The sequence below is a fragment of the Balearica regulorum genome, chromosome 1, assembly GCF_011004875.1.
Source record: "Balearica regulorum gibbericeps isolate bBalReg1 chromosome 1, bBalReg1.pri, whole genome shotgun sequence".
NCBI lineage: Eukaryota > Metazoa > Chordata > Aves > Gruiformes > Gruidae > Balearica > Balearica regulorum.
In genome coordinates this window covers 69599186-69741987 of record NC_046184.1, presented here as the reverse complement: position 1 = coordinate 69741987, position 142802 = coordinate 69599186, and the positions used below count along the sequence as shown (strand labels likewise).

The 142802-nt window shown below is 44.2% G+C and overlaps 5 protein-coding genes, 1 long non-coding RNA gene and 1 pseudogene across 14 annotated transcripts; 4 read left to right on the top strand and 3 right to left on the bottom strand.

Moving 5' to 3' along the window:
- Positions 1 to 7169: 7169 nt before the first annotated feature.
- LOC142602399 (uncharacterized) lies at positions 7170 to 26500 on the bottom strand. 3 transcript variants are annotated; one of them, XR_012836200.1, is made up of 4 exons: positions 22795 to 26500; positions 22192 to 22423; positions 20926 to 22121; positions 7170 to 7893 (listed from the first exon to the last, which is right to left on the bottom strand). It is a non-coding gene; the product is annotated as an uncharacterized LOC142602399 (long non-coding RNA). The 3 variants fall into 3 exon arrangements; XR_012836201.1 differs by lacking the exon at positions 22795 to 26500 and having other exon boundaries at positions 20926 to 21786; positions 21928 to 22121; positions 22192 to 22448; XR_012836199.1 differs by lacking the exon at positions 22795 to 26500 and having other exon boundaries at positions 22192 to 22448.
- Positions 26501 to 49252: 22752 nt separating this feature from the next.
- Positions 49253 to 86094, bottom strand: BPGM (bisphosphoglycerate mutase). 7 transcript variants are annotated; one of them, XM_075757521.1, is made up of 5 exons: positions 65043 to 65223; positions 64575 to 64956; positions 63390 to 63481; positions 61384 to 62039; positions 49253 to 52420 (listed from the first exon to the last, which is right to left on the bottom strand). In XM_075757521.1, exons 4-5 carry the CDS (start codon positions 61982 to 61984, stop codon positions 52242 to 52244), a joined length of 780 nt encoding a protein of 259 aa, XP_075613636.1. In that variant the 5' UTR covers positions 61985 to 62039; positions 63390 to 63481; positions 64575 to 64956; positions 65043 to 65223; the 3' UTR covers positions 49253 to 52241. The 7 variants fall into 7 exon arrangements, with proteins under 7 accessions (XP_075613636.1, XP_075613655.1, XP_075613649.1 ...); XM_075757540.1 differs by lacking the exons at positions 64575 to 64956; positions 65043 to 65223 and adding an exon at positions 86072 to 86094; XM_075757534.1 differs by lacking the exon at positions 64575 to 64956.
- On the top strand, positions 75499 to 82696 carry LOC104634679 (aldo-keto reductase family 1 member B1-like; annotated as a pseudogene).
- Positions 86095 to 86195: 101 nt separating the features above from the next.
- LOC104632186 (aldo-keto reductase family 1 member B1) lies at positions 86196 to 94127 on the top strand. Its single transcript, XM_075757501.1, has 10 exons — positions 86196 to 86351; positions 86864 to 87031; positions 88262 to 88378; positions 89651 to 89728; positions 90369 to 90491; positions 90990 to 91090; positions 91249 to 91330; positions 91840 to 91923; positions 92684 to 92766; positions 93490 to 94127. Exons 1-10 carry the CDS (start codon positions 86286 to 86288, stop codon positions 93530 to 93532), a joined length of 945 nt encoding a protein of 314 aa, XP_075613616.1. The 5' UTR covers positions 86196 to 86285; the 3' UTR covers positions 93533 to 94127.
- A 5108-nt stretch (positions 94128 to 99235) lies between these two features.
- On the top strand, positions 99236 to 107346 carry LOC104636029 (aldo-keto reductase family 1 member B1-like). The gene is made up of 10 exons (XM_075757493.1): positions 99236 to 99316; positions 100661 to 100828; positions 101869 to 101985; positions 103294 to 103371; positions 103946 to 104068; positions 105236 to 105342; positions 105469 to 105550; positions 106066 to 106149; positions 106900 to 106982; positions 107282 to 107346. The coding sequence occupies exons 1-10, from the start codon at positions 99251 to 99253 to the stop codon at positions 107322 to 107324; spliced, it is 951 nt and encodes a 316-aa protein (XP_075613608.1). The 5' UTR covers positions 99236 to 99250; the 3' UTR covers positions 107325 to 107346.
- A 6609-nt stretch (positions 107347 to 113955) lies between these two features.
- LOC104640134 (aldo-keto reductase family 1 member B1) lies at positions 113956 to 124364 on the top strand. The gene is made up of 10 exons (XM_075757485.1): positions 113956 to 114235; positions 115043 to 115210; positions 115735 to 115851; positions 117163 to 117240; positions 117628 to 117750; positions 121152 to 121258; positions 121385 to 121466; positions 122026 to 122109; positions 122906 to 122988; positions 123739 to 124364. The coding sequence occupies exons 1-10, from the start codon at positions 114170 to 114172 to the stop codon at positions 123779 to 123781; spliced, it is 951 nt and encodes a 316-aa protein (XP_075613600.1). The 5' UTR covers positions 113956 to 114169; the 3' UTR covers positions 123782 to 124364.
- Positions 124365 to 130345: 5981 nt separating this feature from the next.
- On the bottom strand, positions 130346 to 140555 carry LOC104640135 (aldo-keto reductase family 1 member B1). The gene is made up of 10 exons (XM_075757271.1): positions 138564 to 140555; positions 137590 to 138031; positions 137009 to 137285; positions 136234 to 136343; positions 135479 to 135610; positions 134634 to 134740; positions 133756 to 133837; positions 133207 to 133290; positions 132680 to 132762; positions 130346 to 131861 (listed from the first exon to the last, which is right to left on the bottom strand). Exons 5-10 carry the CDS (start codon positions 135596 to 135598, stop codon positions 131822 to 131824), a joined length of 516 nt encoding a protein of 171 aa, XP_075613386.1. The 5' UTR covers positions 135599 to 135610; positions 136234 to 136343; positions 137009 to 137285; positions 137590 to 138031; positions 138564 to 140555; the 3' UTR covers positions 130346 to 131821.
- Between the last annotated feature and the right edge of the window lie 2247 nt (positions 140556 to 142802).

The following is a 142802-nucleotide window of genomic DNA, read 5'->3' as shown; positions in this document are numbered from 1 at the left end:
GTCTAAACAGATACCAATACTCACAGCTTTAGCAGGCAACTCCAAAAAATACCCATATACATAGAGCAGAGTTCAGCTGTGCTCTTCTAAGCAAATTACTTTCATTATCCAGTCACCATCACTTCTGTTCAGAGCTCGATGTCCAACAGAAAACACCAACCTCCACAGGCTGAACCAACCCTACAACACACATAACTGATGGCCATTTGGATGGCGAACGTACTACTGAAGTACAGTATTTCACAAATACATGCCAATTTTAAATATCTCTACACTTGATTACAGGCCAGCAGCAAACTTACAACAAGACAAAATCCACAAAATAGATCTATTAATCTCTTCATAACCAAATGGTAACTCCTAGTGCTAAGGCAGAGCATGTTCAAACAAGGTGGCAGAGAAAGATGGAAAGGCTTAGCATGAAAAAGGGATCAAACTTGGGTAGCAACAGCTTTGAACAAAGTTTATTGAAATATAAAAACAGATTTTTAAACATAAAACATTAAATAAAGTGTTTAAAAATAAACATTTAATAAATGTGACCATTTTCTCTATAATATACTTGCTTGGACTAAAAGTGGCAGATGCTGGAGACTAGAAATTCCAGCAGAGCTCTGCTCGCTCTAAAATGTACAAAGTTGCTATAAAGTGATAATGGCTTACAGTTCTCAAGCTAAAATGAAATGAAGATCAAATGCAGAGTTAATTCTATATAATTATGTTAAAATCAGTAATACAGGGAGTTGTCCAGACTGGCTACTTTATGTATTGCTTCTCAAAAAGGAGTTTGAATTACTTTTTGTAACAACTAATGGAAAAATACTAGTAATTGTAAATCTGGAAGCAAACTATCTGAAATGGCAGGAATTTTTATTCAAAGGCAATAGATGGAGAAACAAAAAAAAAAATCAAGTGGTCACACATAGGCTAATTTCCAGATGACTTTGGGCGATATCAACACTGCCTGCTGGGACAGAAAAAAAAAAGACACATATGGTGGATTCTATTTAGGGATCATAAAGAGTAATTTTAAGAAAAGAAATCCCACAGAACCTTTACTGCTACAGATCCACAAAAAATAATCGTGTAACATTTGGTTTCAGATTAAATTTGTTCGGCATATAAGCTTAGTAGATAATTTTATTTTTACAGTTAGAGCCACTGGTAAAAAAATTGCCATTTAAGAGTTTGAAGTGTTTTCACAGAGGTACTCCTCAAAGCGGAACCACTGCCTCAGCAGGCAGCGCAGCACAGGCAAGGTCCTTGAGAGGAACCTGAACGTCCCTCTGTGCAAAGGGCAAACAGCTTCAAAGAGAAGACTAGAAGGAGGAAACAAGTTATCACATGGAACAATTGGTCCCTTACCCGATTCAGTGGCAATTCTGCTGTACGATGTCGTAAGAATTACACAGATTATCACAGAGAATTAGAGTATGATCACAAATGCTTTCAGAAGATCTCCCCCAAGACTGACTCAATCCTTTCCACAGGGTGCCACCTTTCTATGGCTCCTCACCTTGTGTGCTAACTTGCACACATGCAAAGCCCGTGTAACACTCTACCAAACCACAACCGTTAACTCTGGTACTTACCCTTGCACTCAACAAGGCACTTGGTAACATTAATTCAGATACCTACATTCTTGTCCAGACTACTGCGAGCAGTTTTCTGCCTTCCAATCCTCCAACAAAAATCCAAGCACCTGAATGTGGGGAAAACACATATATAGAAATACTGGGCAGAAGCTGTTTCCATCATTTTGGGGTGAAGGTATCTGTTGGGCCATGCCTCAGTCTGGGTATTTAGGCATGAAAGTAGCATGAGGTAATCCCTGTACTAAGTGGTTTAATTGGGGGGTTTAAAAAAGCCTTTCTTTCTGATTAAAGTCAGAAGTGTGAGATACTGGACTGATGTTAAAACATGCAGTGATATAAACCATACATGGTGTCCCTCTGATTTATATAAATATGTTTCATTCATGCATCTTTCCTAACCTTCGTTATGCACATACTTGTCACTGAGGATCTCAAACTGCACAGAGCAAATGGTCCTACTGGGCAGACATTTTAAAAAATTAAAATAAAATTTTTCAAGCAAGTCTTACAGTTTGTTGCCATATGCCTATGACTGGGAGAAGACATTGATTTTGGAGTTTACCAGCCCCTGTATAAATGAGAAATAAATGGCAATTTTGGCATTCCATATACTAATTAACAACTTAAAGGATTATTTATTTTTTTGCTTTTGGCTAGTTGCCATGCATTCCTTAATTAAGAGATGCCAGGCCCAAGCCATTCCTTCCATGTAAGGGGACTGGGAGAATGCTGTTCCTAGGATCTGTTTTCCCTTAAAATGAGTCAGCTGTGCAGGAGTGATATTTTTTACACACAGTTTACTCCAAGTCCACAAGGTTGATAGATTGCCTACGTAGTCAGATGAGAGCCCAAGCATGGAAGGCAGCATTGGCAGAAGGTACAACACAAGTGTGTTGCCCTCTGCCAACACACATTGGGAAATAGTAGCATGGCACAGATAATTGCATTGTAGATTTAGATAAGCAAGAATTATTGGGGGAAATTGAGGAACAGTCTCACCCCTCAGCAGGAAGGTGACAAAGCTCACTCACCTGAAGCAGGCCAGGACCTAGGTAATTAATCCTAATGATCCATCAGGAACACAATCAAGCTCCTGGAGAGCCCCAGCAGAGAACTACTGAAAAACCCGTGCTGTCTTTATCCCTAACTTGTAGAGACTACCCTAAACCCCACACCCATCCAGACCTATGATTTTAACACAAAGCTTTCCTCTTAAAATAATGTTGTCAAAATGGCACCCTAGGAAGCTCCTGCTCATAGATTTCCAAATCACCTGCAGGCTGTTTGCACTAGGAAGGAGGCAACATACACAACAGCAATTGCTAGGGCTGCAAACCCAGCTCATGAGCCAATGGTCAAATCAAGGTCCCTTCATCTCAGGCATCTTCATGGATTCTGTGAGACAGGTAGCCACTTCAGCCTCAGTGACTTCCATGGAGCCTGCAGTGGTAGCCATATAGAAATCATCAACTCCATCACCATTAATGAGTTTTATCTGGGCATCAAGAGAGCCCTCTAATGGAAGTAGAATATAATTTTCTAGACATATACATTGTTCCCTTGCTAAATCCAAACTAAATCTGTTTAACAGAACACCCTTGTTCACGATGAGTGATAAGTTATTTAGCCAGATTTTTCTTTCAGCTTGTTGAGGGACAAGGGGAATGCCCCACCACTACACCCAGCTTTCAAGAATAACATGCAAACAGCATTTCTTTAACACATTTTCATTTAAATTTAGCACACGCACTGAGTAAAAGATGCTGCTAATGGTGATACTGCCAAAGGCCCTCATCCAGCATATATTGAAGCCAAAAGAACGACTCCCACAGCACATAGCAGATTCTGAATAAAGGCCATCATGGCTGGACACGGGTGATACATCCTTTCTGTCTTTACTTGTTGAAATATAGGAGCTTGGAGAAGGTTGCACAGCCCATATAATTTTTTTTGCACTTCCAAAACAGAACAGCTTAGTAACTGCTTTGCAAACACATGAAAAGAAATGTGGCCAAAGACATTGGTACTGCGTATGTTTTCTAAGTTATAAATAGAGCACGCTGTACATGCTTTCATTGCTTAGGACAACATCCTCCAAGGAAAGGCAGACTGACTGAAGAGGCCCCTTTTAAAGTACTCATTAGCAAAGGGGTTTTTTATGTCCAAAGGGTTCAGGAAACCCAAGTTTTGGAAGTTTATCACTATTGAAGTAGAACAAGTTCTTCCAAGTTTTGCTTCACAGTAGATTTCCCCAAAATTCTTGCCAGATGCAACTGGGATTTGTTTGTGCCCAGTGCAGCTAGTAACACATTTGTTCTCACTGATATCATGGAAAGGCAAAGGAGAAATTAAAACATAGTAAAGTCACACTGGCACCGTACTTCAAGTAGAGACGACAGTATTTTGGTAGCTGAAAAAATAGTTACTGTTGACATATACTTTAAAATCATTGCAAATGAAAGGACTACAAGAGATTTACATTTTAGGAAAACAAGCTATTGATTATAAGCTAACCATTGATTACATTTAGCTTGAAGTAGCTTCCTTGTTAGGATATTTCAGCAAAGACAACTGTTATAACTGACACTTGTTTCTGAAGTTCAGAGGTACTGTAGTTGTGTACATAACTAATTTATCAGTAACAATTATTTTTACTTAGTACATACTATAGCAATGGTTTAACTCAGTGTTATCACAAGCTATTGAGTGTAGACAATCCCACTGACTACCCTGCCTTTAAGGTGTTATAACAGCATTTGCTGCACAGCACACTTCATCTCTTGCTCAAAAACATACTTCACTAGCAACATACCAAATTTGTGCCCTGAATGTTCCTCTTACTACTCTGCATTCAGGAAAGAGCATGACCAACATAACTTTAATACATCAGAATTGCCCACAATTACTGAGAATTTGAAATACGAATGTATTTTCTTTCATTTAGCAATAACTGCCCAAGAGAAGTCACTAAACTATTCTCAAAGTTATGCAAACCAATCTCCAGTTTTCAAAGAAGAGACAAGTAGTCTCCATATCCACAATTGGAGCTATGAAGAAGGGAAGAACCTAGTGAACTACAGGGGTTTTTTTTCAGTGCAAGCAGTGGTTTACATTTGGAATGAGTCATCTTGCTGGAATGCAAAGTTGTTAGGTCAGCTCCATATTGTGGCATAATCATGGTGAAATAGAATCACTTACATTAAGAAGGCAATTGAGAAAACTGCTTTGCAAAACCATCAAAAACCAGTAAAGTCAACTACATGGTTCAGAAAGTGCATAAACAGAGCTGAATTTGCATATTTCACAATTTTCAAGTTTCCTGTCTTTTGAAGGTTTGATTATATATCAAATGTAACAGCAACTTCCCCAATGAATTTGTTGCAAGTGTTTATTTGCATTATCTTAAATATGTAGTAGCTGGGTTTGCGTTTACTTTGTAATTTTTCTAAAAAAAGCACATAGAATGGGGAGCAAAAAAGTTAAACGCTCCAGGCTTGACAAGAGGGCTACTCTTTACTGCAGAGAGTCACAGGGTCAACCTCTGTCTGGGACAAGAGAAGCTTCAGCCATCCCAAACATTCACATACCCTTGAAAGCGTAGTATCCTCTATTCCTGAAGGCAACAGCAATAAACAAGGAGCTGCATCCAAGGGCAGGAAAGGAGGATTGACTTACAGCAGCCACTGCTTAGTCCTAAGTAGTTATTCCACAACTGTCAGCTACAATTTTGTCTTGATACATCTGATGCTGTCCAGTCAGAGATGTTAGCAGACTTCACATGCCACTAGCCAAATCCATAATGACAACTTATACACTCCAATGGAAACAAAGCAAGTCATCACAGAAGCAAGAGCACTACTGAAGGCCAGCTGCTTATGGATTATAGTCCACATCCTTAAACTTCACTTCCCAGCACCACCAAAATATCTGCAGCTTCTTCAGCCCCATTTCCATAACATCAGCCCTTGCTTCTTATTTCACTTGTAAATTCACTTCCCCTTGGCTGGGGAACAAACATCTCTGCACCTTCACCTCCCAATGCGGTCCCCAGCCAACACCAGCCAGCCAAGAGACAGCATCCAATGGAGTAACATGGGCTGAGGGACCACCTCAGTCCTAGGCTGACCAGACAGCTGGTGGGCAAACCAAACAAATACACATTGAGTTCATGCTGCATCTGTAGCCTTCATTTGTCTTGTATACAGATGCTGGGGGGGGGGGCGGGGGGGTGGGGGGTGTTGTTTCACTTCCTTTTTTTAAAACAAGGAATATTGAACATGCCATCTTTGGCTAGCTTCAATCAAATTTAACCAACAGACTTGCAGGAAGGCAGAGAGGGGAAGAGAGGGACTGCTATCAGTTGGCCATCCTCTTCAGTGCATTAGAAAGTAAAAAAATCATACCTTCTCCAAAAAGAAAGCTTACACACCAACTTTGGATCTTCTAGAGACTCAAACTCCTACCACAAAATTAACACTCAGATCTGCTAATCCTAGTGAGTTGGGGTTTTTTTACCCTAATCGCCTTTCAGCAGCCAGTAACTTTGGGGAGGGCCCTGGGGCTGAGGTAGCATGGAAAGGGGGGGTGGCCCCCACAACCCCACTGGGTAGCCCCCAGCTCTGCAGTCCTGGTCCACCCCTCCAATATACCACAAAGGTCCGAGTTTCCTAACCGAGTTAGCAGCCCAGTCCTGGAAATACAGTGACTGAGGCAACCATGGGTAGCAAACACGAATTGAGAAAAGATGCAACAGCAGCTCAGGGACTGCTGGTGCATGGAGGCAGCACAGGGCTTTGGTTTCACAGCTCACTCACACCTGGCTGCAGTTCACACTGCATCCTAATTCAGCAGAAGGCCCTTGATAGATACAAAATAAAAAGTGAACATGTGGATTGTAAAATCGTATGACTAGGGGCAGATAGTTCAAGGATGTGAGTGAACTTTTAGGTCCAGCTCCATCCATGCAAGATGGTTCCCTCCACCTTCACTAATACTACTTCCTAGCCCACTGCTATTTAAAAGATCCAAATTATTGAAGGACAGCCGTTTCCACTGTTTACACTAACCTGGCTCACTGGACTGAAACGGGTCACGTGTGCATCCTAGTCAACAGGTATAGAGGTGGTGATCTCCACCCAACTATCACCACTAGTTCTAGAAAATGCCTGTGTCCCAGGTTTCAGCACTGTTTGGCAGCGTTTCTACACAATAGCCCAAACATTTGGTTAGCCCCAAGTTGTTTTTTTTTTAACTCCTAGACTTTCAAACTAGGTCACAACTTACAATATGGTCATTCATTATTTAAAACAGATTATTCCCTCTGCTACCTAAGGATTTAAAGCCAGCTCATACAGATTATGTCTTCCTCCAGGCAATATGAACATTCTTCTTACCTGAAGGATGTAATAAGAAAGAACAATCTTTTGTAATTATTACATATGCCTAGTTTTAAGATTAAAAGTTCTTATTCCCTGTCCACATGGACACCATGTGTGTAAGGAAATGCTTTAATTAAATTCATTGAACTACAATGTGAGCCATAATTTAAGTAATAGAAAAATGAGGTATTGAATTTCCAAGGATATTTTGTAATTGGAATGAGAGCAGCTGCCAAAAGACGAAAAAGCTTGAGGGCAAACAGTCTATGGGTTTGGGCAACAGCAGGTAAGCAGAACACTGGATCTGAGATTGATTACATGGGTTTGTCTAGCTTGAAAAGAGAGAGAGACTGAAGAATTAACCAAGTATGCTGCAATAAAACACACGTGTAAAAAAATGCCAGACTGAACACACTTTATTGATAAACTGAAAAGAGCAGAGTCCTTTCCTGTGAGCACACATTCTCCTGTGGTTGGAGCAGAAGAAAGAGAAACACTGTTTTGCAAGTGTGGTTTCACAGAATTTAGAATTGGTTCAGGTAAAATTCTTTATGGTCTGATTAGATCTTGCTTAATTTTAGCTAGTTCTTGGGAGAAGATCCAGTTACATCCGTGTGTGCTTGGAGTCATGCTATAAAATGCAAGCAGTTAGGGAAGCCTTCACCAAGTTCTATAGTACTTCCACAACTGATTGGAAAACATTCCCAGTGTAAATGAGCCTTGGAAGTCAAGATTCCCACAATTTGCTCCTGCCATTGAAAACATCTTACTACATGATCTGGGCAAGCATCCTGGCCATCTGAGGCTGCTAGGTTCTCACTTTCAGTGAAATCAGCATCTCCTGTCCTCACAGGATACCAAGCGATGAGGAAATGTCAATGCTTTCAGATATCATGGGACAGGGCAGTAAAAGTGGAAAACTGAGGAGAGCAGAAAGGAATATGGCATAAAGACTGCTAGGACCAAGCACCAGGGAAACATTCACCAGACCATCAGATATAGACTATAATAAACAGAGAAACTGAGTATTCTTTATTGTCCAAAACCACAGCTTAAAATTAATACAATATTGTGCAGAGGTATCAGACCTAACCCTATCTCCCAGTTATGCAGTAACCACTGCTTACTCAGTAAGAACATAAATGTACATATGAAATAAAAGAAACTGAATGAAATTCTCAAACCCAACTCCCACAGGCTACCCTAACACTAACTATATATATTTAACAGATCCATTGTTCTAGCTTAAGTCAGAAGGCCTAATAACATTTTTTCAAGTTTTCCAACAATTGGCAATATTTTGAGAGCACCTGGAGACAAAAGCTCATGTGAGAATTACAGGCTTCCTTGGAAAATATTGCCTTACTATTGCAGAGGGAAAAATTAAAACATAACCTACACATAGCCCTAAATTTTCACAAGCAAACAGAAAAAAATGGATAACTCAGTCTCATTAGCTTAAGCCAAGTACAGAATTTGGGAGGAGCCTGACTCATGTTACTGGAATGTTCAATGTTGTCAATATTGGATAAACTCACTGTCACACCTACCCTTTTTACATTTCAGTCTGGACAGTAGAACTGAGTTCAGACCTAGGTTTGGATTTTTGAACCCAGAAATCCAGCAATGATCAAATTTAATCAGGTCTACCATGCAGTTATAAACCATCTTCAGTGAACAATGAAATCTCCTTCACAGGTAAGCCATCTACTAAAAATCAGCTATAGATAGTATAAGAGATCCAATTGTTTTCACTTAAAATTAAACGTGATTTTTTCAAGCCCAAAGAGTTGCCAAAATAAACCATAATGCCCATAATTACATCATAATACAAAAGGCAACCTAAGTATCCCTTTCCTGAGGTAATGATGTCATCTAATCAATTTAATTTCACATTATTAGTTGTGCAGCAATAGGAGAGGCAGGGTGTTAGGGCATTAAGTGTTACGTGTCCTTACACAGCTTTGAAAATTCAGCCCTGGATCAGATCTCTGAAGACCTCCCTCAGAACTAAGGGTAGCTGAGAATCACATTAAGGCACATATTTCTTATCTAGGCACACAGATCTGTAAACCCTCTTTTTAAACAAATGGATTTCTTGTGAAACATATTTCAGACCTCGTCCCTCTTGTTTTCCAGTAAGACACAGTGAGCTGCAGCTGCTGCCAGACCTCTGTTTATGCAAATGGGAAGCAATTCCATTTCCCATTTAGCCAATGCCACAAAAGTGACCCTCAATTAGCTTCAGGTTCTTTTCCAGAGGGTTTACTAGGGGGTCACAAGAGCAGTAAAGCCACAGCAGAAGTGTAAGGACAGCTCGGTTCTTGAACCTGTAACTTCACATGAACTAGCTCAGCCTTCCTACATTGCCCTTTTCAGAAAGGTCTAAGCAAGGGAACAAGATAAAACTTGCATTGACTGCACAGCCAGGGTGACTTGCACAACTCCTCTGCAATAGTCCACATCTCTAATGAGTCCAGGACCAGTGACACAAAAGACAGTAGGGCGCACCTGGAGAGTAACACTCCAGGTATTATGAATACTTTGTACCATCTTCAGATCCGTCTGCCTTTTGGTGCAGGCAATGTGTTTGCTCCTTAAGAGCACCTTTCTTTGCTGCAGTCCCACATCCAATATTTTTTCAGGCACTTAAAACTATTCCTCTCACTGAACTCTTAAAGGGCTGGTTAAAGCCCTTCCAACACAAGTCTCCTTGAAAGGATTCAAGAACTTAAACCAAACGTTTCCTTTTTTCCATCTAACATCCTTGCAAACATACCAAGATTCATGATCATTTCTACAAGTTAGCTGCCTCATCTCTAGCAATCAATCTTCCTTCCACCATTCCAGTCTGGAAACCCTTTCTAATCCTAGAACAGTCTCATCACTGGACTCTATTTTTTCCCATTAATAACAATTAACATGTTGCAATAAAAACAGCCTACAGCTCTGCAGTATGTGTGCATCCCTGGGAGCAGCATTAAGCTGTATGGAGCTGTCAGAAGAAAGGTGATAGCAGCCATGGAACAGTAGAAGCTGCTGGTAAGAGAAAAAGCAAGTAAAACTCCTCTTTAGTCAGTGCATCTGTCTTAAGAGACTGATCAAAGGCAGAAAGGAGATGGCCAGGTCTCAAAAGCCTGGTTTGTCTGTAAATAAATCCAAAGGTAGAATTGCTTTGACCAAAAAACAATCTACAGTCCTGCCTGCAGCTGCTATACTGGATCCAGATCCTAGAACATATCTCCTTTGACAGCTGAGCAGCAGGCAAGCATCAGCTCCCAGTTTGGCACATCCAGCACATTTCAAAGATATACCTCCTTCTCTGGTACTTCCTCTAGGACTTTGTGGTCACCCCTGCCAAGACACACATCAACACTTAAGGAGACCTGACCATGTGCAAGGTTAAGTGAGCCTTGCTGACTCTGCATATCCCAAGTACCGTTTACCTCTTCAAGGATCATTCAACATAGCACAGACTTTGCAAGGATACTTCTTATTGACAGTGTTTTGAAGCTCATTTTGCCGCTATTTCAAAATATTGTTTATAGAGGCAATTAAAGCGCCAGGTGTGATTTTTTTTTTCCAACTCTGTAGACATTTAGTCAGATAAACTCCTCAAAATTGCAGTATTCACTCAGCAAGCAAAGGCTCAGACATCAAGAATTCTAGACAGAGCATCTGACAAACACCAGCAGACCCAGGCAACATGAAACACCTACTAGTATCTTTGGTAGCCAACAATTTACTCAGTTCATCATTCACTGGTGCAAATATCCAGCAATTTCTGTCGAACCTTCTTCTCCACTGGACCTCCAAGTGAGGTGGCTGACACTAACCAGTGAACATCCACAATCCAGAGCCATTCGCAGCCTCTGGCAGAAGCATTGCTTGCTCTGGTCTTGTACATCCACCACTAAACCCACATTGCTTTCAGCATTACTGATTCTGACCAGATCTCTCGGCTCCATCACTCTCCTTGATCAAGTCTTGGTCTTTTGCAGCCAGTCACCCCACAGACAAAGCACCTCCAAACACAAAGGTATCCCCATGTCTCTTCCTGCCACAGTGAACCACATTTTAGCAAACTCTTCAGTACCAAAAGAGACCACAAATATTCAAGGCCCTTGAACAGACTCTGCTTCCCCAGGAAGACAAAGTTCTTTGTCTGGGCTATCTTTATGTTCCACTCCAGGCTTTATTAGCAGTTCAGCAGGAACATCATACCACTTTTAGCAGGAATGTCATCTCCACTCTACTCAACTGAGTTTCTCTTGCTTTGTGAAAATGTCTTCTGGGCAGACATTGGGGAATTACTCCTGACCATAGGGCAGCCTTCTTCATGAGAAGTCCTGACACTGTTGGGCATGTGCTTAGCATCAAATCTTCAAAGGCTACCTCATGCCTGGAAAGCCCAGCCCCCCAGCACGCGCACACATAACATCACACACATGCAGAGGGTTCACCACCTCAAGGATGGGGGCAGAAGACAGTACAGGCATATTCACACCCCATGCCCATTGTGATAACTTTGCCCATGTTAACGTCTCTCAAATTGAATTTCTTCACTTTTCATCCTGCGTTGAGCCAAGGCAGGCCTTCCTTTTCCTTTTCTTTCTCTCACTGGTCCCTTGACTGGCTTCTTCACTCTCTCTCTTTCTCTAGATTTAATAACTCTGTATTAGCCCAGACTCAGTAAGGTCACACCCCTTACTCCCCTAAATCTAGAAAGAAAAACTTCTATGAAATTCATAGGAATTCACCCCAACCCTTTTCTCACTAAAAGCATGGATGCCCTTTCATCATAGCCACCTGTGGAAACAGTCAGCCTGACTTCTGCCCATCCATTACTCCTTTCATCCCTTCCCTGCAGGGAAATTTACATTTCACAAATAACCAATTTTAAATCAATTTGAAAGAATTGCTCAAAAGCTATTAAATTCTTTCAGGTTTTGGGAATAGAAAAAGAAATGAAAAATCCTAAGGATGCAAATGGGGACCCATACTGAGAGCAAGGCTACAGCTTTAATTCACAGGTTATCTGTGCTGTTTGACCTTTCAGGTAGCTGAGCAGCACACCTGCAACTTGAAGCCAGCCATATTACATTATTTTCTCTCACTCAGCCAGTAACTGGGGGATGTACAAAGACAGCTGTGCAGATATTCTGTGCGGGAGAAGGAAATGGGAAATACCTGCAAAACACCATAATCATAAAACCATAGGGGAGGAAAAAAAAATAAAATCAGGCTTTACTAATTCTATCATTACCAGATTAATTTCAAGTTCATATTTTTAACTTTGTTAGTAGCCACACATTCTCATCTTACCTTAGCAAAGCACAGAGGAGCCAAACCAAGCACTTTAGCACAAAATTTCCCAAGCGCAGACAAGTCAGGAGTCAAGGGCAACGCAGCAGAAGCAGCACGTAGGTCAGGTAGTCCCACACAGGGTGCTGGTAACAGGATCCATCAACAGCTCCAGCCACAGCAAGCAGCAAACCAAGTCCAGAGCCCACACTGGGAACCCCCTGAGGAGCAGCAGGTAGCAAAGACAAAGGACTGGAAACACAAGACAAGGCACACCACAGGGCCCCATCCAGGACAGAGCTACCAACAGCGCAGGTCTGATGTCCGCTCAGGAGACAGAGCCAAATACAAGCCTGGAGACCAACACTCCTAAAACTTGGCCTAGGGAAGGATTGATGGTCTGGATCTGAGCTTAAATGGGGCTCCTGGGCCCATGGGTGTGGATGGAGGCCTCAGGTGAAGCTGGTCAGGCACATTACAGCCTGTTAGTGCCCTCAGGACCCTAACAATGAGCACATGTTATGACCTTTTCTGGGACTTTATCAGTGTAAGTAACATGGGGAAAAAAAGGTGAGCTTTCAATACCATGTCATTCAGTTAGAGGCAAATTCACTCATTCTAAACGTAGAAGGTATAGCTTTAGGATTTTCACTTTAAAGAAGAAAGAGATGCTTGTCTCTACATTTTAGCCATATTATTCCTTCTCAGAGCCTCACAATTAATATGGGATATCATGCTTTTATGGTACAGATGCACACGTTCATTGTCAAAGCAAGCACATCAGAATATTTCCTAAACACTGACAATTAAGTCATACACAAATCCTATCACAGCCAGTTTCTATAGTAAGCCATCAAGGATTTCAAAGTGAGATCACAAAGACAGTCAGGCCATTTGGTGCAAATTCTGGAGGAAGGCTTTAACGCGGATCATCCCTAAACTGAGCCCATCCTGTCTTGTATATTCACACTACCTCCACAGGACTGGATTCTGGATTTCATGAATGGTCAGAAAGGATCAGAAGGATCCCCCTTCTCTTAGGGGAAGGATGCTGCTAAGAAACTGCTGTGGTCAGTGAAAGCCTTCCAAAATTACTCAGACCCACTAAGGTGATCCCCTACCTCCAAAGCGCCCAGCTCTGCACCTGAGGATCAGACTCCTATCTGTGATTTCACCCCTGAAGTCACCCAGACATACATGGAAGCTGACAGGTAACACATCACACTGCTGCTGTCACCATGAACCAGGTCTCTTTTTGCGTAGCCAAATGAGCATGTGGAGAAAGAGCAGATGACTAGGGCATGGCAGCCATGCTTGCAAGAAAAGGGACATTGTTCCTCTTGGAAGTTATTTCTAACAGCTGTTGTCTTTAAATCTACATGTCCCATCGCCAACAGCATCTACCCTCACATCGTGCAAGTGGCTGTAGTTTTGCATTTTGGACTACCAGTACTGTGAGATGCCCGATAACCATGGCTGTCGCATTGCTAGTGGCAGCAGGCTCTCCCTGACAGAGAGCAGACTTTCGCTTTGCATCTTTCTGAAGCTACCCCTGCACTTAGGAATGACACAGTAGGTGAGCACAGCCCGTTGCAACACACGTTCTGGGGAATAGCTCTGCCATTTGCACCAAACCCAAACTACAGCATCCATCTGATGTCTGAAGAGAGCTCATGGGAGCCACTGCGGGAGCTCATGGGAGCTCACGGGAGCTCACGGAAGCTACTGCGGGGCCGGGAGGGGGGGTGACTTCTCCGTCCACACACCCCACTAGAGCAGTGAAACGCCGGTTCCCAAGGGGAGGCAGTACTTGGACAGTTAGTGCTGACTTTTCAGCTGAGAACAGCACCATGCCTCTCCTCTCCTCCATACTGGGTAGAAAGTTGGGTTTGGCAGCCAGTCCTGTCTTAGTGCCTTCTGCAAACACACACAGATGCAATAACGCATCCACTCACACGCACAGAGGGAAAATATGGAGTTGTTTTCATTAGTAACAGGGAATCTCTATGAGAGAAAGATGGTGCCAATTAGAGAGATTTGTCACTGTCTTTTCAGACGGAGCCTAGGACGGGGAATGCCACAGAAATGGGACAACACAGCGAGGGGCTGGGCTGTGAGTACCTAAGACAGAGAGAGTCATTACAGAGCCAACGGACATAGGAAATGAAAGATTTCCCAACGAAATCATAGGGATTTTGCATTTTAACTGAGTTCTCGGGCTTCAGTTTTAATTGTGCTTTTACTTGGTGCAAAGCAGTTTTAAAAATCAGCTTAGAGGGAGAAAATGAAGAGGAGAAGTTATATGAGGCTTGGGACATTTAGAGCTAAAATGCTGACTGTTGTCTTGGGCAGTTCACAAATAGTACTTACGCAAGCTGGGAACTGCTTCACCACTGCCAGTACTCCTTTAACTCCTGACCTTTTCCTGGACGTCAGATGGGAATGATTTTTAGTCTATCCGGTCTGGACTGAATTTGATCCCAAGCACCAGGGCAAGGAAAGAAAAAAGTTTATTCTTTAAAAGCTTTACATACTGGATGCTTAAAATTTAACGCTCGCCCCTTAGAGCTATATTCCTAGCTCAGAGCTGGTAAGAAGCAACATGTTTTTTGCTTTAATCCTTTCCAAAGACACATTCCATAAATCGTTAGCATCCTTGCCAACCACTCAGTCTCTTAGTGAGCCCACATACCAGCTTTAAAGTAAGCTCTTCTAAAACCAATGCAACAGTCCTGTGGGTTAAGTTTATATTATTTCCAGATTTGTATAGCTGCAGGCTCCTTTTTAAAGTTGCAAACGATAAGTCATCTCTTTGTTGCCAGTGCTTTTCTTTTTTTTAAAAAAAAAAACTTTGTTTAAACATTGTTCACTGATGCACTTAGTGAAAAACAGACTGTACTAGCTATAACATAGCTGTATATGTTGTAGCATCGGGAATAGAATATGTATTTTGCAGCAGGAGGGTTGAAGAATCCCTGCTTGGACAATTCAGTCTATTAATAACTCCAGTATAGATACCAGTGCTTAAAAACAAATTAAAGCAACAAAAGCAACATATTGCCCTGACACAGCACCTTTCATCTCAAAAGATACCAGTTGAATACTCTCAACAGCATAACCACAAGCTGTCCAAAGAAACTACCCAAAAAAAAATACAAGGGCATCAGGGACTTCCATATAGTCTCATGCCAGCTACTCACAGGGAAAAAACCAAGCATAATACAGTCACTCCTCCTTCTGGCACACTGGGGTTGGGTAAAGTCCTTTTTGCTCACTGATGGCTTCATCTCTCCCTGCCCTGACCTGCACAGAAGGCAGGGAAACAGGCACCAAATGCTTTCAGAACATTGGAGTCCTTGCATTTTCTCTATTTTCTGAGAGACTGTAGAAATTTCTTGTAAAAAATAACACCACCCCAAAATTACATTGTAGAAACATAAATGTGTGGAATGCTCCTCTTTTCACCTTTTACTCCCTTGCCTAGTTTTGTCTTCCACTGTACTTACTCTCCATCAGACCTGCCACAGCTCAGCAAAATTCAAGCTGGAGTTGAGAAAGCATTTGCTTCTCCCCACAAGAGGAGTTAATTTTCTCCTCCATCTTCCCCTGGTTTGAAAACCGGGCACTTTCTCTAGCTTCTCTCAGGAGTTTGGTACCAGAAGCAGAAACAAAGAGGAGAGAATGCAGAAAACTCCGGGGAGCGATGCTACCTTGTATCTTCAGACCTTATTCCATGGGGCCTCTTCCACTCTTGCTTGCTCTCGCAGCTCACACCAGAGCTGCTTCTTGGTGGTTGGTGGGAGCTCTCAGTTTACGTAAAGCAGAATCTACTTGTACACTCTCAACTGCCTATATATGTGTAAAGCCGTGCAGTGGTGCCCAGCAAAGAGACTGAATTTGTTATTAAATGATACCTCCTGCAAACTCATCAGCCTCCAGCTTAACCTTGATAACAACAGGGAATCGGTACCGGAATCTCCAGTCAGGACTGGATTGAGGCTAGCCGGCTTTTTGTCAGTATACTGCATTTATCAGTATACTGTGCTTGACCTTTTTTATGGATCAGCTGGGAAACAAAGCTCCCATGCCTGCCTGTGAACTCACACTCTGGTTCTGCAAACATTTATATAAACAACTTAATCCCACATACTTGACTGGTCTCCTAATTGAATATTTGCAAGACTTTGACCTTAGCGTAAACTGACTTCACAGGAGACCAGGCAGCAATTTCCATGCATTAAAAGACAAGACTGGCATTAAAATACAAAAAACCCATTCTCTCCATGTCGAAATTCACCCTGATTTTACCTTTTGTCCCTCAAAACAGTGAACAAGAGAAGTAAAGTCAGGACGCATAATCAGAGGGAGACATGAAAGCAGAGTTGACTAACAAGCATGTCCAGTTCCCCTTCGCTCGCTCTATTGTACTGTCATGGTCAGCCTCATTGCTTGAGGGCCACAAAAAAATCAGATACGGTACATCTGTTTCTAAAATTTAGATCTCTAACCGAGAAAAGTCAGAAGGTTGCTTTCAAAGTCTTATTCGGCTGCTTACGCTCTTCAGCAGAAAGCAGAAAGTAGGGCTTCCATGCACAATTAATGCGATTATTTATTGACCTTGGGCATACAGAGGAGCTACTTAAGAAAACTACATGAGCATATCATAAAGGTACCATGCTGCCTGGCGGGCTGTGCTACAGCATGAAGTTGCATAATTATTTTGCAGGTAAAAGTGAGTGAGGAAGCCTGCAAGACTAAGCTTCCTCCTGCCAGTGCCTCAAGCCAAGGGCTGGAATGCTTTTGGGATAAGCCTTGAGCTGGAACGAAGCTATTCCCCTCTCATTTCCCTTAAATGGTGTGTCTGACTCACTGTATTTGGGGGACATGCCTTGGTTACTCACCGACTGTTTATCTAAATTCTAATCATGTGACTAAAATAACTGGTTTATAATCCCCAGATCGCAAGGACCCAGATCCTGGTATCTCTCACAGTGATTTAAATCCTGAGAGCAGGCCTACTTACACGAGCATTTACTGACCGCGCCGCAGAGGCAGCTCTTGCAGCGAGCCACAGAGCAGAGCCCAGCCGCCCTTCGCCTCGTCCAGCCCAACCGCTCAGCTTGGGATGGCGTCACGTTTCCAAAGGGACCTTGTGGGTCACCGAGGGAGCGAAAGGATGGTCCTGTGGCTAATCTGTTTAAGCAAAACAGGCTCAGACCCTTGTTGAGCCATAACTTAAGACTGGAGGATGGTGCAGAAAATTTCACTCGGGCTTTCTCTCCGCTCCAGTTCTCTAACTGAACAGAGCTAGAGATAAGAGATAGAGATAAGTTGTGGGGTTTTTTTCCCTTCTCCTGCCTTTGTAGGCTGTGGTTTCCCCCATTTAACACCAGTTTCTCAGCATGGTGTATAGCACTGCTGGGTTGGCCTTTCAGACAGAGTTTTTGCTGCAAGTACGATCCAAGTGATATTGTTCAAGACCTTCATCTGCTTTTATAAAGTATATAAAATAAATCTGGGGGGGAGGAATAGCCAAATCGGTTCAGGACTGGGCCTGATATTTTTTGCCTCGAGTTCTGCTGGCAACAGTGAGTAAATTCAGTGCCAGTCATCTTCTCCTGACACTACAGACGGAGAGGAAGCCTTCCTAGCTGCAGGGATCCTGACTTGCCATCCTGTCGTTCAGCCACCGAGAAGGTGGATGTTGGGGCAGAAGGTCGGGAAAGGGAGTGTTCCCTGGACTGCAGCCTCAGCTGGACGCACAGCACTGCTCTCTGTAATGGCAGGGGCCAAGAGGATCTGTGAGTCCACATGCTGGGAGTGAAAGGACACTAATTTGTTGACAGTTAACAAAGCCGATATCTGAGGGATGTGTCATAACATTCCAAGGAGCAAAACTACAATAACGGAATGTGTTTTCAGTTTAGATAGTGTCTTTTTGGCTAATAGATGCAGAGAAAAACAAAGGATGAGTCTTTATGAGAGAGGGGGAGGCAAAACTCACTACTTTGAACCCTGCAGATGGCCTTTAGAGAAGGGGCAGGTGGTGGGACTCACCAGTACTCACTAGTAGTTAAATCACAGCTATCCATGCACGTGGAGAAAAGATAAACACTCATAACTAAACTCAACCAAGTCCCATTGCTGGCACAAACTCTCAGCGACATCCATGGGGTTTGGATTAGGCCCCTAATGAGCTGCCTTTATCCCTTCAACTCTGCAGTTGCCGGAGGTGCCAAAAGTGGATTGGGGAATATAAAACAAGAGAGAAATTCCCACAGCAGCACTGAGGTCTTTAGCTGGTACTCGTAGAGAGAGTGTTTCTTTGCCAACTCCATAAAGCAAGATTGCTACAGGGGGACTCGTGATTGTTTGCTTTATCCATCCCACACCACGTCAGACTATGCACTGGGTCCTCCTTACTTGTATGTCAGCTTCTCCCTAGCAACATGACCTAAAATAAGACTGCCAAGGCTATTAAGCATCTTAAAGTGACAGAAGACAATGTGAACACCCGTTATGCTCTCTGTTCAGCTGGATTTCTTAAATATCTTCTAGATGGTGGGCTTGGCTTACTTAAGGACAGAAGAACAAAAAGCCATGTCTTTGTTCAAGTATTGTTCTTCCCTCTGAGCACAATGGGTTGTGTTTTTCATCCCTACAGTGCAACAGGTTTTTGACACAATGGATGGAAATACTAAGTCACAGCTCTAAAATGGCAACACATCGCACTCTGGGGACTAGCATTTGCTTTTGAACTTGAGCAGTATAGACATTAAAAAGATTCATATCTCTTGACTTTGTCATGTACATGCGAAATAAGTGTGCATCCTGCCCTGCAAGATCTCATTAGGAAACACATCTGACATTCTTACGAAGGACAATGTTTGCTCAATTTTCATTTAGTGTGCATGGCAGGATAAGCAAGCTCTGGATCACCTTTCACCTATGTACAAAGCTGCAGCTGAATGGCAAAACCCTGTAGTGTTTGTTGAGCATCATCCAGTATTACCTGTGGTGACGCAAGATCTTGGATTCTGGCTCCATCAGCTGGAACCCCAAGCACTGTGCATGATGCAGGAACAGTCTTGCCGCAAAGTACTAGCACAATTCAGGCCTGTCAGCATCAAGGAGGTCAGACACCAGCATGCAGAACCAGCCTGTTCACACACAGCAAGCCAAATGCATCCATGCTGGGATCCTCCTGAATGTGCAGCAGCCACTTTTCAAACCAATCATAGGTGCACAAATTGATCTGGTAATATACAGCAGCCAGATGTCTAGAACTGACTAGGTCACTAAATTGCCAAGAAAAACAATAAGCTACTTCCAGAAAGTAACTGGGTTGGCAAGTCTACAACCTGCAGCAAAAGGAGTCGGAATTCAACTCATCTTTTTAATATAACTGCTGATGACCATCATCTCGTGGCCATGGAGGCTGAATGAAATTGCTCATCATTGTTTTAATTATGTAGCTACAGTATACACACTACAAAGTTTCTAATAGCAGAAGTTGCTGTCACAGAGAAGCGCAGGGCAGTAGGCATTTGTGAAAGTGCGGTCTCACATAGCTATCCAAGACCACTTTAAGAAAGCAGGGAGAAATTCAGGCTGCGTACCATTGAGGCTACTGACTTGAAGTAACCAGTTACCACCCTGCCAACTGTAGTTAAAAAACAAATGCACACCAAAAAAAAAAGGAACCCCCATAACATTCATCCGAGGATGCATTACACCAGGGCTGGCAAATTTACAAACTGCGATTCATCATACTATAAGCAGAAAAATTGAGTCATTGTGGGAGAAAACATGAAGCCTCGTGGACCAGTTTCCCTATTTAAAGGCCCCTTTCAATCAACCAAACTTTTGTACAGCAGCTGTGGTGTTCAGGAGGATGGTGTTATCTCTAAGGCATCCTGGTGCCCTCACCTGGTACAGAGCCCTCTCTGGGGCATTCGTTCAGCCAACTGATATGGGCAGCCTGCTGCTAATGCCGTCTAATTTCTCTGGAATTAGGCTGCCAGCAGATAAAGGCAGTGCACGAGGACCTGCACTGCTGTGTGAGTACTCAGTGGGTGGTTCTCCCCCCACTAAAACTCCCCTTACCTGGAACATCATTTCCTGATGAGGAAACAGTTACACAGCTCACCATCCGTGACTGCACACAACCCCAAACGTTCCTCTTCCACCAAAGCCACAGTTACAGCAGCAAACCGGACCACATTCACACACCCCCACTACGCCTGTTGTGTGTGGCAAGGCCAGTGCCACGCAGCCCACGCACACCAGTGAATTTTACACACAAGCTCACTCGTAGTCGGCTTTCTATTTTGAGCTGAACAAAACAGTTCAAACAACATTAATCTCTTGGGGCAAAGCACACATCAAGGTTTAAAAGAAAAAGCATTTTGAAGCAGTCCAAGCACATAAAAAAATGCACTCCATTGTACAGTGTTGGCCCATCTCTGCAACCCGGGAAGGACTGACACCACCCACAGAGCCTGGACTAGCTTCTTCTCCTCAGGGCTTGGTTTATCTTCCAAGCACAAAACTGTTTTCCTGACCAAAACAGAAAACAGAAACCTTTTTTGTGCTGCTTCTCCCTTTCCTTACTTCGCTGCTTAACACTCTTACCCCACAAAACCCACCTTCTTACTGAGGCTCTCTCAGCCCTTTCTAGGAAACATCTGCAGCACCTCAGCTGGATTTGATGATGGAGCAGAGTTGGCAGCATCTTGGACCTCTAAGGGACGTATCATCAGTTATACTTCTCTTTTTGGAAGATCGCCCACCCTGCAGTGGATTCAGCAAGGGAACAGAAAGGGCTGAAACACCCCATTTCCACCCAGATCATTAGGTACTGACACTCGCACAGATCTTCTGCTGGGGCAGATGCTGTGCAGCCCTCAGGGCAGCTATGGTTGTACCCAAGCCTGTCTTCATGAGGACATGGACTGTGTTACTGGTCGCAAGGGGCCCTCAGCCTCTCATCTTTGCCAGCCAGTGCCTGGCAACACACAAGATTTTGATGAGATGTTTCAGGCAGCACTCTACCATGTGCTCTGGGTGCAGAGGGGTTCTTGCTCCTGTTGTAGGTTTCTGCTACCACTTTGTCCCCATGGCTGTATTTCATCCACATCCTGTGTGTACTCTGCCCTCCACCCTGTGGAAAGTTTAAAAGGAGGAAAATTCGGATATTTTCATCACCCTACCTCCCTTCTTTTTCCCCTCAAATACCTGGTCTTTGAATCCAGTCCTTCCTCCAGTGTCTGGGCTCTTGTCCGCTCTTCACTTATGTTTGCTTGATGCTCCCATAAACTGGACATTTGTCTCCTCTTTGAGTCTTTGAGTGCCTCTGGACTGCAGTCAACATAGTCACCATTGCTTGCTTAGGCTCAAGTTCACTGCACCATTGGCCACTCCTCAGCTGTGGCACCCTCAGCCTCGGGCAGTCTGTCTTGTCACCAGAGTTATTCAAGGTCCACCTGGTGCTGTGTGCTGCCGGGAAACTATAATTAGTTTAAACCAAGCACTGCAGCAGCTCAGGATTAGCAGGGATAGTTTAAATATTTGACTGCAGTAAAAGTTATTTCCACTCTGATCTGGGAACTGTCTCCATTTGTGGCACTCCACATCAGATGGTGTATTACCTGCTTCCTCAGGATGCCTCTTGTCCAAAGGGACAGATGTTTTGATAAATGATCCTCACATAAAGTAAGCATGAGAGTAGCCACCCTCTTCCCTGAATACATTTGGCCCTACTGAGTTTTTCTGGGCAAGGAACAAGCCATGATAAGGAAGAGTATCATGGTTGAAGAGGGAAGCAGTGAGCAGTGCTCCTTGTCTATGAGGAAAGAACAAGATGTGAAAAAAGAAAACAGGCAGAGGCTGAGCCAAACAAACCCTTTAGATACCTATTTGCTTCTGCAAATGCTCCTTCCTTCCTTTCTGTTCTCATCTGCTGCCTCAGTTTCCCCTCTCCATGCCCGGGATCCAGGCACCCACCGGTGCTCCTCACCGCACGCAGGCTGCTGATGTCTCCCAGAGCTCACCTGAGGCCCATTTTTCCATTCAGCCACATATTAAAGCAGTGTTGGCTGGCTCTGGACACTCCCAGACACTCCCCTCTGTCTCACCCGCTTCTTTCTTACAGAGAAAACCATTAAACTTTTTTTTTTTTTATTTTATTTATTTATTTTGTCCCCAAATCTGGCTTGAGAAATGGCTGATGAATGACTTTAACATTGCAAACAATGAGTTTTGGACTCAAAAGAGAGATCAAGCAAGGAGCTTGATGGTAAATCAAGCAAGGACCTGGATGGTAAATCATTGGGAAGGTTATTGATGATGACAGACAGATGGTTAGAGAGAAAGACTAATATCAAAGTTACCTCCAGCATCTTGGCCCTGCTGACCCATGAAGCAGCATTTTATGCGACCGTCAGCTCCATCGAGCAGAGGATCAGACATGCTCACCCTGTGAATAAAATACTTTGGAAAACAGCTGTAATACTCACTGTCCTTTGATCTTTCTACTGCCTCCCAATATGCTTATTGCTACTTTACATTAATCCCATGATGACTTCTCAGGGAAGGGGGAGACCGTTGTCCTATGGCCAACATGTTTACAGACACCCTGAATATTTCTGGTTATTAAACACCCTCTAGCACATTTGTTTTCTGAGAGGGAGTCCTGGGTGTCCCTGTAAATTATGGCCGAGGTAACCATATTTCTGCCTGCGTAAGAATTTCCATTGTCATCCAGTAGGAAAAATGCCTCTTCACTTCCCCTCCGCAGGCCTGCAGAGAAGTGCAGCTGGCACTGTGAAGTGGCACCCTGCCTCCTGCCCGAGAGGTAAGGGAATGATCCCTATATATGGTCTGAAAAGTGAGTTGGGAACTTGCGTGAGGTAAGCGCATGGTTCTACTCTGGCACACGTTGTTATTATTACATGGATGAAGCTTCTGTAGCCAGTAGCAAGGAAAAGAAAAAGAAAAAAAATATCAGAAAGATTTCCCGTAAAAAGTTCAGTAAAAATGTTGTCAGATTTTCCAATCTTTCAGAAATATTTGAAATATTTGAACCCTCCCTCAAATTATGCACTAGAGAAGAAAACAGTAAAAAAAGACAAGGATTTGGATCAATTTGGGTCTGTAACAGGACACAGAATTTTTATAAGCCTTTTTTCATCACACTATTTTTTTTAAACCTCCCCCTTTCATCACTCCCCTCAAAGACGTGGAGACCCCACACTTTACAGATGTCCCCTTTTTAATTGACTTTGCTTCTTTGGTGCTCTGGGCAGAGACAAATGTAGACGCAGTGCTGATTTGGATTTTAGGGTAATACCTCCATTTTGCATGGATTAATCAGCTGATTTGAGGGTGTGGCACATCCAATAATCTGCAAGGCTCGGGTTATTTGCAAGGCAAAGGCCACAGGACAGGACAATCTGGCCAGAGCCAAACGGCGCTGTCATCAGTGCAGAGATTCTTATGGGTTTCCACGATGCAGAAAGGAGGAGGCGATATGAGATGACAGAATATTAAAGCAAAAGGAAGAAGTGAAGATCCTCCCCAAGCACGCTCTCACTGTTCCTTTATAAATAAACAAACATGTTAATAAAGGAAGAGAAAAAATTCAAAATGCACTTTGCAACCAACTGAAGAAAGCCCTAGAAAGGGACAGGGTCAATGGAAGATGAGGCATGCAAGAATCATGATAGAAAGAGAAGTGCTGGAAGGGAAAAAAAGCAGTAAAACATAAGATGGCAGGAAGAAGCAGAAATTCAGTCAAGATTAGACAACATTTTTATTACACTTGGCATTAATAACACAAGTCCTCTAACTAAGATGTAGAAGGAACATCTATAATACTCCATTGTATATTAATTTAACATCAAGGGGAAAAGTAACACTCTGGGAACACAATGCCCCTTGCTGCCAGCTGCCTGCTGTGCCAGCGTGGCTGCTAGCCCTCCTCACCCTGCTCCTGGCCAAGCCGCTTTCAGGAGAGGCTCAGTGAGGCCTGGGGACTGGAACTTGCTCGCCATGAGGCCTTTGAGAGGGGAGAAGCCAAGTCCTTCCCTGGGGACAAGCCCCTGCTGAGGGCAGGGGGACACCCTCTCTCCAGTGATGGGATGGAGGCAACATCCCGTCAGCACAGCGCGGTATCCAGCAGTGCACTGCGGGCACATCACGCATTCACACGTTCGGTGCTTTCGTTGTTTCACACGTGTGCATGATGCATGCATGCACGCAGGGGAAGGACTGCAAATGGCAAAGCAGAGAGCAGTGGTGGGCCATCAGCATCCATCTCGTACCAGGTGGCACCCATTTTCAGTCTGCACTCGGCGATACGGTTGAGATGATCACCCAGTCAGCAACCTGTGACTCCTCGCACCCAGAGACACACTCCTTCGCTATAATCCCCGAGACTGCCGGAGACAGTCTGCAGTGACTCAGAAATGGGGTTTGTGTAGATAGCACTTGGGGTGTAAAGATTTCTAGTTTTACAGGCTAAATCATTACCTTGGCATTTCCCGCACCAGAAGTGCAGGCCTCTGCTGCTTGAGCTAGCAGAGCAGAGCAGAGAAAGAGGAGAGGTGGTGGTGCCACCAAATGTGGGAGAAAGTAAGGGAGGGCAGGGTGAGGAGGATGCAGCCTTTGGGGAGGACACAGCAGTGACCTCCCCCAGGTTCTGTGTTGGCCGTGAAGCTGCCTCCCATGCACTCCCAGCTGCAAACAGCCCGAGACAGCTGTGCCTGCCTAGTGAGGGGCTCCTCAGCTTTGCTAGCCACGCGGTAGCCACCCACCAAGCTCAGGCCTCTGTCCCATGCTGTGCCCATGTCACCCAAGGCTTGTCAGAGCTACAGTCAGACCTCCTTTTTGGCATAGAGTCTCACTGGCAAACTGAAGAACCTCTCCTTCCTAAGCATATAGATTTTCCCTTCATGTTTCCAGCTTCCCAAGAAGATGCAAAGCATGAGATTTCAAAGTCATCACATTTCCGTGCACAGAGTATCAGCCCAGAACTTTGCCCATCTTGGGTGTTTTCGAGGGAAACCCACATCTGAACAAAGCAGCAGCAATCAGTACTGCTGCACTTCCACTTGGTAAAACAGATTTCTTGCAGAAGGATCCTTCGGTGCAGGACATAGTAAAAAAAAGGAGGATTTGCTTTTAGTGTTTCACTTCCAAGGGAAAGCTTTGACCACGTGGCGTTTCAGGACTCAGTAGGCAAAATCTGGACCACAGCTAACCAGGTAAATGATGAGTGATTGGTATTCTCTCCCCTCTCTCTTCCTCTCTCTTCCCCAGCTGAGGAATATATTATGTCGGATCCTGCACAGTGGTTGAGCAGAGGTTTGGCAAAGACAGGGCCGAGTACATAACAGAGACTTTCAAGTGGTTGTGCTGATGCAGTAATTTCATAGTTTGCTCAATTCCAGACTTCAACCTCAGTGCCAAGAATCAATGCCATATAAAAATGAAAAGTCTAAAACAATTTTAAAATACACAAAGAGAGAGAAATGCAATACAAAATACAGCTAAAAATAAAAGAGCGAAAGTAAGCAAGTAAGGAATGCTCAAAATGGGCATAGCAGTTTCCTCTGGATCAAAATTAAGACTTAGTTACCACCCAGTCCAGTGAACCTGGAGTGGATCTGGAAGACATTAAAGATTTGGAATAAAAAAATACAGAGTTGAAAAATTATATTTAAGTTTGGTTACTAATTAAAATAAACTGCAAAAATAACAGCAATGGGTTGCCAATACTACTTGTATTTTTATACTGCTTCCAAATACCCTGGGCAGATTCGCACCGTTTAGTCCTTTGAAAGAGCAGAACATTTGAATAAAAATGCATAATCAAGTTTAAGACTTTAGAAATAGTGCACAGGAATAAAACCGTCCACTGTGTGTTCTCAAGCTTAAAAACCAAGTACCAACTGTATTAGCTCTTGATGTTTTAAATTATCATCATGGTACTAACTTGATTTTGGGGAGCAGCAGGAGTGGAGCTGCTCCAGAAGTGAGGACGAGCCGGGATCCAGGAGCAGCCCCAACACAGGCTGTGCCCTCACCAGCGGGTACGGTCCCAGGGGGCTGACCACAACGGGCAGGTCTGGGGGCTGCTGACCAGGTCCATTGACAGCCCCAGGCAGGGCGAGAGGTCAACCGAATGTGGGTCCATGCAGGGAATCTCGTCAGGAGCAGGAGGAAAGGGGCCAGACACAAGGCTAGAGATGAGGCCACCTGCAACACCGGGCCAAGCTCCAGCCAGGAAATGGGGCAGAGGCAGGGCTGCAGACCTGCACGCCTGCGGCACGGCTCAGGCTCAGACTAGACCTGGTGCCCAGGCTGGATCCAAAATGGAGCCCCTGCACCCACAAGCAAAGGGTGCAAGGTAGGGGTCTCAGGTGCCAATTCATATTCCACCTTCATTTAATGCATCTTTTGGCTGCTAAGTGTATTGAACTCCATAAAGTGCCTTTGAACCTGTACGGAAATGTCTTTAGATTTATTTTTTTTTTCCTAAAATGGATGTCAAGGATACTAAAAAAGAAAATCAAAGTACTTGGGTTTTTTTCTTTTTTTTTTTTTTAAAAGCACTATCTGAACTAAAATGAGTCCTGCCAACAACCAATTTGCTGTAGACACCTTACTTGCCATATGTACAGGTTATCAGTGTTTATGTGTGGTTTGTCACCTCTGGGCACTGGATTAAGGTTATCACTCTGCTGTACTGTGTACCACTGGCTTATGGTGTGATAAAATCATTGATCACCAGACCAATCTGGTATCTGTAATCAGCAGTGGCGGGTGGCACACAGAGCAGAGCCACAGCAGTGGTATCATCTCTGTACTTGGAGAGCCATCTGTCAGAAGCTATTAATAATTACACTTTTTACCTCTTTCTCGTTGGAGACCCAGTATGTGGGGGGAGACACCTTCCTTCACCTGCCCCTTCTTCTCCAGCTCTTGAGAATGGTGAATATCCTTGGGATGTTCAGACCAGCATATTTCTATTGCTAGGTCTCCTGAATGTGGTTCAGGTCTTGTTTAGAGTTAAACAACTATTTAAGAATACCACCCAGAGATCAATGCTTGCAACAGGCACCGCAGCTACTCAAACCCCTGCAACAGGCACTGTGGCTACTCAAATTCCAGTGAGAAGCACTGCAGCTACTCCAACCACTGCGACATACACTGTGACTACTCAAACCCCAGCGATAAGCACTGCAGCTGAACCAGAGAACCAACCTACATCAGTATCAGTTGTCCCTATACACTAGAAAAAATGGACACAAAAGTCAACTTGCTTAGTAAAGGATGACGATGAACCACGACCATCACAAGAACAGAAGGAAAAGACAGAACCAGAGATAACCAACCGATCCCTGTCCCCAAGTGAGCTGCGAGACACGTGCAAAGATTTCAGCCACCAGCCAGGGGAGCAATTTGTCACCTGGCTGCTCCGATGCTGGGATAACGGGGCCAGTAGCTTGGAATTAGAGGGTAGGGAAGCCAAGCAGCTAGGATCCCTGTCTAGGGAAGGATACATTGACAAAGTGAATGGAAAAGGGACCCAAGCCCTCAGCCTCTGGACGTGACTTCTGTCAGGCATGAGGGAAAGGTATCCCTTCAGTGAAGATGTTGTATGTCATCCAGGGAAGTAGACCACCATGGAGAGAGATATCCAGTACCTGCGGGAATTAGCCACGCGGGAGATGGTTTATTATGACCCAGACAATGCGCGGTTGTCCCACAGATCCTGATGAAGTCCAGTGTACTCGACCCATGTGGCAGAGGTTTGTACAGATTGCACCATCATCATAACACCACCTCACTGGCAGTAACGGACTGCAAAGGTGAAGAGGCACCAACAGTGGATGAAGTGGCTCTGGCAGTATGAAGAAAATCTTCCTCCCTATAGGCCTGTGTCTCAGCCGTGGAAAGACTGTCTGAAAAATCTGAAAACCTGTTTGAAAAACTGTCCAGAGAGGTCCGGCAACTCAAAGAGGATATGTCCAATTCCCCACTTGTGGGGACCAGTCTCTTTTGCCTTTGACAAATTACTTGCTATCTTGTACATTAGCCATCCCAAACGTCTGTTCAGTAGCTGCCACCCCACTGTAACGTCTTGCTTGCTTCTCCACAGGAACTCTGTAAATTTACTATCCTTTTCTTGTAATCCATCTTTCTTGTTACTTCTGTCAAGGAACCACTTGAGTTACTTTATTTCACCCATATTTTCCCAGGCACAGCTAAAAGCCTTTGGTTGTGTTCACGACAGGAAATGCCTGGTTATCTGTTAGGTAAACTGATGAATTAAATACCAAAATCTTCCAGGACAGTTTTCAGTCCTTTAAAAGCAGTTCTCAGCTGAGTCCTGTCTTCCCATTTCCTTAATACAATCAGAGCAGCTTTGACCTTTGTCTGAACCCCATGGCAATGATTAAAGACCCCACCAAGGGCAGCAGCGGTCACAAATGGCACAGATCTTCACAGGGTTCCCACCAACTCCTATACTTCAGCAGAAGGCTCTGGCAGTCAGACATTTTGAAGGCTTCTCCTTGCTGTTTTTCACCAAAGTGTATCCATTCCTCTTCCATGGGATCAAAAAATCAGCAGTCAGTCACTTTTTGTTTTACACTGACTGTCTTTTGCCCTCTGAATGCATTTAGCATTGCTCACAGGAGAAATAATACTTGATTGTCAGATTTCTACAATTTTTAATTAAGCCAAAAATTGTCCCCATCTGTATTCCTTCCCTCTGCCTTTCTGTATTGATTCCTTAGCTCAGGAAGGCAGATTCTGAGTAGATTTTCTAATTTTTTTACCTCAGGCAGATTTCTGACTTTTGTTATCTTTTTACCTGCAAATGCTATTCTGCTCACTAGGTCAGATGTGCAAATCTGAAGTTTTTGATGACAGCATTAAAGACGGCACGGTTCGTGACAGTCCATGGGTAAGAATGTGGAAACCCCTGAATCAGGCTCATATAACCCAGGGACATGTAGGATGAGAACACGGTATTTTCACTGTGAGCTGTGAAGGTTATGCAAGGCCACCAAAGCCCAGAAGTGAAAAAGCTATGATCCTTAGAAATAATAAGTAATGATCTCCTTTACCTCCACTGTGATGTCCACAGGGACTGTATCACTCACTAATGAACTAAGCGAGCTCATAGAGCAGTGAAGCGATCTAATCCCTAGTAATGATAAAAATAACTATTTTAAATGGAAGAAGCCAAGAAGCACTGACAGTCTAAAGCTGCATGGTAAAACAAACCAACTGCCTGACCTGAAATTTGGCTAAGACAGGACTCCGGGACAAAAACTGCAGCAAATGTCACCTGGACATTACTCAGCATTTGCTGTCAAGATCTTGGCTTTTTATCTCTCCAGAAAAGCAGGATTTTAGCACCCAGTTACAATTGATCGTGGCAGACATGATAGACACACAGCACAATGTACTGGACCGATACATTTCCTTCAGTGCGGTCCTGAGAGTCCTTCAGGCCAACCGTGAACCATAAGGCTGTGAGACTTACACCAGGCAGGGTCCCAGTGCCACCTTGTGTGCTGGGGAAGGGGGAAGGTATATACGGGAATAGACTTCCTTTACCTTCCAATCCTCGCACCCCAGAATTTATAAAAATAAAATCTTATTCTTCAAGAAAACATAAAACTGGTACTGTGCAAAAGAATTCTACCAAGGATATTTAATAGCACAGAGCGCTGTAGAGAGGGCACAACTGGATCAGGCCCCCTGTAGATGGCTAGGTGAGTTGCTCACTGTTACTCTGGTAGTTAATGCCTGACCAATACACAAGGCAGCCAAGACCATGCAAAAGCATTGAGATGGTCTCTATAAGTCCTGTAGAATCTTGGCTTTAACAGGCACAAAATCATATTGGCATCTTTTTGTGGGGTTTTTTGGTGGGGGATGAGAACCTTCCTTCTTACATCTGTTTTCAAAATAAAAAACTGTTTTCACTTAAAAGCAGAAAATCCTGTTAACCATGGAAGCCCTGTGTCTTCGGCTTGTATGTTTTCAGAATATATATATATAAAAAAATATATGGTGTATATGTATCTATTACATGAGCCTAACCAAACTCCGAAGTAATAACAGGAGTTTTCAAATAAAATTAGGAAACTTCTACCCAAAGAAAATGGCACTTACTGTGCAGTCAAGTGTCCCTGCTACTACCATGCTACATAGCCATCACATCTGGTTGAAATATGCACATCAGGTTGTCACCACTCCATAAACCACATGCATGCTCAGACAGAGCAACAGGGTCTAAGTCGTGCTGCTTCCAGCCTGGTCATGCATGGCCAGGGGGCTCGGGCAAGAGGTGGTGGAGGATGAGCCTGGCAGCAGTTTTGGGTACCCTGCCAGCAGGGTCACCTCACTGGCCACGGCCACCAGCCACAGCCAGGATGACGGGGACAGAGAGGGAAGGCTGCAATGCCTGGTAAGACTGTGAGGCACAAGCCAGGCTGCAGAGAAAGCAGCAAGGTGAGGATGGTGCCCGGTGCAGGTCAGGCTGTGGGGTGCACCAAGGGGGCCTGCCGGACCCATGGGTCTCACCCACAGCCAGTGGGAAAGAGCGGTTTTCTTCCATGACTATCAAATGGGACCCCAGAAACAAACTCTCAGAAAAAATGCCATGGTCACTGTTTTTCCCCCTGCTTTCTGCTTTCCACTCACAGTTTTAATGAATGTCTCTTGGAAAAAGAAAGGAAAAAAGAAAAGGGGGAATATGGCATGAGATGTGTCTGGCAAGGGTTAGGCAAGATGGTCTTGGGAGCAGAAAGACAAGGCAGGAGAGGAGAAGGAAGGGGCAAATCCTGACCTCTCTGAGGGCAGCAGGTACCAGAGAGGGAGCTGAGCATCTCTGCTGGCACACCCTGTCTCTGCTCTTCTCGTCTCTCCTCTCATCAGTGCCCAGTAGGACGCGGCCCCTCACATCGGCCTCAGAGACGGCTTTTTTGCATTAAAGATCTGTGAGCTGGTGCCCTTGTGTTCCTTCTTTTCTATGAGAAGAATGCGTTTTGGCTGCTGAACAAGAACAGTAAAGATGGGTTGTAACAGATACAGTTCAAGTACTTAAACCGACTTTTGCTCATTTTATCTGTGTCCCCCCCCCCCCCCATTTGATTCACATAACAAGTAAATCCACACACTGAATATAAACATAAATAGATTTTCATGGGAAAGTTCATTATAAAAACCCTCAAGTCTTTTAAAAAGAATTTAAAAGACATATCAATGAGCAGCTGTAAAATAAAATCACTGTCATTCTCACTCTTCCAACAAAATCAAACCTAGAATCTTCCTGGGTAATTCCTATCTTTGCATAGGTCAAATTCATAAATTATGTTACTTTTCCCCAGGCCCTCTCCACAGCCAAAACTAAGCCAGGATGAGCAATAAATTTACTCAGTAGATGGAGCAAGAGTATCTAGATAGTAGAAGGTGTGCCAAAGTACTACGATGCAAGTCTCAGAACTGGGACGGCGTGACTTTATTTGCAAGCCTCAGAAAGCCGCGGGCAGAGTTCTTGTTTTTTAGGCTTATTCCAGCAAGGTTAGTGTCACGCTTAGGTAGCTGAACAATACTCAAAAAATCAGGGGGAATTCCCTGGGTAATACTGATATGGTGAAGCTCATCAGACTGAGAGGGGCTCCTGCCACCCATTTCTTAGCTCCCACTCTCAAGAATGCTCTTTTACAAATCACGCTCCTACTGGCTTTGTTTCCTGAGGAACAGTAATTTTCAGTGATGAAAGCACTTTTCTTCAGAGCAGCCCCACTGTGCAGGGCTTTCTCCCTTTAAATTATTAGTGGTACAGGGACATCTCACTTACTGCAACCCCATGGCAGAGAGCTGCCTTGGCTTTTGGCTCAAAGGCATGAAAAGCACCTCTGTGTAGCCATTGCTGGTTCTTCCTTGCAGGAATAAATGCCTTTTTCAGTCATTAATAAAAGTCCTCCTGGATATTACCAGCACAGAGCATCTAGCATGGAGTAACATCAGTTCAGAGAGAGCTAAGTAAGAAAGCTGGATGACTGCAGTGTCTCTTGGGACAGGAGCTACTGATGCTGGAGTGAAACTTTTTGCAGGTTGTCTGGCAACTGCAGGTCAGTGTAGGCAGTTAAGGCACCTCTGGGGCTTATTCCTATTTTCCCACAGCATTAGATCTATGGTAAAGTGTTGTGGTTTAACCCCAACCGGCAACCAAATCTACACAGCCACTCACCGCCTCCCCCACAGCAAGAAAGCATGTGGATTGAGGTGAAGACAGGTTAATAATTGAAATAAAATAAAATAATAATTACAAATTGTAACAAAAAGGAAAATAATAAAAAAAAACAGAGAGAAATAAACCCCAAGACAAGTGATGCAAATTAGAAGAGTTGCTCACCACCAACCGACCAACGTGCAGCCAGCCTCCAAGTAGTGCCCCCCCCCCCCCCCAACCTACCCCCTAGCTTTATTGCTGAGCATGACATCATATAGTATGGAATATCCCTTTGGTCAGTTGAGGTCAGCTGTCCCGGCTGTGTCCCCTCCCAGCTCCTCGATCACCCCCAGCCTGCTCACTGGCGGGGCGGCTTGGGGAGCAGAAAAGGCCTTGGCTCTGTGTAAGCACTGCTCAGCAGTAACTAAAACATCCCCGTGTTATCAACACTGTTTCCAGTACAAATCCAAAACACAGCCCCTGTGAAGAAAATTCGCTCTATCCCAGCCAAAACCAGCACATTTTCCACTCCTTATTCCATACCATTTTCCTCATGCTCAAGTCCCACACTATCCAGCACATCCTCATTAGCCACCACGCCCCTTCCAATCTTTTGATACAATACACAGATATCATTCCCTTAGTCTATGGAGCACCCCCCTAAGATGTCCATAAAATGTCCACAAAAGGTCCATTGAGTTCATTTAGCCCATGACTTTGGGCTCCATCTGTTATGGTGGTCACTCAGGACAGGAGAGGTGGTGTGTTGGGTGGAGTTACCGGGCACCAAAACCAGCTCAGGTCGGGTCACTGCTGCACTTGCCCTGCTTCTTGTAAGGTTTGTCCTCCATTGGTTCTGGTGGTTCCTGCTACAGTAATTCTGATAACACGCAACTCCAATCACAGGTTACTACAATTTAAAGGCATATCCATTACATTCCCCATCTCTGGTCCTGTGGACTCGGGCCTTAAGTCTTAACACGGCAACAAATTCCTGCTCTTGCCTCTAGCTTGGCTAGCAGTGAGAGGTTCCTGCTATACATATATTATATATGGCAGTCACAGCAGTGGTGATATACAGCACCATGTAATACTGCCATCATACAACTCAAATCATGGATTATTTTCACTCAAGATTAAATCACTTTGAGGCACACATTGGACTTCCTCATCCTTCTGCATCACAATGCTCCCAGCCCCTCCACTTTAGGGCAAACTGCATCCTCTCCTCCTTCTTCCTGAGACTTCACAGTGGCAAAAATAGTTTATTCTGAAATGGAGATTCAGCAAGCCCTTTGTGATTTGCCTTCTGACACTCCATTTTGAGGAAAACTTCTGGTGAGGAAAATATCATTCTGCAGGGCTGAGGTTTAACAAAAGTATTAACAAGTGAAAATAGGATCTAGAAAAGTCTAATGAATTTTTTTAAATGTTGGGCAACTTTAATTATTGGCCCTGTTGTCAACTTCTGCTGCCTGTGTCTGCCACCCAAAAAAAAAAAAAAAAGGTCAGGACAAATAGTAATCAAATCTACTAGCACAGAAAGCTATAAATGCCTACAGAGATTGTCTCATCTTAAAAATAAATCATGAACTGAGGATCCTTTCTGCCCAGTATTTGACAGCCCAGAATTAGAGTGAGTCTTTGGTGAAAGGAGAAGTCATTTTCCTTCCCAACCATACCCATGCGTAGAAGCAGCAACATATTCCACCCTGTAACCCAGTGCCATCCTGAACTTTCAGCTGTCTTTTGGGAGCTTGCAATTTTATACGGAGATGCGCAGTTTCTCAACATGGAAAGTGGTTGACATGAGAACAATGATGTGGCGAGATGACGTACACGCTGTACTTCTGAGAAAGGAAAAGACCACTCACTGCAAACATTCTTTGTGGGATTAAACTCTTCCTATAACACATTTATCTGCCTTGCAGAGAGCTTTAGCAGAGTGACTTTCCCCCAGGAATGCTGTCTTGCAACAGGAACCTTCCTCTTTGCCACCTTCCTCTGAGAGTATGACGTATTTAACAAAATTCCTTGACAAATAATATTGTGTCTTGGGAAGGCTAAATTATGACAATTAAGAGGCAGAGTGAGATGCAAACAAAGATGTAGAAATGTTCAAAAAATTCCGAGTATTTTTGGAGGAGATTACAAAAGCTTTTTTTCTCCCCTCCTTTTCCCCTCAGAAAATGTTTTCCTTTTGGACAAAGAAGCCTGGACTTAAAATTGAGTTTTATCCTGTTTTCTTAAAACCATTTTCTATTAAAAAAGAATCTTTAAGCCCACTTCCCAAAATCATTTCCAGTTTCTATAAACAAAATATTTGTACCCCAAAGCTGTGGTTTCTCCTTTCCTTTTTTTTTGTTTTTATCCATGAAAAAACACTTTTGCCTTCTGAAATGCTCTTAAGGGGAAAAAAACTTAACCAACTCTTCACAATAGTAGCACATGCTGGGTTTTTTGAAAGACGCTTGCTCCTGCCTGCTTTTTATAGAGCTCAGCAGGGCTAGGCTTGTTGCAGGGTTAGATGGGAGACTTCCAAGTCACACAGGAGATGGCAGGAGGATTGCTCTTTTTGCAGCAGCAGGCAGCTTGCAGACCTCAAACCGCTTTATGATTTCTTTTATCGCAATAAGTATCTGTACACACAATGAGATGAGGTTTGCAACTCATGTTTGCTTGGATTCTCGCTGGCAAACTTTATACTGCCTTTAGGGTCATACATGGGGAAGAGCTACATGTATTCTGTATCTTAGGATCTTTGAGGAAAGGCTTTTTATCTCCATCTACTAATTTTTTGCTTTGTTTTATGTGGAAAACAGGAGTGTCAGTCATGCACCATGCCTGTGTCTCTGATACATTTTGAGCCCCCTTAAGTTCCTGCAAGGGTGGAGGATTCACAAATTGGGCCTAATTACCTGTGATCTTAATCTCTAACTTTGAATGAAGCAGCCCCCAAGCCCCGCATAAATACTCCATGGGAGGAGAACGGAAAAGAGACCAACTCAAGAGAGAAATTCTTACAACGTATTTAGAAAGCAGAGAAAATCATAGCAAATCTTAGCAAAAGATGTCAAGCAAGCAAGATTTGATTGACTCCCTGTAGAACTGTCTGGCTTCCGTTCTGCTGCTCAAAGAAGTGTTTGTGTTATTTAGCTCACTCCTCCGGGCCAGGAGGTACTTACAGAATAACTTGCTCAATTGCTTTTTATTTGTATTTATCTGGCTATTATAAACTACTAGAAATAAATGCTCCCACCTTGCTGCAGGCACTCTTCAGCTTGTTCCCATGTACATGCGGGAACCCACCACTCCTGGAACATCCCACCCCCTTTGAGCGCACAGCAACAGCTTCGTAATCAGCAGCGGCAAAAAATGAGTGCAAGACTTTGTAAGGGTCTTCTCATTCCCTCTGTGTTGGAGAAACAAACGGGACTCACAGCTTGCTTGGAAGACCAATAAAACAGTTGTTTGAGCTCAAGGGCAAAGCAAGCAAGTGCTAATACTCAAGGGGCTTCTGTTCCTCAGAACAGCAGAGCTCCGGCTCCGCTCCCTGCTTCTCTGCCCCAAAAGTGATGGGATAATGCTCACAGAGGGGAAGCAACTGGTATTACTGCTACGCTTAGCATGGTAGAGCCCTTTAGAAACCCTGCATTGCCAAACTGGAAGTTTCTTATATATAAAATGAAAAAAACCTGTATGCTGTTACATATATGCATATATAGAGAGAGAATTATCTGTTACCTCTTTTGACATTTTTCATGCTTGGTCTTAGCCTAGAGGGGGAAAAAAAAAGAATCCTTTGAGTTTTAAGAAATCAAATTCATCTCTGGTTGTTGGGGTAGGGAGACAAAGTATTAGAAAGCTTTGTGTTGTTTTTTAAAAACAGTTAAGTCTTTTTCACTTAAAAGAACATCAAGCCTCAATATGCAAACACATCAAAACAGATAATTTTAATGGAGTAACAATAGTGTATTCAGGATGTATGATTTTTCCATTACGATTACTGTTATACTGTCATATATAAGACTGTATATTTATATATATGTGTGCACTCACATACTATAAGACTAGAATTTCCATTTCAAAAAAATTCTAGCAGTGAATGTCTGGAAATATTAATCTGAGAAGAAAGCCTAATAGACCGCAAGCTTGCAATTGTATTATTTGTTCTCGAGGGCTTACAAATAGAGCTAAGAATAAATACTGTTCTCTTTCCATCGTATTCTTAGGTCACTGGATGTCCCATTTAGTGGTGCAGTGCATGTGGCAGCATTGCCATACAGGTTTTGTGAACTCAAAAGATCCAGGGTATTAGTGACCCAATGCTGTAGACTTACCTCCAACTTGTAGGTAGTTACTCGTAAAGTCATGTCACGGATTGACACAGGGCAGTTTGTGAATGCCTGTTCATTAATGTCAAGTAAGTAACCACCAGCTCCCAAAACCAAAATCACTGAAGAGATGGTTGAGACATTGCTGTCAGGAAGCCTGGAGCTTTCATCACTTGAAATGTCTCTTACCTGTACATACACACCAAATACAAACAGCTGCTGACAGGCTCAGCAGCCTAAAGGAAGCTGTTCTAAAAGGATCAATGGGATCAGGATTAAGCCTTTAATTATCAGGTGCATCCAATTATACTGACTGCAAAGTAATGACTGGATGCTGACGTTAATACTGTAGAAGATGTTTTACAGTTACAATTACATCAATGAAAACCTGAAAACACTAATTTCCTGAGACAGTTTTATTTACTTCAAGTGGTTTGGACTTGAGAAACATAACTGAAAAAGCATAACAAGCACATATTTCTTGGTGGTTTGCCTAGATTTGTTATGCAGCTGAAATCTAGACACTGGTCAAATGATTCTTTATGGGTCTTGGTCAAAGGTCTTTCCTTTTTATTTTAATTTCCTGTTACATTTCTATTTAGAATTTGAAATTGTCTGTCCTGAGAATTTCCCTTGTGGTTGCTCCACTTTAATCGGAGAAATTCATGTGGGCATTTTCTGGAAGCTAAGTATGCAGGTCTGAACTTTTTCTCAAGCGTTCAGATTGCAGCTTTCAACACCAGAATTCTGTAAAATACTTAACACTCCGATAATGACAGAAAAGAGCCCAGGTCCCTCCGCCTTGACCCGTCTCCCCAGCAGGACCTGCTGGAGACTCCTGTAAAGCATTTGACTTTCTAAGAAAGAATGTGGATCTGTTTCTCTCCTGAGTCACGCTGTATTTACTCTAATGTAATTCTTCTGACTTGTGCAATCACAGCCCAAAACCAGGAGTATCATCATGTCCCCAAGACATCTTTTGACACTGTAGGTTTGCCTGTGCTGCAGCTGAGGAGCCAGCACAGAATGGCAGACTGCAAATATCCCCTCAGGGTGTTTTTGGGCACCGTATGAACCTGTGAGGCGTGCTAGAAGTCAGCCTCATGGCCCTGGATGGGGTGGAAGAGAAGCTGTAGTTGTACATGAGACCAAATTTGCTAGGTCATCATCTTTATGGACAGCAGAATTCAGCTTTGTGGCAGAGGACAAAATAGAACATAAGCATACCCATTCATGGGTTGTGTTTGCATGGCTATTGGTCATGTTATGCGTATCACCTATCAAAATTAACTTTGCAACTAAGAAAACAGGTCTACTCAGGCAGTGATGCCTCTGTGCAGATACAGGCTTCTGTAAAACACATACACAGCAGAGCTCCCCGAGTCACAGGAGAGAAGCAAATAGTGGGAAGCCACCATTAATCTCGCGTAAATGAAACGTCTAAAATGTCTGATGACTCACATCCTAAAAAGGCCTGTTACTCTCTCTTGTCAATAAAAGGAGCCAAGGGAGAGCCTTGCTCAAGTGGGGATATTTATACTGTAGACATGTGCAAGGAGGTGAGGTAACGCCTGTCCCATCAGTCCCCCTTGGTAACGAAAAGAGCGTCATCAGGAACAGGTCCTGAAGTGCTGCTTCACAACCGGCAGGAACTCTTCCTCCAGATCTAACTTTGTATCATGGTTGTTTAAATCTAACTTGAAAAAGTCCCTGGCCATTTGCAACAGCATTACAATGACTTGTGAGAATGATCTTCGGGCCTGTTGCAGAGCTGGAAGTGGTCAGACTGGCCTATTGCAGGCTGGTTTTGGACATTCGTTTACTTGTATGAACGAACGCTTGAAGAGATACTGGCCAGCACCTACAGCATGATTCTACCAATGCAACGTAAATTGCCACCAAAGACTTCTCAGCTTTACTCACTCTACAATTTTTACATTGTATTTTTACATAAATGCTTATAACAGTTCTTGTAGTAAGAACAAGAGGGGGCACAAATACAGTAAATATACATGGATTTCTTCATTGTGGCTCCTGGTTTCTCTGACTCCTAGGGCCAGTTTGTGTTGCCCCCTGCAAATCCTGCATCAGAAGTAGTGCTCTTGGAAAGGATCACTGCCCACAGATTATAACTACTGCAAACAAACAGTGCTCCATGCCAGGGTGCTGCAAGAAACAGGAGGGGTCTGTCCACAGGGATCTCCGCTACCAGAACTGGGGCCCACGCTACTGCAACAGGGAGACTGTGATTTTGGCAGCAGAGGTGGGAAACGCGGCCGTGGGCTCTCTCCACTCTCCTGTCCTGCTCAGTACACCACAAAGCTGTTTCTTGCGCTATCCAGTCATTTACAGGGGGCCATACAAAACCCTTTTTTGCTCACTCTGAGTAGCAGTGTGTCTGCAGACTGGGCAGCTGTTGACATCATCACGGGGTGGTACATGCTCTCACAGAGCAAGCAAAGGCTATGGTGGCAACTGAGGTGCCGGGGCCACACGCACATGGGTGAAGGGACAGGGAATTCCATTTTAAAAACAAATTAATCCTTTAAGCACACGCAAAACCAAAATGCACAAAACTGTTGTAAAGAGAAGGTGGAGTAGAAATCTCAAGCTTTCTCAGAAACCTCATTTTATTACTCAAACTCCATTAGGTGAACGACCAGGCTAGAATTTAGGATTATTCATGCTTTGCAATGTCTAGCCCTCTTCCTGTCTGTCCATCAGGGCTATTGTCTTTAAGGACCCTCCCAGGAATCTAGAAAGAAACATGCTGACAAGACATGAAGGTTGCATTTCAAAGCCTGCTGCTTTATTTCTGCACCCGGGGGAAAAAGAATCTGTGGAGAGCCTGGTCCTCCCTCTCTGCAGTCAGAGGAGCTTCCACCATTTACTGCAAGCAAAACAAGGATCAGGATCCCAAGTTATAACACCAAGGTGAACACAGCAAAAGGTGAATGCAAAGAGCTAGATCCACTGTTGCGTTTTCAATCAGGAGTTCTGCTGTCATCAGTGAACACATCAAACACATGAGGGCTAAGCACTTGTTTAGCAACTAGACCTGCATGACAGAGGCACTTCCTCACCTCATCCTTCCCCCCCGCGCTGTCTCAAAGAACTGGACGAGATCACGTATTCACGCTCCCTGCATCCAGTTACACAACTCTTCAAGTGACCTGTTTTTTTCAGAAATGCTGAGTTCAGTGGAAAGCATTGCGTGTAATGCTTAAAAATAGGGACATTGGAGGCAAACCTGTAAGTGCCTTTTGAACCAAGACCAAACAACCAGGCTTTGTGAAACCTTATTCTCATCTCCATGAATACCAAATGCAAAGCTACATAAAACTGGAAAATAGTTTGCAGTGTTTTGACAGCCCTTAGCTTATCCTTTTGGGATTACAGGCATATCTAATATAGCACCACTAATATTTCTGTAATCGATTTTTCCCTTTGTTAACTCAACCAATTCTTCTTCATTCCTGGCACACTAGCCTTGGACCCTGAAGGAATTAACATCAAGTGGTGTCTGTAAGTAAGCATGACACTTTTTTAGGGACATCATTAACAAAAGACCTGATCCATGAGGTGATGAACAACCACAAATCTCACCAGTGGTGGTGGAGGCACAAACCAAAGTCTTTGGCAAGCCATAGCAGTAAAAAATCGTTTGTCACATAGCACTGCTGAGCCCACGCACAACAGAAACACACGGCAACAGCCCATCAGGTCATAGCACCTCCCTACCACATCCAATTGGTCCCACCATGCAAGTAGTTCCACTGTCAGCTGTGAAAAACTGCTGGGCATGAGCCGCTGCTTGTGGGAGAGAGAGTTTCACTGGAGTAACAGAAAAAACAAAACAAGCAGAGAAAAATTAAGAGGAAAATGGTCACAATGTTTCTCATGTGGGTGGCTTTTTCCAGTTAAAATATAAAAATCCTCATTTTCCCCTGTGCATCACAGGAATGCAGACAGGACTGTAAAATATAAAATGTGATCCAGCTGGAAATCCATACCTCAGCACAGCATTTCTCGGGCTTTTTTTTTTTTTGATACATCTCCCTCTCTGACCTATTCCACCCTCCACCTTGTCTCCTCCTATCTAAGCATCTCTTATAAGCAGCTCTGAAACTAGTGGGACACACCATTGAGGAAGCTGTCATAAGGGTATGCTGCACGGATATGCTGCATCAGGGGATAGGGCAGAACCACAAATCTGCCAAGGTGTGAGAAACACAGTAGCCCAAGGGATCACCAAGACCAGGTGGCAACTCTCCTCCTCAAACTAAAAGGACCACATGAGTGTTGAGCCAACTGGCATTCCTTTCTTCATTGCGTAAGACAACAGCTTTTTATGGAAACGGTTTGGGCGCTTGCTGGTGTTTGGTTTTTTTCATTTATGTCCTGTTCTGAACAAAGATGTCAGTATTTCAGGTGGATTCTGACCAAATCTGATTAATGCTTTCCAAGCTGAGACATCAGCACCAAAATCCAAGTTCCTCTGGAGTCTGAGTTCTAAGGTGGCAGAAGTAAAGGGTGGCAAAGCTAAATAAGGAACTACAGGAAGATAGGAGATAAAGTACTTTGAGGGTATATCCTCATCTAGAAAACCCCAACAACCTCACTCTATTGCCGATTTATTGAATATGACAAATGGCACACATTATCAAGCACAAAGTGGTGATAATTACCTTTTGCTACTATTCTAACAAGCAAAATGGTCTACTTAAACTTGGGATGAAGCTTACATAGTAATTTCCACTGCTACCCAGTTTGCCCTCCTGCAGATTTGCACCACAGGGAGAACTTGCATGTTGTAGGCCTAATCCTGTCACATACAATTTCAGATTAGAATTAGTCAATAGCAGATTAGCCATAACAGAAGGCACTGAGTATACAAATAAAATGGATCTACAGTATAATTTGTTGGGGTTTCTTTTTGTTTTAAGTCTGAGGCATAAGACATTATCATTTCAAAGCAGCTTGATGTGTCTATTAAAATAATCAGTGGTACTTTCTGGAATATTTGTTAAAACCAGGTTGGAATCTGGGCTTGGATCTTGAGCAGTGGATATTGTTTACCTGGACTTCAGCAAAGCACACAACACTGTTTCCACAGCCTTCTCTTGGGCAACCTGGCAAGATACAGATTAAATAGGTGGTCTGCGAGATGGGTAGGACATTGGCTCACAGGCCAAACTCAGAGGGTCAATGGTTTTTACTCAGACTGGCAGCCTGTCACAAGTAGGGTCCCCCAGGGATCAATACTGGGCCCCACAGTGTTCACTATCTTCATAAATGATCTGGATGATGCAACTGAAAGCACCCTCACCGAGTTTGCTGATGCCACCAAACAGGGTGGTGAGGTGGACACATCAGAAGGGAGAGTCATCTTACAGAGAGACCTGGACAGGCTGGAAGAGTGGGCTAGCAAGAACTGTATGAAGTTTAACAAAGACAAGTGCAAAGTCCTGCACCTGGGACAACATAACCAAAGAACCCAGTACAAGCTAGGATCTGTGTGGCTGGGGAGCAGCCTTGTCGAAATGGACCTGGACATCCTGGTGGACAAGCTGAACATGAATCAGTAGCACGCTGCTGCAGCAACAAAGGCAAATTGGTTCCTGGGCTGCATCCACAGGGGCACTTCTAGCAGATAGAGATGTGATCACCACACTACTCGGCACTTGTCAGGCCTCATCTGGAATGCTGTGTCCATCTGGTCCTCACAATTCAAGATGTGGACAGACTGGAGAGGGCCCAAAGGCAGGCCACGAAGTTGATCAAAGGGCTGGGAAACCTGCCCTATGAGAAAAGACTGAAGGAGGTGGGTCTTTTCTCCACAAAAGGTTGGACCAGATGATCTTTTGAGGTCCCTTCCAACCTGGGCTGTTCTACAATTTTATATTATGGCTCTTGAAGTCAAATTGAATTATCTGTATTTCTGAAGACAATTAAGTATTAAGCTTAGCTGAACAAATTTTATTTTTCTGTTAAATTGGAATTGGGAAGAGAGAAAATAACAACTGCGTTTCTTACTGCCCTGTGTACAAGAAATGAAAGTCATGTCCATGCAAGTTCAAGTGGCACTAAATTAAAAACTTGGACACACAGAAAAGTCTTAAACATTGTTATAGTTATATTTGTTAATAATTTATTAAAATATTGATATTGAAGGTCATACGTTTTGTTTTCAGAAAGAACTGTATTTACATTTTCCCCAGAGTGATATGGAGCTAATTATTTTCTTTATCCACCACCGATACTTATTTTTTCATGACCATCTTTAGCAGTAGCCCGACACGAAGACAGTACAAAGACGGTACACAGCTAGGGGAATCAGCCCTAGTATGTATTTGCAATACAACCACCACTGCTTAGTACACTGTCTGCTCAAGTAAGACTGCTGACTCAGCACAACTGCAAGGCAGTTTGCAGAAGTGGGAAGGAATCGCTGAGATTTCTTCCACATCAACAATAACCACTGCAAGTGCGTTGCCAGGAGAACTGAAAGCCAAAAGGGCAGCAACAATACTCCTCCCATCAGGGAGAACCCTGTTCATATTGGCAGTTCAAGCATATGCCTAAAGCCCTCTGTATTATACTAAACGTTGATTTTACCAACACCTTTGTGAACTGTTGTAAAGAGAGATGCTGGCAGGCCGATCTATTCAGTTATGGAAGTGACAGGAGACTTCTGCCCCAAACTGTTAGGTTCTCAGGTTTTTTTGGGGGTTTTTTTGTTGGTTTGATTATTTTTTTTTTAATCTTAACACTGACATTACTAAGCACTTGTAGGTAAGTGCACAAAGATTTTCAAAAGGAGCTTCACTCACATTTAGGTACTGAAGAGCCACACTATTGAAGCAAACCCTGTTCTGGAACTTTCACATCCTATTGAACAAGTCCTCTTACCATATATTGGAGCATCTCAGCTCCTAGTGAAAGTGGCACAGCCATATGAGGCCACAAAGTTTCGAGGTCCACATTCCACCGATGAGAAAAATAAGTGACCTGCCTGTATGAGGTGCCTATGGCAGAACTGAATCCATAACTCCTAACTTTGAACGAAGTACCAAAACCTCTAGCCTATCCTCCTAAAGAATACTAATTTGCTTACAGAATTTAATTAACTTGTTACACGTAGAGCCAAAGGTTACTAAGTTCCTAATTAAAGAAAAAAAACAAAGGCAAAATTCCTGTGCTGCAGAAAAATTGATAAATCACATTCTAGTTAATTCCCTGAGGGAAGCCTCAAAATTATTTTTCAATAGCCTTAACAAATCAAACCCTCACAATCATATATTCTGATACTTTTGAGAAGGTAAAAAGGATGTTTGGTGTACCTAAAATTTCGGTTCTAAGATCTATTAAATAGAAACTCTGCCCAACTTCAAATGAAAAAAATGTACTTTTCTTCAGCTAAAAGTACAAGCTTCACCACCAAAACACATTAGCATTTTGTAGGCAAATTCCAAATGAGCAAAATAAACCAAGCTTATAGATCAGAAGCGCTAATCTGACTTTCTATTTTATGTACTGCACTTTAGAATAGGGAATTCAGACTTTATATACTAACATGAAACCTACTTAACACTGCGACATGAACAAGGACATTCAGAGCATAGAACCGGTGATAGAAAAGTTACAACTTTTTAGAAAATAAAAATAAAAACCAATTTATCCATTTATATATGCATAAAAATAACCATCCATATTTGTAATCATTATTTGCATATGTCTCTGACTGCATCTGATATTGCCAACGTATGTTACTTAACATTAAAATGTAGTTCACCTACTATATAAACCAAAACATGACAGGAATCAGATCAAGCCCAGTCTGGCATCAGGAGAAATAAATTATGAAATGTAGCAGGGACTCTCAGAAAGAAATAAAGTTTACCTATAAATAATAGAAGGCATGCAGTTTTAAAATGAAGGGGAACATTTGACCTAATATTACTAATAATCACTGTATAGGTACCTCAATTATTCCCAATACTGAGATGTGGTGATGAAATAGTAGTTCTCAGATCTTCTCAGAAATCTCTTATCAGCAACCTGTGTGAAGGATTTACGGCTTCATGGAAGGTATTCCTAGCTGCTGGCTGCAGAAATCAATTGAGCCAACCACATGGAAGAGAAAGCACAGAACATAGGATTTCCAGGACTGAAAAAAAGTTCTTTTCAGTAGGTCTCCTAAGGCTTTAATCTAGGAAAAATGAGATCTGTGAAAGTTTATTCTTTGCTATTGCATGACAAAAATTGAGTATCAGTTCCCACAGTATTTCATAAAATTGAAATTTGTGTGTGCGCATGTACCTAAAAAAATATTCCTTTATAGGCATGTGTTGAAGAATTCATCAAGTGCAAAAACAAAACTCATGAGTTTTGTATCACTAACAAGCATTTTTCACACTAATGTGTTAGGGAAGGCAGCAATATTGAGGCTTGCAGTACAAGACTGAGAATTTACTTTGCTGAGGTCTTTTTCTATCAGCTACACTACAGACTCACTCTACTTGGGTAAGTCACAGCAGTCAACGTTTTTCAAGCAACATGTAAGGGGGATCTAGACTGCCTACCCCAAGCTTGATTTGAAAGCAAGTAAAATGAGTATAAATTTCCACAGCTTCTGACAGGAGAGGGAGAAAAATACACATTCCTTTTGTCACCAGAATTTGGGAATAAAAGAAAACTCCTTTACACCAATTTAGCATTAAGAAGCAGGCATTTTCTTTATTGCAGCACTGGGTGTCAGAATAGTTCCTCAAATCAGGCACACCTAACACTGGTTCTCTTGTCATATTTATACACGAATGTTAAACATTACAAAGTGGTACACTCCCCGTTCCAATAATTGGTTCCTATTTCTTTGCCCAGCATGCAAACTAGAACGCATGCTCAGTTCCTTTCTCCACCTCTATCTTTTGAGTAGGTGGTATAATTTGGGTAGGGGGCTTATAGGTTGGTGGTCATGGGGACCCTGGCCCAAATTACCTTTCCCCTAGTTTCTCAGTACTTCAGTGTTGTTAATTGTTTGCTATATGCCTTAGGAAGACAGGGATGCTCCTGGAGGCAATTAGTGTCCTCCCTTTCTGAAAAGTACGTACATAAGGACCTTGAAGTGTCTCATAGCTCCTCCTTTTTATCATGATGTGTAGCAGATGCTTATTCTAAGAATCATTAGCCTTCTACCAAAAGTAATAATGAACAGTTTCTTAACACATATAAGTAGGCCTTCATTACAGGCCTATCTTTTTTGCTACGCTTTGGAAAAGTTAGTACAAGAGTATCTGAAATCAGATTCCTGAAACCCAAAAGAACCCTCTTTTTTTTTTCATTTATTTGGCATCTGTTCATTGCTGAGCTTTCTGATGCAACACTGACTTCCCCCTGACCTTTCCTGACATGCAGAGTTATTAATGTGCTATCACTGACCAGGTCTGTGGGCTTTTGGGGGCTTTTTTTGCAGACTAACTATCTATCTGCAAATAACCAATCTTGCTCCGATTGAATTTATCTAGTCTAGTGAAACTGCTGATGCAAGACAAAAATAGGACCAATCGTCAGTCTGTACAAGCGACCTAGATGATGACTGCAATTTATTCCACACCAGAACTAAATCACCTTCACACCACTTGCTAAACTATAGGGCAGCACTGGCAGAGATAAAACATGCTGGCTTTCCAGAGAGATTGATTACACCTCTCTATCCCTATACACACACAGAGGAAAGTAAAATTGTTCCCATTTTCCCCACACATACTTACCACAATGCACTTGCTCCACCTGTTGTCCACTTGCATTTCTGCAAGTCCATCTGCAAAGGCAATTTGTTTAAAAGCAATTGCTTCGTCTTTAAGGATAGTTATGGATCTTTATTCCTGCTTGCTCACCCCTAGCGTACCCTGTACCACTTCTGTACAGATCCTGGAAAGCACCATCAGCAGAGTTCAGGAACAGCTGGAGAGCCACAGATCAGAACTAGAGACTTAGCTCTGCTTTAATCATAGTACACCAGAGTTACTGAGCCTGACAAGCATCTGTCAGGAAAGCAGGATTCAGTAGCTAGTTAACTCCTCAGCAAAGCATCCCCAATTTAGATTACAGGATTAATAGCAAATGCACATTCCTTCTTTCCAGCACTTCTGTTAGGTTAGCACCAGGAACAAAGACGAAAAACATCTTTAATTCAAAGAGATAGACACTTCCACTAAACAGCTGCAGCAGCATCACGGTCCTCCACGCTACTCAGTCATCCTGCTTGTTCCTAATGGCTGGAAATGACCAACCTGGAAGATGGCAGCAAAGTTCTGCTTGACCTCCGAGACCAACAGCAACCACAACTTAAGCATTTGCTGTCACTGGGCTCACACTGCTTTTCTAGAAGAAAAGATTTCTTTTACATAGTTAACATGTACTAGCACTTTTCTTTCATGGAAGTGCCAGGCAAAAGGTGGGGAAATAGCTCAAGCTGACAAGCTGTGCTGACGGGGAGCTGGAAGAGACCTGAGGAAAAACACAACTATATTAATGAAGCATATGCTTGCAGGCACAGCACTACTAATAATGCCAGGGATCCCATTAGGGCCACAACTGCTTTCTGGAGCCTCATAGAGTAATTGCAGCATCTGCGTTGCCATCTCTGAGCTGTGGGTCAATGCCCCCTACTTTCAAAAACAGCAATCCGAAGTTATCTTTGGGCCCCTTTGTTGCCCTGAGCTTGACTTCTCAGCACAGCAACATCCATAATCTGCTATCTGCTGTCCTCCCCTGCTCTGTCAGCATGACACGAAGAACAAGAACAGGGAGCCTCTTCCCCATCTCCACCTTACTTCTGCAGAGTAGGGACACAAGATGGCTGCTAAGTTCTGCTATAATAGTCCCAAGAAGTTCTGGAAGATGACTAACAAGCTAGTAAGGCAGCTGGAGGGAAGAGCACTGTCATAGCCACCCCACCCTCTGCATGATGCTGAAGTTCCTTTTTGTATTCACCCACCCCCAGAACCTTTGACCACCATAACACAAGGAAGAGGCAGCAATAGCTGTTTGGCACAGCTCTCAGAGGGGTTCCTTCTCTCCAAACCCTTCTGCAGTCTCCATTTTAATCGCTAGAGTCTGTTCTTACCATAGCTCTGAGCTTTCTTGAGCAGCAGTTGTCATTATATCTCCTTTCTTTCCTGCCCATGGGAATTTAACACTGAGGAAAGGTTGTGGCCAGCACAGAAGACAGACAAGGCAATTGCCAAGTGCCATTTATTATGAACTTTGAGAACTAGTAGCTCTAAAATAAAGTGACTGCAAACTTGTGGAGACAGAGTTGGATTGCTTTGGTATTCAATCGGCACTTAGACACTTCGCATCAATAGCATAGACTAAGAAGTTTCCCGAAAAAAAACAAGAAAAGTATAAATTTTGAAAATGTGACTAGGTAGAGACAGTTAGTCTCTCCTCAGGCTGTGCAGACCAAGTTGACTGTAGCAAACTCCCTTGCACTCTAACCTTTTCTAAACAAAAAGGTATGAAGGATTCAAGCAAGCCAGTCTTTAGATGATCTTTTCCAACAGTAGATATGTCTCAGGAAGAATCTGAGGTGTAACTAAGGCAGAGTACAAAAGGTGACTGGGGGAAGGCAGGGAGAACACAGCTTAACACACCAATAGAACTTTGAATCTGCAGTTAATATGGGAGTGCTGCCAGCTAAGTGTTAAATATCAGTACATAAATGGCTCATACGTGTTCCATTCTGCACTCAACATGATCATAAGACCAATTTTTTAAAGTCAATTTCTTCAGTGCACTTTTGTTTTAAGCCATACAGTTGTGTATTCCCTATTTCTACCTGAATGTTCAACATTAGGACCTTTATGCTGCCTCCCATTACCCCAGTAGCCAAGGCCACCTGTGTGAGGGTCAATAACAAGAAACAGTTCTCAGCAGGCTTGCAGCTGTCATTCAAGTCAACTCTGCTTGACACTGGAGCACTTTGGAGAATGAAGGGGTTGGCTTCTCCAGAAGCTACAATTTTAAACAAAGAGTAATGCTTCTTATTAAAAAGAACAGCAAGCATGGGAAACAGTGAACATTTGTTTAGCCCCATTGCTCTGAAACTAAATATCTAATTTGTTGTTCCTATGCAAGTGTCCCCATAGTTTTAAACAGGTATGTACTCCCCCTCCAAGGCAATTTTTTTACATGTAAACATGGAACAGTGTTTGCTCTAACACTATTTTTACCCAACTGACTGCATGATATGTGATCAACGACTGCTTGATGAGTTCTGGGACCCTGAAGGTCACAGTTTTATTTACCTATCAGCCCTGGAAAGGAGACAAAGGGGAAGGGAGTAGAAGGAAGAAAGACTGAAGCCAAGTTAAGTTCTATTTGAGGTTAATTTATTGAGTTACAAAGAACCTGCCAGCTCCACCATATTTACAAAGGTTTTCAAGAGGATTCTAGAGCTATTACTGTTACTGATCCACAAGTTAAAAATGCATAAACAAACCAAATGAACCACATCCATAATGTCAACTGTAGAAACACTGGTTACCTTACAGGAGGACTTTGAGGCATATTCAAACATAGGAAAAATGTTTTCCAACCACTGATTTCTAAAGCCACCAGCAAGATTCTTATTTCTCACTCTAATGTAGCTATGTCTGAAGATCAGGCTTCCTTATGCTGCCATTGATGGAAGTTTCTGTTCTTCAATATACACATTTTATGAATCAGGAATTTAATTAGAAGGCTATTCAGAAAAAAGCATTGCAAGGTGTTAAAATAATCTTCAAGAGCACAATGAAATCTAGTCAGTTCCATTTGATACTTTTGCAAGGTGGTACTGCTGCCAGATGTGCACATAAAATCCTGTCATCACTTTGGAGTCACAACCAAACCAAATGAAGTCAGACTTCCCAGGACCCTGTCACTATTCACATCTCAAGCAGCATTGTAGAAACAGTGGCACTTGAAATCATCACATTGCTTTTCTTACTGTCCATGACTTTGAAAGGCTGTTTTCAGGCAACTTCATCCACTCAGTTGCAAGAAGAAATATTAATGCTCTCTACATTCATTCATCCACCTTTCCATTCCCCACTCCATCCCCAGAAGAGATCATGGATTGTCTAAAAAGAGGAGAGAGCATATCTCCCAGTTCAGCTGGGTTCATTTCTGCATTGTAATGCAGAACTTCTTCAGGAGGTTCTGCATTACAATACCACAGGGATAAGGACACTGTTAGCCAAGGCCTGTAAGCCCACACATCTGGATGCATGCAGTTCCCACTGAAAACAGCTGGCTCTGCTTACCTCATTAGTAAGTCTACAGTAATCTTTACTTGATACTGAACTTCACACATTGTTTGGGGAAGAATCTAATCACCTGAATGCCAGTGGCCTTCCTCAGAGCATTGGTAGGTGAACATTTGCTGACCAACAATCTAACTCCGTAACACTGACTTAAAGTATCAGCTAAGATTCAGAGTTACTCTACACACAGAAAACTAAAAACCCACAAAGGAATGTCAGTGTCAAATAGAGTAGCAGGAAAGCTACTAATAGTGTGTCAGAAAAAACACACTGAAGTGTACTTGTTTGTACAAAGCAAGGAGAAACCTACCAGCTTTATGTTTAAGAGAAACATGTAACTTTGTTCCTACTGCAAGGGCTACAAAAAACCCAAAAACCACTCATGCAAGAGAATACCATCTAGCACAAGGTCTTTTATGGAGTATGGGCTACACTAATGCAAGCCGGCATCAGACCTGGAAAGTCTACCTCCACGTCACAGGGAGACTGCCAGAGGCACACCACACTGTCACACTGCTCTCCTTGAAGGAAAAAAACATCCTATCACACTGAGATGAGCTACAGAGCTGCTCAATGCAAAGCTGCCACTACTCTAGGATTCTAGAAGTTTATACTATCATCATACCAAGGGAATTCTCATCAACTTCTGAGATTTGTAGCTAGGCCATGCTAAGCACACATTCAGCTCAAACAGTACATACCAAAGTGCCACCCATGTTGGTAACTGAGGTCAGAATCCAATGCTCAGGTGTTGAGACACTGGGTCAGACCTAAATTTAAGTAACAGTTCCATAATTGCAATTAAGATTTGATCAACTCTTCAAAAGTTGAATTATCCTGATGCTTGTGTAAAGAAAACAAACTGCCATACATGCTACACTATACTCGGCCACAGCGTGAGCTGTTCAAATTTAGTGCCCACCACAACAGCAAGGCCACACTCAGCAGGAATTAAGCTATGAGAGAGTTTTATAGAAGAACTTTCAGGCATGGCAGAATATCCTTCCCTACCAGCATGACAGCTGAATGAGCTGTATCCAGTAAGACATCTTACATACCTCATGCATCTATTCCAGCCCTCCAGAGAATGCCACAGTAATATTACTGTGGAACACATTTATCAAGAGATCTTTGCAACTCAGGAAAGCTTAGAGGGCAATTTTCCTATATGTAGTTTTACTGAGGTAAATAGGAACTATTCTAACAACTTAAGAGTGATCAAACCTCTAGTACATGTTACCAAAGTGTTTCAAAGCTATTCAGGTTATTCACTAAGAGCTAATTGATAATTTAATCATTGAGCAGGAAATCTTTGTGCTTGGTTTGTGGACTAAAGTCTGAGTTAAATCCTATTATTGCAAACCAGCAAAATGCAGTCATGCTAGGCTTTGCAAAGATGGTGGAGGAAAAGGGATTCCTTCTAGATTCCTTAAACTGGAATATAATGTAACAAAAGACAACTACAGTAACTATAACAGTCTGAAGATCTCTACAAAATTCTCCCCTGGACCATGAACTAACTGGCCTTGGAAGACTCAAAGTAACAAAGGCAAAGAGTTGTACAGCTGAAAGCGTTCTGAAAGACCAAAGAAACTCCATCCACAACAAATTATCATTGCCATTGGCACAGAAGAATCACACTGGGTAGCTGTTACTTGGTGCCATTTTATCAGTGAGAAAGTTTTAGTGCCTATAACAACCTGGACTTAGTCCAGTAAGCTTTTCCCCTTAACAAATCAGGACTGATTATTGGTAGACACCAAAAACATTCCTTTATTTCTGTACTGGACCATCCTCAATCCTACATCTGGGCAGACTGCCCTGCAAGTTTCCATTACCTGAATATCTTGATTTCTTTTTCCAGTATCCATAGCTTCATACCAAGATTTAAATTCCAGTTTTTGAAAGGCAGAGGGTTAATCTACCAACCTGAGACTCAACAACTGTCCCTTCCAATTTAGTGCTAGAAACTGAGACTTTCATACAGTGCAACCTAGCAGTCATACATAAATCATCACTTATTACCACACTTTGAAAACAGCTGTGTTAGTGGGATTTTACTTCTCAGCAGATTTTACTTTCCCTTGATCTTCTACTTTTTTGATGGCAGCTTGGATGGCTTCTTGATCACCCAGAAACTGGTGAGGGCCCAGAGGGTGCAGATTCTCATCAAGTTCAAGAAGTATCGGCACACCAGTGGGGAGAGTAACATTGATGATCTCTTCATCAGATATGCCTGCCGAAGAAAAAAAAACAACATAGACAATCAGGAAGCTGTTCACTTGGTGTGACTATCTAGTTCAGCCTTATTTCTGAGATTATCTAGTCTTAAAACAGTCAAGGACATGTTCCAGCTCCATCAACAGCAGCTTCTCAAGGGTCAATTCCCAGCTAGACCACAGCTTGGTTAGAGCTTTAGGAACAGCTAAAGGAGGGAATTCCCATCAAGGTGAAGACAGTTTCTTCATTTTTCAGTCAACACATGTTAAATAAACAGGAAGAGATTGCCCTAGAGACTATACCTTTCCTTTAATACAGGACATTGAGGACAATAGATTCTCCTCCTTATCCTCCCAACTCATGCATCACAAAAGATAGACTCCACATGTGCTACTCCAACATGAAACCACCTCTGCTAAGCAACCAATAAAAACAGTTTCTTTAAGAGAAAAATTAACATTGGCATCCTGCCTTTAAGTTCTCTATGCAAAGCTTCTCACACAAGCTGCCTTAAAAATCAGTATTTAACTCCTCCAGTCTAAGTATCACTGTTTGCCCACATCTGATTTCTCAAAAGCAAGTTTATAGCATCTTACCAACAGTACTATTTTCAGAATTATTAGATACAGGATATTCATTTCTGCTTTCAAATGAGGGAGAGGGTAAGAAAAGGGAAAGTCAATTTATCCAACTTGGAGCATTTCCCTATATTTTTCTACTTCACTAAAATAACATATACCTGGGGAGAAAATTTATTTTACCTAGCTGTGGTTAATTAAAATATTCTGGGGCTCTAATCTCAATGAAATTGCTTGTTATTTTTATATCAAACACACAAGTCTCCAAAGCATCCGAGTGAATTGAGACCAAACCTCCTAGTAAAGTTTCCACACAAAATCTATATAGCCGCATTAAGCAGCAGTGACTGCAGAGACATTATTCCTCAAAAATTTCAGGCAAAAGAAAGTTAGCATTATGGGGAATGTCAATATTTCTTTTTTCTCCCAGTTTTAGAAGCACTGAAATCAGAGCAGTAACCTGCTGTTTTAAAGTAGGACAGTTTCAGATACTTCATGCACAGAAAAGGCACACAATCAAGCTTCTAAAACAATGACAACATATAAACTAGACCAAGGTGCATGAAAACATCCTCTTGAGCAGCTGACAAAACAGATGGTTCTCAGAACACATGGGTGCAAGTTTACCAGTGATTTTAACATTAATTAGAAAAGCAGAGCCAACATATTAACAGGAAAACCCACAAAGTCAAGCCACTCAGCAACAGTGGGATGACAGCAGGTCAGAAAAACAGAACTAATCATGAGGTGTGAATAATTTCATGCCCCTGCTCAGAGACTACACAAACATGCAACTTTTGCAGTGACCTATTCTTGTTTTGATTAGGCTAAGTACTAGTTCAGCTGTAGATTAGCCCTAAATTTCAGAACAGTATGGAGCAAGAGAAAGACAAATCCTTGCAGAAGTCTTAGACCCTGTTACATACTGAGCCATCAGTCCATTAAAAAAATTATTCTCTGCCAGTTAAAGCAATCCCTGTATACAAGGGATAAATAATTCACCTGTTGCAGGCAGCAGAGTCAGACCTACAGAAAAACACTCAAGGAGCATCTAAAATTTTAAAACCACACAGAAGTCAAAAATTCTCAGTCCATTTACCAGGCACAAGCACTATTCTCAAGGGCTTTGGTTTGCAAAACAAGCTGCCTGAACTCTTATTTCAAGCATTTCTAAACACATTACATTTTAACAACATACACATGTCACCATGTATCCAGAGAATCAGGCCTTAGGAAGTGTTCTGCCCACCTCTCAAATTCAGTCTCCCAGACTAAACCATCCAGATATACACAAAGCAAATGAAGTCATGCAGGAGAATTTAGGCAAACCACATAATGTGGTCAGCAGCCAGGATATTTAAAGGTTTCCTCTAAAGATGGATTAAACAAAGCTAGCTGTAGCTACATGGATTCAGAAACACATTTTACTGTTTTTACAGAACACAGTGACCACGCTAATGTTAACTAGCATTGATTTACAAAGCAAAACTGTGCAGTCTAGGATAAACAAGCTGCAGCAAGCAAATTGGCTTTCTCTTGAGATTTTTTCCTCATACGGAAGTGTTGCCTCACAGCCAGAAGGCTGGAACTGCAAGTTGAAGTCAGATGAAAATCCTAAAGAAACATAATGTCCTGTTGCTTTATTTCAGCACTGTTACTGTATTTATATGGTATTGCTCTTCTTCAGGAAGCGAGATGCTGATCAGGCTTGTCACACAAGCTCTGGAGTTGCAAGCAAAATGCACATAGAACACTCCCCACCCAGCAGGCGAGGAAGACAGTAAAGGGATCACGTCTTACAGTCTAGCCATTGCAAGCACAAGCTAAATGCTATCCAATTACTCCATGTGCTGTAACTATAGCCAAGTGACCTTTTCTTGCACTTCATCTGAGCCGGCCCATGTCACAATCCCATCCTATCTCACAGGGAAGAAGGGTGAAATCAGGGCAAGGACTCAACTGCTGACTACAAGGTGCAATAGGAAGCAATGAAGAAGCAACATTCTTCCCTCCAATACTACAGCCTGGGTCTCAGCACTGCTGATGAGTACTGTGCTGAAAGCACTCTTTTCCCAATAAGGTTCAAAACCAAGGTCCTACCTACTTACAGCCATAAGAATCCACAGACATTACCAAAGTACTCAGGATATCTTCCTCAGGACCCCAGATAAAATGCTGACTGGGCAACTACATTCCTCAAGCAGACATCTCCCATGTTCTCTCTCATAAGCACCCATTAAACATTGTTCCCTAACAGTAACTGTACAGCAGGAAGCAGTTAGACACGTGAATATTGTAAGAATTTGGTACACCACTTACCACAAAAAAGATCTTTCAAAAATCACATTCAGCATTCTTTCCCAGCTCACTTATGCTCCATTTAACTGAGCTGGGTGACGAGAGACCAGTAATAGCTCTGTGCAAGCTTAAGAATTCACCTTTACCTGGTAGCCCATGAAGTGCTTTGAAATACTTGCACCCTGAAAGTCCCCTGAAAAGAGGCAAACCACATTGGTCTTGATTTTGAGCACCTACAGCTGATTTCTACAAGGGCTGGCTCAGCTTCTCCATCCTTCTCACTTTTGTGCTTACCAAGTTCCTTCCTTGTAATGGTCAGAGCAACACAAAAAACACAACAGCTATTGAGAACAGCTACACCCCTCCTCTCCTGCATGTCAGCTACACCTGAGACAGATGATTCATCCATCAAAACACACAAGATCACACACAAATTCAGCCACAATGGGCTTGTTCTAGAACTGGTGCTTTGTAATTGAGATCCAAATCAGGTCATAGCATCCTCCCCACAAGCTTAATGAAAATACTGAAGCTTTAGTCTAATAGGTTAAATATTCAGGGCCAGATTCTGCTCTCCCTGCAGGCTGGCAAAGGATCTAACTTCAGCAGGGTAGAGGGAAGTGGGGACAGTGTTATAATCTGACTAATCTTTACAGAACATTAGCTCAGTGTGCAGATTTTAAGGAAAGAAGGAATAAAATGGGTGAGCTACAACTGTGGCTGCAGCATATTATCTACACCTGTTTGACCCTTACATTTATCAAAATTTATGTCTGTATTGGGTTTGTGTGGCAAGGCTTTGGTAGCAGGGGCTACAAGGGTGGCTTCTGTGAGAAGCTGCTAGAAGCTTCCCCTATGTCCAACAAAATCAATGCCAGCCAGCTCCAAGAGGGACCCACTGCTGGCCAAGACAATCAGCAACAATGGTAGCACCTCTGGGATACCATAGTTAAGGGGAAAAAACTGCATGACCAATGTGGGGCATGAAAAAAACTGTGGCAGGTTGACCTTGGCTAGACTCCAGGTACCCACCAAGACACTCTAAATCCTCTCCTCAGCAGGACAGCAGGGAGAGAAAATAAGATGGAAAACTCAGGTCAAGATAAATGCAGTTTAATAAAGCACAAGCAAAGGAAAACAAAAGACTTATTCTCTACTTCCCATCAACAGGTGATGTCCAGCTACTTCCCAGGAAGCAGAGCTTCAGTATGAGTAGTGGTTGCCCCAGAAGACAAGTGTTGTGATAACAAATGCCTGTTCCTCCTTTCTCTTCACTTTCATTGCTGAGCAAGTGTCATACGGTATAGAATATCCTTTTGGTCAGTTTGGGTCAGCTGTCCTGGCCACATTCCCTCCCAAGATCATGCCAATCCCAGCCTACTGGGCAAGGGAGAGGAATGTTGGAGAGACAGCCCTGGTGCTGTGCCAGCACCATTCAGCAGTAGCCAAAGTACTGGTGTATCATCAACACCTTCCTAGCTACCACTACGAAGCACAGCACTATAAGGGCTGTTATGGGGAAATTAACTCTGCCAGACCCAATACAATGTCTTACATAAATAGCTCCTGATGACAGCCTGACTTTGACTGTGGTCATTACTGAGGGGATCCCAATATGAGACAGTGTAGGAAAGCAAACTATGAATCTATCATTCCCATGCAGTAGAGAAATCCAGCCTGCCTTAAACTCCTCAAGCAGTCTAAATAGGCTGGAAAAGGCATGAGATTTGCTACTACCAGCATTAGCTGTCCATTACGGCATTAGGCAAGAAAGTCCCAGAAGTCTTGAGTAGAGACCAATGCTGCACAACCACCACCAGGAACTCAAGGCAGCACTGACAAATTGAGTTCTGAGCATTCAACTCTGGAGCCTACAAGCACACACATTGGCCTTGGACACACCTCTGGCAAAAGGTTTCCATCTCTGCCTGAAACACTATTGAGAGTCCCTCAAACCCAAGTTTCTGGAAACCAGTCACTAACACCTCATGTCCAAAATCTTGTCTCAGGTGCAGGTCCTGGTCAGGCTGTTCCAGCCCTTTTGCTCTATCATCAGGCACTTGCCACCCCCTTCCCTGAACCAATTCAAACCACCAACATGACAGAAAACTAAACTACCCACTCCTTGCTGTTCCTTGCCAGTTTACAAGCAAAGTTAACTTGCAAAAAGGCCCAACCAGCTCACAAGAAATAAGCAGCAGCAGAACAGAGCAAAGACTGGGATAAATGACAGGGAGTGCAAGACTCTCATTTCAGCAGCAGTGAGTTGGTAGATCTCAAGCTGGTTTCTGTAACCACTCTCAGACACCAGTCACATAAGTAGTATTTCCTTAAGGTCAAGCAGCAAAATTGGTAAAATAAGATTAGGTAGTCCTCAACACACAATCCACACCAGGGCTCACAACGCATAGCCCCAGCATGTAAACTACTGGCATATTGTAACTGCACAAGTATCACCTTCACAGTAATGCAAAAAAGGAAAGTCCTTGAGGGTACTGCTCTGCCTGCTCACCAACCAACAAGACCAGCATCAGGTCTTCCCAGTCACCACATTCTGCCTGTGGGCCCAGTTCTAGAGCTCTGTTACCACAATGAGACGAACCCAACACATCCAACATCTGCATCTTTCTTCAAGAAGCCAGCTAACTCCTTCCCCGCCTTTTTTGTTTTTACCCTGAGCATGACAAGGCTCAGTCACCATCACACCACATCTAAGAGACAGTAACCTTTCAACAGGGAAGAAATTCTGGAACCAAGCCTTCCACAAGATCCCATCTTGAGATACTTAACACCAGTCCTCAGGGTTAAATGGTTGGGAATGAAGAAATAAGTCAAGATCAATCCTTCTGCCAGTCACCTGGAAAGTTAGTCCATTAGACTTGGTCTCCAGTTAGTATTTCAACAGAAACAGGGCAAGCTAGTCACAACTATTACACTAATTTGTCTTCATGATGGGACACTGCTAAGAGGGTCTCAATCTGAAGTATCAGTTATTAGATAAGAGCAAACTATTCCTCCTTCCAATGATTGAAATCACCACCTGCAAATACATCCTGTGCATTTAGGATGCTTATTTAGCAGATTTTAGCAACTGATACTTTCATAACCAATATGATTTTCAGCATCCAGAGTAAAAATCTATCAGTGAAGTCCGATATGGTTACTTTAGATACCATCCTCATTAACACCTTGTTGCCATTGCTTTTTCAATGTATCAGAGATGGTATACCAAGAAGGAAAAAAACATGGCCTGTCTGAAGACCTGAGTTACAGGTCACAGGCCATACCAGTAGGTGCCACAGAACAAAACAGTTGCTAAGTTATGACAAGATACTTCCACCAGCAAGCACAAGATGCCACTTGAAGATGTTACTTTCAGAGAGCCTTTCCAACCCTAACATACAATAAAAACTGTCTTCTTGCTCAGCTCACATTCAGTTGTGCCAATGATTCCTACCATCACTGCATACATCACCTGAAGATGACGCAAAGAATAAGTGCTCTGAAAGGACTGCATAAGTTCAGTTAAAGACTTAAAAAATTGATACCAACATCATACTTTTGACAGGATTGCAGAAAACAGCCATACTTGTCCTTGGTGGCATTTATCAAATTCATAGGGATTATCTAGAAGGAACACAGCCCAGCATCCCCACTGGACACCAAGAGCTCACAGCACTGAGATCTTCAGCAGCAATCCGAGACAAACATCACTGAGCCCACCAGCACAGAAGAGCAAGCTCACTGAGAAGCTGCTGTTTCTGATCTCCAAGTGCATACAAGGCTATGGTCCAGTTTGTGTTAAATACTGTTTTCAGAAAGATTATTGGGATATTGCAAACCATGACAGATCCTACAGACACTTCACCTACCTCGATGAGGCCCGAGCAAACAAGAAGTCCAAACCCATAATCAAAGCCTTGTTAGCCTCACATTCTGTTGCTCTGATGTTTTTGTGTGCAAGTAGAAAGCAGATCCACATTTCAAGCTCATTCCCAATTACTCATAACAAGGAAAAAATTCAGATTCAGAGAACTGCAAGCCTGTTTCAAAAAAATACCTCACTGAAATAGTAACTTCAAGGATACCCTGGGTCTTTCAGAAAAGACATTAAATTACACACTGAAACAATCAGAATTGTTTCAAGCTGAATTAAAACATTCTTATTTACTGTCATTTAAAGTTTCCAAGCTACAGCTTCCAGGATTAAGTTATCACTATGACTAAGACATCCAAGCAGTCATGTAGGATCACTGTGTGAGGCATGCAGAGCCCAGTTTTCTAAATACCAAAAAAACATGGCTCCAGCTAAGATAGAGGGGCCTAAAAACTTCCACTCAACTGCAGGACACACTAGATCCAGCTAGGTATACATTGGAGCTCTGGGAAAAAAAAAGCAACCAGGTTACAATATCAGGGGTCTTTAAGCTCTGTTCATGCCACCCTTCAGGCCAGCTCTGCAGCAATCCAAATCTCCACTGCATAAAGGGCAGAAAAGCCAACACATATCTGGCAATTGCTCCTGTGTGGGAGCTGAGGTAGCTGATGGACAGTCCTCGGTCAACAGAACTAGATCCTCTGCCAAAGATTCTTCACATTTCCTTATTCAAACACATACTGGGAAGGACAAGGTATAGTGTAGGACAGACGAGACAGTTGTATTCTACTTTGGTTGAGTGTTGGCAGCCCTTGAAGAGTTATACCTAAGAGATTGTCCCAAAGAAAAGCTTTGCAGCTGCTCTAACTTACACTTCTCTCTGATCTCACGGTAGCAAGGAATCCAGCCATACTAACCTTTACCAGTCACTGTCAGCTCTAGCCTTGGTGCACATCTGCACAGAAAGTAGCCCAGGATTTCTACTGAAGCTGTGGTCAAATTGCAGCATTCCACCCCCAAAGGGCTTGGCCAGCATGGTTTCATGGAACTGGTTCAGTTCTTGGGGGGGGGGGCAGGGGAGATACCATAGCTGCAGATCCCCCTGCTCCTTTGTAATTCTCTATCATTTCAGACAGTGTGGACAATCACTCTGACCACATCAGCAGAACTGGCTGAACCAGCTTTCCTCCTTCATCCAAGCAGTGATCTGTACCCCAGAATTCACAGCCTCTATGGTTCCAGAAGCCACTTGTACAAGCTTATTTCCTGGGCTTCTGACTCCTGCTAAAGCATCAGCTGTCCTGACTGTTCCAGCATGCCTGAATACAAAAAGTGCTCAGTAGAGTCAGAGCTGTAGAGGCACACACCAGAGGGTTTTATAACTAAAAAAATTAAGTGGACACAACCCAGTCCGTGCATACTTGCAACTCTGGTAGGCTGCATTCATAGATGTATAATCACTGAATTCTACTCTACCCACAAAGAAATTCATACAGTCCATCTTCCAGTTTAGGATGACCTAAACTAAAAGCCATGTCATTAAAGAGGAGACATGGGGAAGAAAGAATCAGCAATGACTTAAAGATAATCACATCCTTTTCAAGTCCCAAATAAATAAGCAACCTTATGCTAAGCTACAAACTTAGGTGTTTATTGGTATGCATTTTCTATATTAGGAAATAATACAGTATTTGCATAAGCTTTAGCAAGTATCAACTCTGCAGAACTCCCTGTTAGTGCAGCTTAAGTAAACAACTATCAGGCATGAAGCCTCAGAAATGACCCACCACAGTAACAGTCAGGAATGTTTTCTACAACTCAAGACAAGCACTTTATTCTGCTTGTTACAGCAATGTTTGTTTAATGGGCAGATTATGACTTCAACCCTTCTGACAAAGCAGCTGAAAAAAACAAAAATAGACACAAACTCTTCAGGATCTATCTAGACCAACCACAAAGTCAGTCTGAATACAGTCATTTAAAATGAGCAGTGAGAAACAAGGGGAAAGCATCTGGCTCTTAACTACATTAACTTAATTCTCTCCTTCTTCCACACACTCCAGTTTGATTCCTGTTCCAAGAGGCCAACTTTTTACCTTCTCCTTGGAGATCATAGACATTAAGTGTTACATTGCCCAGATAATTAATACACACTACAGAACAAGATGTAAAGCTCTAAGCAGCTGAGTAAGGAGAAGAGGGGAAGGCTAAAAGGAAGACCCTTACCTTCCACGTGCTTCAGCAATGCCCTGGTGCTGTTACCATGTGCAGATATAAGGATCATTTTGCCACTTTTCAGTTCTGGCACTATCTTTTCATTCCAATAGGGAAGGAGTCTGTCAAGCACATCTTTTAGGCTTTCAGCCTTTGGGAGATTATCCTGAGAGACATCACTGCATTTATACCGGCGATCATTGTATATCTCTTCATAGTATGGATGAGATTCAGTTATGGGAGGTGGGGTAACATCATAGCTTCTCCTCCATATTTTCACTTGCTCCTCCCCATGATTCAGAGCCATTTCTGCTCTGTTGAGACCGATCAGTGCACCATAGTGACGTTCATTCAGTCGCCAAGAACTCTGAATGGGCACCCACTCTTGACCCATCTCTTCCAGGACAAGCCACGCAGTCTGGATGGAGCGGCTGAGCACAGAGGTGAAGACGAGGTCAAACTCAAAGCCCAGCGCTTTAAGGTGTTTGCCACAGTTCTGAGCTTCCTTTATCCCATCACTGCTCAGCTTCTGGTCCACCCAGCTGCAGAAGCGATTCTCCTTATTCCAGGCTCCTTCCCCATGTCTTAAGAGAACAAGCCTGTACTTAGCCATTTTGGTTGCAGCTTAGCACCGATGACAACTGGTCTGGCATCTAATGACAATGCATCTGGACAGATATACAAGAGAGATACATCAAGCATCTTATAGATAATACAAGTAGTAATATGGCAGCAAAGAGTGGACAACTATCAGAATCAAAACAACCAAAGAAACAAGTGTCTGCTAAGTATCACTTTACCTTTGAGGTCTCCTGGCTTTGAATTCCTTCCCACCCTTGAGTGGGAGGAAAAGCACCATCCTCCACCCAGCTGTTGCAACTAGCCCACTTAACCAATTGATTAGTAGCAGATTTGTACAAGCTGTTCCTGCCTACAGATTTCCCTCACACAGAGCCCCACTCAACATCAGAGGCTCCCAATCAGAGAAGCAGATCTCTCTCACTGGTGAACTTACAGGCAAGACATGAAGCCCAAGCTCCTAAGAGCTGCCCAGACCCACAATGGCTCCGAGGGAATGCAGGCACAGATAGCAACTGTGATCCTCTGCCACAGCAATTGGCCAGGAGGACCACAGAATTGCAACTGGCAATACACAGAACCTTATCAGCTTTCCTCAAAGGAGATGTCACCATAATCATTCTCTGTATAACTTTTTTCCTCACATCCCCATCCTGTCCTGCTAATTATGCCAGCTTCTGTTTAATTCTTCCCCAGGCCACCTGCTCCATCATTCCCTACAAGGGAGAGTCTTCTGTGATTTCATGCAAAGGTGGCCTGAATTTTGTGTATGACAAGGAGCAGCACAGATGAAATCCCTTGCACGCTCCACTTTTTCCACTCACAATAATCAGTTGCATATTAAACAGAAATCAACTATTGTTAGGATTCAGGTGTCACACGACATCAGATACTAAACTTATAACAGGTTTATAACAAAAAGAAGTATCAGATCACTTTGGCTTTAAATAGAAATGCTTTCTCCAACATCCCATAAATATGATTAAAAATTGCAGTGTGCTCACAGCATGAACTACTATACAAAAACATAGCCCAATAAAAAGCTCTATCTCTGCAGATACCTCATTGTTCAGTTTAATTATGTAATCTGTTCCTGTGGATAATACAAATTACAAAACCTAAATTAAGGCCCAATACAAAAAAAACCAAGACCCCACAATAGAGGAGATGCACTTGTTCACACATGTTCTTAGTTAGGTACTTTTGACCAAAACCAATAAAAACCTCAATGACTAACAAAAAAAGGCTCATACAAAGACCCAAGAAAATCTGCAGACCATAAACTCCAGTTCAGTTATATAAAAGATTAAGCAGAATCACTATGCTCAAATAAATTTAGAAAGGACTGGCAGCCACAGGGTTGTTTAAATATCAGTCCACTTATGGAAGCATTTAAGCTAGAAGGCCTTAGAGCAACACATGGAAGTAATCCTACTCACCTTTCCTATGGCAAAGGAACAACCTATACAAATCCCACCACAGACTCAAGAGGTGCTTTATACAAGGCCACCACACACTCTTGGCTAGTTACCTGCAGGAAAAGAATAAACACCAAGTGCTCACACAGAAAGAAACCACAAGTGCAAATGGTTATACCAACTATCACTTGTTCTGGGAGCTTTAAGAAAATAGAGCACACACCCCTTATATGGGCTGGGAAAGCTACTAATTTCCTTCTCTCAAAAGGATGCAAATGCTCCTGCATTACCAACAAGGGAAAATTTCTTGTCTCCCAGATGCCCCAGGATACCATTTACTCCCTGAGATTTGTTTAAATTGCAATTACCATAGTTCTAGTGCACAGAAATCTACCAAAACCTCTGGGACACCATGGAGAATACAGACAACAGACCTGGACCCAGCATAAAACAGAAACAATATAGAGCCACAGCTCAACACAGTAGAACAGAGCAAGGTGCTCAGGATAACATCTTACATCGGTAAAGCTTTTAGCCAAGCTCAGTTTTAAGGTCTAACTTCCAGAGGTGGTCACTTCCAGGACTCCTCACCCCAACTGCACAAGCTCACCTGCTCGGCTCTCTTATAAAACGTTCCTCTGCGGTGCACCTCTGTCTCCTAGCCTTCCCTGAGAACAGGAGAGGCTTACCCGGAGATGTGGCAGCAACTCCCATACACAAAACACACGAGGCTGCCCAGGAGCGGGGCAACTCCCCCGCCGCGCCCAGCAACTCACACACACACGAGGTGCCTCACAGCTGCTGTCCCCTCAGGGAGCCCCTACCTGCTCCGGGCCCCAACACCGCCGTCCTTCCCCTCAAGGGACACACACACCCGGCCGGCTCCGGACACCCGCCAAAGGGAGCCCGCCCGCACCCCCCGCCTCAGGGAGTCTCCCCCGAGCCCCGACAACCCCTCCGAGAGAGGGCCCCCAGCCGCCCCGGGCTCCGACGCCCTCCTCCCCCGCAGGGAGCCACCTCCAAGCTCAGGGCCCTCCACCCACCCCCCACACTCGTCCCTCGGCTTAACAGACTAAATACGCGCTGCCTTACAGGGACCACTGCAGCAGGCTGCAGCGCTCCCGGAACGCTACAGCCGTGCTCCGCCACCCGCCCCCGCGGCCGGAACCAACACCGCCCGCTAGTTAGCCAGCCCGCTCGCCGTACCCCCGTCACCGCTCCCCGCCGCGGCCGCGCCAGAAGAGAGGTGGACCCCGCGTCTTAATGAGGCCTCGGCGGCCCCGCGCCCGCGAAGCTGGAGGAGCCTGATTGGCTGGCCCAGAGGATGAGCACTCTCCTCAGCCAATGAGGCCGAGCCTGTGGGCGGTGACGCGAGAGAGCGGCGTGGTGCCTACGGGCGCGCTAGGAAACGAGCTCAGCCGAGCCCGGCCGAGCCCAGCCGAGCCCCGCCGGCCCCCCGTGTCCTCGCGGCCCGCAGCTCAGCGCGGGGCTCGAGGCGCAGCGGAGCCAGCGGGGATGCTAGTGTCGTCGTCTGTCGTCACCACCCCCCCCCCGCGAAAATCCCGTCCTCAAAGCGCAGGTCGTTTTTCTGTGAGGGATCACAGCAGAGATGTTGGTTCCCCCCGCGGTTCTGGACGCGCAAACACAGGCGGCGTTGGCGTAGGCGACACTTACCACTTTGCCGGCACCACCAAAATGGAGAAATGGGGTCACGCCAGCGTGCGCAGGACACGACCGGAGGCAGCCAAGCCGCTGGCTTCTCCCAAAACCACCCCCAGTCCAGCTAACTCTGCATCAGCAGCAGATGGGCTCTGCTCCTCCAGAGCCACAGCTGCCGCGGGCCTCCAGCCATCCCCAGCGCACCTCCATCCACCCCCTGGGCACTGCCAAAGCAGTCGGGAGGGAGGATGCCAGCTTCACCCGTTTGCAACGTCAGGGAAGAGGCAAAGGAAGGAGCTGGGCTGTCTGCAGCCGCTGGATCATTCCTGCTCCCCCGCCCAGAGCCTCCTCCGTGCAAAGGAGGCCCGATGCCTTGGGCTGCCATCCAGCACCCCCTCGCTCATTCCCAGGAGGTGACGAAATGGGGCACAGCGTCAGTCAGATGGGGTCTTTCCCAGGCAGGGCTCACTTTTTCTTCTGGATTTAGGACCTTTTGGTTTTGGTGAGAAGCAAAGGTCTAAAATCTCATTACTCATAATGAAATCAGCAGAAAAAAACCAGATGCGAGTCTTCCTAACGACCATGCCAGCTCCCCTCATACCCACAGGCTGTAACTCCTATACAAAGTAATCAAAACCAAGTGCACAGAGCAGCTCTGGCTAGAAATGGAGAGAAGCAGTGTGGGAAGGTAGTGTCCTTTACCACTTCTATTGCCATAGGTCTGCTTTTATTTTTAAAAAAGAAGCAGAGCATATCTTTTATATCAGATTCACATTTTTTATATCTTTATATCAGATTCACATTTTCTTCTCTAAATGTTTACCCTCGAACAGCCACAATGTAAAGTTTAAAGGGCCACAAACTGTGCTCTATCACCTTCTCTACAAGGGTGTAGAGAGATGCGACCTTCCATTTTTAATAGGTTAAAGTGACAGTGCATGAAAATGAAAGACAGGGAATTCAGACTCTGATAGGAAAAAGCAACACAAGGAAATTTAAGAAAATTTGGGGCTGATATGTTAAAATAGTGTCTCTAAAGTGCTGTGAGGAGAAAGGGTGTTTTGTTTTGCGCTTACAGGTATTAGATCTAACTTGTCAGTGGGAAAGAAGGACCAGCCAGATGAAACACTGCTTCACTAGGCTCTCAGCATGGCACAACACTAAGTGTGCTGAGTGGCCAGAGTGGCCAGGTCATTGGTGAGCAGCATCTTGTGCCTCTTTGGTGGTTACTGCACTTTGTTCCTGATTTATTTGGAAAGCTCTGGAAAGCATTCTGCATCTCAGGGAGAACATTTTCAATGCTTTTCCTGATAAAAGGACCTGCCTGACCTCAATACAGAAGCACAGTAAAATCTGCTGCTTCTGCAAAATATTTCCACTGGATGTGAATTGCACTTACAGTTACACATACAATCCTTTTCAGCTCACCCACTAACTTTAATGTTAACAATTACTTTTCATCTCTGTCGGCTTTGTCTAAGCCAGAACCTACAGTATGAAGCCAGTCCAGCCTACGTAATCAAAGTAGTACTCTTAAGTTCATTGTACCAGAAGAGTTTGATTGCCGCCCATCAGCTCGAACTCGTAAAGAGAAATGCTCCCACATCCCAGTGTATGGTCACACACCTGCAATCACGCTGCCTCCAGTCAGATAAAACCTGTCTCCTCTTGTACGAACATACTAGTGGTACAGCTCTGCATATGGGTGCATCACAGGCAAACTGGGTGATTGACTTTGCAAGGAAAAGAACAAAAGGTCCTAGAGATAGAAAGAAAAATATCTGTTGTTGGGTATCAGCACTATGCATTGGCTATACTTCAGTCATTAAGAATATAATTAACAGAAAGAAGCATTATATGCCAATATGCAGTCATAACTATAAGCGAGTAGATAGCAACACATGCTACAAGCCAGGATCTCCATGGCCATTAAATACAGATTTCTTATCTCCATAAATCTTTGAAGAAGACCATTTCATTAGCATGGCAAAAACAGCCTAATGACTTTGATTCACATTTCAAACTACACAAGGACTGAAGAATTGAAGCCTTATCACTGTGCATGACTTCTTGCAGACAGCTACACTCATTTGGCAGCTATTATCTCTCAGACCAGCTGGGCTCTGTTTTTCAGGGTCTCTGCTCTGGAGCCCTTCCAGGCTGTAGCGTTTAGCTGGAATGTTTATGGCAGAAGCAGCTCAGGAAACTCCTTTCCTCAACACATAAACTTCCGTTGGGGCACCAGTGCAACTGCATCGCACTAAAGAAAGGCCTGGAGCCGAGCAAGGCAGAAATAGAAGAAAACAGAAGTAGAAAGAAGAAAGGCCGATTAATGATTGATGAAAACTGTGGCAAACAGGAGCATTCTTCACTTATTATGCCCTTGGTACTTTTTCATAGAATAGTTACTTTGTTCAAAGCTAGATCAAGTCTTTGCCATAGAGCACTGCAGACATAACCACTGCAATTCCCAGAAGACCCTGAGCTCTTTGTTTAGAACGCTTTGATATGTGATCTGTCTTCATTAATAATTTAATCTTCAAAAGAAACTTGTGTAATCAAATCCTCACACTCTTTAATAACTCTAAAACTTCCTCCTGGGTGTTTTCCTACTGCATGAATTTGTGCCTTCCCTCCTAGATTCTCCCTACGCCTTTCCACCTTGGGTTGCTGCCAGCAGCATGCCCATTCTCTCTGCCACCCAGATGTGTGCCCAAGGAATCCTCACCTTTTTCTTGCATGCAGGCCCATTCAGGCCATTTTCAATACTTGACAGTTTTTCCTCTACGAAAGTCCTAGATCCTGTTTTTTCTCTGTCTGCTCTCCATGCTATTGTTGTCTCACATTCCTCTGCAACTTTTCTGATAGTCCACTTTCATCTGAGGCCAAATTTGTATTGAGAAAGGTCTGGGAGTACAACACACTATGCAGAGAAATAAACGCATCCTTATTTCCCCAAGAGGACTCAGAACTGTTACATCGTAAAATCACTCTGGCTATATCCATCTCCCTGCCCATCACCCCCCAATACACTGGTTATCTCTTCTCTTGTAAACTAAACACAAGCTTTATTTCTTGCAAAAAATCAACCGCAATGTGGACAGGGGCCTGGGAAGCCCACACTGTGTATTAACCTTCCTGTTAGCAGGACAGTGCTACCCAGGAGGGATACCTTTCAACACCACAGCCATCTTACCCATCCATGCCTTCAGTCTCCTTACCTGTTCTTTTTACACCTCTGCTTACTCACTTCTTCTGGTTTAAAAGACCACTTTATTCACTGCTTTTTCAATCAATATCAGCTTCATTTTTGCCATCCCAGGAAGTCTCTAAGTCCACAAGGTATCAAATTTTCACCCAAACCTAGTCTCTAAACGCACTTGTTTAGCTGAATCCCAAGCAAACTTACATGTATTCATGGACTGGAAGCTGTTTTCCTTGTTCCTGAGACCACAGCCATAGCTCACATGAAGTGCTGCACAGTCCTGTTGGCCTGAAGTCCTTCATATGTCTCTCTACACCAGATCTTGGTCTACAGTACAAGGAAAATAAAGCCTTCTCCATCAGAGCTCAGAGAGCACGTAGCAGGCAAGGACACGTCAGCCCTACTTCCGTCTTTTTGTTAGAGCCACTCACCGCGTCTTGCATTAACCAGACAAGTGGTTCTCAGCATTCTCTTGGCTCAAGCATACCTATGCGTGGGTAATTTTTCATCACACACCTATCCCTCTTTGCCAATATATCACACCACCACGTCTTAAACCAAGCCTATTATTACCTAAAACTTGGGGGTGCACCTGACAGAGCAGTGAGGCGTACCTTGCATACCAGTTAGTCACCCAATTACAATTTAAGCTCCTCAGCAAAGGGCCTTTTTCACCTTTTGTTTTACTAGTGCCTAATACAATGCTGCTTTCATATGTAAATACAGTGGGGTTGTCATCCTGTTTGGGTACAGAGGCAATATATAACTTCGCACATCTGAGTGGATTCTCTTTATGTCAAATAAAGTGGAGGGCAAATATTCTACTTGTTTTTTCCCCACTCTAATTCCATTGCTTGGGGGGAAATCTGTTAAAAAAAAAAAAAGAGAAGTGAGTTTGTAAGCACTTAAACTAACCCTGCATTTTTCACCAGAATCAAAGGTTTCATCTTCAAGTAAATGCAGAAGTTTTTCTGAATCATTAAGGACTAAATAAATGACTGAGAAAGAGGAAAAAAATACATAAAAGCCTTCATTATATGCAAAACAGACGGAGCAAAGCTGCTATGTGAGGCATCATATTCCAAACCTGAACTGGGAACTGAATTTCTAATGTAATCCCTATGGCTAGGTACTGGTAATGTTATTCAGAAGTAAAACACGTGCCTTTTCTCTGTTCATCTGAAATCTTCACTCAAAAAATTATTTTATTTCTGTATATCCCAAGCTGAAAACGTACACATGGGAAAAACTTTACATTCTCTGTGCTCTCAAAACCATTACATGGACATCTTCAAATAAGCGCTTTACCACACACAAGTGCTTAGATGCTACAGGAAAGCGTATGGAACACAATGTGCTGAAGGAGCCCTCATGGATACAGTTCTAGCCCCCAAAAATAGCTCTAAAAGAAGTTGTACAGGGTGCCAACGGCTGGGAAAACAAAATTCTCTCTCACAACCAAAAGTTGTTCCCATTTCTAGAGCAAGAAACACAACTTGAAGATCTACAAGGTTCACTTTTAAATTTTGTGCGTTTGGAGTGGTTTACATTGCAGGGTTTGGTTTGGGACATTTCACTGTACAAATTAACTTATTGTAGCAGTATCAAAAGCACAGAAAATCCTGTGATGAATCTGCCTTTTTTTTCCCCCATGATAAACAAAGTGCTGCAGACATCAGACGTCAGTAAGAAACTGTCTGCAAAGAGATAATTTAAAAGGGCCTCTGAAAAAAAGAAAGCAGCAGGGTGGTGTCTAGTCAAGGCATGATAAGTTAGTTAGAAAACAGACTGGATGGTGCTGATACTAGAGCATGGTAACAGCACGTAAGAATCTGGGCAAATATAACCAAAGTGGTAAAATGGAAACTCCAATGTCATTGCAGAGAATGGGGAGAACAACAAATACACACAAGACATTCAAGTTTGCTTGTACTAATGTCTTTTTATGAAAAATTAATGGTTCACCTCAAAAAACTCAACTCAGCCTTCCAGTACATAAAGGGGCCCCACAGGAAAGCTGGAGATGGACTGTTTACAAGGGCATGGAGTGATAGGATGGGGGTAATGCGTTTAAATTAAAAGAGGGTAGATTTAGATTAGATATTAGGAAGGAATTCTTTACTGTTAGAGTGGTGAGACACTGGAACAGGTTGCCCAGAGAAGTTGTGGATGCCCCATCCCTGGAAGTGTTCAAGGCCAGGTTGGATGGGGCTTTGGGCAACGTGGTCTAGTGGAGGGTGTCCCTGCCGGTGGCAGGGGGGGTTGGAAAGAGATGATCTTAGAGGTGCCTTCTAACCCAAACCATTCTATGATTCTATGAAAAAAAGCTGCTCTAAAGTTTTTTACTTCCATGTAACAATGAACCCTGGGCTAACTAAGAACTTGGTGATGTGTGTGTACAGAGCTATCTGTCTGTATTTATGATGGTTGTTTTCTGACAAACACCCTACAAATCACAAAGATTTGTCTTGTGCTTCTTACATTTTTTTCCATGGTATGTGGCTCTTTTGCAGCATACCAGTTTACAAAACAAGTCTGACTGATGTTTAGTTTGGTTTTGAATGGAGCACAAAAATGAGTTTCCTGTATAAAAAATCTGTCCTATGTGTCATGATTAGGTAATATAAAGAGAAGGACTGAGTCACAGCATTCTACTTTATTGTAACTTCTTAGAATTCAGTGGCGTTGCTCCTGACTTTAAGAAGTAACAAATTCAGGCCTCTCTTTTACAGGATTCTTCCCCAGGAAACTTTAGGAGTTAAGTCGCTAAATAAATAGCTGTGTATCACAAGTTAATTCATGCTTCCTCCTCATTTCTTTAACAAAAAAGGAGCATGCGTGGAAAGGCAGCCAGAACTAATAAATAATACATGGATGGGGAGCCAGGATATCCAAATTCCCAGAAATTTTGAAGTCTAATTTTCATCTCACACCTGTTTTGCTCACACGGAAATCTATTCATTTAAATCATTTCATGCCTGATTTCCACGGGTTTTTTGATTCAAAATTAGTCTATTCCTCTCTATTGCTATCAGATCTAGCTATCCACAGAACAGCCTAGAAAAAATATTTTGCCTGCAATTCAGCATCTCCTTTTTACAAAAAAGACACTTTTCTGCTTCCCAGAGACACAAGGCACTATCCAACATTTAGCATTTTGAATAGGTCAAGTACTTGTTTAAACATTCAGTACTGCTGTCATTATTCTTCCCTGTGGAAGTCTGTATCTGCAATATACTGAATAAGTAACTGCACCAAGATCAATTCAATGGATCTGTGAGTACAAAACCTGGGCAGTGTGGTCCTGTCCTTAAGGAGGCATTTGCAGAAGTAGCATACATCTGGTAACAAAGTATGTATCTTTATTTTTGGGGGGCTATGTTACAATACCTCTAGAAAAATACCATAAAATGAGGCTCATGCTATCTGACCAAGGTTTCTCACTCTTCTAAAGATATAGGTGCTCACAAACTTTAGACATGAAGAATTCATCTGGTCTTCTGGGTTACATCTAGTTTACAGGGGCAGCTGGGAGCACACACAGGCCAAATTAATTTTCCTGGCTTCTGCAGCAACCCACAGCTGGCCACCATCTTCTCCCAGCCCCTCGGGTTACAGACATGTTCTGGTTACAAACAAGATAATAGCTGGAAGCATCCTGTGAGAACAATTTGCAGCTCATGGCCTCCTCCCTGCATGCCCTGAATTACTTCTGGAAATGGCAGATGCTGAGAATACAGAAACCCGTCTGACCAATCCTACAGCAAACCTGTGCAGATCCATGGATTAGTGAAGGACAATAAGCCAAACTTTTGTGGGAATCACTGGACCTTCCACATCCGCACTAAATGTTCATATTGCCCACGGGTCCTGCCATGTGACAGGAGAAAGACCACATGAGGTTCTGCTCGTGTATTCACAAAACTCAAATAACTCAGCTAAAATAATCTGGCTCCCCTGTTGTGTACGAGTTCAGGTTAAAAAGCAAGTTCTATTCAGCTCTAATTGTACAGATGCCACAGTGCTATTTTTCATGTTGTTCCCAATCAAGATGAACTCATTGGTTTTACTGCGTGCTTCATTTTCGTCTATTTTTCAAACACGAGGAAAATATTTTCAACACTTTTGTGTTTCACAAATGGAAGACATATCCCTTCCTCCACTCTTCAGGCATTTGACGCACCCCTTTTCTTGTCAAAACTAGACACGGCCAATTGCTGAAACTTGAAATGGAACATGAAAATGTTTTTCCACGAGGACAAGAGCCTCCACTTGGCAAGAAAAATAGCAGACTGTTCTCAGAAGTGATGAGCTTTGGAAAACCTACAGTCTGCATATACGAGAGAGGAAAATCTCATTCCTGTGATGCCTACCAACAGAGCTGGACAGGAATGTAGGTCTGGGATGGGCAAATTTTCCCTCTGTAGATGGGTTTGGAGGCTGGCCATGGTGTCCTTCCTATTTAATTTCAGTTGCTTATCCTCTCATTACAAAGCCCATTCTTCCACAGAAACAACTGAGAAGGTATGGTCTTTGTTGACGCTTTGGTCCACAGGGCTTGGCCTACAGCAAATCAAGCAGAGTATTTGCCAGTCCCATATTAATTCACCTCTCCAGTCTATGATCAGAAGGTTTATTTTTACAAGAGAAAAGACAGATAAGACACTGACATGCTTCGCTTCTGCAGCAACCAGTCCTGGCCTGTGCAAGGAAGTTGAAGTTTAATTAAACCAGTTCAAAAACTGATGCTGTTAAATTAACACTAAGTCTGTGGGAGGATAGATGTTATTTTGCTGAAGAATGTTTTCTATTGTTTTAACTGAAGCAGTAAGGAACGGATTTAAGCTAAATCAATATACAACATACTTCAACTGATATGTGTCCAAAAAGGCATTTGCATCAACATAATGAAACAGCACAAGATTTTCATGTAGACAAGACTCAGAAGAAAATGTAACCATATTATACTTTGGGAATACTGTGAACATGCCTTGTTTTATCCTTGTCTGCTGTCAACACCTCCTCCACTGCCTCCAGGGGTCTGCTCCCCGCTGCCTGACAGTTTTACTATCTCTTCCTGTCTTATTTACCCTCGGGTACCCACTTGTTGGCAAGTTACACTCTTCTTCATCACCAAACCACCCCCTTTGATGTAGTTCTCAAAACTGTACCTTCCTGCAACTCTGCTAAGTTCCTCTTCAGAGTAGTTTCAAGCTGATGTTCCACAGACTTTCCCCTATTTCTTCTATTTGCAACAGTAATAGTTACTACAGCCTCAGAGCCAGACTGGCTGGGGTTTCCTCAGGAACCAAAGTATATCACTTCAGGCTTCTTGAGAGTACAGTGCTGTGGAAATGTCAGAATGTGACTGCTCCTTCTGGGCAGTCCGTCTCTCTCCAGAGGGTGACACACAGTGACTGAGCAAAAGTATAACAAAGACCATAAACCATTTTTAGCTGCTCTGCTTTCTTATCCCAACGCCTGTTCAATCAGCTTGAGCCTACCAGTTTACACTATAGAGTGGGGAAAGCGCTTGGGAAAAGGTCAGTTCTTATTCTTCTTGCTGTTCTTGGTTCCTCCCCACAGATGCCAGCATGCTCAGGCCAAGGCTGAGTGATGCAGACCCTGAGGAATTTTGTCTCCCCCATACTGCCTGAGCCACCACCAGGGCCGCATTGTCAGCTTCGGGGGGGGGATAGAGATGATCTCTGGTGAGGAAGCACTGGAAAACATACACAGTGTTGAAATCGTGACATGCAGCCATTCTGAGGACATCAGGGCTAATATACAAAATAGGTTAGCCAAAAGTCTGGTATTAGACGGGCTGAGCAAAGAGAGAGTTGACACCGTTAGCAGACATTTTAACAAAAGGCTTGCTCCGATGCTGTTGAATCAATGGCAAATCTCCCAATGGAAGTAGCCTCTGGCCACAAATGTACACTTGATAACCCAACTCTGTACAGCACACACTGCTTCCTGTGAGCTGTAGACAGCCCACAATCCCCATTGATTGCTACAGTCAAAAAGAAGCTGGAAATGCTGAGCACATTCGAGTGCTACAGAACATAGTAAATCCAACCGTTCCAAATTTTAGAGAATCTTTCTGTTTCCCCTGGGATATACAACATGTTGTAAGTGCCCAGTTAACAGGAGGGAGAAAATGGACTTGATTTCCCCCCCACGCATAACAATGCTTAAAAGCGCAGGTTTTGGAACACCTCTGAGAGAGTGGTGAGTTGAGGGAGGAAAAGCAGTCTCATACATTTCAGTGCAAAAGGCAGCAGGGAAAAGGAAGTTCTTTTCTGTGCCTTTAATTTAAGGATCAGACAATTCAGAAAGTCAGTATGCTAGTGATAATTGCTAATTTCCTCTTCAAAACTCAGATTGTATCTTTTGAGTCCCTACCAGAAAAATTTCATGCCTACTTATTTATTGCAAATGTAAGCCACCTTTTTTTGCTTCTTATCCTTTTTAGGAAAAGAGCCAGAGGAAGAGAGATTTCCACCTTCTCATTATTGCAAAATCTAAGGAATGCAATATGCAATTCAATCTGCTGAGAGATTACTGAAGAAATTCAAAACCAGCGGTCACAGACAAGTTTAACTCTGCCCCCATGTGTGCAAACATTAAAATACATTCTCCCATCCACTATCTGAATCCTGCTCTATTTTTGTGCAAAAGGATGCATTAGTTTATGACACTGATTATATATGACATCCACAATGACCACGTAGCTATAGGACACATTTTCTCTTCCACACTTAGATTTCTCTCTGCATTATGAAACTCTCCTTTATGAATGCATTGGGCACTAAAAAACAAGTCATAGACATACAGCTGTTGCCTGTACTAATAAAATAAGTAGCAGAATTGGAAAGAAGAAACAGACAGCTCTGGAATTTTACCAGAGGGATGGTCATAGTAAGATCAGAAAAAATGGGGGACTTAATTTTACTTTTCACCACTGCTGCACATACTCTGTATGAACTTCCCTATTCTCCCCTGCACCTCACTTCCCAGCCTGTGAAGTGTAGATACTATCACCTTCGTGTGCAGGGGTGAAAAGGAACTACTTTTTCCTCTGTAAACTCACACCGAGGTTTCTCTAGCCATCTCACTCCACCAGCACACAGTGTCACAAGGCTCCTGGGACCAGCTCAGGCCACCATCCCTGTCATGGGGACACACTGCTCCAGCCAAAAGGGCTCAGCCCTTCCTCAGCCCATGGCTCACGGCCCACAACCACACAGCCAGCAGCGAGAAAGCACCTCTATGCGCTGAGAGCAAAAGACCTGTGTCTCATGCCCTACCTCGGGACTCCTGTTTATTGACTGACTCATTTCAGTACACCCCCTTGGCTTTACCGATGACAAATCATGGACCAAAGCGTCACTGAATGCAACAGGCTCTCCATCTGGTAACCCACAGCGTAAACTGCAACAGTGTGTTGCAACATCCCAGCACATATCACCAGTGAGATATGCATGAACAACCTGTGGCACGGGGACAGGGTGCTGCAGGAGCTGAACCCTGCACAAACACAAGCCGGATTGGGACAGAGCCACCCTCAGCCCTTATCTTTTGATAAGGAACTTTCCCTGGAGGAAAGGTCCACAGGGCACAGCGCTGCATGCCCCAGTTGGGTGATCACCTCTATGATTTTTAATTGATTTCAGCTTTCACATTAACTTGTGTAAGTGGAGTCTACAGAGGAAAAGCCACCGCCTTGTTTGCCGAATATGGGAGGATCCAGAGCACCGGTGCCACTCCACCATCTTCCCCCGCCCTGGGCAATGACCAGTCATTATTAAACCAACCGGGCAAGAGGCAGCTGCAGTGGGGCTACCCAGTCGGCGTGCAGGGCCATGGCGACCTACGTGCAGCTGAGCACTGCAGACAAGATGCCCCTTGTGGGGCTGGGCACCTGGAAGGTAACAGCTTCAGAGAAAAGCACCAGTATTGCACAGCTGCCTGGCACAAAACTTGGTTCTCTCTGGTCCAGGAGAACTGTCCTGGTATCTGGGGCTCTGCTTTACTTGACTGTTGCGTTAAACGTGCATTGGAGTAGGGCTATGGAGAAATGGCTGCAGACTGGCTTCAAGCCCTGGAGCCCATCTTTATGACTGCAAGAAGTACTGTTCTTGTAAAGAAAAAAAACAACCTGCCGCAAGGGAGGGTTGCTTTCAGAAAGGTGCTTTTCCTAATTTTATTTTGCTAGGATACAGGTATTTAACATGTACTGATTTGAGATTCTTAGGATTTATGCATTATTTTCAGTCCCCAGCTGGGCAAGTAACAGCTGCAGTGATGGCTGCCATCGATGCTGGGTACCGCCACTTTGACTGTGCCTACGTGTACCAGAATGAGAAGGAAGTTGGGGAAGGGATCCAGCAGAAAATCAAGGAAGGTGTTGTGAAACGAGAGGACCTCTTCATTGTCAGTAAGGTAAGGATCTGACAATCTTTCAGCCTGGAGCAGGGGTAGGGGAATGCTTTGTCTATAGTATTTTCACAGTAGGATGCTTAACTACAGGAAACAAACTTTATGTCATAGGATAAAGCAATTCATAACAACATTCAAGTCACTCCTGATGCAAACTTACTGCTTCACTCCATTCTGTGTGGAGAGTTAGGAAGGATACGCTGTATCTGCACCCTGCTGTGGCCTGGCACTCTGCTGAGGAGACCCAGAAGTGCTGGGGGATGGACGAGGAGGAACCTGGCCCTCCATCTCATACCTGCAGACCAACTGGTGCAGAAGAAGGGAAGCAGAAAAAGGCAGTGGGCCAGGTAGCACCAAGCAAGGTAGAAATCTGTGATGCAGAGCCCTGGGATCACTTGGTGTCATGGACTGACACAGAGGCGATGCCAGTTTGGCAATGGCACCTCACTGACTGCTAAAGCACAGCAGAGGAGATGAGCCTGGCAGTGCCTGGTGCTTGGTCCAGCAGCCCGGCTCGCAGTCCTGCCAAAGCAGTGTCTCTGCTGTGTGAGGAAGATGAGGTTCTGGGCACCTTGGGACAGGGTAATCTGCTCAGCGCCTGTCCCAAGGAAGCTGTGGTTGGTGGCTTCTCTAGCTCTTGCTTATTAAGAGAAATGGGCTACTTAGCTGGATTTTGAAGTTGCTGCTTGCCTTGGTAAAGGTTGGAGCCAACCGTTTCTCTGTGGCTTGGCTTACATTTTCTTGGCTTTGCCTGCTGCAAAGGCAGACCCTGTGTAAAAGGGGATAGCGCAAATGATCTTTTAAGTAAGATGGAACCAGAGGACTCTGTCTGTTATGATCCTGCTCAAAGACCTGTGCTGCCACTGCATATAGTGCATTTAGTGTCACAGGCCAGTCCCGTCACAGAGCAAGTCCCCTCTGAAAGAGGTGGCCTAATTCCACATCACCTTCCAAAGAAGATGGAGCATTTCTGTCCTGGGCAGGAGAGCACCTGAGAACTTTAACCCAGGAGGTCACGGTGTGCCTTGGCTTTTTGTCTCTAGCTGTGGTGCACATTTCACGACAAACCTCTGGTGAAGGTCAGAAGACCCTTGCTGACCTGAAGCTGGATTACCTGGATCTCTACCTCATGCACTGGCCTCTTGGGTTCAAGGTACAGTAACAGCAATGCCCTTGGCTTTCCCTCCTGGGAGAACTCCTCAAAACCGCCAGTAACACTTGCGGCACTACTGCTGCTCAGTCCAGGAAGACCGTGGGTCTGTTGTGCGTACCAGCACTGCTCCAGTGCTGCTCATTCAGCTTTACTCTGGCCACGTGAGCCAGGCTCTTGATCTCTGCCCCTGAGACTGCTGCTTACACAGCATCCTCTGCCCTTTTGATAGTGGGAGGGGCAGACCTGGCACTGAGATCAGGTCTCCCAACTGCAAGTATCAGTTGTGCTGCTTTACTTTTGGCTATGTGTTGTCTTCTACAAATCAAAAATCTACTCATCTGCCAATGACTTAGCCTCCTCCTTTGTGGGGAGGAGGGCTGTGCTTTGCTGCCCGACATAAATTCTTTCCTCTGCATGTTACAGAATCACAGAGCAAAAGGATATGCTTCTATTTTCCATTTCTGTCTTTAATCACTGAGTCCTTAATACAGTGCAGATTGAGCTGAACTTTGCTGTGGGAACCTTAGTGTTGTTCTACAGACCTTGGATTTCAAAAGGTGAGACTTTCTGACATCAAGTTTCATTCTTCATGTACTTCAAAGGCCCTGATGTCCCAGTCTGTTTCTAGTCTTAGCTTTTCCTTTCTGCTACAGACAGGTTAAGACCTCCATCCTATCTGTTGCTTTCCAGCTTATCAACTGTTTGCCCTACTTTCAGAGCTGTCATGGTTTGTTCTATGGGAACAAAGCCCTTGAGTAAAAGTGTCACGGCATATTACTCTGACATCTGCACAACACGCTAGGTGTAGAGCAATACGGAGATGTGGGGACCTCTCTCTGTGCCGCCAACTTAAACTGAGGCTCCCCTCACAGAAGACCTCTGTGTGTATGTATGTAATACGTTGTTCAGCAGATGTGGCTCACTGTAGACCTTGCTTAAATGTCCTTTGGACCTAAACAGGTCCTCTTACTTTTCAAAAAACAAATCCTCAGAAAACAGTCCTTGTTCTCCTGCAATAGGCATGATAGAGGAGTACAGCAAGCTTGCTTGTTCTGCTTTGTTCCGCAAGTGGTGTGACTTGTTTTTCTGTATGTGTTTTGGTGAGTCACCACTTTGCTGGGTCCAGGAGATACACCTGTCCCTCCTACTAGGAATGGCTGCTGGCAAAATGCCATCAACCTGCATGAACAATGTAGACAAGTATTAGTATTTTCAGCAGTAGAAGTTGAAGCTATTGTGGTCCTCAGCTGTCTTGGTAGTAACTTCCCACCAAAGAGTGTTTCAAGCATTTTCTTTCTCCCTGACAGGCAGGAGAGGAGCTCTTTCCCACAGATGACAAAGGCATGTCAATACCCAGCAACACAGATATTCTGCATACATGGGAGGTAAGTTCAGCCACAGCGGGAGAATCATGTCTTCTGTCCTTGGCATTCTTTTCCATGCTTTCATTACCTCCTGCAGTCACAAAGTTCTGGTGTATTTATCGTATGGTATACAATGTGGCTTTTCAAAACATAATGCCTAGTCAAGCTGATGATCTTCAGTGGAGCTGCAGACCTGATTGCTTAAGTGTAATAACCACAGAACTGTCTTCACCACAGTTCTTTAAACTACTCAAATACGCTTTGCAGGAATAAAGATATTTTAGGTTATGATCTTGCCTACAGCCTGGGGTAGAGCGCTCCAGTGCTAGCCTGATAGCACAGTACGGATTATCGTTATTTTCCACACATAACTAACTTGGTGTTTCCACCATCTCAAGAAATGAGCCTTTGGGCTTGGGTGAGATGGAAGACATGGCACAAATACACCGGTGTGCCCTTTTCCCCAAGGGACTAACTTGGCAACTCCAAACAGTTGTCTTTCCCTTCCCGTGAAAGGGAACAAGCCATACCGGGAGGAACATTGCCAGGCCCTGTCTTGTACAGTGGATGTTGACTTTGTTCCCCTTTGTGTTAGGCCATGGAAGAGCTGGTGGATGCTGGTCTGGTAAAAGCCATTGGTATCTCCAACTTCAACCATGAGCAGATTGAAAGAATCCTGAACAAACCAGGACTGAAACACAAGCCTGCCAATAACCAGGTAAGCTGCAAAGTGACTGCAGGTGAATAGTTTTCAGGGATTATAAAGATCTAATTACAGTGGAATGAGGAGATGGAAAAAGGCAGAACAAAGTAGACAACAGCATGTGCTCTAAATCCTGCTCTGTGGGTACTTCTGAGTACAGAAGGCACTCAGATACTTCCTTTTTTGTCTCACCTTGCTGAACCACTTTTTACAAATGTTGGAGTATTTCCCTGTAAATAAAGAATAAAGAACCCAGAAATGAGTGTGTGAAACCCCCACAGCAAAAACTGTATAAGCACTTTGTATAAAAATAGGTGTTTTCAATCCTAAGTATGCACATTATCACGCAGGCCACTGGCGAATTAGGGGGAAAGGCAGCCTCTAATTGGATTAGGAGATAATCCATGGAGCACAACAATATTACAACAACCTCTGTGCCTTTGTGTTGGCAGATTGAATGTCATCCATACCTCACCCAGGAGAAGCTGATCAAGTACTGTCACAGCAAAGGGATTGCTGTGACAGCATACTGTCCCCTTGGCTCTCCTGACAGGCCATGGTAAGATTTTTTTGCAATTTCCAAGGGAGCTGGCATGGATTATGCTTGTAACATTGAGGCTACAAATGCACTATTAATCATTCATCTAGATACAGATCTCTGCTGGCTGGATCTTTCTATGGAGGTTTCTTGCCACTGATTTCTTTTCTCTGTGTAGGGCTAAGCCAGAGGATCCTTCCCTTCTGGATGACCCCAAGATCAAAGAGATTGCAGCCAAGCACAACAAAACCCCAGCACAGGTACGTACATGCCAGACAATGGGTACTCCTTCCTGTAACACAGCTGTTAAGGAAAATAGAGCTGAGGAGTGGGTAGACCATCCATTCATTCCCCATGAATTTTGTGGCACTCCTCTGATTTTTTCCTTACCATGCAGATTTTTTTATTATATGGCCTGCAAGACATTCTACTGTTATCTCTTTGGTCCTCAAAGAGATTCTTTACCCATCTTCAGATGTCACTTCCCCTCTCAAGTCCTCCTGCAGAGAATGGAAGCCTTGCATAGACTGCTGGAAGTCCAGGTGGGAAGAAAAGGAACTGACCATCCCAAAACTGGATGGAAAAGGAGGCCTTCCATGTGGGCCTCCACCACTTCCCTCTTTGCCCTTCAGGATGTGCTACCTAGGCCACAGGGATGGGAATGATTTGAACTGTAGCTCCACAGAAAGGGTTTAGTTCTACTGAAATATACACTTGATGGCAAACAGCTGTTGGAACAGGCTCTGCTTCCTCCAGAGCAGAGGCTGTCCTCTCTCTGACTCAGTGGTCTGTTCCTGCAGGTTCTCCTTCGCTTCCAGATCCAGAGAAATGTGATTGTGATTCCCAAGTCTGTCACACCACAGCGCATTGTGGAGAACTTCAAGGTGAATGATTATGAGTGAGCTGAGTGCTGCCCTTCAGGGATGACATGGCTTCTCCCTGCAGAGCAAGCAGCAATCCTTTCTCACCCTTCCCAGGTCCTCCTCAGGCAAGAGGTCTGAGCTTTTTCTTTCTTTATGCTTACCTACACTCTGCTGAGGGTTAAGCCAGGCCTACTTTTGGAGATGACAGATGAACAGGTCTTATATGGTATGTCATGTCCTGTGGCTTGCGGATGCATCAGAAGGCACAGCTTGCTTGGAGCCCACACACAGTAACATGCCAGTAAAGTCTTATATAGAATAAGCAATGTTCATAAAATAGTTCCTGTTTCCATAAAAGAAGTTGTTCCTCTATCTGTTAATTCAGTGGTCCATGACTGAAAATGGATCCTCCAAGGTGGAGTTGCTTTCTAATCTTGTCTTTCTTTACACGGTTTGATTTTTCAAAGAGATGATTTCCAGTTGTTTCTCTTGTTAGGTGTTTGACTTTGAATTGACTAAAGAGGAGATGGCAACCATTCTCAGCTTTAACAGAAACTGGAGGATCTGTGCAATGAGCATGTAAGTGACACTGCTTGTTTGCTTCTGACTCTGAATATTCTTTACAAGGAATTCTGTGTCACAGCTACTAGGTAGCATGAAATGCAGTTTATTCAAAAATCATGCCAACTCAAATTCCAACTGGTTTGTCAAAAAAATACTTTTTCAGGAGAGGGTTTAGTATTTTCATTTTAAAAACAAAACAAAAGAAACAAAACCAAATTACATTCTCATTTTGAATTCAGTTTCCAGGAAACTGTAACTTGAATTACAAAAAATGGGTTCTGGATGTTCATTTCATCTTTGTTTGTATTAGAGAAATGAGGACACCTATCTCCATGTATTCTTCCTGTAATTATTACATGATGCAGATCTTCCCTTAGTGGCTCCTCCATGCACCCCACGCACCTCTATATAATATTTTGGTCACTCATGAAAATAACATTCCCTCTTTGATTTCTTTCAGGTCCACAACTCACAAGGAGTACCCTTTCCATGCAGAATACTGAAGATGCTTGTAACATGGCCTTCACTGGACCTCTGGTGTCTCATGTGCCTCCGCTCTAACTTTGAGCTGTCTATTTATCTAGTTTTCTTACTGCTGCCAGTGAAGACATGGGATGTTTATCTCATGAAATTTGAGTTCTTTTTTTGGAAAAAGGAAAGAGTATTTTCTATGGAATAAAATGTGGGATGTAATAATTTTCTGCTTTTTAGAAGAGAGGATTACTCCTGAAGAGCCTAAGCAGAGGTGCTAAGCAGAAAATGGGGAGAGTTTGTACCACCATTCAGTGATTGCCTTCCATCTCGTATCAGCAGAAACAAGATGTTGACAAACCACCATGCATGCACAATTTCATCAGAAGTGTCCCATATTTTAAATAAAATTAACTTTAAAATGCAAAACCATAATTGGCTGAAAGTCTTCGGTCTAGTGTAGGAAAAGTCAAAAACCCTCCTACCCAGAGAGGTTGGCTGCAGTCACTTGCACTTTGCGGACAAGCCACTCAGCACTTTCCCCTGCGGGCACCAGAGGGCAGCCAGCCCTCAGAGGAGACCTGCATTACCCCTTTTCTGCCGGCCGCCAGCCCCCAAGATCCAGCCACAGCCCCCTGCAGTGCTGGGGGGCATTTCAGGTGCCACACAACCCGGCATCTGCCCCCCGGTCAGGGAAGACTCAGCACTTTGCTGCTGCGCCTAAAACCCCAGCACCTTAGGATCTTCTTCCCAAAATTTCCACTTTCAATTCACAAAGATATAATCCAAGACCATGTGTTTCTCAGCTTCCTGAAGGAAGCAGCCCATAAAGCCCTCAGCAATCTCCAAGCAGAGGTAAGATATCCATCCTGTGAAAAAACACACCATTATTGAACGCAGCAAGGGTCCAATATTTAATATGGCAGGAGAGCCAAAGAGTAAGAGAAGTGCTACCACCCTTCACAACCACCCTCTTTCCCTTGGAAAGCTCCTGCTCAAACACTTTAATTCACAGCAGAGACACCCTTGTGGGCACAGTCTCACAAATTCATCCAGACACTCCTTGGCTAAGGGCAGCACTTACTGATCCATCCCACCCACACTGAAGGGCTCTCCTGCTGCCATGTGAAGGGTCTCCTCTCATCCCAGGGCACACACAACAACCTCCTGAAAGGACACATCGGAAGGGTTTAGCCACATCAACTCGCTGAATCAGGCCTAGGTGTCAGGGATGCACAGATGCTTAACAAGCAACTGCAAGTTGAATCAATGCACACCATTTAGCAAGATAAACATCCTGTTTCAATATACTTCTTTCCCAAAGGCCCTACCACCAGCTGACAACCCCAGCCACACCTTTAGGACAGAGAAGCAACTGACAGCTCCCATGTCTTGGCATGATCTGGGGAAAGTCTCACACCAACAGGTGTAAACAGCAAAGCAAAACACAAACCTTCTGCCCAAAATCCTCTGCTAAAAGACAGAGACATCTCTCATGCAAGAAACCATTGGGGAAAACCAAGCACCCACCTGCACAGGAGAACATGAACAGGCCACAGAGGAAGCAACACAAAAATCTCAGAAGAACATGACAGGAAGGACAAATTGCATTTCTCAGCTGTGCTCTCCACCAAGTCTCATTATCTGCCATCACACACTCTACCTAGCTCCTTGCCGCAGGAACGCAAGACTTTGAAACCTCTCTCCAGACAGACGCACTCAGAAGAATGAGACCAAGCACTACAGGGTTTTCTGCCCTTTCTTACAGGAGATCCCACCTTACTGGCCAAAGAGCCAGGCTTTGCAAGCTTCCACAGACTTGCAGAGCATGATTCTCTGATGGCACCAGTTCACCTTGGTACCAATCCAGTGCAAAACCTGGCTGATTCTGGCACTCCCTACACCAAGACTTGAAACCCACTCACCATTGTTTCTGAATGTGACACTGCTAACACTAATACATCACCAGCACAGCACCACAAGCCTGAGTGCCTCGGGAATACAAAGGAGAGCAGAGGCAAACTGGTACTTTAGCTGGTCTCTAGGCTCTCTTAAGAAAATTCATCGCAGCAAAGGCAATATGTGTCATTTTATGATTTTCACTGACTTCTCAGAACAACAAACCAGCACCCAAGAAGCTGAGCACACTCAGACCAGATCCATGGAGAAGGAATCCCAAAAAAGGATGAAAGAGGACATCCTGCTGATGGTAGCCGATGGCACTGACACAAACAGGAGGAAGAGTAAAGAGAAAAACTAATTATCTTGTTTGCCTTCAGTTAAATGAAGCAAAAAGAACCTGGGCATCTGCTGTGGGAGAGGCACCCAGAGGAAAATGCACTATTACACATACTTACAATTTATACTTGTACCTGAATGAATTCTCCAAGTATAAGCAAAGAGCAAAGCCTCCCAAGCAGTCCTAACATACCGTTACAAAGTACTTATAGGATCCTGCTGATAAATCAGGGTTTTTTCACTGCACTGTGACCACCTCATCAGTACAGCATATTTTGCCTCTGCAAAATTTCAAAGTCAGTTTTTAATATGAAATTAAACGTCACATACCATTTATTTCTACACTTGTATATTTTATTCTGAAATATGGTCTGCACTTTCCTAAAGACAGAGGGACAATGTGATCATTGTGACATTCACTGAAAACTCAATGCTCTTCTGTAGCTTTGAAAACATACTAAAAAATACTTTCTCCCAACATTTAAAAGTGGTTTATACTCATTATTTTCTACATGACTCATAAGCTCACTTACTCCAAATTGAAAGCTGCATTTGTCCCATCTGGAGAGGGGAAGAGGGTGCTCCCCATTCTCACGAGCCAGTCACACCGAGGTTTCTCTAGCCATCTCACTCCACCAGCACACAGTGTCACAAGGCTCCTGGGACCAGCCCAGGCCACCATCCCTGTCATGGGGACACACTGCTCAGCCCTTCCTCAGCCCATGGCTCACGGCCCACAACCACACAGCCAGCAGTGAGAAAGCACCTCTATGCGCTGAGAGCAAAAGACCTGTGTCTCATGCCCTACCTCGGGACTCCTGTTTATTGACTGACTCATTTCAGTACACCCCCTTGGCTTTACCAATGACAAATCATGGACCAAAGCGTCACTGAATGCAACAGGCTCTCCAACTGGTAACCCACAGTGTAAACTGCAACAGTGTGTTGCAACATCCCAGCACGTATCACCAGTGAGATATGCATGAACAACCTGTGGCACGGGGACAGGGTGCTGCAGGAGCTGAACCCTGCACAAACACAAGCCGGATTGGGACAGAGCCACCCTCAGCCCTTATCTTTTGATAAGGAACACCACCGGGATGAAACGTGCACAGGGCACACCCGAGGGCAGTCATCACCTCCGCCATTTTGAACTGACTTCAGCTCTCACACGAGCCCACACGAACCGAGCCTCCACAGTAGGCCCGCCCGAGCCGGGGCTGGCCTGCCCTAGAGGGGTCGGTGTGAGGCCCGCTGGGCCCCGGCGTGGCCGTTACCGCCCGGCTCTGCCGTGGGACCCGCCGCGCACAGTGGATGCCTTGCGCCAGGCCTCAGCAGCCTGGCCCGCTTGACTGGGGCGTCGGCTCCGGTGGGAACCGCCACTTTCGGAGCAATATGAAAGCAGCCGAGCCGAGCAGGAGGGGGCGCAGGGGGCGGCCTAGAGGCGCTGCGAAGCTCCCCCAGACACCCCCCACGGGCAGGTAGTTCCCCCCCGCACCTTACCATAGCAACCGGCTGGGATCCCCATTGGTTGCCCCGCTTTGCTGCTGATTGGGCGGCGATGCTATCGGGGCAGGACGTGAGCGCTGATTGGCTGCTAGGGAGGGGAAGGCCGAGCGGGGGGCACCACCCCCGGGGAAGGGCCGTACCGACAGCTCGGGGGCGGGCCCTGCCGCCGTTAAAGCGCTCGGCGCGCGGCGCGTTCCTGAGTGGGGCAATGGCGACCTACGTACGGTTGGGTGCTGCGGCCAAGGTGCCCCTCCTGGGGCTCGGCACATGGAAGGTAACCGCGGCGAGCCCTCCTGCAGCGCGTACGGGGTCGCCGCTATGTGGCCCGGCCGTACCGTTTGGGGAATTCCGGCCGCGCTTGGCGCCGAGGGTCTCTCGCTCCCCCCTCGCAGCAGGCCGAGCCCTTGCGCTGTTGCAGGGCTCTGCCCGGGGATGTGGGTCGCTGAGGGCCCTCGGCTGGGCTGAACCCCTGTGCTGGCAGCTGCTGGGGGCTTCTGAGAAGTGGTGTGGGAGGTGAGGAGGCCTTGGTCTGGCCCTGGAGAGCTGCCCTGGTGTTGGGGCCTCAGCTCTGTTGGGCTGAGCCCTGCCTGGGAGTGGGGTGACAGAGGAACGGCTGGAGGCTGGCTTTAAGCTCAGGAGCCCGTGTGTGTGAGATGTCCATGGGCCTAAGAAACCTTTATGGGAACTCTCCTTTTAAACCCCCTTTGTGTGTTTACCCTCTGGTTACCTAGGGAGCAGCTTGTAAGAATCCCAAAATTGAGACATGTTACACCCTTTTCCCTTCAGTCCCCACCAGGTAAGGTGGAAGCTGCAGTGATGGCTGCCATCGATGCTGGGTACCGCCACTTTGACTGTGCCTATGTGTACCAGAATGAGAAGGAAGTTGGGGAGGGGATCCAGCAGAAAATCAAGGAAGGTGTTGTGAAACGAGAGGACCTCTTCATTGTCAGTAAGGTAAGGATCAGGTGGCCTTGGGTCATGGACAGACCAGCTTTACCTATGATATTTTTATAGTAGGAAACTAAAGTTTCTCCCATGCTACAGCATAAAACTACTTGTAATGTAAATGAGGTTTTTCCTGATACTACTTGCTTGTTTTGCTTCATCAGCACTGTGATACAGTTTGACTCTTTCTTGCTCACTAATAGTAATTTTTATTGATGTAGCCATTGGATAGGAAGAATGAGTTACTTGAGCAGGGAGAAGAATCACTTTTATCATAAAAAATCATCCTTATGTTAACTATCAGGTGGCAGCTTTCTTCCCCAATCAATCTGATAACACTGAAGGAAGTCAAGACTGATTTCCCCCCCCCCCCAAAATCTACTGAAAGCTTCAGCACCACAGCACTGCTGTGGCCTGGCACTCTGCTGAGGAGACCCAGAAGTGCTGGGGGATGGATGAGGAGGAACCTGGCCCTCCATCTCATACCTGCAGACCAACTGGTGCAGAAGAAGGGAAGCAGAAAAAGGCAGTGGGCCAGGTAGCACCAAGCAAGGTAGAAATCTGTGATGCAGAGGCCTGGGATCACTTGGTGTCATGGACTGACACAGAGGCGATGCCAGTTTGGCAATGGCACCTCACTGACTGCTAAAGCACAGCAGAGGAGATGAGCCTGGCAGTGCCTGGTGCTTGGTCCAGCAGCCCGGCTCGCAGTCCTGCCAAAGCAGTGTCTCTGCTGTGTGAGGAAGATGAGGTTCTGGGCACCTTGGGACAGGGTAATCTGCTCAGCGCCTGTCCCAAGGAAGCTGTGGTTGGTGGCTTCTCTAGCTCTTGCTTATTAAGAGAAATGGGCTACTTAGCTGGATTTTGAAGTTGCTGCTTGCCTTGGTAAAGGTTGGAGCCAACCGTTTCTCTGTGGCTTGGCTTACATTTTCTTGGCTTTGCCTGCTGCAAAGGCAGACCCTGTGTAAAAGGGGATAGCGCAAATGATCTTTTAAGTAAGATGGAACCAGAGGACTCTGTCTGTTATGATCCTGCTCAAAGACCTGTGCTGCCACTGCATATAGTGCATTTAGTGTCACAGGCCAGTCCCGTCACAGAGCAAGCCCATCTGAAGAGCACTAGGACAGCCTAATTCCACATCACCTTCCAAAGAAGATGGAGCATTTCTGTCCTGGGCAGGAGAGCACCTGAGAACTTTAACCCAGGAGGTCACGGTGTGCCTTGGCTTTTTGTCTCTAGCTGTGGTGCACATTTCACGACAAACCTCTGGTGAAGGGAGCCTGCCAGAAGACCCTTGCTGACCTGAAACTGGATTACCTGGATCTCTACCTCATGCACTGGCCTTTTGGTTTGAAGGTATAGTAACAGCAATGCCCTTGGCTTTGTTTCTTGTGACTACTGCTTTTGGGGAGCTATGTGGCTTTACAGCCCAACAATTGCTCTGGCTGAGAAAGGCAATCAGTGTCTCTTGTGTGTACCAGCACTGTTCTGGTGCTCAGCTTTACTCTGGCCACATGAGCCAGCCTATTGATCTCTGTCCCTGAGACTGCTGGTTGCATGCCCCTTTGATCCTGGGAATGTTGGTCTGAAAACTAGGGGCAGATATCCTAGCTGCAAGCATATGATAGGCTGCTTTCTCCTATGAATCTGTGTATGCTCACTGAAAATCAGCCCTTGCTGGAAGGTGGGCTGCACTTTGCTGCCTGTCAGAAATCTTCCTCTGTGTGTTACAGAATCACAGAGCAAGAGAAAATATTTCTGTTTTCCATTTCTCTCTCTAATCCCCAAGTCTTTAATACAGTACAGATTGATTTGACTTTGTCTCTGAGAGCCTTCGTGTTGTTCCAAGGAGACAGGAATTCCAAAGGTGAAACTTCTTGGGGAGCCTAAACTCTTCCACTGATTAGTGAAGGAGTTGATGTCTCAGTTTGACTAGTTCTAGTCTTAACCTTTCCTTCCTGCTACAGTCTGATCAGTCTCCATCCTACCTGTTGCTTTTGAGATGCTCACCTTATTTCATACTCTTTCAGCTTCACATTAACAAAGCTGTGAAAATGAAGCTGTCTCATGGTGACAGTAGCAAACAGCTGTTAAACACAGTTCAGTCTTGGTGTCTTTTCATAACTTGTACGTAAAGGCTCTTCTAATTTTCCTAGTATTAGCGGCTTTACCCTGAGCTTTGTCATAGAAGAACTGACACCGCATGTAACATGTCTTTTTAGCAGATCTGGTGGCATATAGACCAAAGCTACATGTTGCCAGTACCTAAGTCCCCTGATGCTCTTCTGGAAAAAGAACAAAATGGTTCTTCCTAAGTGGGCACAAAAGAACAATACATGAAGTGAACATGTGTGAGACTGGAGGCTATAGTTGAGTGATGCATTTCCCTGTACATGTTTGGGCGAGTCATCACTTTGAGGGGTCCAGCAGAAAAACCTGTCTTTATGGCAGTGGTCACTGGCAGAAATGCCTTAAATTCCTCCTGTTCCTCAGGAAGGAATGACAGAATGTAGACAAGAATTAGTATTCTTGCCTGCACAAGAAGTTTAAGCTGTCATGGTTGTGAGCTCTCATGGTATTAAGTGAATTTCTCAACAGATTTTCAAGCATTTTCTTTCTCCCTGACAGGCAGGAGAGGAGCTCTTTCCCACAGATGACAAAGGCATGTCAATACCCAGCAACACAGATATTCTGCATACATGGGAGGTAAGTTCAGCCACAGCGGGAGAATCATGTCTTCTGTCCTCAGCAGTCACAGAATGGCTCATGCATGTATGCAGAATTAGTTGAAAGGAATTCACAGAAGTATGTGGCAGCTGCTTTGACAGCAGTATGTAGCATGCTTACTCAAGCTATTATTGCTGTTCACTGTGGAGTAGCATCTCAAGTCACTGAGCTGCACAGTCACTTTCAGTGGAGCTGCAGACCAGACTGAGGTTAGAAAAAATTATTTACTTGATCATAACTGTGTGATTTTTCTTCACCACAGTTTTCATGCAGTTCTTGAACTGCTGAAACCAATTTTGCAAAGATAGACAATCAAGTTGTGATCCTGTCATCCTCCCAAGGCGTAGCCCTCCAGTGCTGTGATGGTAGTGACTTAGAGTTGTCTTTTCCTTGTGTAACTCAGTGAATTTCAGTCCCAACAATGATTTTGGGCTTTGGTGTGATAAAGACATGGCACAGATACTACTGGTCCCCCCTTCCTCTTGAGAATCAAAAATTTGGCAAGTCCAAACAGTTATTTTTGTGCTTCCCATGAAGGGAAACAAGCCACCTCAGGGAAAAAATGTGCTCAGGCCCTGTCTTGTACAGTGGATGTTGACTTTGTTCCCCTTTGTGTTAGGCCATGGAAGAGCTGGTGGATGCTGGTCTGGTAAAAGCCATTGGTATCTCCAACTTTAACCGTGAGCAGACTGAAAGAATCCTGAACAAACCGGGACTGAAACACAAGCCTGCCAATAACCAGGTAAGCTGAAAAGTGACTGCAGGTGAATAGTTTTCAGGAATTACAAAGATCTGATTACAGTGAAATGAGGAAATGGAAAAAGGGAGAACTAAGTAGATAACAGCATATGCTCTAAATCCCACTATGTGGATGTTTCTTGGTACAAAAAGGACTGGAATATTGCCTTTGTCTCACCTTGCTGAACTGCTGTTTACAAATTCTGGAGTATTTCCTATGAAGCATTCTCTCTGGAGGGATAAAGAATCCAGACATGAGCTATCATTCTGACTGTAATCAATGACTCTTTATAAAGCCTCTTGGAACAAAATCCAAAAAGCATATAAGGACTCATTATAAAAGTTGGTGCCCTATAGAACTAGTCTTCTATGGTCACATAGACCACATGCAGGGTAGGATTAAGGCAGCCTGTAATTAAAAAAAATTAAGATTCAGAAGAAAATCTCTGGAGCATGGAAACACTACAGTAGTTCTACACAGTCTCTACTCCTGTGTTGGCAGATCGAGTGTCATCCATACCTTTCCCAGGAAAAGCTTATCAACTATTGCCAATCCAAAGGGATCACTGTGACAGCATATTGTCCTCTTGGGCGCCCTGACAGGTAATTTCCAAGTGGGTTAGTGTGGTTTAAGTTTGAAGCTTTCAGACTAATTGAATGAGTAATGGTGCAGGTGTGTGTGCACACTTTTTAATATAAGTATACTAGGTAGACTCTTTGCAGAGATTCTTTGCCATTTCTTCCTTTTTGTCTCTGTGTAGGGCTAAACCAGAGGAGCCTTCCCTTCTGGATGACCCCAAGATCAAAGAGATTGCAGCCAAGCACAACAAAACCCCAGCACAGGTACATAGGTACCAGGCAGTGGGTACTCCTTGTAACACAGCCATTAAGGAAACTAGGCCTGAAGAGAAAGTATGGTCTCTATCAGAGTTTCCTGTGAACTGTGGTGCTCTTTTGTGGAATTAAGTAGCAATGCAGGTTGTCTACTATATGACCTGCAATATATACTTGAATACCTTTGGTCCTCAGCCAGAAAAAGATTCTTGACTCATCTTCAGATGTTACATCCTCTTGCAGAGAATGAAAGCCTTGCATAGACTGCTGGAAGTCCAGTTGGGAAGAAAAGGAACGGACTGTTCCAGAGCTGTATGGGAAAGGAAGCCTTTCATGTGGGCCTCTACCACTTCCCTTTTTGCTCTCCAGGAAGCATTACCTAGGCCACAGGGATGGGAACGATTTGAAATGCAGCTCTGCAGAAGTGGGTATAGCTTAGGGAAAACAGCCATTGGAATAGGCTCTGCTTCCTCCAGAGGAAGAGCTGTCTTCTCTGACTCAGTGGTCTGTTCCTGCAGGTTCTCCTTCGCTTCCAGATCCAGAGAAATGTGATTGCGATTCCCAAGTCTGTCACACCACAGCGCATTGTGGAGAACTTCAAGGTGAGTGACTATGAGTGAGCTGAGTGCTGCCCTGCAGGGATGACGTGGCTTCTCCCTGCAGAGCAAGGAGCAATCCTTTCTCACCATTGCCCAGGTCCTCCTCAGGCAAGAGGACTGGGCTTTTTCTCTCTGTCTGGAATCTAGGGCTACAATGAAAACTACATTTGGAGAAAAGAGATAGGCAGTGCTTTTATCAACATCCTGTTTCTAACCTTATTAGTCACCTTACATAGTGTCTCCTGTTCTGTAACTTGTGGATGAAGTGGCAAGCAGGGTTTGCTTGGAGCCCAAGTGCAGTAAAATTCCTCAAAATAGAGAGTAAGCAATACTAAAGGAAGAGTCCTGATATCAGTAAACCACATTGTTCCTCTGACTGTTAAGTCAGGGTTTTTTGCCTGATATTGGACATCAAGATTTCAGGAGTAACAGCTGGATTTATTGAAATATGAAAGTCTTCTAGATGTTTCTTTAGAGTTGGAGAGAAAATCTTCCACAAATAGAGGTGTTCTGTAACATTAAGTGCTCACAAACACGTTGGAGCAGCTGGCACATGTAACTGCAACTAGGGATTTTTTTTATTTGTTTCTTCCCTCTTCCAGTAGAGACTTGAAAATCCAGAGAGATTTATTTTGCTTTCCCTGTCTCACAAAGCCATCATTTCTAACTAGCATTTTCTGATGTGAACTTGTTCTTTAGTCTTGTGAATATTGCTTCTGATTTGATTTGTTCAGAGAGGTGATTTGCAGCTGTTTGTCGTTAGGTGTTTGACTTTGAATTGACCAAAGAGGAGATGGCAACACTTCTCAGCTTAAACAGAAACTGGAGGATCTGTGAAATGATCACGTAAGTGACACCTTGTTTTCTTCAAACTCATATTCTCAAAAATATTTATTGTAATCTCACAGGTACTAGTATAGCTGTTTAAATTGGGTATGTTTTGAAATCTGAAATCACTTGAGAGATGAAATATCTGTAACTTAACATCTTGGTGTTATAGCTCACTTTATTGACTAAAGAATGAGTACAGGTCATCCTATGTACTCATTGTGAGTCCTTTTTTCAGGGAACTTTGTCTGGAATTCCCAAAGGAAGCTTATAGTTAATAACTTTGGCTATGTCCATATTAGAGAAATGAGCATTAGGTGGTTTTAAACTTAACTCACAAAAAAAAAATTACCATTATAAACTGATGTCAGCTCTTACATAGGTGGTTGGGGGAAGTGCAGTATGAAGAATGACTGCTTGCAGATGTATATCTTGGAATCCTATAGCCAGACAAGAAGTGTTGGCTGAAAGGCCACAGAAACTACTGTTTCTCTGCAAGCAGTGTGAACTTTAACTCTTTATCTAGAAAGTAACTTGGTCACAACACTACTTGGTTTCTGAATAATAGGAATAGACTTGAACTTGTTGGTCATGTGTGCCACTTAGACACTAATAAGTCTCTTCATTCTGTAGTTACACAATTCAGAGCCTCCCTTGAAGGCTCCTCTCTACAGCCAGTGTAGTTCTAGGCAGCATTTATTTCAGCCTTGAGAATAATCTTTCCTCTTTGACTTCACTCAGGTGCAAAAATCACAAGGAGTACCCTTTCAATGCAGAATACTGAAGATACTTTTATCCTGTCCTCCTGCAGGCCTCTGGGGTCTAATGAGCTTCTACCACTGCCTAGAGTTGTCCACTATGTAGCTTGCACACTGTATCTCTCCTGCCAGCAAAGGCATAGTATATGTATTCAGTGACTTTAGGTTTTTCTTCTTTGGTGGAAGGAAATAGTAAAATTGTTCTAAAGAACAAAATATGGGCTATAATAATTCTCTACTCATCTAATGAGTGTCTCTGCATGGTTGAAATAGCAAAGCAGAAATCATGAAGAATGAATTAGCAACTGATATTTTTATCTTGTGTCTTGCATCAACATTACTTAAGGCTGCAGGGTAAGGGTATGTGAGCACAGAAGAAAGATTTACCCTGAAAGAATGAACTATATAATCACTGCCTGAAGATAAGAGACAATTACCTTTACTTCTAGAGCACAGCCCAAAGCTTTCTTGGAAAGAAGAGTAAATGGGAGAAATATCCACTACACATGCATACCAACTCATACTGGGCCTTATTTCAGTTGTATGTTTTTAAAGGCTGAAACTGGACAGAGATTAGTGTTCAATTTTATTCCTATCCAAAATAAAAAATGTTTAGATTACTACTGGTTTGGAAGTTCTAGTCTAATGTGAAAAAAATGACAAACCAAGCCACTTGGATTAACAATGTCATTGGAAACCATCATCCATATTCAATTTTAAATGATGTCACAGGACCATCAAGAACTTGTCTTGATCAAAAGTTGAATAACTTAGTATAATAAGCTTTGAGCTGTGCACTGCTGACAAGAAGACTCAGTCAAGTACGACAAGCCTTAGTATGGACTGTGGATTGACAAGCAACCAGGAGACCAGCACCTGAAAGAGCTGGAAAGCTGTACAGTGGTATCACTGTGGACTGATTTGGTTGGTAATGGTAAGTGGGACAGGTCTCTGTTAACTGTAACTGTATGTATGAGTAAAGCTTGCCCCTCACAAAGCCTATCCCTTGTGGTGGAGGATGCAGGTGAGCCTTATTGGGCAGTGCCAGGATAGCTAGGAGGTGTTTCAACAGCATGGCACTCTAGGGTCTGTGAGTGCAATGTGCCTTGGGCTGATGGACACAGGGCATCTGCAGTACAACTACTGCATTCTGATCTCTAAGATCCACACCAGATCAAGCTGTAGGGTCTGACAAGCATATGAAGTTTGAGTTGTATCTTGAGCAACTGGGTGGTCTGGAAACTTCCTTGTGAACAAGACAATTAACAAAAAACTGCTTTTTGTAAAGGTTAGTAGTATTAGGACCCAACGCTGACTGACAGCTTGTGCTGTACTAACCTCTATTGTAATTTAGTGTGCAACAAACGAATACACTTACAGAAACTTGAGCTACTTGCATTGTGCATCATTAGTTTGTAATTATGAGTGCATGTATGAAAGATGTTTGACAGATGACAAAGGTGGAGAGGCTGAGAGGTGGAATGTCACAGGAGCATCAAGGTCTTGCCTTGATCAGGAGTAGAATAACTGGATGTAATGAAGCATGGCTGACTAGCCAGTGAAAACAGGAATTGTGTGAGGAGTCTTGGTACATAAGAGCTATGGATGGTGGAACTGACAGGAGAACAATACCTGGAAGTGCTAGAAAGCTATATGGTGATAGTGTGGACTGATCTGATTGCCAGCCTGTGTTGACATATAGCTATAAAACTCATAATAAAAGAGACTATGGGAAACATCACTACACAGACATCCAAAATGATGAAGTCACAAGATGTAGTATTACGTGCCTGTGCTAAGCCACTGCCCAGAGCCTGACACTGAGGCAGGTCAGAGTCAAGTGATGTATTTCTCCCAGTTGAGACCACACTGAGTCACTGGAGTAGTAGATAAGGGATACATAATACTATACCTTGTGACTACTTCCAGGTATTCTTCTCCCTTCACATCCATAGCTCATATATACCAAGACTCTGTAACATTCCTTGACAGGTTATTCCTCCATTAGTCTACTTGAAAAATTCAGCTTAGCAGTCTCCCAGTGCCTGGTGCTCCCTTACCCCATGACAAATGGAAAAAGAACTTAGCCTCTATATGTGACTAAAAAGAAAGCAGCTTTTGTTTTCAAATGAAGTGTGAACAAAACTTGTGGTTTTGGCTTGAGTGTTGTGGTTATGAGAGGGACAGGACAATAGACCTCAGATACATTACAGCTTTAGGTGTTGTTAGTCTCACTTTTTCCAATGGGGGAGCAAACCACAATGTGCAATATTCTGCTCTGTACAGTGATATTGAGATCACATAAGATAATCTAACATATATACAAGTACCTAGAACATATCTAATATGCTTTTTCAGATGGAGGTCATCCAAATATTTCCAATCAAAACTTCCAAAAGAATGTAACATACAACCTCAAGATGAGGCAAAAAAAAAAATTGGAGTACACATCTTAATGCTAAATATTACTTATTATAGGCAAAAGAATTGAAACTTACAAGGGCCAGTGCTGGTCCCTTTGTTGGTTGGTGTGTTTGTGGGTTGTGTCATGGTGGGTTTAGTGGGTTTTTTTAAAACACATTTCCATATTTGAAACACTGCACTGGCCCTACTGGTCCTTTATTTCCAGGTCATATGCAGCAGTCTCTCTGGGGGAATTCATCTCGTCCAACTTTAGGTGTCCACAGTGTGGGTACAAGCAGCCACCTCAGGGCCAACCTCTAAGCTCTGGTTACAGCCAAGAGATGTTTGGGCAAAACCAGGCAGCAGCATTCAGTGTGATTCATTATACCCAGAGCAAGGGCTGCTCTTGGGATTCGTTATACCCAGAGCAAGGGCTGCTCTTGGCTCTGGCCCATCTTGTTCTTCAGATGCTCCAGACCTTGTGCAGACTCTCTTCCCCCTTATGTGGACAGAGGCGAAGTCAGTGCAGTCACCTGCACTTAATGGACATGATCCCTCCCTGGGACAATTCCCACCAATAAAACCAGGTGGTGTTTTTCCCAACAGGCAGAGGGCAACCAGCCCTCAGAGAAGACTTGCATTTCTCTGTCATTGCAGGCCAGGAGCAAACCAAGCAGCGTTTCTGCTGGTAAAAATTGGTTCCACTGGGACGCAACAACTTCTATCATTTTGTGTCTCATTCCTCTGAGATGCCAAACACTGTTCATCTCTTGAAGCTAGGATTTTTGGTGAATTAGAATTACTACATGCAAATGTCAACACGATAAACCTGAAAGGTGCTACAATAAGCATCCAGCTTTAGTGCAAAACCTTGCACACAGATCAAATCAGACCCTTCCTCACACACACAGTTCCTCATCGCATGCAAAGAACCTTTGTGCATTTTATCAAGCGCACAGCTCGCAACATGTCCCAGTCTAGCTGTTACCCACTGATGCACGCAGTACTTCTCTCGCAGAGGCCCTACCACCAGCTGACAACCCCAGCCACACCTTTAGGACAGAGAAGCAACTGACAGCTCCCATGTCTTGGCATGATCTGGGGAAAGTCTCACACCAACAGGTGTAAACAGCAAAGCAAAACACAAACCTTCTGCCCAAAATCCTCTGCTAAAAGACAGAGACATCTCTCATGCAAGAAACCATTGGGGAAAACCAAGCACCCACCTGCACAGGAGAACATGAACAGGCCACAGAGGAAGCAACACAAAAATCTCAGAAGAACATGACAGGAAGGACAAATTGCATTTCTCAGCTGTGCTCTCCACCAAGTCTCATTATCTGCCATCACACACTCTACCTAGCTCCTTGCCGCAGGAACGCAAGACTTTGAAACCTCTCTCCAGACAGACGCACTCAGAAGAATGAGACCAAGCACTACAGGGTTTTCTGCCCTTTCTTACAGGAGATCCCACCTTACTGGCCAAAGAGCCAGGCTTTGCAAGCTTCCACAGACTCGCAGAGCATGATTCTCTGATGGCACCAGTTCACCTTGGTACCAATCCAGTGCAAAACCTGGCTGATTCTGGCACTCCCTACACCAAGACCTACAACATCTAGAGTCAAATCACGACATTGCTGATACTAATAAACTCAGCACAATACTGCTAGCGGAAGCATCCAGGAAATACAAAGGAGAACAGAGGCAAACTGGTACTTCAGCTGGTCTTCAGGCTGCCCTGAAAGAGCTAATCACAGGCATGGCTTAACATGTTATTTTGCAAAAAAAAAAATTGTGAAGTGCATGCTCCATAAAATTTAGCAGTCATCAGGAAAAAGGGGGCAGCCTACTAACAGCGCAGGTGATCTTGGTGTTTCAAAACAGAGTGAAAATCTTTGTCAGGACAAGTTTCCACGTGACTTCTGCCAATAATTAAGACCAAGACAGAGGTCAGGCATGGAAAACTGTTCTCTTTGAGCCCAGCTAACACCACATAGTCCACCTCCCCAACAGTACTCACTCTGCACTTCTGTTAACCTTAGCTCCGGTCCCTCACCCACCATCAGCAACTCCCAGCAAAAACACAATGCCTTGACTGGCACAAGGAGCTTTCCTACAGTGCCGCAGATGGCGGCGTCTGTTTCCCTTGACTGAGGGAAGGACAGTAGTAGAATGTAAAAAAGGAAATGTGAAAACCCCTCAGCTGGGATGGCAGGAGGCCTCTTGTGCAAACAGCTTGCTTTTAATACTGTTAACAGAACTGAGGAGCCAGCTCAGGCTAATCACAATCTTTCGATTGTTTTCACTCACCCCTGAGCCAAACCCCAAGAGACTGAGTACACTCAGAGCAGATTTACGGAGATGGAATCCAGAAAAAGGTAAAAGGCAAACACAGCATTATATAACTGTTTTGTGATACAACTGAAACATCACATCCTGCTGATGATGCTGATGCAAAACAGGAGGAAGATTAAAGAGACAACCAATTACTTTGTCTGCCCTCAGATAAGCAGAGCAAAAAGTATGAAACAGCTAAGCATCTGCTCTGGGAAAAGCACCCAGAGAAAAATTCATCATTATATTCCCAGCCAATGCTTGCACCTGAATAAATTCTCCAAGCATGAGCAAGCAATAAAGCTTCCCAGGTGGTGTTAACATCACATCCTCGATCATCTACTGGATCCTGCAGGTATATTTTTCCCCCACCACGCTATGACCCTTTCAACAGCACTGCATACTCGTATCTGCAAAATTTCAAAGCTAGTTTGTAATGTGAAATTACAGACCACATACCATTTATTTCCACATTTTTATATTTTATTCTGAAATATGATCTGCACCTCCCTGAAAATAGAGGGGCAACGTGATCATCATGACACTCATTAAAAACTTGCTATTCTTCTGCAACTTAAAAAACTTTTCACAACATTAAAAATTACATTCTTCTTTAAAATCACTGCTTTCTAAATTGCTCCTACAAAACAGCTCATTTTTCCTCTCCTACTATCACAAGCATAGGCTACATTCATCCCACCTTCACAAAGCAACTGAAGGCTGAATTCACATAGGCTGCCCATACCATGGGAGCTCTGCAAAAGCCCGAACCACCATCCCCGTGGTGGGAGGACACCGCTCCTACCCGAAGGGCTCAGAGACATCCCTCGGCCTGAGGCTCTCAACCTTGGAGGAAGCTGCACTAAACCACCCTAAGTCGGTGTAACCGAGCCCGGCTGCGGTAAGGCGGTGGCTGTCCCCGGGCAGGTCCCGGGGCGGGGCGGGCCGGGCCGCTATTAAAGGGGGTCGGCTGGCGGCACTACCCAGCAGCGTTCTTCTGTGGGGCCATGGCGACCTATGTGGAGCTGAACACCGCAGCCAAGATGCCCCTCCTGGGGCTGGGCACATGGAAGGTAATGGGGGAGGTCTCGGCAGTACCCTCGGCCGGGCAGCGGCCCCTCGCTCCCAGAGGGGTCTGCAGCCAGTCTCGGTGCCATCTCCGCCTGGCACCAGCCGGGCCGCGGGGGTTCCAAAGCGCTCCGGGTCGCTCTAGCGAGCCCCGCGGTGGGGAGGGAGCGCGGGTGGGGGCGGCCTGGCCCCTGCGGGCGCAGCTGATGCTGCCGGGGTCCGAGCTGGGCTGGGCTGGGCTCGGGGACCCGTCCCCGCTGCCGCCACCACCGACATGCCGTCCGGGCCGCCGCTGGGGTAACGCTCTCGGTACGGCGGTGCCCGTAGATGGAGCCCCGCGCTGCTTTTCAGCTGTTTTCCCCAGCGTGCTCTCTGTCCTTCTTGCCCTCTCCCCCGCTCCGGTACGTGAGAGGTGGCTCCTCCAACCCCTCCCGCCCCCCGCAGGGGGGGAGCGCATCCCCTCCCGGCCAGGCTCCCGCCGCTGCAGCGACCTCCCGGGCCCCGCTCCCCGCCGCTCCCCATCCCTCCCCAAGGCGAAAGCTAGTGCAGTGGGGTGCTCAGCTTGCCTGCTGCTTCTGTGCTGAGTAACTGAAATCCAGGGGGAGGTTGCCTTGAATCACCCGGTAATAAGATACAGCCTTTAGAAGACAATTCATGCGTTTCAAGCAAGTTCTGACAAAGATTTGCACCACTGTTATGATGACTGCAAAATCAAACAGTAATCCGTACAACAGCTGAAAACAAGCATTACGGGATTTGCCTGAACAAGATATACTAACATTTCTTTGTGCACAGCTCTTGTGTGCCCTTTCAGGATATAGAAACACATAGAAATGTACATCTCTCTCATTTCTGAAGGAAGCAGGTGATGTAACCTTCAAATGACAGGTGTGATGTGCCTAGGGGAGGAGCTGGGGTAGAGCAGTACAGTATTCCATGGTGATGTGAATGACTAAAGTGTAGACCACTGCCCTCTCCATCAAATTAAAATTCTCCCAGCTGGGCAGTTGCTATTTCTCTTCTCAAACAGTGCTGGGAAGTGAGGAGTGCTGGGCAAGAGGCTCTGCAAGAGCTCCCTGGTACAAAATTGTTTCCCCTGGTCCAGTGCTGCAGAACTGTCCTGCTGTTGGGGGCTCTGCTCTCCCTGGCTGTTGGGCTGAGCATGTGTGGGAGTGGGGCTGGTTGCTGGCTTCAAGCCCAGGAGCTGGCATTTGTAAGATGAATATAAGCTTACGAACACTGCTTGGAAGAACTCTTCTTAAAACCTCTCTGTATGTGTTTCTTTAGATAACTAAGAAATAGCCTGTACGCTTTGATTTGGAATCTTTACCTTCTTTTTTTGTTCTCAGTCCCCAGCTGGGCAAGTAACAGCTGCAGTGATGGCTGCCATCGATGCTGGGTACCGCCACTTTGACTGTGCCTACGTGTACCAGAATGAGAAGGAAGTTGGGGAAGGGATCCAGCAGAAAATCAAGGAAGGTGTTGTGAAACGAGAGGACCTCTTCATTGTCAGTAAGGTAAGGATCTGACAATCTTTCAGCCTGGAGCAGGGGTAGGGGAATGCTTTGTCTATAGTATTTTCACAGTAGGATGCTTAACTACAGGAAACAAACTTTATGTCATAGGATAAAGCAATTCATAACAACATTCAAGTCACTCCTGATGCAAACTTACTGCTTCACTCCATTCTGTGTGGAGAGTTAGGAAGGATACGCTGTATCTGCACCCTGCTGTGGCCTGGCACTCTGCTGAGGAGACCCAGAAGTGCTGGGGGATGGACGAGGAGGAACCTGGCCCTCCATCTCATACCTGCAGACCAACTGGTGCAGAAGAAGGGAAGCAGAAAAAGGCAGTGGGCCAGGTAGCACCAAGCAAGGTAGAAATCTGTGATGCAGAGGCCTGGGATCACTTGGTGTCATGGACTGACACAGAGGCGATGCCAGTTTGGCAATGGCACCTCACTGACTGCTAAAGCACAGCAGAGGAGATGAGCCTGGCAGTGCCTGGTGCTTGGTCCAGCAGCCCGGCTCGCAGTCCTGCCAAAGCAGTGTCTCTGCTGTGTGAGGAAGATGAGGTTCTGGGCACCTTGGGACAGGGTAATCTGCTCAGCGCCTGTCCCAAGGAAGCTGTGGTTGGTGGCTTCTCTAGCTCTTGCTTATTAAGAGAAATGGGCTACTTAGCTGGATTTTGAAGTTGCTGCTTGCCTTGGTAAAGGTTGGAGCCAACCGTTTCTCTGTGGCTTGGCTTACATTTTCTTGGCTTTGCCTGCTGCAAAGGCAGACCCTGTGTAAAAGGGGATAGCGCAAATGATCTTTTAAGTAAGATGGAACCAGAGGACTCTGTCTGTTATGATCCTGCTCAAAGACCTGTGCTGCCACTGCATATAGTGCATTTAGTGTCACAGGCCAGTCCCGTCACAGAGCAAGTCCCCTCTGAAAGAGGTGGCCTAATTCCACATCACCTTCCAAAGAAGATGGAGCATTTCTGTCCTGGGCAGGAGAGCACCTGAGAACTTTAACCCAGGAGGTCACGGTGTGCCTTGGCTTTTTGTCTCTAGCTGTGGTGCACATTTCATGACAAACCTCTGGTGAAGGGAGCCTGCCAGAAGACCCTTGCTGACCTGAAACTGGATTACCTGGATCTCTACCTCATGCACTGGCCTCTTGGGTTCAAGGTACAGTAACAGCAATGCCCTTGGCTTTCCCTCCTGGGAGAACTCCTCAAAACCGCCAGTAACACTTGCGGCACTACTGCTGCTCCAGTCCAGGAAGACCGTGGGTCTGTTGTGCGTACCAGCACTGCTCCAGTGCTGCTCATTCAGCTTTACTCTGGCCACGTGAGCCAGGCTCTTGATCTCTGCCCCTGAGACTGCTGCTTACACAGCATCCTCTGCCCTTTTGATAGTGGGAGGGGCAGACCTGGCACTGAGATCAGGTCTCCCAGCTGCAAGTATCAGTTGTGCTGCTTTACTTTTGGCTATGTGTTGTCTTCTACAAATCAAAAATCTACTCATCTGCCAATGACTTAGCCTCCTCCTTTGTGGGGAGGAGGGCTGTGCTTTGCTGCCCGACATAAATTCTTTCCTCTGCATGTTACAGAATCACAGAGCAAAAGGATATGCTTCTATTTTCCATTTCTGTCTTTAATCACTGAGTCCTTAATACAGTGCAGATTGAGCTGAACTTTGCTGCGGGAACCTTAGTGTTGTTCTACAGACCTTGGATTTCAAAAGGTGAGACTTTCTGACATCAAGTTTCATTCTTCATGTACTTCAAAGGCCCTGATGTCCCAGTCTGTTTCTAGTCTTAGCTTTTCCTTTCTGCTACAGACAGGTTAAGACCTCCATCCTATCTGTTGCTTTCCAGCTTATCAACTGTTTGCCCTACTTTCAGAGCTGTCATGGTTTGTTCTATGGGAACAAAGCCCTTGAGTAAAAGTGTCACGGCATATTACTCTGACATCTGCACAACACGCTAGGTGTAGAGCAATACGGAGATGTGGGGACCTCTCTCTGTGCCGCCAACTTAAACTGAGGCTCCCCTCACAGAAGACCTCTGTGTGTATGTATGTAATACGTTGTTCAGCAGATGTGGCTCACTGTAGACCTTGCTTAAATGTCCTTTGGACCTAAACAGGTCCTCTTACTTTTCAAAAAACAAATCCTCAGAAAACAGTCCTTGTTCTCCTGCAATAGGCATGATAGAGGAGTACAGCAAGCTTGCTTGTTCTGCTTTGTTCCGCAAGTGGTGTGACTTGTTTTTCTGTATGTGTTTTGGTGAGTCACCACTTTGCTGGGTCCAGGAGATACACCTGTCCCTCCTACTAGGAATGGCTGCTGGCAAAATGCCATCAACCTGCATGAACAATGTAGACAAGTATTAGTATTTTCAGCAGTAGAAGTTGAAGCTATTGTGGTCCTCAGCTGTCTTGGTAGTAACTTCCCACCAAAGAGTGTTTCAAGCATTTTCTTTCTCCCTGACAGGCAGGAGAGGAGCTCTTTCCCACAGATGACAAAGGCATGTCAATACCCAGCAACACAGATATTCTGCATACATGGGAGGTAAGTTCAGCCACAGCGGGAGAATCATGTCTTCTGTCCTTGGCATTCTTTTCCATGCTTTCATTACCTCCTGCAGTCACAAAGTTCTGGTGTATTTATCGTATGGTATACAATGTGGCTTTTCAAAACATAATGCCTAGTCAAGCTGATGATCTTCAGTGGAGCTGCAGACCTGATTGCTTAAGTGTAATAACCACAGAACTGTCTTCACCACAGTTCTTTAAACTACTCAAATACGCTTTGCAGGAATAAAGATATTTTAGGTTATGATCTTGCCTACAGCCTGGGGTAGAGCGCTCCAGTGCTAGCCTGATAGCACAGTACGGATTATCGTTATTTTCCACACATAACTAACTTGGTGTTTCCACCATCTCAAGAAATGAGCCTTTGGGCTTGGGTGAGATGGAAGACATGGCACAAATACAACAGTGTGCCCTTTTCCCCAAGGGACTAACTTGGCAACTCCAAACAGTTGTCTTTCCCTTCCCGTGAAAGGGAACAAGCCATACCGGGAGGAACATTGCCAGGCCCTGTCTTGTACAGTGGATGTTGACTTTGTTCCCCTTTGTGTTAGGCCATGGAAGAGCTGGTGGATGCTGGTCTGGTAAAAGCCATTGGTATTTCCAACTTCAACCATGAGCAGATTGAAAGAATCCTGAACAAACCAGGACTGAAACACAAGCCTGCCAATAACCAGGTAAGCTGCAAAGTGACTGCAGGTGAATAGTTTTCAGGGATTATAAAGATCTAATTACAGTGGAATGAGGAGATGGAAAAAGGCAGAACAAAGTAGACAACAGCATGTGAATACCCTATGATTGTTTCTAGGTACACATGAGGATGTTGCAGATCTCCTGTATCCTGATAGGGGATGAATTTGTGGTACAAAAATTACAACCATAACTTCTTAAAATACCTTACTTGTTCTGTTATCAGTAATAGCATCTATCTGCTATTAATAGCAGATAACTCTTCACACAACACATGCATTTCTTCTCATGCATGCGTATATGAATGCACAATTCACCCAGTCACCCAACGGGAAATGGGAGGTCAATTTTAACTGTATATGCAGAAGCAGAGCATGTATTGACATACCAATGGCTTCCTGCTATCTGCCCTGAAGACTTCGTTATACATACACTTTATTTTATATACATGTATACAAAAATTTACCTAGTCTTGGCACATAGCAGCCACTACTCTCTCATATGCAGTTGCTACATAACCTGCTCTAGATGCTTATCTCTGTGGCCTTGCACAGATTCAGACATCTCTTCCACTTCTGAATTCAGTAGTTCTTGCAGGTTCACCAAGAGTATTAGTCTCCAGAGCTTATAAGTCCTAAAGATACCTTAACACTTTCTCTGCATGTAGCTACCAAAAAAAGAGCAGGCTAAAAGGAAAAAAAAAAGCATCTATATCATCTACAGGTATCTACAGAACCCCGTCATACAAACTCACAAGAGTGGGGCTTTTCTGACAAGAACAGAAAAGGGAGAACAGCAGATGTTGCGTGTTCTTCTAATCCCTCTCCACATTCTTACTGAATATACAAGGCACTGGGGTTTTCAAGATTTGCTAAACCACTGGTTAGAAATCTCTGAGAAGCACCTCAGAACATGCCTTCTCAGGGACCAAAGAAACCAAAGATGAGCATTATGAAATGTTCTTTCCCAGGGCAAAGACACAGAGATGCAAGAAGCCTTACTGTAAAAGTGCTGTACAAAACTAAGGCTGAATAATACTTTGAAAGACTGGCACATTAGGGCAAAAATTGACCTGTAAGTGCATTAGGAGGTCATCCCTAGAGTGAGTTACAGCACTTGTATTGCTATTAATCTCTATACTCCTGTGTTGGCAGATCGAATGCAATCCATACCTTACCCAGGAGAAGCTGATCAAGTACTGTCACAGCAAAGGGATTGCTGTGACAGCATACAGTCCCCTTGGCTCTCCTGACAGGCCATGGTAAGGGGCTGCCTTGCAATTTGAGAGGGAGCCAGTGTGGATTATGATTGGAGCACTGAGACAGTAAATGCACCATCAATGGTTCATCTAAATACAGATTTCTGTTGCTATCTTCCCTTGGTGTAGGGCTAAGCCAGAGGATCCTTCCCTTCTGGATGACCCCAAGATCAAAGAGATTGCAGCCAAGCACAACAAAACCCCAGCACAGGTATGCTGGTGCTGCACAGTGGGTACCCCTTCTTGTAACGCAGCAGAAAGGACAGCTAATGACAATGTAAAGGACAGGCTGGCACTTCGTTCCCTGTCACCTGTGGTGCTCCTCAGTGGTGTTAAGTAGCAACGCAGGTGTGTTTACTGTGTGGCCTTTGATGCATGCTTGCAAGGGCGCTCTGACCATCAAGAAGAAACATTTTCTTGACTTGTCTTCAGATGCTGTCATGTTTCAGTCTTCCCATCTCATTGCAGAGAACAAAACCTTGATAAAAGTCTAGGTGGGAAGGAAAAGACTTGATTGTCCCAAAGCTGGATGGGAAAGGAGGCTTTCCATGTGAGGCTCCACCACTTCCCTCTTTGCTCTCCAGGAAGCACTACCTAGGCCACAGGGATGGGAACGATTTGAAATGCAGCTCTGCAGAAGTGGGTATAGCTTAGGGAAAACAGCCATTGGAACAGGCTCTGCTTCCTCCAGAACATGAGGAATGATTCTGCTGTCTGTTCTTGCAGGTTCTCCTTCGCTTCCAGATCCAGAGAAATGTGATTGTGATTCCCAAGTCTGTCACACCACAGTGCATTGTGGAGAACTTCAAGGTGAGTGACTATGAGTGAGCTGAGTGCTGCCCTGCAGGGATGACGTGGCTTCTCCCTGCGGAGCAAGGAGCAATCCTTTCTCACCATTGCCCAGGTCCTCCTCAGGCAAGAGGACTGGGCTTCTCTCTACTGAGGGCTAGGCTTAAGCTTACAATTGGAGAGCTGAAGTGAACAAAGTTGGTTTTTTTTTTTTTGCAAACGGTATGCTGATAATCTTAGTTGCCTTACATGGTGTCTCCTATTCTGCAGATGAATTGGCATATGGCGCTTGACTGGCACCCAAGTGCAGTTGCACGCTACAAAAGGCTTATGCAGAGCAAGCACTGTTAAAGCTGTCCTGGTGTCAATAAACCATGTTGCTCCATTGTTAGTTCAATAGTCCCTGACTGAAACTGATCATCAGGATTTCAAAAGACATAGCTGGATTAAGTGAAATATGAAAGTCTTGTAGATGTTCCTTTGGAACCGGACAGAAAAATGCATCCTTCACAAGTGACAGATGCAGTGCTACATGCTCACCAAGCATCTTGCAACAGCTGGCATATGTAGTTGTAACTTTGGATATTCTTTTTTCATTCTCTCTGCTGGTGAATTCTTGGAAATAGAGATATGCCTCTCTCTCCTCCTTGAAGCAGTCATTTCTTCTAACCAGCTTCCCTCCCTTGTAGACTTACTCTTTAACTTTGTGGATTTTTGCTTACAATCTCTGATTTGTTCAGAGAGGTGGTTTATAGCTGTTTCTCTTGTTAGGTGTTTGACTTCAAATTGACTAAAGAGGAGATGGCAACTATTTTCAGCTTTAACAGAAACTGGAGAGCCTATACAATGAGCACGTAAGTGGTAGCTTTCAGTATTTGTTTTTTCCAAACCCTTAAGTTATGAATACTATATACACAGAGATTTTGCATCTAAACATTGCCTAGAATGTTGAGAGCCTGAGTGATAAAGTGACTTTGTTCCTAGTATACAAACAGCACATACTATCTAGGAAAACAAATATGGAAGAAATCCATTCTACAACTATATAGTTCAGATCCTGCCAGGGTGGCTCCTCTAAGCACTGACTAGAGCTTGATTTATTGATGGCTGAAAAAATATTGATGGCTGAAATTAAGTCTTTGATTTCCTTCAGGTGCAAAACTCACAAGGAGTACCCTTTCAGTGCAGAATACTGAAGATGGTCATATCCTGCCCTCCTCCAGAGCCTGGTCTGATATTCTGCTATCAATTTATCTAGCTTTCTTATTGCATCTCTCTTCCTGTAGCCAATAAAGTCACAGTGTATGTATTCAGTGATTTTTTTTGTTTGTTTCTTTCTTTCTTTTTTGAAAGGATAGAGTAAAATTTGTGTTCTTAGAACACAATGTGGGCTGTAATAATAATGCCACATTTTGGCAGAGAATTAAGGAGAAAACAAGGAGAGACTTTGAACTACAGATTTACATTTATACACTCTCTTGTTGGAGTGGGACAACCACTCCAGAATTAATTGAGAAAGGGGTTTTACTCCTTATCTATTTCTTTAAAAAAAAATTTAAAAATCTATATACAGAAAACATACAGGTTACATGCTCAGCAGTATTTTTACACAGCCTTTCTCCTATGTGTCAGAATACAACAGCATGGTGGGTTTTGAATCCAACACAACTTCAACATGTGGTCCAGATTATTGCTAGCTGTGAAATTCTATCCTTATGTGGAAAACTGTTAACAAGCAAAAAAACCTCTCAAACTTGCACATACTGTTTCATTCAAATGCTCATCTTTGAGGAAAAACAAATCTTTAAATGTAATAATGCAAAAGAAGATTCCTGCCTGATCAAAAAAATCTTTTGCTTTGATTATGTGAGTGTTTATGTTCCTGCTTAGACCTTATAGTTAGAAGTAAGACAGGATGCTGGATCCCCAATACCATTTGACTTTAGGAACTAAGTTGTTCTTTGCTAGCTCCATTATTTTTGAGTTAGATATTCTGCTTGTTGTAGATACAACTGTTAATTTTCTTCAGACTAAAACTTCTGAAAGAAGGTAATATGCAACCCCCTGGGCCAGGAACAAAATGTGGCAGGCGATGCAGTACAAGCATTTTTAGTGCTTCTGTACAGAACTAATAGATGTTAGCCTATCACAGTCAAACTTGCTGTCCTATTTTTAAGATGCACTTTGTATTTCAGACACACTCTGCACAGTTGTCCTTTGCTTCTAAGTCACAGGCAGCTGCTGCAGTCTGTCTGGGGAATCATCCAACTCTAGGTACTCAACTCAGGGGCAACTTCTAAGCTCCAGTCACAGCCAAAGGAGATTTGGGCTGAACAAGACAGCAGCATTCAGTAGGATCCATTATACCCATGGTGGGAGCTGCCCTTTCTTCAGACCCAACTTGTTCTTTTTAGGCCCTCTAGACCTCATGCACCCTCTCTCCTGTGAACAAAGGTGAAATATATGCATTTTGGCTGCAGTCACCTGCACTTTAGGGACAAGAAAGCCACTCAGCACTTTCCCGTGTGGGCACCAGAGGGCAGCCAGCCCTCAGAGGAGACCTGTGTTACTCCTTCCCCACCGGCCACCAGCCCCTGAGCTCTGGCCACAGTCCCCAGCAGTCCTGGGGCACATTTCAGACACCATGCAACCTGGGTGTCTGCACCCTGGTCAGGGGAGACTCAGCCCCTTGGTGCTGTGCCCAAACTGCTGGCTTCCCTGCCAGCCTTGGGGGCTGATTCCCTGGGCAGCACCAAATGCTCTGAAGCCAGGGCAGTCAGTCCAGGACAAGTGGTCAGGGACGATGGCCCATCCTGCTCCAACCATCTCCTCCAGCAGCACCCTTCAGCTCAGCCAGCCCCTCCCACCACGGCCCTGGCCCACAGCCCCAGAGCTGCAGCTGGGGGCCCCAAGCCCTCCCACACCACTGCAGTAGTGGGGGCTTGCTCACCCCCAGAAGGAAGCAGCAGAGCCTGTGCCCACCTACTCCTTTGACCTCCTCCTCCAGCAGCACCTGGCCCCAGAGGGCAGTGTGGAGAGGAGACACAAGTCCCAGCAACCCAGTGATAACAGAGCCAGGCCCCTGAGCTTCCCCACGTGCCCTGACACCCACTCTGAAGCATAGCTGGCACACAGAAGATGTCCAAGGGTAGGTCTTGAGGTATCAATCCCCAAACCTCCTTCTCACCTGACGCTCAAACCATCAAAACAATCAAGGTTCCTTTAACAGCATCAGGTGAGATGCAGAGGTATTTGCTTTTGTGGCTGTGTCACCCTTCTGTTTCCTCCTACTGGGCAGGTGACCAAATGCACAATCATAAAGTTGCACATTAGGTTTCATGGAAAATAATAAAACCTTTGTTCAAGAAAAGAGGCACCTTAGGACTTTCTTTCCAAAATTTCCACTTTCGATTCATGAACATGTAATCCAAGAACATTTATTTTGCAGCTTCCTGAAGGAAGCAAACCCATAAAACCCTCAGCAATCCTGAGGCTGAGGTGACACAGCTCTGCTGAGCCCAGATACACATTTTTATTGAACAATCAAGGTACAATATTTGCTATGGTGCAGGGAGAGCCAAAGGTTTACACCACTGTCTTTTCAGTGATGTATCCAGCATGGGTCACCCAGTGGCTGCAGTGCCATCAGGGGTTTCCTTGCTCCAGCATGGCTCATCCACCAGCTGCAGTCTCCTCAGAAGTAAGCCCTTCCAGCGTGAACCTCCCCTTCAAAAAGCGCACCTCTGTTTTCAACAGTGTGTCTGAGCCAGAGCACCGTAAGCTTAAATTTTGGCATGAGGTAGGGTGTTTACATTGGTTTTGAAGCTAGATTGAATTGGTTCTGGCTGGCACTGAGCAGTTCATGGTCTCCACACAGGTCACCACTGCCATCCTCTGATACCCTCTGCAATTTACGTCCTTTACGTTCCAACCTTCGCCTCATTGAAAGATATATTAAGAATTGTTTCACCCTCATACAAACTCTTTAACATCATCACAATCTTAATCCATATTCACTTATAAACTCCATCCCTTGTCCCTGCAGACCAGACTAGTGTAGTTAACATCTCATCAGTGTGAACATAACGCACATCACAAACTCATCCCTTCCCCAGCAGACAAAATTATCAGGATCAACGCTGCAACAATCTTAATATACACCACAATCCAGCAGTCCAAGTAACTGCAGTTGACTACCTCCTTCTTCCCAGTCCCTCTGTGGGGGTGTCTCATCTGTGGGATCAGCAGAATTGAGCCATTGCTCCACACAGCCCTTCACTAGTAGATCCTAAAGTCTTCCTCCCTTGTGCAGGGGAGTGCTTACAAGTAGCATAGAACCCAAACTCCCCAGAACTCTGCTCTTCCAAGACAAAAACTATATCCCATTTGCTCCGGCTTCCCGGCACCACCACAGACAGCCACTGCAGGGACACCAGTTGCTGCAAGTGTTCAGCATTTCTGCAGTTTCACTCTGAGCAAAGGACTGTTGAGAGAGTGCTCACACTCTGGGGAGCAGCATGCCCATCTCCACAGGTCTGCTTAACCTCAGGCTTCCTGAAAGGGTTTTGTTTTTACGTTGCCATCAGTCCTCAGTTTCCTCCCAGAGGTGCCAAGGTCCCCCTATAAGCCAATCACTTTAAGACCACTCGCTGCTCCTGCAGCTGCACCCTGGCCTACCTGGTGCACAGCTTTCCATCTGGCCAGTTCAGCACTATTACTGACTTCTAATCATCCTGAGCACTTGTTAATGCACATTACTCCAACAAAGATCATCAGCCTGACTCCCCTGCCCTGCTAAGCAGTCCTGGTCTCTCTGAAGCCCCATTTGCAGCACATAGCAAGCCCCACCGCACAGCTGCATCACAGCAGCACACCTCTGTTCATAAGTTTCACAGCCACCCCCTCTGCAGCTCCCCCACCAGTGCTTTTGGATCCTGCACGTGGAGACAGCACTGCACCAGGCCACTGGGGCACGGGTTTGGAGGAAGCACCTGTCCACCTCTTCCCAACCACCTTCCCGACCAGCAATCATTTCCCCAGGTCCCTCCTTTCTCCAGGTGTTTGCACACTGTCTGCACTCACCTCTGGACACACACTGGCTGCACCATTTCCACCACTGCATATTCCCAGGAACAGGCTCATGGCTCCTTCCAGACTCCCTCTCATTACTCCAGTTCCGGGCCATGACAGGGCTGGGCATCCCATGCATTCTCCAACAGCTACCGTCCCAGGCAAAACCTCATCTCGGGGCAATCCAAGCGGATTCATCGCCAGTTAACACAAACTTCATTCCACTGATTCAGGTACTGAGGGGGGAAAAAAGAACACAGAAAAATAAACTTTAGTAAATGCCTTTCTTCCCCCCTTCCTCAGCCTCTGTCTAGGCCAAACATCAATCCTCTCCCTGTCCTCGTCTCTGCTTCCCCCATTTTCACCACAGATTACACCCAGTCCATCCCAATCCCTTCCCTGAGGTGAGGGCAGCTCGGAGGATGGGGCTGGGTGCCTGACACTTCCCTTTACCACTCCAACCTGCTTACTGTGTCTTAGTGCTCCCGGGCAGGAGGGCTCCTTTCCCTAGGGCTGCCACTGCCCAGTGGGGGTGGCCCAGGCCGCAGGCCCCTTCAGGGTGAGGTGCTGCCCTCTCTTCCCCTGGCAGGGGGTTTAAGGGGCAACATGGCCTTTTCCCATGGCTGGAGCTCCATCACCCTGGGGAAGCAGCACCAGTTTCAGACTCGGTTGGAACCAGTTCTGACCGGCCTGGCTCAGTTCACATTTTCCTCCTGCCCAGGTCTCTCCTGCCAGGCTTAACTTGCCCTTCCCACCCAGTAACTGAACGCTTCCTCAACACTGGGCTGTGCCCAGGGCATGTTTTTTAATCAGATGGGATTAACGGGCAAATACCAGTGCAAAGACAAAAAGCCTCATTAACTCTGAGAAAACAGGAGATCCACCAAGATATGGTCCTCCCTTGATGTGAGCTCAGAGCAAGAAAGAGGCCACTGCTCTCCTGTGGGATTCGAGCTTGAAACCCAGGTGCCTTCACCTCAAAACACTGGCTTTAGCTACGCCTGTATCTGTCAGTGCCCCTAAAGCTGCAGACCCCCGCACCTCTCCCCATTACGAGTTGAGATGATCGCACCTTGTGACTCTGTCACCCCTTTACTTTTCCTTTACTTTTCCTTTGTGCTTTTTCAGCGGGGCACAGGGTCTCTGCCAGTAAAGACTGATTCCACAAGGACATACCCACTTCCATTATTTTGGGCTCTTTTCTTCTCACGTACCAAACACTGCTTCTCTCCAAAGTCACAACTTGTGGTGAAATTACAGTTACTAAATGCAAAGTCAGCACAATGAAAAACTCATGATTCTATGCATCCTGTTTCAGTGCAAAAACCTTGCTCACAGATCAAGAAAGAAAAAAAAAAAAAAAAAAGAAACCCCCTCCTGCCCCACACAGTTCCTCATTGACAGTGCTCACTGTAAAGAAACAGCTGGCCGTGTTATTGTCAAGGACACAGCGTGCATGATTTACCATGCTGGCTGTCACCCAGTGACACGTGCAGCACTTCTTCTTCCCCCAAGGCCCTGCTGCCACGTGAGGGCCTTCGGGAGAGGTAAAGAGGGCAAAGCCGACTTGCCTTGCAGCTGTGAGGGGAAAGTCTCCCACTCACAAGAGCCAACAGCAAAAAAGCAAAAATACAGACCTTCTGCCTGAAGCCTCTTGTGATGGGATGGAGACATCTCCCCGACAAGAAACCGCCAGGGAAAACCAAACCCAAACGGTAAGAGATAAGTACCGAGTTATGTAACAGTTTCGTGATCCAAGTGAAAACACCACACATCCTGCCGGGGACAGTGCTGATGGCACTGATACAAAATAGGAGGAACATTAAAGAGGAAAACCAATTACCTTGCCCGCCCTTAGTTAAATGGAGCAAAAAACAGAAAGCTGCAGAGAGCTGGGGCCTCTGCCGTGGGAGAGGCACCCAGAGCAAACGCTGCACCTGAAGAAACTCTCCACGTGTAAGCTGCAAAGCCTCCCAGGCAAGTCTGGTTTTTTCCACTGTGCTGCGACCTCTTCAGCAGAACAGCATACGCTTGTCTGCAAATATTTCAAAGAGAGTTTTTGATGTGAGGTTACTGGCCACCTACCACGTATGATTACAAGTGTGTATTTTATTCTGAAATGCCCTCAGCACCTCCCTAAAGACGGAGGGACAATTTGATCATTGTATCACTCATTAAAAAGTCACCATTCCTCTTCTGCGACCTTCAAAACACTTCAAAAAACCCTCTCCAAGCATTCAAAGTTGGTTTTTTTTTTTTTAACTTACTTTATCCTAAATCACTCCTAAGCCACAGCTCACTTTTTCTTGAAGTGGAAGCTGCATTTGTCTCATCTAGAGCAGGGAACAGGTTCTCCCCACCCTCACAAGCCAGCCCACACTGAGGTTTCTCTAGCCATCTCACTGTATCAGCACACAGCATCGAGGGGGACCAGCCCAGGCCACCATCCCTGTCATGGGATGCACTGCTCCAGCCAAAGGGCTCAGCCCTTCTTTGGCCTGAGGCTCACAACCTGCAAACAGTTCTTAGGGTGCAGGGAGACACCTCTGCCTCATGTCCCCTCTGTCATCCCCATCCCGGGGACAGCTGAGATGTGACATCAAGGGACTGAGGTGCTGTGGGAGGGCTACCAGCCAGGTGCGGGGGCCGCGCACTGAACGCCTTTCACGTGAAGTTAGCGCAGCCCTGGTTTGAGCACCGTCTGACACAACTGGGGTCACTGCGTGACGCTCACCCCGACACCGGGGCTCATAGACGCGGCCTCATTCACCCCCAGCGGCCACCCCGGGACCCCGCCGTGGTCTGCACAAGGCCCAGGCCCCCACCCCGCAGCTGCGCTCCGGGGTACAGCGCAGGCACCGCCCCGCCATCCCCCCCTCCGCGTCGCGCCGGGGCGGGGCGGGACCGGCCGCTATTAAAGGCGTTGGGCCGGTAGCTGGTGTGGTGGTGCTTTCTGGTGGTGCGGGGGGTGATGGCGACCTACGTGCAGCTGAACACCGGGGCCAAGATGCCTATCCTGGGGCTGGGCACATGGAAGGTAACGCAGTTTGCGGCGGTCTCCTCCCTTTCGCTAGCGGTGGGAGGGCGGCTGCGGCTGGCGGTGCCCAGCCCGGGCCTGGCCCTGGCCCTGCCCGTGCGGGACGGGCACCCTTTCCCCGGCCCCGCGCTGGGGAGGGAAGGGAGTGCGGCCGGGGCGGCCCGGCCTCTGCCGGCGCAGCTGAAGCCGCCAGGATCGGATCTCGGCCCGGCTAGGGGCCCGTCCCAGCAGTCATCCCGGGCCCGGGTGCAGCGCTGCCAGCGCCACCGATACCCTGGCTGGGCCGCTGCTGGGGTTCCTCTCTCGGTAACCCAACTGTGGGGTTTGGCACCGAGGGTCTCTCGCTCCCCCCTCGCAGCAGGCCGAGCTCCTGTGCTGCTGCAGGGCTCTGCCTGGGGACGTGAGTCGTCGAGGCCTGGGATGAGGGCCCTCGGCTGGGCTGAACCCCTGTGCTGGCAGCTGCTGGGGGCTTCTGAGAAGTGGTGTGGGAGGTGAGGAGGCCTTGGTCTGGCCCTGGAGAGCTGCCCTGGTGTTGGGGCCTCAGCTCTGTTGGGCTGAGCCCTGCCTGGGAGTGGGGTGACAGAGGAACGGCTGGAGGCTGGCTTTAAGCTCAGGAGTCCATGTGTGAGATGTATACAGACTTAAGAATGCTGCAGGGAAAACTAGGAGTCTTTTTGTTGCTGGTAGTGTTTTTTGCCTTATTTTAATTGGTGGATTGCTTTGGGTGGGGTAACTTCCTTAATTTTATATTGGCAGGAAAAAAATCTTTGATATATATTAGAGTTTGTTGGATATTACCTTTTTCAGTCCCCACCAGGGAAAGTAACAGCTGCAGTGATGGCTGCTATTGATGCTGGATACCGTCACTTTGATTGTGCCTATGTGTACCAAAATGAAAATGAAGTTGGGGATGGGATCCAGCAGAAAATAAAGGAAGGTGTTGTGAAACGAGAGGACCTCTTCATTGTCAGTAAGGTATGGATCTGGTGGTATAGGATCCCAGGAACCATATGGTTTTTTCATAGTAACTCCCCAGTTCTTGACTTTCCCACTCTGTGGTGCAGCATGGAACACCTCAGAACATCACTTAGGCCACTCCTGAGACAAGCTTCATACTTTGCCCCATTCTGTATGGAGAATTATGTAGGGTATGTGCCACTAACATGGGTGATGCCGTGAACTGTTCCTGGTGTGAAGTTATGCTATCCTCTTCCATGTGGTATCTGACCTTCTAGTAGGTGGCTTTTAAGCAAAGTCTTAATGGAACCAGACTATATCTGCTGTCTGCCATGACAGTCATGTGTGCTGTCACTTGCACATATTGCCCACAGTATCACAGGCCTGTCTTGCTCACAGAGCAAGCCCTGTTTGAAAATCAGTAGGATGACCTAGTTCCACATCACCTTCCAAAGGAGACAGGCCCTCTCTTCAACAGGTCAGAAGGGTTCCAAGAGCTTTAACCCAAGAGGTCACAGTGTGCCTTGGCTTTTTGTCTCTAGCTGTGGTGCACGTTTCATGAGAAGCCTCTAGTGAAGGGAGCCTGCCAGAAGACCCTTGCTGCCCTGAAGCTGGATTACCTGGATCTCTACCTCATCCACTGGCCTCTTGGTTTTAAGGTACAGTAATGGCAATGCCCTTGGCTTTGTCTGTTGTGACTGGCAGTTTTGAAGAGCTATGTGGCTTTACAGCCCAGTAATTGCACCAACTGACACAGATCATCATGTGTCTGTTGCGTACCAGCACTGCTCTGGTGCTCAGCTTTACTCTGGTCATGTGAGCCAGGCTGTTGATCACTAACTCTGAGGTTCCTGCTTGCACAGCATCCTCTGCACGTTTGATCATGGAGGAGATAGACCTTGAACTAGGGGTGGGCTTCCCTGCTGCAAGCTTAAGTTATATTGCTCTACTTTTGATTATTGCCTATACATTGTCTTTTACAAATCCAAAGTATGCTCAACTGACAACGATGTGGCTCTTCCTTTGCGGGAAGGAGGGCTGTGCTTTGCTGTCTGACAGAAATTCTTTCCTATGCATGTTATAGAATCACAGAACAAGAGAATATTTCTGTCTTCCATTTCTGTCTTTAATCAGTGAGTCCTTAATACAGTACAGATTGAGCTGACCTTTGCTGTAGGAGCCTTAGTGTTCCACAGACCTTGGATCTCAAAAGGTGAAGCTTTTTAGTTCCTAACTCTGACTGCATGCAAAGGAACTGATGTCTCAGTTTGACTATTTCTAAGCTTAGTCTTTCTGTTAGAGCCTGATCAAAATCTTCTTTTTACTTGTTGCTTCTGAGATCAACTGCTTTTCATAGCATCTGTATTTTTAAAATTAGTTTAATATGGAAGGAACTAGCAAAGTGAAAATGTGTTGTGGTGTAATAATGTATCACTAGAAAGCAACTGGTTTTGAACAAAGTTGGTCACAGGCTGTTTTAACATTCCCTGTGCCAGCAACTTAAACAATGAGTCTCCCTGTGAAGGACTTGTCAGCAGATCTGGTCCAACATAGACTGGACATGTTCCAGGTCCTATTATACTTTTTAATAGGACCTTAAAAAGGGGTCCTTATTACACTTTTTAATAAAGCACTCTGTTACATCCTCATAAGAATTATCTATTTATGTAATATGGAAAATAAACTTCTAAACTGGCTATAATTCTACAAGTGGAGAGTTATGTTTCCCCATATGTATTTTGGTGAGCCAGAGGACATTGTTGTGTCCAGCAGAAGTTCCTGTCCTTATTGGGATGGTGAGTGGCAGAAATGCCATAATCCCGTGTGAAAGCAAAAGAAAAGATTGAGCAATGTAGGTAATAAGTGTCAGTATATCCTGCACCAGGAGTTTATGGTATCGTGGACTTCAGCTGGTGTTAACCTAACTTCCCACCAAAGAGTGTTTCAAGCATTTTCTTTCTCCCTGACAGGCAGGAGAGGAGCTCTTTCCCACAGATGACAAAGGCATGTCAATACCCAGCAACACAGATATTCTGCATACATGGGAGGTAAGTTCAGCCACAGCAGGAGAATCATGTCTTGTGCCTTCAGCAATCTCTTCCACTTTCATTACCTTCAGCAGTCTAAATTCTCATGTATGCAGAACTACTCAGAAGGAGTCACTGATACAATAGGGAATTGTTGGGTATCATTATTTCCCACTTCTAACTTGCTGTGAATTTGCACAGTCTCAAAGAATGTGTCTTTGAGCTAGGTGAAATGGGAGATGTGGCACAAATATACTAGTACTCTGGTTTTTTCCTCAGATTTGAACTCTGCAAATCTAAATGCTTACCTTGTGCTTCTCATGAAGGAAATAAGCCATATCAAGAAGAACATGTTCTTCAGGCCCTGTCATGTATACTAGATGCTGACTTTGATCCCCTTTATGTTAGGCCATGGAGGAGCTGGTGGATGCTGGTCTGGTAAAAGCCATTGGTATTTCCAACTTCAACCATGAGCAGATTGAAAGAATCCTGAACAAGCCAGGGCTGAAATACACACCTGCAAATAACCAGGTAAGCTGAAAAGTGACTGCAGGTGAATGTTTGGGATTGATTGTTTATTTTTCAAGGATTACTAAGAACTTAGTATGAAATAATCTAATAGAGAACAGAGTAGACACAGCATGTTCTCTCAATCCTGTCCTTTAACTACTGGATGCACAAGGTGCTGGTTTTTATGGACTTTCTGCACTACTGCTTAGAAATCTGGCAAGGAGCAGTTCCAGAATCCCTTTTTTGGGACTGGATGTGGGTGAACTTAAATAAGCTTTAAAACTGCCTTGAGGTGGAGTAAGACTTAGTGTGTGTGTATATATATATGAGGATCTAATAGAGAATTGGATGACCCTTTTGCAACTCTTCCATGGAGAGGCCAGTTTCTGTTGCTGCTGACTGAGGGAACTGAACAGGAACATGCTTTATGGACAGCTTACAGACTTAATGAGGGTTGGGAGAAAGGAGGAAATGGAGTTGCAAGGTAGGTAGTTGCAAGTATCCAGGTATATAGACAACCCTTGAATAAAGTCTTAGGAAAATTCAGATGGCAGGAGACCTTGGAAGATAATCTGCTGTAACTTACAGCTCAAACATCAGTTGTGAGATCAGACCAGGTTGCCCAGGGCTTTATCCATCTTGAAAAACCTGCAGGGATGGAGACTGCACAGCTTCTTTAATCAGTGTGCTCCACTGCATGACCCGTGCCTTAAGGGTGTGGAGGAGGGAGTTTTCTTATATCAAGTTTTAACTTATGCCTGTTGCCTCTTGTCCTCCCACCATGCACCACTGAAGAGCTTGGTTTCTTTGGATGACCTTCTCTTAAGTAGTGAAAAGCTGCTGGTGGGAACCCTGAGGCCTTCCTTTCTCAAAGCTGAACAAGTCCAGCTCCCTCAGCCTCTCCCAATACAACAGGTTCCCAAGCCATCCTGGTGGCCCTCTGCTGAATTCATGTCAGTTTGCCAATCTTTCTTCTACTGAGGGAGCTGGGAAAGGGGAAAACTGGACACAGTATTACAAAAGTGGTCTGACAAGTGCTCAGTAAAGGGAGATGATCACTTCCTACAACTTACTGCCTGTGTTTCTGCTGCTGGGGCTCACTACTGGGTCATGTTCAGCTCAGCCTGCTATGGTCCCTAGGTCTTTTCTAGCATAAGTGCTTTACAGGTAGTCAGGCTCCAGCCTGTGTTATTGTCAGGCTTTTCCTTCCCAGGTGCAGGGCTATGTGTGCAGCCTTGTTGAATTTCATAAGGCTTTTGTTGGCCTGTTCTTCCTACCTGAGTGAGTTTCTCTGAAGTGGCAGCCCTACCCTTGAATGTATTGACTGGTCCTCCCTCAGTTTGGCATCACCTGCAAACTTGACAAGATTATAGCCTGGTACAAGTTGTTGAAGAGGACGGGTCCCAGGATAAGCCCCTGTGGGGTCTGTCTAGACTTGTTCTTGATTGCTATGGTGTTTGAAGGACTGCAGTTTCAGTTATTGATACCTGATTACACAACTCATTAATTTATTGTGGTAGCTTCAGAAAGCTAATAGCATTGCTCTCTGGAAGTCTATTCAACGTAAAACTGAAACATTCTGACAAGTGCAAACTTCATAATTCTCTACTGTGCACTTTCATTATCTGACCCAATGTACTTTTAGGATACTTAGTAGAAGTCTTATCTTTCAACATCTGCCACACCTCACTGCCACTATCACCGTAGTTGATGATTACCCATGTCTCTTGCATAGAAGTCACTAATCTTGTATCTCTCACGCTTGAAAATGTTCTCAAACTCTCCAATTACTATAACCAAGTTAAGTTCAGAGCAATGGGTCTTTGGTCCCTATCCTTCAAAACTTACTGCTTCTGAAGAAATGCTTGCAAGTGTGAAAGCTTGCCTGTTATTAACACTTACCGGTTGGTGTAATAGTGATAGTGCTTCCTGAAAACACGTTCTCAGTGTGGGTGTTTCAGTTGTGATCCAGTAATCACCTGTATTTGGTGTCACTTCCATTCTTAATTTGAGTGCAGTCAGTATGCATGTTGTTTTCATTTGTGGTGAGAAATTAATTTGGCGAAGAAGTAATTACACTGCAATGAAACCAGTACTTAGTTCAGTAAGGAAATCTGGCTCTTAAGTTATTGCAATTCACACTGTGTGATAATGATCAAGTACTTCAGATACTTGCTATATGTACATCCTAGGCTTTTCATCCTAGTCCAAACATAAGACTAGATAATGTAGCTCAGAAATTTTTTTGAGTGCCAGTGGACAGGAAAGGATAACTTTGCCTCACTATATCATGTAAATTCTACCTATTGAATAGTTGAGAAAGTAACAGGTGCTCTGTTACTCAAGTAGCTGTGCTTCTGGAGCTGCTGAAGCAAAATAAATATGTATAATCTGTCCCAAAAACTGAGTTGCATGTCCTGTTGTCTGCCATTCCAACATACCCCAGAAGGGAAACAGCCATGCAGATTTCTGATAACAGCAGGCAGCTAGAACCACAAATAAAGCACTCAAGGCTGTAAACTGATCCCATATTTTGCATACTCTTGCTCCACCTGCCAGTGGCACAAGTTTCCAAGGACTTCCCTCTGAATGCAGCAGCAGGCTGCAGAAGGCTCAAATGACAGTGTAGTTAAAAGGTTCTTGATGTTGCCTGCTGAAAGAAAAGTAGTGCTCCCTGGTGTGTAACTATCTTGACAGTCCCTCTGTGCAAAGTACCAAATACTTGTGTTCATTCACTACCTCCTGACACATGAATAATTCCTGTTTCATACTGCATATCTGGGCATAATTTTGCCAGAATACAGATCTACTTTTAAGGAGTCTGTAATATGTTACATAGATACTCTTACGGAAATTCATGGTAAATACACTTGTGTTCATAAAAAGTCTAACGGATGGTAAGCTGAAGGTCTAAAATCTGTAGCAGTTAGCCATTCTTACTGTTGGCAGACTGGAGGTATTCAGCATGAGTATTGACACAAAGCAAATAAAAACCAATGGAATGATACTGGTATTGAAGTTAATGTGGTAGTTGTTTAAAAAAAAAAAAACCCACATAATGGCATGTTTAATTAGGGATGAACAGAGAACTTTGTACTTCCTGGTCTGCTATCCTATTACGATTTTACAGTTCTCTTGTGTATGCATTTTACTAAAGTGTCACATTTAAGCAATTATGTAGGTGGTTATTGCATGTGTTGGAGACTATGTTGATCAGCAAAGTTTTAAGGAGTGGTGTTACAGTCCTTGGATCCTTCACTGCAAGGCAAACTACTAAAAAGAGTAGAAAGGGGGTGGGGGCATACAGGAAACAGAGGCGTAATATTACACAAAAATCAGCCTTTGATTTGATTAAGAACTAATCCCTGGAATATGTTAAAGCAGGTAAATAACTGTCAATCTCTGTACTCCTATGTTGGCAGATCGAATGTCATCCATACCTTACCCAGGAGAAGCTGATCAAGTACTGTCACAGCAAAGGGATTGCTGTGACAGCGTACAGTCCCCTTGGCTCTCCTGACAGGCCATGGTAAGGGGCTGCCTTGCAATTTGAGAGGGAGCCAGTGTGGATTATGATTGGAGCGCTGAGACAGTAAATGCACCATCAATGGTTCATCTAAATACAGATTTCTGTTGCTATCTTCCCTTGGTGTAGGGCTAAGCCAGAGGATCCTTCCCTTCTGGATGACCCCAAGATCAAAGAGATTGCAGCCAAGCACAACAAAACCCCAGCACAGGTATGCTGGTGCTGCACAGTGGGTACCCCTTCTTGTAACGCAGCAGAAAGGACAGCTAATGACAATGTAAAGGACAGGCTGGCACTTCGTTCCCTGTCACCTGTGGTGCTCTTCAGTGGTGTTAAGTAGCAACGCAGGTGTGTTTACTGCGTGGCCTTCAATGCATGCTTGCAAGGGTGCTCTGACCATCAAGAAGAAACATTTTCTTGACTTGTCTTCAGATGCTGTCATGTTTCAGTCTTCCCATCTGAAGTCCTGTTGCAGAGAAGTAAACCGTTGTATAGCCTACCAGAAGTCTAAGTGGGAAGGAAAGGAACTGAGTATTGCTAAACTGGATGGGAGAGGAGAAAGGAGGCCATCTATGCGCGGCACCACCACTTTTCTATTTGCATTTCAAAAAGTGCTGCTTAAAATTTAGGTATGATTTGAAATGCAGCTCTGCAGAAATAGATTAATTCTACTGAATTGTACAGTTTACAGCAAACAGCTGTTGGAACAGGCTCTGCTTCCTCCAGAGCAGAGGCTGTCCTCTCTCTGACTCAGTGGTCTGTTCCTGCAGGTTCTCATTCGGTTCCACATCCAGAGAAACGTGATTGTGATTCCCAAGTCTGTCACACCACAGCGCATTGTGGAGAACTTCAAGGTGAGTGACTACGAGTGAGTGGGGTGCATGGTGTGTTCAGGGATGGCATGGCTTCTCCCTGCAGAGCAAGCAGCGAACCTTTCTCACCCTTCCTAAGTCCTCGGGCAAGAGAACTGGGCTCTTTCTGTTTACTTGCAGTCTGCTGAGGGCTAAACTTAAGGTTACAGTTGTAGAGCCAGAGTGAACAAAGCTTTTGGAAACACAATGCTGATAATCTCAGTGGTCATGTTATGTGATGCTTCCCCTTCTATGTCATGTGAAGGAGTCATCTGACTGAGCTCACTCAGCACCCAAGTGCAGTAGCACACCACAAAAGGCTTATGTGGAGCAAGCACTGTTATGAAAATAGTCCTGGTGTCCATAAATTGTGTTGCTGCTCTTTATTCAGTGGTCCTTGACTGGAACAAGCAATAGTATTTTGGAAGACACTTAGTTGCATAGGGTGGAACAGGATGTTTCTTTGGAATAGGACAGAAAGATGCATCTCCTCCGAATGGAGGATGGAGGCATTCTGCAACACTGAGTGGTCTCCAAACTTCTTAAAACATCTGGCACATGTAACTGCAACCTGAGGTTTTTTAATTCCTACCTGTTCCTGCTCACCTCCATCCCTGTTCCAGCTAGTGGAGTCTTAGAAATCCAGAAAGCCATCTTTTTCCTTCCCCACCTTCACAAAGCAGTAATTTATTCTAACAAGCACCCCTACACTGTGGAATTGTTCTTTAATTTTGTGCTTTTTTTGCTTACAATCTCTGATTTGATCAAAGAGGTGATTTCCAGTTGTTTTTCTTGTTAGGTATTTGACTTTGAATTGACTAAAGAGGAGATGGCAACCATTCTCAGCTTTAACAGAAACTGGAGAGTCTGTGCAATGAGCACGTAAGTGGTAGTGTTGGCTTTTTTCAAGTTATTATCAGTATGTTATAGTTTAGTATATGAAGTTATAGATACTAGTCTTGGTTGAAATTCAGGGTATGCACACTCAATTTCCAAAGGAGTCATGCTCAAAATAACTTTGCAGAAGATTTTAAATATTCATGTTATGAACCAGATCATGATGAGAATAAAACATACCATGTTCATTTTCAGTTCGGTCTCCAAGAATTTGTTGGAGCTGGAATTGGAACAGGAGGCTTCTTATTCATAACTTTTTTGTCCATATTGGAGAAATGAGCATGATACAGACTCAAATATATTTAACTTTGCTTGTGGCATTTTGTCTTTCTGCCATGACCTTTAGGTATATTATAAAAACTGACTGTGTGTTCTTCAGGAGTGGTTGGGAAAGTGAGTGAATGTTCAAAAAGTAACATGAGGATTTGCAATCTGGAAGCCTAAAGCCAGATATTAATTCTTTGTTGGAAGGCTGCAAAAAAGGCCTTTAAGAGCAAAACCTTGAATTAGTTAGCTACAAAGCATCTAGGTTGCATTGCCTCAAAAATGCTTAGAGCCCAAACAGAAAGCACTCAATCTTTCTGTTTACAAATGCAGCACATCACCAAGGAAAACAGAAGCAAACTGACTCTTTTATACAGTTCAGCTCATCCCTTGGTGGCTCTCTGCAGTGGTTCCAGCTGCATATAGTATTTTTTGGACATAAAGTAATCTTTCCTCTTTGATTTCCTTCAGGTGCAAAACTCACAAGGACTACCCTTTCAATGCAGAATACTGAAGATAGTTTCCTGCCTTTCTCCAGACTTCTCTGATGTGCTTCTGCTGTTGCCTATGAGTTGTCGACACAGCTTTCGCACTGCGTCAGACACTCCCTCCTCTTTTTCTTTCCCCCCTGACAAAGATGCAGTATATGTACTAGGTGACTTTGTGTTGTTTTCCTTTTTTGGAAGAACGAAATGCTAAAATGGTTCTGAAGAACACACTGAGTGGACTAGTAGTTTGTCTTTGCCAAACTGGATGTCTGGAATTGGTAAGCAGAAGACATTGAGAAAGTTTGAACAAGTCACTTTTATTTTGGAATATTGTGAATTGGAGCTAGTGACTGTTATAGTCTGGAAGGACCAGGATATTGGCAGATTCTACATAATTAATGAGGTCTGCTTTCTTCTAATTACTTTTGGGTTTGGTTTTGTTTCTTTTAGTAATGCTCCATGCTTTTTTTTCTCTAATTGGAAATACAACTTGTTTTTGAAGTACGGCAGTTTCTACATGGGTAGCTCTTTGAAAAGTGTATAGGTCCTGGTTTCTTGGTGATATAAAAGCTGGTTTTGCTTATAATAAAATACAGTTTCTTTACTGTGTGTAATGAGATGGTTATTTCAGTAATGTTCTAATGGTACTAATGCTGGAGTGGCTGTATTATCAGCTGTCTCTAGAGATTACACAAAAGCAAGGAAAAGTATTGTCCTCCAAGAAATCTGCTGTTAATGTTAAGTTCTTTATGGCTAGCTAGCTAGCTGCTGTTCTCATACTAGTGCGCATACAGAACACCTGAGTGTGAACCTGTGGCCATTGAGTCTGCTTGAGCCTCTCTTTAGAGAGCTGTTTGGGTATGTCTGACAGCTAATATACTAATGTTTAAATCAGTCTGTATTTTACTGAAGTGGTAGTATACTTTGGCTAGCAGAAAAACTCGTTCCATTGAAGATGTGAAGCCTATGCAACATCCTATGGGATTGTTTTAGCAGTAGAAAACTTGCTGTTTCCCAGCAGGCATGATGCAGGAAAGAATTCTCTGCTTGTACAAGTTACTATTTGCAAATATAGTAAAAATGGGTTTCCAAGGAAATCCTGCGTCATGAGCTAGCAGATTGGAAACTTACTACTTTGTTCTGGGAGGACAGAAAAATAAGCTTATACCCAAATTTTGACATGTGAGGTGTGTTTGTCCCTTGGGTTTTTTGTGGCTTTCACAATACTTGCAGATAATGGTTTTACAGTTGTTGCCTTCTGAGAGCTGCTTAAGACTATTCACAAAATGCATTTGGGCAACTGTAAAAACAGTGGCTAGTTTGGGGTGATTTTTCTTGCATGTTCTTGTAAATTTTTTCCAAGGTCTGAGTAGACCTAATGTGAACTGGCCTCTGAAGGAGGTTGTGTAGGCCTGGCAGAAAGGGGGTTCTTTCTGAACAGATGAAAGAAGGGAGACACCAGAACTGTAAGGCATAGCCACCCCTAAATGGTAAACATAAGGTAGGATTCTGAACCCGTAACTGCATGGAATAGCATACCTTAAAGGGAACTCAGCCAGGTTAAAATGTACCATGAATGCAGTTGCTCTCGAACTATTTGCAAAGTAAGTGGTTTGTTTGCTGGTACTGATAAAAAGATATTAAGGAGTCATGCTAGCTTAAAATGTTTCTTTCTGATAAATACTAACCATTATTTGAAAATAAGAAAATGTGTTTTCTCAATATGCTGCTCTTAAATTTTTCCATTATCACCAAGGCCAGACTTTACATGCAACGCATTTTTGGTCAGAATAATTTACAATAGGTTGAACAGACAGGATTGGGTTAACTAGCAACACAAGGAGGAGGGAATCAATGTCTGACTCTAAGCAATAGTCTCCTCTAATGCTGATTTTTCTAACATAAATTGATTATAATCACTTTAAATTCTGGGCTTAAAAGCAAATACAAAAAGCTTCAGCTCTGCAAGTATTTTTTTGGTATATCTGTAATGTGATAAATAAAAGCCCAAAGGCATCTAAAAAAAGCAGAACAGCTAATGTTCTTAGATTAGTCTGAGCTGTGACAGAAAACTGACTGGGGCAATGTTGACTTGCTTGGAAATAACATTTTTGTGACAAGTGTGTTCTGGCAAGAAGTTACATTGATGGTCAGGGTTTCTAAAATAGTATGTCAGGTTCTGTTAACTTCCTCTGTTTTCATTTCACTGTAACTTTATGAAAGTTTGTGCCTGAAATTTTCCATTCCGAGTAGGAATTTTACTGGAGAAAACTCTCAGACTGGCAGCTCTGCAGCAGAAGGAAGACTAGCTAGTACTCCGGGTGAAGTGGTTATTGTAACAGGCGCTCTCTGTATTTTGCTGGATGACTTAGCAGGAAAGAATTTGGAAAGGGTCGTTCTGGGACACAGTGCAGCACTTAACTGGCAGAGGGCTTGGATGCTTGGTGAAATATGAGAGTGGGAATTGAGGAAAAAAGAAAAGCACCTGAGCGAAGGGACAACAATGCATAAGCTTGAACAGAAAGCATGAGGAGTGGAGAGTGATAGAAAACTGTCACTCATAATGATTTTTGGATTGCTTCTTCAAAGCCAGATATAATTAAATAAGGCTGAGATAGAGGAAGAGCCAGTCTTTGAGACTGCACCCAAGTCTTCGTTTAATCTAAGCTGATCTGGGGATTGTTACAGCAAAATAAATGTTGTACCCCCATACTTGTGCCACATGCTCTGCCTGCAGGGGTAGAGATTTCCTTTCATCTCCTAAAAGGTAAAGTGGAAAGATCAAAGAATTAGATATCCGGAGCCTAGCGTTCCTGTTAACTGAGCTCTTCCTGCTAGAACTGTTCACAGCATTTGTTTTTGTATTGTGATTTGACAGATCTCTGGGTTTCTGATCAAAGAAATGTTTAAGGACAAATACAATCTTGTAGCTCTTCCAGTGAAAAGTGGTTATTTTTCTTGGGTTTTTGATTTAAGAATTTGTAGTTCAGCTCCACCTTGTTGGCGTCTCTTACTAGACTTTCTCAGGACTCTGCTGCAGCAGTTAAGCTAGTGTGATACTGTAACACACCCTAGGAGGAATAGTCCAGCCTACAGGAAAGATTAGGAGCAGGAGACAGTTAAATCAGTTCTTGGGATTGGTAGAATCAGTACCTGCACTTAAAATTTGTTTCACTTCCAGCTACACTCTCACTGCATTAAATGATACCAGATTAGCAGGCCTTTTTCCTGTTAAAAGAAAATGGCTCTGATAGAACAGATCCATTTCCATAGTAGCAAAGTGTGATGAACTAATTTATCAGGGTAAACAAGTAGAGAAAATTGGCAATTATCTCATTGGAGAAGGCAAGAGATAGTTTTTGAGAATTTTTTTTGGGTAGCAGGGGAGAATACAAGAAGCAGCTGGAATTGGCATCTTGCTGGTTGGAGGTAGGACACTACGAATAGTCTGACAGGCACAGTATTTTTCAGCATAAGGTGTTGATGTTCCTTTGGGAGAAAACAGCTTGACTTCTGATATCAGAACATAGATACACAAGCCTGCCTGGCTGGAATCACTTTTCGTGATGCTCTGTAACTGGGTGTTTGTTCCTTTCTGGGGAAGGGGAGGCAGGATCTCCCGCTGAGCTCACAAGACTGACAAAGTGTATACTGTAACATTTGTGCAGAGTTGTGAAATCTGGGGCACAGGAAACTGTTATTCAAAACAGGAAAAGAAAATCCTGTATTTGGATTTTTAATCTGTAGTCACTGTGGTGAAGATATGACTAGAAATCTGGAGTCTTTTGCTTAATTGGGATGTAGAACAGTTGAGACAAATTATTTTATCTTTTTAATAACTTAATATTCACCTAGTTTGTCATGTATAGTTCTGTCAGTAACTGTTTTTCATCCCTTCCTCTGCCTTGTCCTTGGTCATTGAAAGTGCAGAGCCCTGCCTTATTCTGGCAGGACCTTGCTCATTTAAGCTGAAAGGCAACTCTTAAAACTTTCATAGGCCATGTTGCTCTTGCACTTTAATTTGTTCAAGTGCATCATACAGGCCTACTAGCACAAACACCTGCAAAACTTTTTTCCAGGTTCTTAAACAAAAAATTAAACAAAAACTGAATATAGAGTCTAGCTTTTCCGAACTGAACTAAGCCTGATCACAAGCCAGCTGATAGCTGCTCATAAGAACAGCTGAACTGAATCAAACTAAATATCTACCTACTGCAGCATTCTGTCTCCATCTGTGGCCAAACCAAGTTGTTGAAGATAAGTTGAGCATTGCAGTAGTGTGTTCTTGAAAGATCTTAAGCTGTTGTCAGATAGTTAAACAGCCATCAGTTAACTCTTTCTTGTTCAGTTACCTTGTGAATCTGTTGCATTCAAAGGAACGATTTTTCACACCCACATAACTTGTGAAGAATTGCTATCTCTGTTCTTGGCTTCTCTGCTGCTATATTAATTTGATGCTGTTTTTTACAGTGGAGGAGAAGGCAACTGATCTATTGCCAGTCATGCTTTCCAAGATCTGGTAAACTTCTGGCATAGCTCCCTGCACTGTTGTCAGGTTAAGGAAAGTCTTAGTCTACTTAACTGCTGTCTGTAGAAACTATTCCTAGGCCACTGATTATCCTAGTCAGTTTTCTATAAATCTTGTCTAAGATATAGAGGAAGGCAAGGCCTAGAACTCTTTGTGCAGGGTTCAAGGCAAAAAATTCATGGAATGGGTCTATTGTTTCTTTTGTTTTTCATTCTGCTTTCTTTTAAATGATACTGAGCTCAATGATGAGAGGGCTTAGAATTATAATAGATGGAAAACCTGAGCAGCAATGATCAGTAAAGAGTTTTTTATGTGGTGTTCACTACCTACACTATTCTGTTTTTCCCTCTGAAACCTGGACATAACACTTTCTTTTTTTCACCCAGCCCCTTTGGAACTTTTAATGAAGACTTGACTATACCAGAATGGGTGAACTGCACAATAAAAGCTCAAGTCATGGGACAACATGGTTTGATACAAAGGCAGAATGCTAAGCTAAGATGTTTTCCATTTACTGGACTCAGTCCAGTGGCACAGATAATCTCACTGCTGACTAAGAAAGATGTATCTGGGTTTGGTCTAAGAGTACTGCTATCTATGTAGCTGATAGAAACAGAAAATTATTTGGGGATAATATAAACCTTTCTGTAGTTCCAACAGGAAGCTGATGATTATGTTGTTGAGGAAGTAGGCACACAGGAATAGAGGTTGCTAGTCCTTCAAGCTCTTGCCTTTCCCTAGAGCTGGTCATGGTGACTTGAGCCTGTTTATGCTGCATCTGACAGTGGGACAATACTCATGTTCTTTTCCTGAAGCACTTTAGTGTGGTACGTTCTCTCCTGGCTTTAAGAGATGGCCTTGGTATTTTCAGGTCTATGAAGTGCTAGACCTGTGGCCTCTTGCACATCTGCTCCTCATGTTAGACATTGATCCAGCCTGGAGATTAGTAACTAACAAATGCTCCATGGGCCACTACAAGGTATGTGGTGACAGACTGTCACTGCGTGTACCTTCAGGCTACCTAGATAACAGCAGGCAGTTGAATTAGTTACAGCTACAGAAAAGGGAGTGGGTTAAATGTATACACTTGCTTATTAACACAGGGTTCAGATGAATCTGAAGGTGGAGACTAAAAGCTGCCAGCACTTGTCTGTGTGGCAATACCTTTGCTGCACCTGCCTGCACTAATAGAATAAATAAAACTCATTAGAAGACACTTGTAGCTTGTCCATTCCTCTCTTCTACTGCAGTCATCTGATCAACAAAACACTCTTCTTTAGTCAACTGAATTTACAATACTAGTAAAACAAACCCCAGTCTTTACTCTAGCCTGTCATGGCAATTTTTATTTTCTTACAAGTAGGTTCTATGTAAAGCAAAGTCTGAACTTTCAAGAAAAAAAACACAGAAGGGGTTGGGAGACTTCTTGAATCCTCAAAACCAAATACAAGGGAGATTGTGCTTTGTAGTTTCCTCTCTACAGCTAGCAGATACAATTAGAGCAGTGCCCTCGTGCCCTACATGTAGGGGTAGGCAAAGTGGTGAAGGTATGAAGTGTGCTTCTTGAGCAGCTTATGGCAGCAGCAGCCATCCTAGACTGCTGTGAGGCAGCAATGGTCTGCTAGAAAGGCACATTGTCTTTAAGTCATATGGCTGCAGCTCAGCTGCAAAATAGAAGGTACTTTATTTCCCAGTAACTGACATCACCCAAATTTTTTCTCCTTTTTCCTTTGCTAAAGTCTCTGCAGCTGAAAAAGATCTATTGTCTCTAAAACAAATGCACAATCTCTGGCTTCTAACTTGTTTTGAATCTTTTACTATTGCATGGCTGCTGTGATCATCTAGTCTGACTTCCTGCCTACCACAGTCTATAAACATCCTGTAAATAACTTCAAGTCCAATAGCTGTGATTAAATTGGAATGTTGTTAGAAAATTCCTATGAAGTTGAGAATATTTTGAGATAGGCTGTATGCCACAGCCTTAAGTGGGTATTGCCTCTACCGCTGTAGACTGACAACCTGATGCCAGTGTGAATGGCTGGAGGCAGAGCACCTTCCATGTACCTCATTTTCCAGCTGTGGCTGTGATAATATCATCAAACTGACCTTTTCAATTTAGCAAGTTCAGGGGGAGGAAAAAAGGGAGTACCTTCCTGTCCATACCACTGCACTGTAACTGGTGTCAATTGCTGATATGCTTTTCAGACCTCTTCCTTTAGAAGAGTTGCTGTAGGAAATCCAATTTGATGGAATTGCTTTGCCATTTCTAGGGCACCTGTTATTCAAACGTCTTGCAAAAGTCTAAAGTAGCTCAAAGATATGTCATCATTTCCTTTATAGACTTAAAAACGTCAACTACAAAGAAAATCAGTTGGAAAAGGATATCCATGAAGTGTGTATCCTAGCCCTGAACCTTCATTACACAATTGTCCTTCCTCTCTGCAGGCAGTGCTGATCCACATTGTTCTTCTGGGCTGGAAGAGCCTAAAGCAATTGCAGGAGTTCTGAGTCACATGTTAGAGTTCCAGAGCAAGAAGTCTTCATTAACAGACACCTCATTAAAACTCCAGCAGATGCATGGGCTGTGGTAGCACTGACTTTTTTTTTTTTTTTACCAGAGAAAACAACATCCAGTGACATCCTTTGAGTTAAAGCACAAGCAGACAGTACCTAGGGAGCAGTACAAGAGAGTGAAAATCTTCTATTGGCTTCTATGAAGCTGCCCAACTTTTCTGCTAGTTAAATAAGACAGTTGCCAAGCAAAATAATTCCTCTGTCTCTCCTTTATCAGACTTTGGATGTGCTGGGAGAGATTCACAGTCTTAACTGCAGCCATTCTACTAATAAAGGCAGTATTTATATATTCCTGTAGATATGATAAACCAAACATACAACTCTCCTACCAGTTTATTAGTTTTTAGCAGCAGTTCATAAATAGGAAACCTCATTAAGAAAATGGTTCCTGAAACATAATTCAGCTGTGTCCTCTAAAGAGCTTTCAGTCTGTTATGCTCAAATTGCTGAATGGGGCCTCTCAAGCAGTATATTGTCTTATCTTATAAAGATCTTCTGATGTTAAATGGATTGTCTTATGTTAACAACTAAAAGATAGCATGTGTTTTGACCTTTTATCCAAAAATACAACCACTAGGAGAACATAAATTTCTCTAAAATTTGTCAGGACTTACATTTATGACAAAGACTGCTTTTCACTGATCCCAAAGATTTGGGTTTATTAAACTTCTTTAACCATCATTACTAAATTATAAGATAACATATTTTTCCTACAACTGAAAATTTTGCTACAGCAAGAGTAGAGCAAAGATACAAATAAAGGACTGATATAACTGTAGTTGATAATAAGGGAAATGCGTGCATGCTCAAAGATTACGCTTCAGAATGTCTATGAGCTACCCTCTCCCATCTTGTAATACATATTCCACTTATATTGTGATTTAGTACACATGAAGTATTACAAATTGCTTGAAACAAAGATACGTGGTTCTGATCCCCGGAGGATCTGAAAATGATGCCTTTGTTAGTCTTCCAAAAAAGGATAGTCCTTGTGATTTTTGCATCTAGAAAAAGAGAGTATGATTAAAACACTTCAAAGATACAGTCTTAAGGCTAAAAAGAAAAAGCTGTTTCCCCCGACGAAGGTCTGCAGAACTAAAACTGTGAATTACAGATAAAACCTCACATGAGTACGCTTAGTTTACACAGGGCAGTGGAAGTTAACACTCTGTAACCTTCGCATATGCCAGTGACCTTGTTCTCAAAAGATAATGTGTCTTTTGCTTAGCTGAAATTGCCAAACTTCCCTGCCAGATCAAGCCACTCTCTTGTGAACTCCTAAGTCTGCAGTATGTTATTAGATAAGTGGGTAACCTGGGAAAACAGAATAAATTGCAGATCTGTGTAAGTCTGTATCTAACCATTCTATTATCTAGACGCTGCTTTAATAATGTTGGCATAAATATATAGGCACAGCTTTTCACTTCAAAAAAACGTACAACTCTCATTCTTAAAAAGGAGTTTGTTTACACTGACTGTCTTTTATATAAAGTAGCCAAAGAAAACAGAAAAAAAAATGTTGCCTATTTATTTTGGAGTTTCCAGCCGATGTTGATTTTCAGGCAGCAGTTTGCTATGTGTCTGTTACAAGATATCTTAACACACACCGTACCCACAAAAAATCCCAACGCTACCAACCCGTACAAGACGGGCAATGCTCTAATAAACCCTAGTGCTGGATTCCAGCAGATATGGATGTGGCCAGGTATTGGCTAAGGTTCCCTCTCTTCTTATTTTTAAGTGGGGTGATCAAATACTGCCTGTTAAAAGGATATCCAGTGATAATCCAATCTTACTAAAACACAGAGGAGAAGGTACTCACTCTCTTAATGCACAGATGCGATACTGCTTCTTGAAAGCGAGGAAGGTTTCCATCTCCTCTTTAGCCAATTCAAAGTCAAACACCTGAATAAAGGTCCCAAACAGCTGGGTTACTTCAGTTTGCAAAAAGACAAGTGTAAGTTCATTTGCAGAGAGAACACCAAAAACAGAAGTAGAAAAGTGTTCTATTTGTTCAAGCACTAAGAAGGCTGCAATAGATGCACGTTTGTGGTGAACAGTGAATAAATGTCATAAAGTTACCGTGCTGGTGGGGTCTGATTGCATCATATTTATATCACAAGGTGGAAAAGTTAATCTCTCTTACTTGATGTGTTCTAATGAAGGAGACTGGGCTTCTTCCTTTTAAAGTAACTTTCTTCATTCATAAAGAAGTAACCTACATAGTATTTGATGGACAAAAGGTTTTGCCAGTTCTAAGTATGAAGGGGGTACTTTTTGTTCCAGTGGCGGAGTGGATTTTTCTTTTTAAAGTTTAACACCATTAATAATTTTGTAAGGTACTCTTACCTTAAAATTTTCCTCAATATGGTGTGGAGTGGCAGATTTGGGAATTACGCTCACATTTCTTTGAATCTGGAGCCGGATAAGCACCTGCAGGAACAGATAGGGAATTACAGCTGAGAAGTTCTGCCTGTCTTCTGAAAGCTGAAAACCATACGTGCCTACGTGGTTACATGGAACAGCTCTTCTGATAATTAGAGATGGCTCACGTAGGAAAAGCACTATAGTAAACCCTTCCTAATTATTGCATGAGCTCATTTAATTATTATCTGTCTCCAAAGCTGAGATAACAGCATAGGACTACCGTTTGGGATTGGCCAGGGATACTGTGCGTAGAAGTGGCTAGCGTGCCAGTTAAAGCCCAAAGCCATTGGTAATCTTCTGTCCATCATTAAAACTAGTGTTAGAGATAACATTTTTTAAAGTATTACAATGTGTATGAGCGCAGCAGGGACTCAGCTTTCCATAATAGCTCTGTAAATAGTTACTTTAGCACAAGTGGGAAAAATACATGTCACCAGGGAAAATACTATGTACTATATACTCAGTATTAACCTGAGCTGGAGCTTTGTTGTACTTAAGTGCAATTTCCTTAGTTTGGAGGTCATCAAAAAGGGAAATATCCTCAGGCTTGGACCTGTGAAAATAAAAAGCAGACTTCAGCAGTTGAATGGTCCACTGTCTTCTCCCTCAAGCACTGCAGTATAATATTATTTAAATGTTAAGAAAGCAGCATCTTGCACACCGTAATTCACCATCTTCTCGTTGCTCCAGTCCCTGCCTTCATTCTTTAACACAGGTTGGCACACGAGAGGAGGCCTGTAGTTTCTAGTATAACAGGTCACTGTAACACATTCCAGTCCAGCCTGGGATCAGGCTGGGAATTTCTTTGGTCCAGATCCCAAAAATTTCATCTTCATAATGGGCAGCTGTCATGTCCTTCACAAGCACAGCTGCTCTGGTAAGCACCCTGTCCCGGGTCAGAGAAAGCCATGAAGACTGGAGTAAAAGCAAAATTTGATCAAGTCATCCATTTGAAAACCTCCATTTGTCTCGGCAGGACTGCAGAGTTGCTATTTTCCTAAGCATGTGCTGCTTTGGTTTTTGTGGGTTTCTTGGTTCAGAAGTTCTCTTATGTGTTTAATATGCTCACCAAGCTCAATTAAGAATTATCTTCACTACTTTCACCAACCAATTGATCCTTTTTCTCCTAAATATGAAACTCCAGTAACAGCACAGTTGTGAATTAGTGGACTGAATATCACAATAAGTGTAAGGAAGGTTTCTCTCTGTGTGTTATTTTCAATGACTTAGTAAATATTTTTCTAATTACATCAGTTTTACTCTGCAAGGGTTTATCCACACCCTAAGACTGGTTTACTGTATTGGCTCCAATCTGCATCTAAGAAAGAAGCCTCACGAAGCATTCTTACCATGGCCAGTTGGGCGCTCCAAGGGGACAATACGCAGTGACGGAAATCCCTTTGGATTGGCAAAACTTAATCAGCTCTTCCTGAGGAAGGTAGGGGTGGCTCTCAATCTACAAAAAAAATAGTTCTTCAGAAGCAGAAGGTACTTCAAGGTTTAGCATCACTATGGTGACCTATCAAGCCGCACATCAGCTTTGAAAAGGTTGTTCTTTTTGCAGCTATGGGTTTTTTCAGAGGGTCAGCCCGTGTTTCAGATCATTTCCCCTTCTTCCCAACCCTGCCTCCAACAAGGCCCAATCTTCATATATTGGTTTCTTTGTCCAGCTGCTTGCCTTGTTTTTCATGACCTCTCAGAGTCCCTATATCAATGGGCTCCAAGGTCCATTTGTGCGCATATCCAGCTGAAGCACCCAACTCTGATGCCATCCAGTGCTACCTATTGACCCCAGCAGTGTAGCCTGGCTCTGGTCCTATCTATTCACTCAGCCTCTTTTTACTCAAGGGCTGTAGGAAAGGAGAAGGCTAAGCCCCACCATGTTCTCCATTGTGGAGCTCAGCTCTCAGCGTGCACGAGCTCAGTGCTGCAGTCAGAAGAAAGGTGAAGGTCACACTTTCAATCCAGAAGTGCCACGGGCTTGTGTGACTGCAGCTTCTTGCGCAAGGAAGGGCACAGAATGTTCTGCATCTTTCATTACTTTATGATTTATCCAAATACAGCTGTATTCCCACACAGATAAGAAAAAGCACGGCCTTACTATAAAAGGTATTTTACTGCCAGAGATGTTCCATCAAATGCAACACCTCAGACAGGTGTGATGTCAGTACTGATGAGTTTGAGAACAATTTACTTGATTATTTGCAGGTTTGTGTCTTAAGCCTGGTTTGCTCAGGAGCCAATCTATCTGTTTGTGGTTGAAGTTGGAGACCCCAATGGCCTTCACCATTCCCGCATCCACCAGCTGTTCCATAGCCTAGAAACACTACAGAATCAGACTTGCTGTTGAATTAAGATCTTTTTTTAGATGGAAAAAATGCCTCCTGAAAGACCTCAGTTGTAAAAATTATCATGGCTGGGATCAGTTCTGATGTGGCGTTAGCACAGTACATTGAATGGAGGGGCCCCAGTCAAAGACTCAGTCTCCCACATCACATATCATCACGCAAATAAATAACAGCATTATTCAAGATTAACAATTACTACACTATTATTATTTCAGTAGAATACAACGATTTTGAAATATTATCCCCAGGCAGACCTTCTGCTCATAAATAAGAGGGGTTTTTTAGGATGACTCCTCAGCTAACCATTACCCATAATAAAAAGCTTGTCATTCGGAACAGAGCAGCTCGACAAGGAGGTGTTCTGGGAGAGCTACAGCAGAATGCCTGATCATCAACGCCAATTAATTTCCCAAGGGAGGTGTACCTTTTAGTGGTGACAGTATAGTATAAGCAGTGCCATGTTCCCCCCACCACCACCTATTTTCTTTCACACTAGCAAACAATAAAACAACTAGACAGCCCTAATTAGATTGGCACCTCCAGGAGAAAAGAAACAGGAGAAAATAATCTACTTTTTCTGCCTTTAGAGCAAAAGATATACCTCTTCCAAAGCAGAAATCCTTTTTATTTGAAGTTTTTATCATAAGCAGCAGCCTGAAATATCTACTTTTTTCCTTCAAATGAGCAACAAAAATCTGCCTTATTCTTCATCTGACAGAAGGAAAAAAACATCAGCGAATTCTTCTGACCCTGGTGAGTCTTTTGTCTTCTTTTTTGGCCATGCTGAGCACATGGTGGGGGTGGAGGGGAAAGGAAGCCCAAACCATCAGCCAAGCAGAAATTTGAACTTGCCCCCAAGTCTTGTCTCCCACGCCTGCGCCTGTGCTCACGCCTGTTTGCGTTGCACTCACAGATTTAGCGAAGGACTTTGGACAAGTTCCAGTACTTTCTAGAGGGGGGAAATTTGGATGCTGTGGGTACACTGGCACAGGCATGTTGGCTTTCCTGTCCTCTGGACAGCTCAGGTGCAACTAGGGATGAGCATGGCTACAGCTAAAGCCACCGATAAATGCCCAGAGCGCGGCGTGGGGGCTGAAGCAACAGCGTATGTCAGCTCAAACCACTGCAGGGTACATATGCAGTGAAAGATGCCATCTTGCCATGCCCACCCAGCCACGTTAGTAAGCAGTAGACATAAAAATACCTCAATTTTGGCAAAGTGGCACAAGAAGGAGCCCAAGGGCACAGAGAAATCAGCAATCTGGAATACGTCACATCAGAAATTCTCTCAGAACAACTCCCAAAGTGGAAACCTTCAAGTTTTCAGGCTGTTATTTCAAACTAGTAAGAATTTTTTGGCCTGTCAATGAACATACCTCCCACGTATCCAGAAAATCTGTATCACTGGGAACGATCATGCAATTTCCATCTGCAGGAAATAGCTCCTGTCCTGCCTATCATCACAAAAGAAAAGTGAGTTTAAGGTAGGCTGAATCGTAAGTGCTTAAAGAAATCACTTAGAAATTCTACAAGCAAGCGGAGCTGGAGACACTTTGCATATCCTGGCTTATGTTTGTGTTGGGGAGAGAGGTGGCCAAAACCAGTAATCTGTGCAAACAGAGCAATCTTCAAGAAAATCTGCATCTTCAGAATCTGTCCTGCAGGCAGAGGAAGGGCAGACACTTTTATGTGCCTCAGTCGGGTTGGGGGGGGAAGGCCAGGGATGTGACACGATGTGAAAGCAGGGATTTATTTAACCTGGGGGTAGAGAGAGAAGAGAAAAATAGGAACTAAGTAATTCACAACTGTTTGATCCTGGATAAGCAAAGGACAGCCAAATCCCAGGCTTTAAGAGGAATGCGATCTGAATGGTAATTTGATCCATGACATGGAAATGTTGTGCAGGTTAAAATAAGGTGGTTTTTGTACTACCAGACCTAGCTTAAGGAGCCATGACCTTGCCTTTCCTCCTGGGCACTCCGTGTGGAGGTTCGTCATTATGTCCTAATGAGGTTTAACAACACTCCTCATTAGAGAGGACTAAAGGCATGTCTGGTCCCAAAGGAAAAAGTGGCAGAGCTCTGACAGATGGCTCCCGGGAGTTAAACTCTCAGTACCTTGAATCCCATGGGCCAGTGCATCAGGTAGAGATCCAAATAATCCAGTTGGAGGGCAGCAAGTGTTTTCTGGCATGCCTCCTTCACCAGGGATCTCTCGTGGAAGGTGGACCACAGCTGCGGGGCTAACGCAAAGCCTGGGAGCTGCTCTCCTAGCCTCATGACCGCAGAGCATCCCTGGCAGGGAAACACACGGTGCAGACACAGAGGCAGCTCGTGATATGGCACGTCTTCTCGTCTTGAAGAAGTGCCACTTTTTTGCACCTTATTTTATTTGCGGTGCTGTCAGTTAAGTAAGATGAGAATGAGATACTCATTCCAACGGTTCATACAACAATTAAAGAAAACAAAGGGGAAAAAAAAAAAAAAAAGGCAAAACTGGTGAAAATCGACCCGCCAGCTTCCAGCAGATAGAAGTTACTTTATTTTTCCTACCATTGTTGTTGGGGGAAAAAACAAAACAAAACATAACATACAGGAGTTAATAGGCTGAGGCCGGCAGCGCAGCAGGACGGACCACGAATACAATAGCCCTGCTTCCTATCTCAGAGGCAACTGAGAGCACGGCCTCAGTTCCTGTCTCCATGGCTGACAATGGATACGGACTACAAAAAAATCCCTCTCAAATCAAGCTTCCCCCCGCCCCGCAAGAACTGACCTTTTCCTTCCCTCCATCCGCAAAACGCTTTGCCCTGACAGAGAGGAGTTAATTCCCAGATCAGCCTCATGCCCTGGCACTTTGCAGGTTGAGACCTTGTCTCTCCTCCCAAGAGCTGGCCTCATGTGAGACAAGTTATCCAAGGACGTACCTTACTGACAATAAAGAGGTCTTCTCGCTTCACAACCCCCTCCTCAATTTTTTCTCGTAGCGCATCCCCAATCTCACTCTCGTTCTGGTACAGGTAGGCGCAATCAAAGTGGCGGTACCCAACATCGATGGCAAACTTCACTGCACCTCTCGCTGCTCCTCGGAGAGACTGAAACAAGAAGAAAAGTCAGCAATTTGGTAAAAAGCAGAAAAAGAAGTTTCTGCTTCTCCAAATCTGGAGACTTTAAGTGCCCAAATAATGAAGTGTGAAGGATCGTGCTTTAATTAGTTTCTGGAATAAAACAGCCAGGGGAGTCACTGATGAGCTGCCTGAGCCGATCTGCCCTTTTCTAAGGATTGAACGTTCACATTCGGACAGCAAGCTATCTCAAAATAAGTTCTAGTTTGCCCAGAAATTAAAAGCAATTTTAGTGTGAGATACTGGCGACATGAGGAAATGAATCACCCCTGGAAAGCTTGCTGGCCCTGCACACAAACAAGCCGGCTCTTGTTGACATAGGACAAGGGAGGTGAGAGGACGGCAAAACACTACAGACAGTGCCACCTCCTGGGTAAAATAGACAACCTGGTATTTAATAGCAAAGTAAAACACTTCGGATTCTTGGCTTGGAGACACTGAAGAGTTGTTCGATGACTGGCTACAGATTCTGGAAAATGGCACTACAAACAGAAACATGATTCAAAACCGCGACCACCTCCTACGTATAACTTCATTACATCCCCACCCATCTTTTTTTTTTTTTTTTAATGATTTCACTTCCCCAAGTATTTCCAATCAAAGGATGCTTGGTTGGTTCACCTAAATTTAAAAAAAAAAAACCCAAAAACATAGAAACCGCAGTGTTTTTTTCCACAGGGCTACACACACCCAAATAGCCAGTTTAAAAATTTACAAGTTTTCCTTTTTGCAGCCCCTTTCCCCTTCCTACGTATGAACGCTGCAGCTCCTAGGGCGGCATGGAAAAGCAGGCTAATGGCGACACTTGCCAAATGCCGGGCATTGGAGAGGATACCTTCTCTCTGGGTGCTGCTGCAGCGTGGGAAAGCTGCTGTGCAGGAGTAATCAGCATTGCTTTGGAGTGGAGGAGGAGCTGGTGGAGAGCAAAGGTGACAATATACCCTGTGATTACACAAAACTAGGTAATGTGAGATGTTTTTCAGAAAAAATAATCCATTGCTTCATTTTACATGGTGCTCACTGAACCAGACTTCGAGTTCCTGGAGTCAGAGTGACTGGGTAAAGGAGAGGCCCCGTTGCCGCACCGAAACGCAGGGAGTCATGGCTGAAGTTGCTGTGGGAACCTTGAAATCAAATAGCTTTGATTAAGTAATCACAGTGGGTTTGGGCCATGTTTTCACTGCATTAACACAAGAGATTTTTGTGGTGGAAGGGATCATGTGTCCAAAATTTTCCTTCTGTTTAGTCCTAACTAGTTCCTGTTAGCATGTCAACAGGTTCCTTCGGAGAGCTCATCCACCACAGCGTCAGTGCCCTAAGAGGCCCCACGCAAGGCACGCATTGCTTTTTTAAAGCCTACTTCGTTACTTCGGGCTTCTTAGTGTCTTTTGTCGTCAGACCAATAAAGACCGAAAGGGTTAAACAAACTCAGGCCCGTTTGTGCATAAGTTATGTGATGATTAGCAGCAGCTGACCCGAAAATATAGCAAGAATAATTTAAGATACTTTTATGCTGACTGGAGAGTGTTTTTCATAGAGTTGGCAGCTTGCAATTCAATATATCTAGTCTCCAGTCTCAAATCCAGGGGACAATCTGCTCTTTTTTTTTTTTTCTTTTTTAAGAAGCTTGCTTTCTTAAAATTTTCAGCTCAGTTCCAGACTCCTTTAACATTAATAATTCAATATATCCTTAAATCTTCTCCCTTATCAAAAGCCCATTAGATAACATTTGCAGGGAAAGAACTACCCAAACTATTTTCCTGCACATTGTTGTGTACTCATTTGCTGCCATACAAGTAAGTTATTTTCAGTCTCTAAGGAGTTAATGTAAATTCCCATTTCCAAATCCACTCATTGCCACTTAGGTTCCTAAATCTACATGCACTCATCAAAGATGACACGCTGGGATATTAACACCCAGTGCTACAAAAGAAAAAACAAAAAAACCCACAAAAAACCACAAAAAAAACCCCAAAAACAATCTAGGCAGAAGTTTTACTTTTGTAGTACGTAATTTTTTTCCATAACTAAGAAAAATCTCCTACTACCTGCTAAGCAAGCACAACCTGCTCTCTTAAAAAATGTCCTGAAGGACAGTGGTAAATTCCTGCAATATCTGAACTATATCAAAAGGCAAGAAATGCCGCATAGAGGATTTGCTACATTTTCCTGACCCGAAGAGGAGATTGCTGTTAAAGTCTACCACGTGTTTCAGCAATATCCTGGTGTCACCTGCGTGACCAGAGGCACAGGAACGAGGAGAGGTCCCCAGCTCCAACAGGTACCTGCCAGGTCCCCAGTCCCAGGACGGGCATCCTCGCGCGGGTGGGCAGCTCCAGGTAGGTGGCCTTGCGTGGTCCCCTCCCAGTCGCGACAGGCCAGGAGAGGCTGCGGCCCCTCGCAAAGCTTTTTGAATAGGCTTCGCCCCTCCCTCCTGCCTGCTGACTGGCTGCGGACAAGGAAAATATGGGCAGAAGTGCTGTAGTAAGCACGAGAATGCAGGGGGGTTGCCTTTTTCTCACCCTTTGGAATATTTCAAAACTGATTGTAGGCTCCTCACATGAATTTGTTGAGTGAGCTCGTCATGCTAGCTACACATATTATTGCATTGACTGAGGTTGCAGCTTTTTGTATAATTCATAGGCTCTGCTTGTCTGCAAGAAAAGTGGTATTTGAGGAGTTTGCACACACCCCAAGAACCCTTTCCAGTCTCACCTTTCCGCCCCTGAACATTTCACCAGAAGAAGCCACAAAGCTGTTTGTATCAGAAGGAAGCACAGATCTGTCCACGAGAGGGATCACCATTAAAAAAAATCCTAATAGTGCTTCATTCCCACAGCACTGGGCACCTATATTATATATATATCCCCTACATTGCGGCCTATGGCTCGCGCTCATGAGCTGCAGGACATAGGGACAACATGGTCCTTTTAATGAAGGGTCCCCCCCACTTGAGAGTGGAACTAAGAAATAAATAAAGCTTTGTCTTATCAAGAGTCATTTTGTTTGCCCTGCGTGACTCTTCAAAATCAAAACAGCTTAATCTGCAAGACTGATGATCGCTAATGGCACATCTGTGTTTCCTGGGGCAGCCACGTGTCGTTTTCTGTACTTACTTACCCACTTTTCAGAAGCCAAACAGCTTCAGGTGTCTTGTTCCTTGACGCTGTGTTACTGCTATTTCATGGCCTTTCTGGTTTGCATGCTGTCCTACATTAGATTTTTTTACTGTTCACAACTGAAAAAGCTTCTTCTGCATAAACTGATAAAAGTTTTACAAGGCTTAGTAGGAATAGCAGCCTGTTCTGGAAAAATCCGAAACCTCTCGTTTTTATGCCAAGTGGCTTTGACCCCAGCCTGGAGGCTCCTGTGTCCTGCCAGAAGGAGGTGGCGTGCTACCTGGTTTCACAGCCCGGCCCAAAATTTTGCAAGAACTCATTTTAAAGCTATGAGTGGTGAGCATTTATTGTTTATCCAGCCATTAATGAACTTTTCCTCCCCTGTCATTTGTTTGTCTGTTAGAGGCAAAACCATCCCCAGGGTAACACCACGTTTCAACAGGCAGCCTCTCAAATGCCCAGCGACCCGGGGCAGGTCACTCTGTTCAGGCACCTCTTACCGCATGCAGACCCTGCATGCAGAATACGCTCAAGCTGAAAGCGTAAACCTGCTGTTTTAAAGTTAACACAGATAAAAGTCTACAAAGCCCGAGAGGCTGAGCACGAGCACGCTCAGCACTCCCAGGGCAGACACCCAAAGAGCCCCCGCAGGGCAGCAGGCATCAATCCACCCTGCCGCTCCCTACAACAGGTCCCCAGTGGTACCAAACCCTTGTCCTCCAGCACCAGATTTCCTTTAGGATTTCGTACCTTTTCACATCGGGTAGTTTTTCCTCTCATATCCTCGAGTCATTGCTCACACCCGTATCAACCAGCAGCAGCCGGCTCTGCCTGCAGCCTGACCTTTCCCGCACGGCTCTGTGCCGCAGACCTTCTCCCTGCTCCGTCCTACAGCCTGGCCTTATCCCCAGCAGCTGGAGCCAGAGC

Bases quoted from the DNA above. Each gene is read 5' to 3' on its own strand.
- BPGM (XM_075757540.1), bottom strand. From the start codon at position 61,984: ATGGCTAAGTACAGGCTTGTTCTCTTAAGACATGGGGAAGGAGCCTGG. The intron at 52,421-61,383 runs GTAAGGGTCTTC...TTTCTTCGGCAG, and splicing joins ATTGCTGAAGCACGTGGAAG to GCATATCTGATGAAGAGATC.
- LOC104632186 (XM_075757501.1), top strand. From the start codon at position 86,286: ATGGCGACCTACGTACGGTTGGGTGCTGCGGCCAAGGTGCCCCTCCTG. The intron at 91,924-92,683 runs GTGAGTGACTAT...GTTTGTCGTTAG, and splicing joins GCATTGTGGAGAACTTCAAG to GTGTTTGACTTTGAATTGAC. The intron at 92,767-93,489 runs GTAAGTGACACC...GACTTCACTCAG, and splicing joins AGGATCTGTGAAATGATCAC to GTGCAAAAATCACAAGGAGT.
- LOC104636029 (XM_075757493.1), top strand. From the start codon at position 99,251: ATGGCGACCTATGTGGAGCTGAACACCGCAGCCAAGATGCCCCTCCTG. The intron at 100,829-101,868 runs GTAAGGATCTGA...TTTTGTCTCTAG, and splicing joins ACCTCTTCATTGTCAGTAAG to CTGTGGTGCACATTTCATGA. The intron at 106,150-106,899 runs GTGAGTGACTAT...TTCTCTTGTTAG, and splicing joins GCATTGTGGAGAACTTCAAG to GTGTTTGACTTCAAATTGAC.
- LOC104640134 (XM_075757485.1), top strand. From the start codon at position 114,170: ATGGCGACCTACGTGCAGCTGAACACCGGGGCCAAGATGCCTATCCTG. The intron at 121,467-122,025 runs GTATGCTGGTGC...CTGTTCCTGCAG, and splicing joins ACAACAAAACCCCAGCACAG to GTTCTCATTCGGTTCCACAT. The intron at 122,110-122,905 runs GTGAGTGACTAC...TTTTCTTGTTAG, and splicing joins GCATTGTGGAGAACTTCAAG to GTATTTGACTTTGAATTGAC.
- LOC104640135 (XM_075757271.1), bottom strand. From the start codon at position 135,598: ATGGAACAGCTGGTGGATGCGGGAATGGTGAAGGCCATTGGGGTCTCC. The intron at 132,763-133,206 runs GTAAGAGTACCT...ACCTTTATTCAG, and splicing joins ATATTGAGGAAAATTTTAAG to GTGTTTGACTTTGAATTGGC. The intron at 131,862-132,679 runs GTGAGTACCTTC...CTCTTTTTCTAG, and splicing joins CGCATCTGTGCATTAAGAGA to ATGCAAAAATCACAAGGACT.